The sequence below is a fragment of the Candoia aspera genome, chromosome 5, assembly GCF_035149785.1.
Source record: "Candoia aspera isolate rCanAsp1 chromosome 5, rCanAsp1.hap2, whole genome shotgun sequence".
Lineage (NCBI taxonomy): Eukaryota > Metazoa > Chordata > Lepidosauria > Squamata > Boidae > Candoia > Candoia aspera.
In genome coordinates this window covers 46,973,331-47,113,674 of record NC_086157.1, presented here as the reverse complement: position 1 = coordinate 47,113,674, position 140,344 = coordinate 46,973,331, and the positions used below count along the sequence as shown (strand labels likewise).

The window sequence follows — 140,344 nt, the reverse complement described above, 5'->3', positions numbered from 1 at the left end:
TTTTTGACTCCTGGCAACTTTCTTGGCAAGGTTTTTCAGAAGTGGTTTGTAGCCTGGTGCCTTACCACTACACCAAACTGGCTTGCTGCTGCTGGCCTTTAGAAAAACTTTAAAAACTTGGCTGTTCATCTGGTGCTGGGTCTGGGATGAGTAACGTCCTATCAGGACATGATATGAATGTGAGCCAGGTCACCTATTATTGATTATTATTGATTGATGTTTTTAATCTTAGATTTCCCCCCCTTTTTTTCTTATCAACTGCCCAGAGTCACATTGTACAAGTAGGGTAACCAGATAAATTCTATAAATAAATAAACAACCAAGCCTTATTAGGTACATTTCTTAAATTCCTATTCACCTTTCCTTCAGAAGTTCACAGAATTCCCTAACATGCACAGTCAGATCCTACTAAGAGGTGGTAGGAGGTAGATTTTGCCATTAACTATAGGATACTATCTATAGGTAATCTGCAATGAATTGGGAAGCATTCTGGATAACTTTTTCCAGAACACAGTAACAGATTCTCCAGTGCCCTAAGTCATGGTTTTTCAAACTGTGATCCATGAAACAGGGTTCCATGAGAAAGTGATTGGATTCTGTGAAAGACTAAGGCAAAAAAAAAAATCACTCAAATTCAGGTAATTTTCTATGATTAGAGCTTTGCCTCTTGACCAGGTTCCAGGATTTTTTTTTAAAGCAAGTCCTACGGCCTGAAAAAGTTTGAAAATCCCTATCCTAAATTGTACGACTGAAATGAAGAAACTTGAGCTTTGCATGAACCCTATTCAGTCCTTTTTAAAAAAATTAATGACACGTATGCATGCCTTTTGCAATACGCTGTAACGTTGAATCTTGTGGTCTTAGAAAAAAAAATCCAACCCACAGATCCCATATGCTTGCCTATCATGGATGGCCTTTCCCTATGGCTGAACTGACATGATCATTCATCTCTAAGTTGGCTTAAAACTGTGCTAGCATGAAATCTGCCATTCCCTCTGTTGATCCCTATCCTGCTTTTACTGGCACTTTCAGGTCACTCCATCCTTCTGCTTTACTTCTTATGTAAGGATTGACAAAGCATAAGGGATGTTATACACCTTGAAGCTGCTTTTCTTTGTGTTTGGATAAAGGAAACTCTTCTTCAACACCAGAATTGCTAAGGACAAATAAAGCCGGTTTTTTTTCAAGGCCTGGAGAACATGGCAGAAAAAAGATGTCACCATGTCTGTGACATGCTTAAGTGGAAACCTGGTCTTAGGATAGAGAACTGAAATAGCTACATGGCTGCCTCTTTTCCCTGCAGAAAAAGGTAGGGTAACCATTGGTATCATTGGTACTGTATATTTGCAGCAGCCCATGAATTAGCATGAATTTTTTAACCTGTGCCACTCAGTTTATTAAAATAAATTTATAGTCTGACAACCAATTGCTATTTTCATCCCCAAAGTTAATCCACTTAAATAGCTAATATCCTTTTACTTAGGATTCTGACATTACCAAATGCAAAATAGGAGGAGGAAGGAGTATTAGGTATGTTCACTGCCTTGAGTTATTTATAAAAATAATAAAGGCAGGATAGAGAATAAATAAATTAAATAAATGAATAAATACATTACATAATGCCCTTTGGCTACTTTGTCCTTATAATAATAACAGATACTGGTATTCATCGTATCCCAGGACATATGAGACATCTGTCCATGTCTACCAACTTACACTTAAATATGAAAAAGTACATCAATATTTTGATAGGAAAACTTTCAGTGCTCTGTTGAGGTGAAAAATGTGAGATTATATTTATTTAAAATAACCAAGAAGGAAAAGAAAAACAGTACAATTAGAAAGGGTCTTGAAGTTCATTTAGTCCAATCTCTTGCCAGTGCTGGAAATTCATCACTAAGCATCCCTAAGATAGGAAATAGGGAATTCTGGGAAGTATTTTAGGACACAAAGTAGTTAGGCGTTAGCCTGTTGTCATGCACCTCAATGAGGTTCCCCAGCATTGCACAGAGATACTGTATTGCTAATGATATACACAGATTGCCATAAGACATAAGGTCATGGACAACCCCTTTTTTATAGAATGGCGATTTCAAAAACCCCTGAGATCATCTTGATCTATGAAAATCTTTTACCAGCATTTTAAGGCATTCCATAAACATATGCATACACTACACAGCTTGTTTAATACACACATGCACATAGCTTTTTTAATTGTGGATTAATCAGATAACCATAAGTAGCCAGGTTTACGAAATCACAAGAACTGAGTTCACATGCCATACTAAGCCAAAATCAACAAATTGCATTTTTATTTAGGGTAGGGTTTTTAAAAAACTTATCATAGGAAATTTATACCTTATTTTCCTACCAAGCTATCCAAGGCAGCTAACAACATTGGATACAAAAATAATATTTACCAATGAAAAGAAGAAAAATCACCAACTAAAAAGGTAAAAATATTATTTTTACCCCCCACCATACTGAGGATAATGAAACTGGTGTCTGTTTTATCAGGTCAGGCAAAGGATACTTTGGAAGTGCAAACTTTGTTATCTGCCAAAGTGAAATTTAAACTAAAGGCAAATCCTTTGCTATAAAGGATTTCTTGTTAAAATCCACCTAATCCTAAGACAGTGTTTGCTACATAGCACACAGGTGGGGTCCCTAGGCTTAAACTGTGACCACAAGGAAAGAAAAAAGAAAAGAAAAGAAAAAGCCAAGAAGACAGCTGTGATCCTTTCCTGAGAAAAATTAATCTGACCAAAATGTCATGACTAAATGTACATGGTTTCTCCTGTGACAAGAAAAGAAGTATATGGCCAAGGCCATTTGCTTGGGGAAGTAAATGTCAAGATCTTGAAGCCCTAGGCCCAAGCCACCTTAAAGGCATCAAAGATTAGGAATTGATGACTGCCCAATTCATAAGGAAAAATTATTGATGAAAACTCCATCTGACTAAGTATGCGTTAAAATGACAGATTCTACTCATTCTAAGATACATGTAATCGAATGCAGTCCCAGTTCTGAAAGCTAATATTATACGTTTATCTTCTGCAATGTGGGTCCACGTTCAAAATATAGTGTAAAAAGCACTCTTTACAACAAGGCCACCCAGTAGATGGTTGGGCTGGAATGTAAAACCCCTCAACTCCCACTCCCAAGATCTTACTGTGAGAATCTCAATAATCAGTTTGCTTTCAACTGGGGTGGTCGACATCCCAGGATGCGTTTTTCCTTTTTACACAACTGTGCACGGATTATGGAAACACTGGATTTTTATCACCGTGCATTCTGATTTTACTAGGTTTGCACTTCAGAGACTTACTATGAAACCTACTATTTAACTCAGATCCCAATGAGCTCTTAATGTTTTTTAAGGGTAGGGTTTCCAACAGTTTATAGCAGAGCTATATTTCACAGCTGTTTTTAATTTAAAGTTGTCTATGTGTGGCAGTGCCCTTTGAAATCAGTACAGTGGATATATATATATATATATATATATATATATATATATATATAATCTCAGTACAGTGGATATATATATATATATATATATATATATATATATATATATATAAAATACACACACACACACACACATACACATACATTGAGCAAATAAATAGAGTACTGTATGTGACATGTATCCCATAAATAGGGACATATATTTTTAAAATGAAAACTGAACATTTAGGAGAACAGATTATAATAGTCCCTGTAGTCCCTGTTTGCTATGACTATGGTCTTCTGAAAGAAACCAACTTTTCATCTCTTTTATAAGTGTTTGATGATAAAATCAGGATTAAATGCTGTATATATAATTTAATCCTATATATATATATATACACACACACACAGTGTGTGTGTGTGTGTGTGTGTGTGTATATGTAGGATTAAATTATATATACAGCATTTAATCCTGATTTTATCATCAAACACCTATAAAAGAGATGAAAAGTTGGTTTCTTTCAGAAGACCATAGTCATAGCAAACAGGGACTACAGGGACTATTATAATCTGTTCTCCTAAATGTTCAGTTTTCATTTTAAAAATATATGTCCCTATTTATGGGATACATGTCACATACAGTATTCTATTTATTTGCTCAATAAATAAGCAGTCATGTTCTTGCCTTTATATGTTTTTCAGAGATGTGGAACCCATGGCTCTCTAGCTACTGCTGAACTGCTGTTACCTAGTTTCCATTATTGTGCAAAAACAAGCTTTCTTCAGTTGAAGTCCCTCCAGATGTGTTGACTTCAATGCCCACATATCCATACCAACATAGTGGAATTCTGGGAGTTAGTTCAACATTATCAGAGTCTGTAGGAAGGGACTACAGAGGATCAGATTTGTTGGAAACTTTGGGAGAAGCTAGTTAGGTCCTTGATTTCATGCCTGGAGTTATTTCTCTTGTTAGACAAAACTGCATTTTCAGTCCATCGTCAAGGAGATGGAATGGATGTCCCTGACTATGGACAGAACAGATACAACGTTGTAGTTTCACCTTGTTACTATATTGCAATTCCCTTATTAGGGAATTGGGTGAGTGAGGCCTCTAATCTTTGATATAGATGGGATTTCAGGGGGTTTTGTCTGGAGGCAGGAGGATGAATTTGGGTCTGATAGGGTTAGGCAAAGAGATGAACTAGGTTTGGCCCTCATCATGTTCACAAGACAGGGGGGAAGGGGGTGCAGCCTTGTTACATTTATTTTCTACACCACACACACTGCCACTGTTCCTCACCTCTGCTACATGGGGATCCCTTCATCTCATACACGGGGCACCAGATGTTGCAGTTCATCAACATACAGAGGGCCACAGTTTCCTGATATCTCCCATACAGCATGAAGAGAAACACTGGCTGGGTTGATGCATTACACTAAGCCATGACTGGCTTAATCTTGGTTTGTTAAATATGTCACAACTGCATGCATTGCATTAAGCAAAGCCAAAAGCAAAACAGTACGGTGCAGTACAATCTGTAATTTCAGCCTTTGAATTCTTTGGAAAGGAAAAGACCGCCTTGGGTTTATTTGTAGAATGGATGGCTGATACTCATGAGAAAGAGGCTCTTGGCAGCAAGATAGATGCCTTTGTACAGGAATGGGCCAATAAAAGAGAGTTTTGCTTCTGTGGGTGGGGAAGGAAGTTTTTAGATCTGCACATCAGAGGACTGATATCCCTCATTTAGCACTGTAAGGCTACTATTATCCCCAGATAAAAACTAAGCAATTCTGAAAAGTTTGGGGAGCAATGAAATGCACTGTGCGTTGTGATTTTCCTATTGCTGACGAGGCCGAGTTAGGAAGTAATACATCTGCTTCTAAAGAAATCCACAAAATCCCTCCTTTTGGAAGAGTCAGGGAATAGGCCAAAGACTTCAAAGGGATTTTTCACAAGGCTACCACCACCAATTTTTCACCAGCAAGCTCTTCATAGATTACAGACTCTGTCTAGAATTGGATTTTAAATAATTCTCATGAGCCTCTGTTGCATGCTGGGATATGAGTTGATTATCAACTAATTAAAATTCCCACAATGAAATTGGAGAGACAAATGCACAGTTTTCATCAACTGGCTGATTATTCCCACTTAGAAGATGCCTATAAAACCACACCATTGTAGTTATTTTAAACTTTTATAAATGCAATCTAACACAAATATCTAAAAATTCAACAATGCCAGACATGATTGAAAAACATAAATGCATATATGAAAGCCAACTTTTTTTTAAAACAAATCAGCATTACAACACAACTAACTTTTTTAAAGTTAAGAACAAAGCCCAGCCAAGAAATAATGCATACTGTAATAAGGTCTAATACAGTACAGATTTCGAAGTCCTGGAAAAACAAGAGGTCTAAATCTGATGAGGGAAAGAAAGCAGTGTTCATGGCAAGTTTTCTGTATAATGTTTTTCATAACTGGTGTGTAAGTGTAGCTACTTTCTAAATTTCAGAAAGAGATGACCTCAAGGAAAGCCTGCAGAAGTAGCTTTGGAATATGGTATGATATGCTACATCTAGGAGGAGGCACCCAACCCAGTTCATACATCATGTAACTAAGTTCACACAGTACACCAAGACATGGCTTGTTTAATCACAGATTTCAGAAAAAGCTGCAGTTTTTGTTCACACAACACACTGTGCCATAAACCATGTTTAGCAAACAACAATAGCTAGGTTCACACACTGCACTCAGTTTTTCTGTGCTAACCATATATTAGCTTAGCATGATCTGTGAAATTACTTACACTGAAGATCCAAGCCAGAAAGTGGTTTTTTTGCAGGGGGGAACCACAGAAATGTAAATGAAGGCAAGCTAGATAGGATTGTTGAACTATTTCATGTATTTGTTTGTTTATTTTATTGGTCTCCCAGTTGAAGCTGGCTTTGTGTGGTATACATCCCAACCAATGTACAATTGTGTTAAAACATACAGTATACATTACAAGAAGATGGCAGAGCCACAATTTGTAATAATGTCAATACACAGAAACACATGGCAACGTGTAGCACCAGGAATCAAGTCCATTCAACACCCACCAAATAAAACACAGCTACTATTGCAAAAAGGAACAGCCAATCCATTCCAGCCTCCCAGGCCTGATGAAAAAGCTGTGTTTTAATGGGCTTCTGAAAGCTAGGAGGGAGGGGGGCACTTGGATATCCAAAGAGTCCTGTTCTTTTGAAGGAGGGAGGAGGCAGTGGTTGAGAAGACTCATCCCATGATACATAAAGATTGCAATCCCCAAGCCAAATGCTTAATCCTGGTTAAAATTCTTATTACCATCAGTTGCATCTGCTGTGTTTTCCAGACCAGAACAAAGGATCATTGCAACCAAATTATCCACCTCCAGACAGGATTGGAATTGGGACAACAGCATCACTTGAAAGTCACCTGACCCTCTTATCACAAGGGATTTGCAAGGATCTCGAAGCATGAAACTTGTCCTTCTAGAGGGCTACAGTTCACTTCAAAATGCAGTGAACTGCCAATGCTATTCTTTATTCAGTAAATCTTGTCAGTTGGACCCTGACTGAACACACCCACAGCCTTTTTTTCCCAACAGAGATCACCCCAAGGGCAATAAAGGTTATTTGGTTGCCAAACTCAGACTGATTCACCATTAAAATGCCCAAGGAGCCAAGATATGAGGTAGCAAGCATTTTCGTATCTCTAAATCTACTGTCATTCAGCAACTTTGATGAAACTCTTGTTGTTGTTATTAGCTTAGTCGCTTCCGACTCTTTGTGACTTCATGGACCAGCCCACGCCAGAGCTTCCTGTTGGTCGTCAACACTCCCAGCTCCCCCAGAGACGAGTCTGTCACCTCTAGAACATCATCCATCCACCTTGCCCTTGGTCGGCCCCTCTTCCTTTTGCCCTCCACTCTCCCTAGCATCAGCATCTTCTCCAGGGTGTCCTGTCTTCTCATTATGTGGCCAAAGTATTTCAGTTTTGCCTTTAATATCGTTCCCTCAAGTGAGCATGAAACTCTTGAACTGTATGATTTCTGGAATTGGCATGTAATACATGCTTCTAGTTGCTCTTTCACAATTCTCATTTTCCTTATAAGTTTCAGGATTGTGTATAGATGTGTGTGAGTGCATTCCTGATACTCAGGCGATATCTAGATTTAAGACATTTTTTCAGAATGTTTGCTTTTGGAACAGCAACTTTACTCTTTGTTTTTGCAATTTCATATTTTTATTGTTGAGAAGCCCATTATCTTCCCATCCACCTTATCATGACAATATGTTGAGTTACTTCATGTTTCTCTTAGTCATCCCACTCTTTTCTCCTATTTCCCCCCCACACAACAAGTAGTAGTACTTGTGTCTATGTGCATCCTAAACATACCTCCATGCTTTATTTTAGCACATTTTTAGATACAACTGTAAGTCCTAGTAGGACACCTATGACTTCCACAGGTAAACTTAAAGGCTGCTGTCACTGATGAGCTGGTGACCACCTTGGCACATGCAAGCACGGGCTGACTTCAATTTTTTTTTAACAAACCTGCTTATGGTCTGCTACAGTGCTGGCATATGCCCGCAGAGGCGGTGAGGCACTTACCTAGAGTGGCACTATGCATGCAGGTGAAGTAGAATGGTAAATGGACATTGGTCAAGCATAATACACAACTTGAACATGTTAGGATAGGGAGACCACCAGAGAGCAGCAAAGAGAAATGGAGAAATAGAAAACTCCTTGCTGCCATCTAGTGGTGTTCTGGAATTTTGAAGCCTAGAACTGAGAGCCCTTGTATTGATGCAACCTGCTGGAGAGAGGGCCCTAAGGCAGCACAGTTGTTCATCCCTAAGAACAGCTTGTATGTACAAGCCCTGGGCACCAGAAGAGGTCTGCCCCATCAAATGTAGTCATTAGTTGATGACTAATAATGACGACTAATAATGGAATGGGGAGCCCAGGTGAGCGGTTTGCTTTGAAGCCTAAAGGTTTGTACTTACACGCTGCTGTCTTTTGTTTTTAATATCAGCATTCAAAATAATATCCATGGACAATTTTAATTAGTATTTAGTAATTAATTATAGTATTTTCCTAAACTTCTGCAGGAAATTTGGAGCTTGTCTTTCTGTGGGTTATATAATGATGTATTATGAAATGCTTATCAACTGGGAAATTTTAACATGGGCAGTATTTGGGGGGAACACATAAAGCTACTTAAGTGTCTACGCTGGAGGTTCCCAACGGTCTCAGTTCATGGCGCTCTTAGTATCTCAGTAATTTTTTCATAGTGACCCTAGCCACAGCAAACTCACAGGAGCATGGCAGGATTTTATTTATTTATTTATTAATCAAATTTATCACCGCCCATCTCCCAAAAGGGACTCTGGGCGGTTTACAATAAATATTATTGCTTAATAAACAGAACTGTCCTGAGCAGTGAAGTATCCCACTGCATTCCTGTGATTTTGCTGCAGCACCCTGGGGTGCCCCGGTGCACAGTTTGGGAACCACGGATTTAGACAGATACAACTCTGGAATGTTCTGGCTGCAGAAAATTGTAGGTGTATATAGCTGGTTACCACTGGCTCAGAGTAATTGGATTTGTAGCTCACTTATTCATTCAAGAACAAAACTGTCCAATGCATATTAACACATCCTCCCCATGTTGAATGTATATTTCTAGCACCTACCACTAATGGAAGAGATGTGGTATCCACCATTGCCATGACTGTATAGCTCATCTTTAGAGATTTCCCTCTAGAAAGTTTCCTGTTTTTACAAACAATATTGTCCCTTCCTCAAGTTAAGTCCTAAACATGTATGAAGTTTAGCATTTTCTTCTGGCCATTTAAATTCCTTTCGAAATATCCTTCTTCAACAGAGTGTTTTCTTTTCAGTCCTATTCACAACATATGATTAGGTCTAAATTATTGCTTTTCAAGGTATGAGAATGTTCCATCATTATATAAACCTTTAAATGTTAAATTGAGTTTTCATAGTATATTCTGATCAAGCAGGCTTTTGAGGGGGTGGGGGAGGGACGGAGGGAGGGAGATAGCTGAGCTGGTCCATAACATACATACAAATAAACATGTACATGAAATATACAAAGGGGTAATACATTTATTAGGATCCACCCAGGTGCTACAAGCTTTCAAACTATGGTGCTTTTAATGTGGATCTTCTCTAGTGTTTCCATTCCTCCTACGGCCTGTGCTGAAACAATTTCTCAAGACCTTGGTTAGGCCAACAAACTAGTTTGACCAAGGACTCAGTCAGACTTCCCCAGTCATACTTCCCAGATGTGTGGAATGGTAAAACCATTCTAGACTGAAAATATTTTATTGCAGTCTACTGTTCTAATAGCTCAGAGATGAGGCAATTTCATATAGAACGGAACATTCTCATGTGTCCCTACTGACCAACAGGTATAAAACAAATACTTACAGAGCATAACTGCCTCTATATCCTGTAATCACCCAGTCCAGATATACATCACATGGTTGTCCAATATTTCTCCTTTCTGTGATTATTTCCCTGTTTCTGATGCTAAATGTTCACTTTCTACAAGCCTTAACTTGCCCATGAATTTACATTTTAGAATGTGTGATGGTGTTAATATGAAAACACAGTATTACGAGGAAAGAGGGGACTTCTAAAATCTAAGAAATAAGTTCAAGATCAAGGGAAAGCATACAGCTCAAAAGAAAAGAGTTGCAGCTGGGTTCTGTCCATGTCAAAGCTGGCATAAGCTACTGCTCAAGTTTAAATTAAATATGAATGAGGAGAATTATTTAAGAATGCTCAAAGCTTCATAAGACTTTCCTTATTTTGGGGTTATGTTTGAACTGCTTTAATTTAAAAAATGTGGTTAAAAATATAGGAGTATCTGGGAATACATTAAACTTAAGTCAGCAGCGTACATTGAAATAAAGCTCCCCAATGAGACCCAGTATTGATTTAATGAAAACCAACTGTATAATCCAGTATAAACCTGCATGTCCCAAAGTTGGATGTTTTGCTATATATCTCAAGCCATTAAAGAAGGGACAGGGTTGTCAAACTGTAAGTCTCAACACCATGGGGGCCAGGACAAGAGCAACTGGGAAAAGTTGCATTACTTTTAAAAAAAAGAAACCTAATCAGGCTTGTGCAGACAGCAATACCAAAACTCATTCCTTTGGCAGGCAAAGTCTAGAACACATTTTGAGAGAAAGCTAAACCTGTGAGTCTAGCCATCTGTGAAAACCATCAGGAGTCATAGCAACTCTATGATTGCGGGATGGTTCCTGCTGGCTAGTGATTTCCTGATTGGCACATAATAATATATCTTAGCCTTTGTATTGTCTGTGTTAATGCTCTTATCCACTATTTTAAATGTATAGTCTCTGAAATGATTAAAAAGAAAAAAGCTTTGTTAGGTGATGAGAAAAAAATGTGAATACCAGTAGTGTTGACAAATATAAAGCCTAAGTCAAGAAAGTATGATGAAAATTACATATATTTTAGTAAATGGCATGTTTATTTCTGTCACAAGGCTTATTGCAATTAAATAATTGGGGTTTTTTCATGATGGGAGGGGAGTCGCACAAATTCATTTATTATTTTAGGAGATACAGTACCATAATGTTTGAGAAACTTCACACTAGGGTGTGGCTCTGACAATAATTTTGGCTGCAGTTCAGCCCTTATTGCAGAATTTTGCATTTCAGTTCCTTAATATTTACACTTAAAATGGATACATACATACATACATACATACATACACACACACAGCTTTTTGGAAGAAATGGGGGTAATTGTCCAAGCCCTACGGAAGCAGGAAACTCTTCCCAAAGTATACTTTAGTATCTGAAATGATTAGAAGACTTCAACAGGCAATGGACTGTTTGATCAATAAATTGAACTACCAGATGACCATTGCTTTCTACTAGGTTGGCTGTAAGTATGGCAAATTTAATAATCTTTTTATCTTCTATCGGATGCACCTTCACATGTAATGGAGCCAAGCAAAAAGGAAGAAAGTTCCATTTTCTAATGAAGATCCATGTGTTTCGCTGCACTGTCACCCCTTTCATAGCATTTGCCATTAAGGGAAAATTCTCCAAGGTGGCTTACATAAAAGTGATAAATGTTAGTAAATCCAATGTTAAAATAAAATACTAAAAACCCAGCTGTGACTGTGTCCCAGGAAGAACAATCCAAGACATTCAGAGAAAAAAGCTTGAGTAAATAAATCAGTTTTGGGACTTCCTTATAAACTGCCATGGGTAGACAGTACCTGGTTCCTTCTACCAATCAGTGTTTATAATCAATATTTGAAATTGGGTAGGGAATATTGAGTGGTTGAGGAAACCCATCATAGTAAACCCTAAACTGCTAGATTTGGGTGACACAACAATGGAAAGATCTAGAATGCACAACTATCAACCACAATTAACTAATACAACAGATACCTCTCTCCATACTAGGGAGTAGTAACATATCATGCCATGAATCAACACTTTAAGTACACTTTGAAAAGGCAGCTTTGCTGTGTGGGAGACGGGAGTGTACCAGTTAGTCATATTCTGGAAGTGCACTCAACTATCCTGTAACTGAGTAATAAAACTAGTAAATGCCCATCTTTCTAAAGTTGTTGCTCAAATATGTTTTAAATTCCACAGTGCAGCAGAAGTCTAGGAAACTGACCCTGCTCCTGTGTGATAAATTCCCACCTCTTAATCTTCCTTCCTATGTAGCTTCCAGGAGGGAGAAGTTTAAACGGACCATGCACTAGACTGTACGCTTATTACGTTTGTCCTGGCCTCCCTTGAAGCAGGACTGCTCTGCCTCACAGCTATTACACCTCTCCTAATCTCATAGCAAAGCTGAGAAGAGAGAGACGATGCTAAAATCTTCACAGCTTGTGCAGCAAGATTTTTGACTGGAGACAAATAGGGAAGAAAATGAGAGAATTATGGATGGGCCTACATTGCCTGTTGCTGAAATAGGGATTTCAAGAATACCCGGGACTCATGGTCTACCTGCTTACAAATTAAGTGCCCAGAGTCACAAGAAAAGAGCATGCCAGCATACCTTGCTATGTATCTTTGAATTTACAAGAGGGATGACTGTTCAGATTCATTACGGTAATGACTGTCAGAAATTGATGCCAGGCATCTGTATATTGCGCTTAAATACAGAATCAAATTATGAAACAGAAAGTGTGATAGGGTTATCTAGGATGTGATAAAATCAGGGTGCCATGCAGTTGAAATTTAAAATCAAAAGATTTAAACCAATAGGAAAAAATAATTTCATAATTACTTTACTATAGCAATGTGGAGATGAGAACTGAGCTTATGTCAGGAACCACATCAGGAATGTAATCAAGTCTGTACTCTTACTTGGACACAAGGAAATGAGGAAAAAAATCTTTATTCACTGTATCTCTTAGGTACTGCAATAATAGCTGGGCAAATCATTCTTGGCTGAGCCAAGCATCCGCTGCATAACTTTTGAAAACTCCGTTTCATCTTTCTTCTTGCGTCAACCCAGCTGGAAAATGGGGAAAGAAAGAAATAAGGAGCAGAAACTGGCTCCAGGCCAGATGCTGAATATGCACTAAGCCTTCCCAGGTAAATACTTTTATTTTTAAATAATAAAAGAGGTTCCACTTGCCACAGGCTATTTTACATGCTGACTGCTGAACTAGAGCCATATACTCTGAGGTGATTAATATGGTAATGCCAGGAAAATGGGGAAGAGAGGTGGAATATTGTAACATATTGTAACAAGAGGAAGCACCACAAACTTTTACAGAGAATATGATATCCCTGCCAAAAACAGCACAGGATAGTTTTATGTTCCACCAACCTTCCCAGACTCTCTGGGCTGAAGCTTAGGCTCCAGCCAAGAAATATATGAAGAAGGTTCCTCAGTGTCTAATTCCACAGGGCTTTGTGAAGAATTGTGGAGAAAGCAGGAAGCATGGTCTTGCCACAGGGACCACCCGCTTTAGTTACCATGTGCAGGCTGAATCTTCTAACCTGCCCTTGCAATTTCCTTTTCCTCTACAATATGGCTTGGGCAATGGTCGTGTGTTGCCAAAGACAGGCGAGCTAAGCTACAACCCCAAACCAGCCCCCCAGACTTGATTACATTCCTGATGCACCACAGAATTTATTTTATGAAATAGAAGTTTGGAGAGGGAAATAGAAATATGTTCAGAGGTGAAATAAAGTCTTGGGGTCTTTTTGTTTTGTTGATTTACCCTCTAGCTACACTGTTTTACCATGTGTGCTCATTTAAAGCAGAGTTGCAGACTGTCTCTTTGTATGTGTGTGTTTGTGTGCGGATACACCTGCATACATGAAGGTTGAGTCATACAAAGTTACAAAGAAAAATGGTTGGCTAGTTTTATAAACTCAGATTTGTTTTGATTAAAAAAAATAAGGACTCAGTTATTTAACCCTTTGAAATAATGCTCTGGCTCATTAACCATCCCTGTAATGTTACTGTAGGCCAAGAATAGGGCCTTGTTAAATATTCACCATGCCTTTATTATTCTTCCCAGTAAATTGTATTCAGAGATGTAGCATCTGGGAACGTAGAAGTTCATTTATAACTAAAAGAAACTTCCATGGACAGTTTGAAAGTGAAACTGGAGAAGAAGCATTGAGTTGGTTGAGGCAAAGACATAGACAAGGGTCCTTGGGCCATTTGGCAGGAGCTGGAGCAAGAAGCTGTGGACTCAGTAAAGGTTGAGAAGAAACTGAGGTTTTAAGGACAGCATGGGTGGCCACCAATGAGAATGGTAATTTACCCCAGTTTCCCTTGTCTCTCTGGTATCCTGTCCATCCAGATTGGCCACTATATACTCTTCAATGCTACATGGGGTGGTACCCTCTCCCATTGTCTTCAAATGTCTTTTAGGCCTGGGTCTCTGCTTCTTTTTCTCCTTTAGGGTGACTTTTTTTTCAAATGTCTTTTAGGCCTGGGCCTCTGCTTCTTTTTCTCCTTCAGGGTGATTTTTTTTTCTTTTTTCCTTTTAGGATGATTCCTCTAGGAGGAATAGTCCAGAAAGATATAAATTTTGTAAAAAAAAATACACTATGATAGGAAGCGTAGAAGGATATGATTCAGTAATGGACAGAAGAGTTGTCTGCCTGAGTGACTGTCACTGGTTGCACTGATCACAGCGTCTTCGATGAGAGCAAGAGATCTTAGGAAATACAACCTTAATTTTACCACATGCTCAGAGTCACTGTTTCCCCGTTTCCACACAGCAGTTGTATGGCAGTACTTTGGAGTGTCCTACACTTCATAGGCATATAGATCTATTCTGGATACACAGATTCTGCTTATCCATTGGGAATGCACGAGGCTATTTGCTTGAACAGTTTTAATGGCTTCTTACAAACTTCTATTTTTAGCTATTTTTATTCACATTTTATTAAGAAATCAGGTAATATCATATGCAAAGAATATCTGAGGTAGTCTATGACTAAACAATTAAAACCATAAAACATAAATAATAACAAAATGTATTAATTGTAGCTTTTCCCTCCTTAATGCCACATGTTTGGCTGGAGCCCAAATAGAGGCAAAATCATCGATAGTAGTTTTTAAAAGCCCCATAAGATCTTCTTGAAGAAATCCATGGTTAAGGAATGACATCCTCTAAATGGTCATCACTTTTTATTGCAGTTTTAAGTGTTGTTTTTAAAGCCAAAGTAAATGGTTAAATTCAAATTGATGACTAGTGGCCATTATTTTCTCTCAAGTTTGTAAAAGGGGAATTTGCATTATATTATTCAGTGGAATGGATATATTTGATGTTTTGCCAATAGAAGCATCATGGAAAATATAAGATTTTGAGATTCCCCTGCTTGGATTCTTAATTGGAACTGGTAAGTCTCATTGAATAAGGCTTGTACATTTAGGACAATTAATGTACAGGTTTTCTAAGAGATCCATCTAACTTTCTTAGAGACACTCAGATTCTTCTGTTCCATGGAATTATTCTTTAAGTAGGAGCAACAGGGAAAAATAAAATCATATAAGTGCACTTTGCATAACAGCCTCCCATATACAGAAACAACAGAAATTGCTTTAGATAGTCTGGTTAGAGAAAGGACAATAACTACATTTATTAGTGACTGGAAACCCCTTATGGACTTTTTGTTGAAAAAATAAAAAAATGAACTTGTGATTTATGGGTTTGATGATTAGAAAGGGTAGACTATGGAAAGAAGGAGATTATTTTGTAATCTTAGAGAGAGGGGGTAAAACATAAATGTACTTGTAACTGCTGTAAAGAAAACTGAAAGCTGCTTCTTTATATCTCTTCTCTTCTCTTCTCTTCTCTTCTCTTCTCTTCTCTTTTTTTTCTCTTTTCTCTTTCATTCTTTGCACTTTTTTCACTTATTACTTTTCTTTACTGTTCTTTTCTCTTTCAAATTTTGTATTGTTTTTCTAAGAGTTTCTTTAATAAAGATTATATTTAAAAATTGCTTTAGATAGTCCATATAATGTGTACGGTTCATTGTAGTAGTTATTTCGATGAGCTTGTAGATACAATTTTCCTTTTAGCCCATATTTTACACACATACCATACACACATACCACTTTTGGTCCATCATTTTCTCTTAATAGGAAAAATTTGTTCAGGCAAAAAGCTTTAGAACTAAAGTGCAAACATATGGATATTCTATGGTATTTTTCTCTTGTAGATTTCATACAGGAGGCTTCATCAGTAATGAAGTCAATTACTCCATCTCTTCTGTCTCCTCTCATGCTCATTTCTCTTAATTCTCCAGGTTGTCTAGAGGATACACAAAAATATTTCCCATATATTATATATTATATATCATATTTTATATTATATTACTATTATATTACTATTATATTACTATTATATTATTATAGTGGAATTCCAGAATGCCATAATACTTCAATTTCAGCAATTTGAAATTTGCTCTGCATGTCACCCCTACCTTTTGCATCAGAGTAGAAAAACAGTTTCCTGTGTTTGGGGAGGGAGAGAGATAATGAGAGATGGAGGGAAGGAGGGATGTGCAACCTATCTGGTATTAAACATTCTTTACAAATAAATCTTCCTGGATGCCCATAAGAGTTACCCACATTTTGAGCAGGAAAAGAGATGAGTCAAGCAGTCATAAAGACATCAGCATATATCGTCTGACTGTTTGCCCTCTACAGACAATTTCCTTATATGTTAATCTGCTTTCATGGGCCTCATGAATTTTGTTAATGGGTTTATTGCATTATTTCCTTATCATAAAACACAGAAACATTGATAGAATAACTTATTTCATTATCATAAAAACATAAGACTTCCAAAACACATTGGAGTTCTGCTTATATAAAGCACTACATTCAGGAAATGAAGGGGGTGTGCATAGCACTGCCTCCTCCAATGTTTCCCCACAACAGCCACTCAATATGGTAGACTGCTCGGAGAGTGTGAGTGGCTGAATGTCACTCAGTAAGCTGCCATGGCAGGGAAGAAGGCCCAAGTCTCTCCTGTACCGGTCTAACATTTTAAATACTGCATTACCCTAACCACCCTACCTCAAGTGTAGCACCTTGAGCTCCAACTCACTAGGGGGCTATGAATGACATAAATAAATAATGCTAAACATGCTACACCTTTTAGGAGACCCAGTAATAAAAACATAGTGGAAGATGGGAGAAGAATGCCATGTAGATACAAATACGAATTTGTTGGATGCTGTCATGCTGCCCGATCAAACATTCTCAGAACATCTGATTGGACTTGCAGGCATGAACGGAGTTAAGACATGTTGGCATTTGCAAGTCAGCAGAATTGGAAGGGGGAACATGCCAGGAGTGTGAAAACGTCTTGTCTGGACTATCGCTGGTATCCAAGGTCAAGCTGCCAAGCTGTTGAAGACATCTGCACAAAGCTGAACTGACTGGCGTGAAGAGAGGGGCTGCATGACTGAGAAGGGGAGGGGGTTTGAATTCATTGGGCAGTTTAACTTGGGGGGAAAAGTGGGAACTTTCATTCGCAACATTTTTACTGTTCTATGTGCTACACTCCATTAAAGAGATTTCTACTATAATTACGTATGAATTAAATTTGATGGCAGATTGAGCAATACAGTCATTTCAGATGCTTTCCCCCCCTAAACATGATTTTGGTTAATTTAAAAAATACAGGCAGGATTTACAGGAATGGAGGAACAATCTTAATCTAATCAGTAACTGAGAAGAAAACTCACCGACTACAATACTTGGTGTCAAAGGAATTCGCTGGGGGCATTGGACCAACAGTTTTATCAGAATTTACCTAGAAATATATAGATGGAGATATTGCCTGAGAAATGTAAAAAAAGAAAAAAAAAGGGGGGGTGGGGTAGAAATTTGAATAACCTGTGAAAAACAGCAAAAGTCAATTGGCATCCTCACATGACTGCCAAAAGGCAAGCCATCCCTGTCTCTTTTCCCCCCATCTTCCATCTATTCTTTCCCACCGAAGCCCATCATGCCGAGACAAGCAATTACAGCTTTCGGGAAAACCGAGGGCTGCCTCTGAAGGCTTTGCAGCCCTGTATTGGGCTAAAACAGTATTTGGATGCTTGTGATTAGAAATGTGAATAATGTCATTAATGCCCAATTTTGAAAAAATAAATGATACTGGGGAAAAAACAACACTCTGAAAAATGCTGTGTGCTTAATTAATCTTCTCCAAAGCAGGCTGTCTAGACTGCCAAACAGGTTAGAATAAAGTAAGATGAAAGATGCAAAAATTCAAAATATAACCATAGCAACAATAATAAGAGAAGAAAGCAAATTAAGTCTCTGCTAATTCTACAGGGAACCTTGACAAGACAATGAAAAAGGGGGAAAACAAACAAACAAATATTCTCCAAAGCACACAAAAGTAAGGAGTGGAAGTCATGCATTTGGAAAAGAACCCCCTTATTTGGCTTTCTGTGCAAATTCCACAAACTGAACTAAAAGGCCTTCAGTCTGATCTCGCAATCCTCTTCCAAATGTTGTGAACAATCACCCACTGGGCTAATAGTTATTAAATGGTATAAGGACTGGATAAAAAGAGGCAGGTAGGAGCAGTCAGATGTAAGATTTTCTTTTGTCTCAGTGTCCCTAGGTTTGGAATTTTTACTAGTCAGTTTGGAATTACATGAAATGAAAGCATCAGGGAGGCAAGAAGAAAGAACTGACTGAAATTCAGAAACATAGTTAATGAAAACCAGACCTTACATAGAAGAGTAATAAATTATTTGTCCAGATTCTGTAGCTATATTAGCTCTATCCAAAATATGAATAATCATTTAATAAATGGTATGTGATAAACAACTCAGTTCATAACGTATGTTTCCAACAGCTTCAACCAGCATAGTTAATGGTCAGGAATGATGGACTTCATAATCCAAAACCAATGGAGGACACCAAGTTGTCTTTCCTCTAGAGTATACAGTCTACATTTATATGGCAAGGACTGAGAAGGGACATAAGAACAAGACAGTAGCTGAGAGAGACCAAGAAACTAGAAATCAATGTAATAAAATTGAGGTTACTCATGCATAAATGTAATCTTATGCCCAGGACTTGAATAAGTCTCATTAAACTCCATGAAAGTTACTTTACAGTAAACATGTCTAAGGTCACACTGTTTTATTTTACCTCCATTTGAAATTAGTATGATCAATCTGAATATTAAATATATCTTGCCTTAGAAGTAATAATGAATGGAATTGAAAAGAATGACTAATTCAGTTAGAATTATTAACCAAAATACACATAAGAATAATTTTTCTTTGGCTACTGTACTATGAAAGCCATTTGAAGCAAATTCTGTTTTAATAAACAGAATAAATGTTGTCCAATTGCTAGACAACATAGTCGCCTGCTACGGAGCATACTTAAATTGCATCTCAGTAGCTTCCTGATGTAGCCCCCAACCTGATTCCTTAATGTTCCATTTCTGCCCAAAGCCTTTCTTCATAAGTACAAATAGGTGGTGGGTATCTTAAACCAGGCAAAATACATTGCACATTGTTATTTTATCCAGTAATGGACTCTGTTAATATTCTTGCAGTGTGTTCTCATAATTCTCATATAGCCACTTCCCCCTACAAATATCATGTGGAGGCAAACCAAATGTCTGTGAGAAGCCAGTTATTCTCTTCCTCTCACCTGATAACCTGTGGTTTTTTCGATCTCTAATCAATCCTCTTTCAAAAGAGCCCTCCACCAAAGAGTCAATTGTTTAGCAATCAAGATTTAATGTGGGTTGAAATGATTTAATGTTGTCACCTGTGTGATTCTTCTTGCTGTAGGATCTGAGAGGCCAATGCTTTCCACCATCCCTTGCACCAGTAGATTACTGTCAAATGATCACTGGCTCTAACTTGCACCGTGTGTACCTTCCTTCCAGAAATGAACGATGTGGGTCCCTCTAATACAAGAGACACCCCTGCAGGACAAAAGGAGAAACAGGACAGCAGTGATTTAGTATCCCATGTCATGCTACAGTGGGAATTGGGTTTTGTTTTTTTCAAGGACCAGCTGCTTTTCAACAGTGGAAAGGCAACTACAGTATAAGAATATTTTGTTCTAGTTACTCTTTTGACTCTTTAATTAGGAGACAACTTTCTTTTCAGCCAAAAGGTTTTTTCCCCCTCAAAATAATAGAATAAGATTAAAACAAAAGACAGCTTTAACAAGATGGGCTTATTTGGATTCTGGTTTAGTCTAGCTCAGCCTGCTATGGTTGTTGCATGTAACTTTCACAATGATTGATCATTAGCCGAAGAATCATCAGATTAGTTCTGTGCATCTAAGAGATCATCCAGTAGACAGAAGAACTACTTTTTGAATCTAAAAGGAATTTCCAGGGAAGCTGGTGAGAGGGCATGCCCTACAAATATCCTGGTAACCACTGGGACCTAAACAAGTAAGTATTCAGGAGGCCTAACCCTTAGGCAGTGCTAGCACCCATGCAGGCAATAGATACATAGCAGACAGACTCTAAGCATCTCTCTATACCCCAGGAAAAGAATGCTATCTTAAGGCTCGGTGGAGGATAAAGACATTTAGAATCATCACCAAAACATTTTGCCAGTATTTTTTCTGGATCCCGCCCTGCCCCCCCCCCCCCCCGCATCCTCAGATCTTTACATCTGTAATCTGGTAAACCCTTATTAAATCATAGCAATGTGGTGGTAAATGAGAGTGCTAGAGAGGAAGCAGAGGCGTTGCTGGGTAGGAGAGAGACTCTGTAATTAGGTTTTGTATACTAGTCTCAGAGAAGCCAAAGACTGTCTGAAACACAAGCATGCCCTTCAGAAAGAGTGACATCATGGAAATGATACTCTACACCATGTGGTTGTTCAACCACAGTTATGACAATTAAACTTCTGGTCCCTTAGTGTGTGGCTAAACAAGCCAAGTTCACAAGAACAAGCATGGCTTTGGGAAATTTTTATCCCCACTCCTTTTTATCTGCAGAGTAGCCTGACTACATTTTCTGTTGCTCAGTTTTCATTTCCCCAGTGTTTGAGTCTGAAAAGTTAATGGCCAGTAACTCCAGCACAAAGAACCAGCTCTGCTTGATCTGCAGTGTCAATAATGGTGCCAGGGAGAAAAGAGAAAGAAGGATGTTCTTCCGGACTGTATCAGATTTTAGAAGGGTTCAGACATGTTGTTGTGTTTCTTACTATTTACAGTAATGAAGTTCATTTCTTCCACAATCAGAGCTTGTTATGGAAGCAAAATGGTTGTCCTGAAGAGTGTTCTAGCATTGGCATCAGGAAGGAAGGAAATCCTTTTTTGTGCCCAATAGTCATATTGGATTTATTACCAAATCTGATAAAACATAAATATAACTAAGAGAATTGATTAGCTTCTGATAGGACTTTTCTTTTAAAAAATGATATTGTGCTTTTGATTATATATTATCAGTCTAACATTACTCCAGTCCAAACATTGTGTTTCTTAGCTAGAATAACAAAGAACAATGGCAATTTGCATTATAAAACTTTTTATGATAAGATTATCATTTGCGAATATCTTTTTCACAGACAGTCTAAAGCAGTATAAAGAGCTAGCACTTGACTGTTCTTTCTCACAGGAAATTCACTATTGAAGATGTTGTTACAGAAAAGGCCACATCTTGAGGATCCACCATCCTAACCTGGGTAATAGGATACAAAAAAAAGTCTCCACTGATGACTACAAATTAAGTTACATGCATTTGGGAGAAGATAGCAGCCTAGATATGCAGGCATCAAAATATTAATGGCATCTTGAATTGTGCACAGAGACAAGTCAGAAGGAAGTGCATCTTATGCTGTATTTTGTGCTGGCTGCAGTCTCCCAACACTTTTCAAAGTGCACATTGTTCAGTGTAAAGCACAATGCAGTAATCCTAAATTAGAGGTCATTCTTTCAGGATAAAATGTAACAGTCTGTTAAGCCTTACTATTGCTCACATATTATCTATGCTATACTTACAAGTTTTCATATAGATATGATGTTTGCTGTGATCTCTGTCAGTGCCTCTTTAATATTATTTATTTTTTCAATAGACAGTAAGTTTTCTTCCAATTGTATAGCCCTCATGTGATCCTCACAAGTAATTTTTAATGATGGTTTAACTTTCATATTAAATTTTCATATTGTTTTGTTTGTCTTGTATCACAGACTGCTACAGAAAGCAATAGGGATTCCAAAAACTAACGCCATTAATCTAAAAGAAGGAGAGTGCCATAGCTCCCAAATACTGCTATGTCAAACGAATTATGTTCTCTTTTTTTAATACTGTTTCAATAACCATATATTAGCAATATGCTGGAAAATATGCAGTACCAGCAGAACCAGACTTACCTCTTACATTGTTCTCAGAAACACTGGCAACCATTTCTGGAGGGAGATAGATATTGATCATCTATCCACTTGGAAATCAACGTCCACACACGTATCCCTGTTCCAGTTCAGAAACACACATTTCCTCTCTATGTTGACTTGAGCATTCCCATCTGTCTGGGTTAGAATGCTTTCATTCTGCTGCCTAACCTGAGCAGTTCATTAGCTACTTTGCAGAGGAAGGACCACCTCTTCAACCGATCCACTGCTTGGTATTAGTACCAGTGTTTCAGACCAGTGGTCGCTGGGAAATACTGGGAGCTAAAGTATACATATCTAAAGTTGCTGAGGTTGAGAAACACTGCTTTAGGCCACCATTTTATTCTGATTGTTAACTATGATATAGTCAATAAAATTTTTGTTGTGTAACACAAATGTTGCTGGTTTAAACAGAGTAGGATATTTTCTTTTTGATTACCTTTTTTCTTTCAAAGCTTCTTCCTTTTCCTTTATTTCTTTATTTATTCTAATAATGCAGTTCCACCATTTCATCTATTTTCCAGTTACCTGGACTGGGTTTCACCCTCAGCTTCCAGACAGCCCAAATAATCAATGATTTGCTTGGAGGCTAGGGTGAAAGCCTTCTACCTTTGATGCTTTAACCTTGTAAATATATACACACATCCCCCCTGCCTCAGAGTTAAACTGATGTATGTACAGTTTAAAATATATATACACAAACAACAATATGTTCAGGAAGACTGCCCAGCAGATGGAAAACAATTGACCATTACTTTCCTGATACAGAAAGGTGGGGGGACATAGACCCCAGGAATTGCCAATGGGTGGATGTGGTAGCCTGCACTCTGGACTGAATATCTTGTAGGCTGTTGTAAGGCAGGATTTACTTAAATGGGCTTGAGCACAGGACAGGAGCAGCTTAAATGGTAACTGCAGATGCTTCCAGATATAACTTCAGCTACCGATGAATGGCCATCAATCTTTTTATGACATAGACCAATGTTTTCTGGAAAATATGTTACAGTTCTGTTTTTCAGGAAGTCAGATGACAGATTATAATCAAAATGCTTTAGCATGGGGGACAGATTATAATCAAAATGCTTTAGCATGGGTTGGAGAGAGAGAGGAAAAAAGAAAAGAAAAATAGATCGCAAAATCCACAGTTAGATAATACCATACCTGATTAGGCCAACTGAAGCTTCATAAAATGTTAAGGCTTATTTGGGTATAAAGTTTTTGTAAACCATCAGTTGCTCTAATAAAAGTATTGCTTTAATGTTAATGTAGAAATAAGGGCTCTTTTAAGAAGGTTTTAGATCATGGAGGGACTTGTACTTCCATCCAGGCAAATACAAAGACACTTCCTGTTCAGGCCTTTGGATGGTAAGATAAAGGGGCAGACCCAGGTATGTGCTCCTAGTTCTCTACCTAGTTAGAGAACTATTTAGCTGAACATCTGAACAGGGCAAATGAAGTGCCTCTAAGGGTAGACTATGTCCTCTGAACTTTTGATTCTGAAAGTCCCATTGCTGGCTGAAAGAGCAAAAGTATTTGAAATAAGGAAACATGTGTTTCCTTTATTCCAATTATTCTGGTATAGGCTTGAATCCATGAGTAGAAATATTTTAACATGATTATGGGGTGTAAAATGAGGAAGGCTAATCTTCTCATCAGAAAAGGACCCAGGCTGTGATGGTTGGATCAGAACTCAATTTTTCTCAACATCTGGTTGCTATTCAATATTGAGGTTTTGGAACCCAACTATAATCTTCCCAGAAGAGCAACAGCATTGGGTCAAAGCTCTCCTAACGTATGTGTCAGCTTCCAACAATACTAGTTAAATTCTTTGTGCTATGTTTGTTTTTAGATTCATAAAGTGGGTGATCTCATACTATTTCCCCACAATTTTTGTACATGTTGTTTAGGAGCAGCCAGCTATAAAGAATGGGTAATTAGTAAATCCCATGGAACATCATCAGTACAGTAATAAATATATTCACATCAGTTTCAGAATAGGCATGTACTGCTATGCATATATGTGAACATATCCTCAAGCCAGCACTATTTCTCCATTTGGTGTAAAATTCTTGTTAGAGAGGTCATAGCTATTAAAATATATGGTCCACCTATTCTAGCACTAGCAGCCAATTCTAGCCAGTTTACTTGGAAACAGGTCTCACTAATTTCAGGTTTTTAATTGCATTTACAGTATATAGCTACTTTTTCCCTGAGAGTTCAAGGTCATTTATATGGGATCTGCCTTAATTTTATCCCCACCACAGTCACCCAGTGAGGTTGGGTGGAAAATGCGACAGAGAGAGAGAGAGAGAAGTGAGATTAATCTCCCAGTAAGCCCCATAATCAAGTGGGAACTTGAACCTCACTGGCCTCTTATCTTAACTACTACATCTCACTATACTTTTCTCAAGCATGTGTGCACAACATGGAAGACTCAGTTTTCATCAGTTATATTTGAAATGTCAAGATCTGGAAAATAACTTGCTCCTATTGTGTTGTCCTCGTCATCATGGTAAGGTCCCCAGATTTTGTTCTTGATTACATCTTCTAACACAATATTCTTTAGCAATGGATGTTGTAAGTTAATCATATAGTGTTTGATTAAAAAAAACTGCTTTATATCAGAAACATAGAATTGGAAAGACTATTTAGATTTTCAAGTGCAACACCCTGTTCAGTGCAGGAATCCAAATTAAAGTATTCCTGAAAAATGTTTATCCAACTTTGGCTTGAACACATTCATCAAAAGGGAATTTAATAAATATCAAGACAGATTCCACTGTTGAATTATTTGTAATGCTAGGGAGTTTGTCCTAACGCTGTACAGACTACAGTTTCTAAAGATACTTGTAGCTGACAATGGATAGTTCATTTTATAATCCTAATCACTGGAGAAATTTTAGATGAAGTATTATGCCATAAAGAAGCTGGATCCTTTGAGATTACTTTGTTCAGACTGAGCAGTGTGAAACTCCAAATATTCTAGCTTACCACTCATAAGAACTTTCTGTGTTTCCACTGAGCTCTGAAGGAGCAAACTACAAAGATCTGAGTTTATGTTAACTTCCCCAGGAATGGTAACATTCTCAAAGGTCCTGAACAAGGGAACTTAAAAAAGTCTTCATGGTTTTGTCTGTATAACACTTATCTTGACCTCAATTTGTTCTGCTGTGTTGCTAAATTCTGGGGTGTTCTATTTTGTGGCTCCCACACAAACACCTTGAAGAATTCCTGGCTTCTGGTTCCAAGTCTATTTTGGCAAGTGCCTCTGGATCAACCCCAAAGCAAAGCAAATCCTCCTGCTTGTTTTATGTTAATTATCTGGCGACAGATAAATACATTTCTTGAAAGACATCTGATTGCAACAACATCAGATGGGCACAGATGATATCTTAAGAAACCATTTTGCTTTTTCTGGTGTAGAAGACACCAAAATGTATGATCTGCTGCTGCCCCCGTGCCTGCCAAGCAGGAAAAGAAGGAGCTAAATGGATAGCAGCATTCAAGTTCCTGTGTCATTTGCAGGGTTGCCCTATATTAGAAGAGACAGATTATGGAAAACAAGGGATAATGCTTGTCCTGGATTAGAAGAGTGGGTTTGAGACAAACACAAACAAAAAAACCTTTTGAGGGAACTACAGACACTGTGGCTCTTTAATCAAGAATACTGAGTAGTGCAATGCATGACAGAAGCAGTGTTCTGGGGGGTGGGGCGATGGCCTTAATAACAGCCATAGTCCCTGAAGTCAGCTGTTTGAAAAGATCTTTTTCTCCCTTTAAAGTGGGACAGAATTACTGCATACCTGTCATACAGAGAGATCCTTGCACACAAGCTTCAAGTTAAATTAAATATTAAATCATCTGGCTTTTCTCTTTGAGGTAACTGATTTGGGACAGATAAGTTAGGAGAAAAAGCCACCAATGCATAGTTCTGTAAGATTTGTAAGTGAGTAAGTAAATAAGCACACATGTATACACACACAAATCAGCCTAGATTTTTTTTCCTACAAAATTACAAGTACTAATTGCTAATGGTTTACACACCAATTTCTTTTTCTTTCTTTCTTTTTTTCCTAAGTATCTCTGCTGAAACAGGTCCTATGACATTAAAAAAATGCTTCATGTAAAAATCTTGTGAAACTTGTTTAACCAGAGGGATTAACAGTACAGGTTAAAAAAAACAACCCTGAGCATCTATAAACTATGAACAATAATCCCCATGTAATTCTCAGAGGCAGAATGTAAGAAAGGAGGCCGTAAGAACTCCTTTCATTTATTTTTGGGTCCACAACACTACATGATCTTGCAATCTGTCATTGTCACTGAGCCTGCATCTCTTTTTCTTTTAAAACTGAAAGGAAGGTTATTTGCCTTAATAATGACAACTAAACAAGAGTTTATCTGCTTTCTTATATTTTTTAAACTCCAAATTCCATCTAGATAAATTAAGGCAATCAGTAGTCTATCATAGTTTCTTTGCCCAATAAAACTTGTAATTAGGCATTCACAGATACATGTAAGCCTGGCCTGTTTCTATCCTGCATATATTTATATTTCATGAGGATATGTGATCATGGGATAGGCATGTCAAAACTGGGAGGACAAGGTTAGTTGTGCACATATGGCATGGCTGCTGTGGCTGGCAGATAAACAACCCAAACAGAAACCATTTCTCTTGGTCTCAGTCTGCACCATTTGAGCTTGGTGCTGCTGAAGTTGTGACTATTACTGCTCTTTTTTCAGTCTGTTTGGGATGGGTTTTATCTTGCTTTATCTGCTGGGACCAATCAGATCCTAGCTATGTCTCTAGCCTGGTTCGTATAAAACACAAAACCCAACTCTCTTGGCTAGGGGAGCTTATCATGCTAAACCAAGCCAAGCAAACAACACCGTGGCTTAGCACAGTGTGAACCTAACCATTGTGGTTTGTAAACCATGGTTAAATGCAGAAATGAGAGTGCCTGGATTTATGAACCATGCTAAGCTATGGTTTCTTTTAAACACTCTTTCTTTTTCTTAGTGCTTTCTCTTGACAGAACTATGCTGCTGACCTGTTTGGCTACCCAACAACGGTAAGATTGTATGCTGGGACACAGTAAAGCCCCAACAAGAATATCTCAGATTATTGGGGGCGTAGAAGAGATGCCACTTTTCACCCTAAGGATGAACAGTAACTGGTCTGAGATTACAACTGTTCTGCTTTAATCTAATTGTATCAATATGAACAAAATCCAGTATTTCCTATCTGATACATACTTTTCATACATGGTTCAGCTCCTATCATGTATTCAGCAGAAGTTTATTCATCTTTACTGTTACCTTTGGCAGTAATTTCAGTTTATTCTTTCATTTAAAAGATAGAACTGTCAAAGGATGGAAAAACACATCTGGTTCCCATGTGCTGGTTTCTCCCACAAACTCAAACATGAATTGCATTCTTAATGTGTTTGGCTTTAAGAAGCCACTGAGTTGCTTAACTGCCTTGACAGCCAACATAGTTTTCTGATGTCTTGGTTGTAGGTTTAATTGAAGGACAATGAGTTACATGCTGACAGATCTTTCTCTGTTCACCCACAGAACAGAGCTGCTAACATGTAGGCAAACACCAAATGAAATCAGAGTTATTTTCAACCAACTCAGGTATCAACTAAAATTGTGCATTTACTTTTTCTAGAAATCACTTAAATTAATCTTAAATTTAGACATCAGTTTTATAGGTTCTATCCCTTGTCAGCCAATTAAACTAGAAGGGTAAATAAGGAAGCTCTTGGGTAAGGGAGACTCATTTAACAGTTTACATCTAGATGGGTGGTTTGAGGAGAAATCACTCAGCTGGTACACTATTTCCTGATATTTCATCCTTTGTTCTTGTTTAATATTCCATGTCCTGTGCTTTTTTGTACCCAGGCATGTAGCTTATTAAAGTATTATAAATGGTTGCACCATATTCACTTGTAAGGGCCAAAATCCTTCCGACTGTGGTCTTTGCTGTTTTAGATAAATCCAGCAATGTGAATAGATACTTTTCTGACATATACATACCTTAATTGTACTTTGCAGAACTGGTGGCCCAGTACTTGCTTAATGACTGCCCTACTTAGCGACTGTTTGAAGTTACGATAGAGCTGAAAAAGTAACTTTACGACTGGTTCTCACACTTACGACCATCACAGCATCCCCACGGTCATGACTGAGATTTGGGCATGTTGCAGCTGTGAGTGTTTACAATCATTGCAGTGCCTCGTGGTCACATGATTGCCATTTGTGTGTTTTACAGCCAGCTTCTGACAAACAGAGTCAATGGAGAAGCCTGCAGTAGAATCTCATGTCATGGTCACATGATGTCTCACTTAAAGTGAGGTCATAAGCCCATCATGGTCATGTGATGTCTTGCTTAATGACTGTGTCACTTAGCAACAGAATTGCCAGTCCCAATTGTGGTTGTTAAGTGAGGACTATCTGTACTTGCAACCTCAGGTCACTGTCAGGCAGCAAAGCTCAAGACCACATCTGGTATGAAGTTGAAGCTTGATAAGGGCAGTTGGAGATCAGGGAAAGTTGGTTAAGATAGACAAGAAAGTAAAATGCTATCCATCAAAGTTCAGTGTTCAAACTTTGATCATGTAGATTCTGCTGTGATTGTTGTTTATTCGTTTAGTCGCTTCCGACTCTTCGTGACTTCATGGACCAGCCCACGCCAGAACTTCCTGTCGGTCATCAACACCCCCAGCTCCCCCAGGGACAAGTCCGTCACCTCTAGAATATCATCCATCCATCTTGCCTTTGGTCGGCCCCTCTTCCTTTTGCCTTCCACTCTCCCTAGCATCAGCATCTTCTCCAGGGTGTCCTGTCTTCTCATTATGCAGCCAAAGTATTTCAGTTTTGCCTTTAATATCATTCCCTCAAGTGAGCAGTCTGGCTTTATTTCCTGGAGGATGGACTGGTTTGAACTTCTTGCAGTCCAAGGCACTCTCAGAATTTTCCTCCAACACCACAGTTCAAAAGCATCGATCTTCCTTCTCTCAGCCTTCCTTATGGTCCAGCTCTCGCAGCCATATGTTACTACGGGGAACACCATTGCTTTAACTATGCGGGCCTTTGTTGTCAGTGTGATGTCTCTGCTGTGATGGTTTGGCAATATTGCCTGTCCTGATTTTGATTCAGAGCAAGGATCTATGCTCTTGTCATATATACTTTTATATATGCTCTTATATATACTTTTATAATACAACAACAATTTCAATATTAGTAATGCCTAGTTCCTCCCAGGTCTGACCTGCTGAAAGTCTGGGTTGCATTGCTGAAGTAAAGGAAGCCAGGGTCTGGCCAGTGCCTTGACAGGTCACCTATATATTTATTTTCCAAAATACTGAGCTGTTGGGGGATGTAAATGAACTGAATAAACACATACGTAATAAATATGTATCTCAAGTTGCTTTTCATTACAGAGGTCAAAGAATGCTAACATTAAAACAAAGGAATTGTAATGATGTTGCATTTGTAGCTGGTGGAAAGGAGGAGTTGCCATTGTTATTTCCTTCTTCTCCCTTTAATCTCACCTTGTTGGGGAAGAGATTAGTTTATCTGAGAAATACTGTAAGTCTCCTGATAGGAGAGGCAGAAGACTATGTGATAATGCACCTGTAAACTAGCACACAGCATTTTATAGTATGCCCTTGGGCGCAGGCAGATTAGCAGAGTCCTTTTTTAGAGAGGTCCTCAAGCTTGCCACTCCAAGCACAAAGAGGTGAAGAAATCAAAGAAGCACAACACACACACACATTCTTGGAACAGAAGTGTTAGCTCAAGTCAGGGAAAAATATTTTATTCTAGTACATGTGTGGTATGGGCCCTCTGGAAGAATCTTGCTCCCAGGATGAAACAGTTCCCCAAGGATTAGCTAGTTCTTGGCCCAGGGAGGTCACTGTATTTGGATCATTTCAGTCAGTGGTCAGACTGAGTCATGGCAGCTGAGACAAACTAAGGGGTTGAGTCCCCAGAATGCAGCTGTGTGAAGACTCATCCAGAAGATTGTTTATTCGTTTAGTCGCTTCCGACTCTTCGTGACTTCATGGACCAGCCCACGTCAGAGCTTCCTGTCGGTCGTCAACATCCCCAGCTCCCCCAGGGACGAGTCCGTCACCTCTAGAATATCATCCATCCATCTTGCCCTTGGTCGACCCCTCTTCCTTTTGCCTTCCACTCTCCCTAGCATCAGCATCTTCTCCAGGGTGTCCTGTCTTCTCATTATGTGGCCAAAGTATTTCAGTTTTGCCTTTAATATCATTCCCTCAAGTGAGCAGTCTGGCTTTATTTCCTGGAGGATGGACTGGTTGGATCTTCTTGCAGTCCAAGGCACTCTCAGAATTTTCCTCCAACACCACAGTTCAAAAGCATCGATCTTCCTTCGCTCAGCCTTCCTTATGGTCCAGCTCTCGCAGCCATATGTTACTACAGGGAACACCATTGCTTTAACTATGCGGGCCTTTGTTGTCAGTGTGATGTCTCTGCTCTTAACTATTTTATCGAGATTTGTCATTGCTCTTCTCCCAAGGATTAAGCGTCTTCTGATTTCCTGACTGCAGTCAGCATCTGCAGTAATCTTTGCACCTAGGAATACAAAGTCTTTCACTGCTTCTACATTTTCTCCCTCTATTTGCCAGTTATCAATCAAGCTGGTTGCCATAATCTTGGTTTTTTTGAGGTTTAGCTGCAAACCAGCTTTTGCACTTTCTTCTTTCACCTTCATCATAAGGCTCCTCAGTTCCTCTTCACTTTCAGCCATCAAAGTGGTATCATCTGCATATCTGAGATTGTTAATGTTTCTTCCAGAGATTTTAACTCCAGCCTTGGATTCCTCAAGGCCAGCTTGTCGCATGATGTGTTCTGCATACAAGTTGAATAGGTAGGGTGAGAGTATACAGCCCTGCCGTACTCCTTTCCCAATCTTAAACCAGTCTGTTGTTCCGTGGTCTGTTCTTACTGTTGCTACTTGGTCGTTATACAGATTCTTCAGGAGGCAGACAAGATGACTTGGTATCCCCATACCACTAAGAACTTGCCACAATTTGTTATGGTCCACACAGTCAAAGGCTTTAGAATAGTCAATAAAACAGAAATAGATGTTTTTCTGAAACTCCCTGGCTTTTTCCATTATCCAGCGGATATTGGCAATTTGGTCTCTAGTTCCTCTGCCTTTTCTAAACCCAGCTTGTACATCTGGCAATTCTCGCTCCATGAACTGCTGAAGTCTACCTTGCAGGATCTTGAGCATTACCTTACTGGCATGTGAAATGAGTGCCACTGTTCGATAGTTTGAACATTCTTTAGTGTTCCCCTTTTTTGGTATGGGGATATAAGTTGATTTTTTCCAGTCTGATGGCCATTCTTGTGTTTTCCAAATTTGCTGGCATATAGCATGCATTACCTTGACAGCATCATCTTGCAAGATTTTGAACAGTTCAGCTGGGATGCCGTCGTCTCCTGTTGCCTTGTTATTAGCAATGCTTCTTAAGGCCCACTCAACCTCACTTTTCAGGATGTCTGGCTCTAGCTCACCGACCACACCGTCAAAGCTATCCCCGATATTGTTATCCTTCCTATACAGGTTTTCTGTATATTCTTGCCACCTTTTCTTGATCTCTTCTTCTTCTGTTAGGTCCTTGCCATCTTTGTTTTTGATCATACCCATTTTTGCCTGGAATTTACCTCCAATGTTTCTAATTTTCTGGAAGAGGTCTCTTGTCCTTCCTATTCTATTGTCTTCTTCCACTTCCGCGCATTGCTTGTTTAAAAATAATTCCTTATCTCTTCTGGCTAACCTCTGGAATTTTGCATTTAATTGGGCATATCTCCCCCTATCACTGTTGCCTTTTGCTTTCCTTCTTTCTTGGGCTACTTCTAGTGTCTCAGCAGACAGCCATTTTGCCTTCTTGGTTTTCTCTTTCTTTGGGATGTATTTTGTTGCCGCCTCCTGAACAATGCTGCCAACTTCTGTCCAGAGTTCTTCCGGGACCCTATCTACTAAGTCCAGTCCCTTAAATCGATTCTTCACCTCCACTGCATATTCCTTAGGAATATTAGTGAGCTCATATCTAGCTGATCTGTGGGTCTTCCCTAATCTCTTTAGTCGGATCCTAAATTGTGCAAGAAGAAGTTCGTGATCTGAACTACAGTCAGCTCCAGGCCTTGTTTTTACCGACTGTACAGATGCCCGCCACCTTTGGCTGCAAAGGATGTAATCAATCTGATTTCGGTGTTGTCCATCTGGTGAAGTCCATGTATAAAGCCGTCTCTTAGGTTGTTGGAAGAGAGTGTTTGTTATGCAGAGTGAATTGTCTTGGCAAAATTCTATCAGCCTGTGTCCTGCTTCGTTTTGTTCTCCCAGGCCATACTTACCTGTAATTCGAGGTGTCATTTGACTGCCCACCTTAGCATTCCAGTCTCCTGTGATGAAAATAACATCTCTTTTAGGCGTGTTGTCCAGTAGGTGCTGCAGATCCTCATAGAACTGCTCTACTTCAGCTTCTTCAGCATTTGTGGTTGGGGCGTATATTTGGATCACTGTGATGTTAGATGGCTTGTCCTGAATTCGAATTGAGATCATTCTGTCGTTTTTTGGGTTGTATCCAAGCACTGCTTTAGCCACTTTACTATTAATTATGAAGGCTACTCCATTTCTTCTGTGGTCCTCTTGTCCGCAGTAGTAGATCTGGTGGTCATTTGATGTGAAGTGGCCCATTCCAGTCCATTTCAGTTCACTGACGCCCAGAATGTCTATCTTTAATCTTGACATCTCACCAATAACCACATCCAATTTGCCCTGGCTCATAGATCTTACATTCCAGGTTCCGATTGTGTGTTGATCCTTAGAACATCGGATTCGCCGTTCACCACCAGCACCGTCGGCCGCTAGCCGTCCTTTCGGCTTTGAGATAGCTGCGTCATCACGTCTGGGGCTAGTTGAGCTCATCCTCTGTTCCTCCCCAGTAGCATTTTGACCATCTTCCGACCTGGGGGTCTCATCTTCCGATGGTATACCGACATATCTCTGGTTGTACTGATCCATTTAGTTTTCACGGCAAGAATACTGAGGTGGGTTGCCATTACCTTCCCCAGGGATCGCATTTAGTCTGACCTCTCTGTCATGACCTTCCCGTCTTGGGTGGCCCTTCACGGTTTAGCTCATGGCATCATTGAGGTGCTCAAGCTCCAGCACGACAAGGTAACGATCCTTTGCTGAAGATCCAGAAGATTAAGAGGGGCAAAATGATCCATAGCAAGGTAAGTCTTCTTAGGAGTATCTTGGTTATATTCTGGTGATGGCACTCGGTGGCTGCAGTATAGAAGTCTTCAGCTGGGAAAACCAGTGAGGGCACAATGTTTCAGTCAAGCATACTATTTTACTGATGCTGGCTATTCACTCAGCTTCTGTCTGTTAGTGTCAGCCCAACTAATATACCAGAGCAGGAAATCAATTCCACAGGAAGGCTAAAGCTACTTTTATTGAAATCGGCTATAATAGCAGAATCTTGCAAGTCTGATTGTGTTGAGCCCCCTCCCCCTTCTTCCTATACACCAGTAAATCAGGGAAGCATCTACCTGAGCCACTTCCAAATGTTACTGCATTATTCTGGATGAAAAAAAAAAAGTTTCAGGCCCTTTTGCCTAGGTAAGAGTCCCTACATATTTCCATCAAGGTCATTTTTCTTCATCACTACAGTTGGGTTTAATTCTTGGTGCTGATCTTCAGGCCTCCCTTGGATTTTTACCTCTTGCGGGAGGACCTGGTATAGTTTGCTTTGCTTTGTCATTGCTCCCTTCTCCTCGCCATCCTTTGGATGATTGTTTCCATCACTGCTGTATTCTCCACTGTGAACCTTAGAGCAGCACAGCGGAACCTAATTTTCACTGTAAAGAATGTTGAACCACCTATGAGCCGAAGTATGTGATACATACAATATGCATTGGGTGGCTTCAGTTAAGTTTTTAATGTAGCTGTATACATACACTGTGGACTGATTCAGACTGGGATCATCGCCATGGAATGTGTAATCCTTCCTTACACTCTCTTTATATAGTCAATTTATACACACATGGCATGTACAGAGAACAGCAAGTAACAAAAGCCATCATTTAACCAACAAGAAGTTATAGAACAGTGTGTAAAATAAGGCTAAAATATAGATACCTGGTAATCAGATTTTTTTGAAATAAAATTCTGTCTGATTTATACACTGTGGTAAGCCAAGATTTGCTTAAGTAAGACTTCCTGAGTAAATTGCAACTGACTGGATTCAAACACAATACTAAGCCATAAATCAGGATTTGTAAACTATAGTAGTTCATGCTACACAGCTCATGTACTGTACTTCATTTTTGTTTAGTATGTTGTTGTCAAATAACCTTTAAAAACTTATGGTCATTCTACCGGTAAATCTATATCAGAGAGTGAGCATCTGTCATGTGCGCCGTTTCAATGTATTCGATGCATCGTAACGTTTCGCATGTCATTAATTGGATGCGTGTTGCATTTGTCTAGGGAGGATGGGAACGATTATATTTTGGCTTTGCTTTGGAATGTGTTTGTGTTATCTACTGCGCTCAAGGTTACTTTCCCAGGCTAGCAACTCTGACGATTGCTAGCACCTGTGCCGGGCGGGGCTGTTATGAGGGAGGCGGGATACGTTTGAAGCAAGGGTTTAAGTTTGTATTTGGCGCGCTTTTGCTCATTCTCAGCTTTCTCTGTATTTGCTCTTAGTACTCTAATAAATCAGATTTCATTTAGCATCCTCTTGTGAGTCTGAGTATTTGGGGCTGGGGCAATCATTACATAAAGCTGAGAATCTCAGTTCCTAACTCCGCTGGCCCCTGTCCAAGGAAGACAAGCGTCTAACTTGTGAGGGAGAGAGCCCGCGATGACCGAGCCCGAAATCGTGATGATGGAGGAAGGGGAACCGGACTCGACCGTGAGGCCGTCCGGCCGACCGTCCCAAGGAGGGGAGCTGTCCGCCATCAGAGAGGAGGCGAGCTCCGGGTCGGAGAGCGAAGCCGGGGGGCTGAAAACGGCCCCGGAGACCACCGTGAATTCTCCGGGTGAGCTGCTCACCTGGGATGAGACCCGAGGAGATGCCACAGCAGCGGGGGGCCCATCCTGGAGGCAGAGATACCCTTTATCCCCCAACGTGGTGCAGGTGCAGCCAACGGAGGGCTCACCCACTCCGGATCGAATCAGAGTGCTGGAGTCGAAAATGGATTCGTTGGAGGCTATTCTGAAACAGCTGAGCTTGGATGTAACCTCGATGCGAGAGCTCCGGGAAGAATCCAGCCAGAGGCATTCAACCCCTTCCTCCCAGGGGCTGCCCCCGGAACGGCGACGGGTGGTGCGGAGGTGCGAAGGGGACCAGTCGGTCCAGATGGAAATCGCAGCAGCGCCCGGGCGATCGCCCCGGGGCCCCGTGCCGCTCCGAGTCAGGGAAGCACCAGCCGCTGCAGCCCCGGTAGTGGGGCGCAGCCCGGCGGGAGGCGGTATGCGAGACTTCCCTGTCAAGTTTGATGGGGACCCGACCAAACTCTCGTTCTTCCTGACTAATGCGAAAGCTTATATGGAAGAATGGGGGGGGGGTTTCCAATCGGAGAAGGCAAGAATCATCACCATTGCCACCAAACTGAAGGGGAGGGCGGCAGACTGGTATGTCCAGATGTGCCAGTCGGAAGCGCCTGAACTGGAAAATCTCGAGGAGTTCCTCTGGGCGTTGAAGCAACACTTCGAGGACCCCTTAGCAAAGGAGAGAGCAAAGCGAGCCCTGAAGGAACTCAAGCAGGGGTTCCGATCAGTGGCCGATTATGCTTTGGAGTTTAAAGCGCTAGCTGGGAAGGTGGATGACTGGTCCCAAGCAACCATTATCGAGCTCTTCAAAGATGGCTTGAATACCGAGGTGCTGCGCTGGTCCCTGGGGAGGGACGACCCATACACGCTGTATGAGTGGATCCTGCTAGCAGGAAGGGCTGAACATGCCCAAGAGGTCTTTGCCCAGCGGAAGACCGTCAAGTCGGGGCGGGAGATGAAGCCCAGCCGCACATCGACCACCGGGGGAAAACCGGGACAGCGACCCTGGGACGAGGAGCGTGAGAAGCGGTATGCCAAAGGATTGTGCCTGAGATGCGGTAAGGAGGGGCATAGAGTGGCAGCATGCCCGAAGGCAAAGGTGGAGGAACGGCCCGGAAAACCGCCGGCGAAGTCCCCTGCGTTGCCGAGGAAACAGAAAGCTGCGGTGGCTGAGACCGAAGGAGACGATGTGATGTTCTACGAAATTGAAGGGGAGACCGAAATCCCGCAACCGGCGGGAAACGCCAGCCACCTGCTCTAAAGGGCGCCGCTGGGCAGGTGGTAGAAGACGGGCGCGAGCCTCCAGCGGTGAGTGGCACTTACCGCATACTCATGGTGAAATTGAAATTGGGTTCACAAGTCAAGACGGTGGAAGTATGGGCCATGATTGATTCGGGGTGTTCCCGGTGTCTGATGCACCCCGACGTGGTGGCGGCTTTGGAGCTCCCCACTTTTCCCCTACAAAGACCCATCGCATTTACTCAATTGGATGGGTCCATGGCAGGGGGCAAACCGGTCACCCACTTTACAGGGCGGGTAGCCTTGCAACTGGGCAGTCACCAGGAAGGGTTGTCTTTTGTCGTGGCTCCCGTAGGGGGCCCATTGGTGGTGTTGGGGGTACCATGGTTGGTGCAGCAAAACCCCCAAATAAACTGGGTCTACCGGACCATCACATTTAGGGATGGGTTTTATCAAGCGGCAGAGGGGAAGGGTGCCCCAGAGGAGATGGTGGGGGTTGCGGCAGCTGCGACTCCGCCTTACCCGGCCTCTCCTCTGGAGGGCTTGCCGGCCGAATACAGGATGTTTGCTGATGTATTCGGTGAAAAGGAAGCTGACCAGTTGCCCCCCCATCGAAAGACGGACTGTGCCATAGAACTGCTGCCCAACACTCAATTGCCTAAACCAAAAATTTATTCCATGACGCAAAAGGAACTGACTTTGTTGAGGGAATTTGTGGACAAAAATTTGGCGCGCGGATTCATTGAGCCGGCGAATTCACCCGTGGGGGCGCCGGTTCTTTTCCGCCCAAAAAAGGATGGGACATTGAGACTTTGTACGGATTTCCGCGGATTAAATGCCGTCTCAATTTCCAACAAATATCCCTTGCCATTGATAAAGGACATGTTGTCACATCTGGCCAAAGGCAAGATTTTCTCTAAACTGGATTTAAGAGAAGCCTACTATCGTGTACGAATCAAGGAGGGTGATGAGTGGAAAACTGCATTCAATTGCCCGTTGGGAGCCTTCCAGTATAAGGTGTTGCCGTTTGGGTTGGCTGGGGCCCCTGGGGTATTTATGCAATTAATCAATGAAGTTTTGCATGAACATCTGTTTAAAGGTGTACTGGTGTATTTGGATGATGTATTGATTTATACGGAAACCATGAAAGAGCATGTAGCTCTGGTAAAGAAAGTCTTGTGTAAACTCAGATCTGCTGAATTGTATGCAAAGCTATCCAAATGTGCCTTTCATCAGACCCAAATTGACTACTTGGGGTATAGGATTTCTGATAAAGGTATAGAAATGGACCCTGCCAAGGTACAGGCTATCATGGACTGGGAGAGTCCCCGTACCCGCAGGCAACTTCAAAGTTTCTTGGGGTTCAGCAACTATTACAGATTATTCATAAGGGGGTTCGCTGAGATTGCCTTGCCCCTAACGGACCTGCTTCGAACGAAAGGGGTGGGAGATACTAGGCGAGTCAAGAATCCCGGAGCGTTGTTGAGGTGGACGCCTGCTTGTCAGACGGCGTTTGAGCGGCTGAAAGCAGCTTTCGTCAAAGAGCCCATTTTACAACACCCTGATCCTTCAAAGCCCTTTGTTGTACAGGCTGATGCCTCCGATTATTCTATTGGCGCATTGTTGATGCAAAAAGACGAGGCAGGATGCCTCAAGCCCTGTGCGTATTTATCCCGCAAGTTCTCCGAAACTGAGAGGCGTTGGCATGTTTGGGAAAAGGAGGCATTTGCAGTGAAAGCTGCATTAGAGGCTTGGCGGCATCTGCTGGAAGGGGCTAATCACCCCTTTGAGGTATGGACTGATCATAAAAACTTGGAGGCACTTAGTACCCCTCGAAAACTGAGCCCTAAACAGGTTCGTTGGGCTCAATTTTTCAATCGATTCAATTTTCAGTTCAAATTTATTCCAGGGAAAAAGAACTTCTTGGCTGATGCCTTGTCAAGGCAACCTCAAGACTCTGGGGCGGTGCCAGATGTGGTGAGCACCCTATGGTCGGCGCCCCAATTGGGCATGCAAGCTGTGACGCGTAGCCAAACGCGCGCGCAACAACCGCCCACCACAAGCGCTGCTCAGCCAAGCTCTTTGTCAATTCCCTCCCAATTGCAACAAAAGTTTTTAAAAGAATTAAAAACGGATACTTGGTTGCTGGCGAATAAAGACAATGTTACTTTTGACAGAGGCTTCGCTTGGAAGTCCGACCGCCTCTACGTTCCTGAAAGCCTCCGAAAAGACGTGTTAACCCGTTCACACGATGACAAACTCGCGGGTCACTTCGGTTTTGTAAAAACCTTGCACCTCGTTCGGAGGCAATTCTGGTGGCCCACATTACGTAAAGATGTCAAAGACTACATTGCTTCCTGCACTGTTTGTGCAATGTCCAAACGCAAGGTGGGCAAGCCCCAGGGGCTGTTGCAGCCGGTAGCAGCCCCCTCTTCCCCTTGGGAAGAAATCTCCATGGATTTTATTGTAGAGCTACCACCCAGCCAACGCAAAACGGTCATTTGGGTGGTCAAAGATTATTTCTCCAAACAAGCCCACTTTATTCCCTGCGTGTCCATTCCGTCAGCGCGTCAATTAGCCCGCCTATTCCTTGTACACGTGTACAGGCTACACGGATGTCCCTCCCGCTTGATTTCAGACAGAGGTACACAATTTACCTCTCAGTTTTGGCGGGCGTTTCTCAAGCTGTTAGGCACGAAGCAAGCCCTCTCCACGGCTTGGCATCCTCAAACGGACGGGGCCACTGAGGCGGTTAACTCCACTCTAGAGCAGTACCTGCGCGCTTTTGTGAATTATCAGCAGGACAATTGGGTAGACCTTCTACCGTTTGCTGAAGTGGCTTACAACAATGCCGTGCATCAAAGCACTGGACAGACCCCGTTTCGGGTGGCTCTGGGTAAAGACTTTGTTCCTATCACTGATCTCCCACAACCTCCTGCAGGTGCGGTCACTACAGATGATTGGTCAACACAACTGGCTGACTCTTGGCCAATGATTCAAAATGCATTGGCTGATGCTCAAGCGGATTATAAATTGTATGCTGATCGGAAGCGGGCCCCCCAACCTGCATTCCAAGTTGGGGACTCAGTGTACCTTTCTACCAAGTTTATCAAGTCATCACAACCTTCCAAGAAACTTGCACCTAAGTTTGTGGGTCCTTTCCCAATTGTAGCTCAGATCAACCCTGTGACTTTTAAACTTGATTTGCCTCATAACCTGAAACGCTTACACCCTGTTTTTCATTGCAGCTTACTCAAACCGACTATTCCTTCTGATCGTTGGCATCGGCAACCTCCACCTCCCACCCCCATCATGATTGATGGTCAGCAACACTTTGAAGTTAAAGAAATTTTGGACTCTAGACGCCTTCGCAATACTTTGCAATATTTAGTTCGTTGGAAGCATTTCCCTCATCCTGAGTGGGTCGCTGCATCAGATGTGGCTTCCCCGGTTTTAGTGGCCCGTTTCCACTCCGCTTATCCCTCAAAACCAGGTCCCTAGGGGTATTTTTGGAGGGCGGTATGTCATGTGCGCCGTTTCAATGTATTCGATGCATCGTAACGTTTCGCATGTCATTAATTGGATGCGTGTTGCATTTGTCTAGGGAGGATGGGAACGATTATATTTTGGCTTTGCTTTGGAATGTGTTTGTGTTATCTACTGCGCTCAAGGTTACTTTCCCAGGCTAGCAACTCTGACGATTGCTAGCACCTGTGCCGGGCGGGGCTGTTATGAGGGAGGCGGGATACGTTTGAAGCAAGGGTTTAAGTTTGTATTTGGCGCGCTTTTGCTCATTCTCAGCTTTCTCTGTATTTGCTCTTAGTACTCTAATAAATCAGATTTCATTTAGCATCCTCTTGTGAGTCTGAGTATTTGGGGCTGGGGCAATCATTACAGCATCTAGAGCAGGCTTGACTGAAGTTGGTGGCTGCAATATTTTGATGGCCAAACAAAATAGAATGGGATTCTCCAGATAACTCTGAGAAATAATAAATTAAGAAAAATGGTGGAGGTGAAATTCACTGAAATAAGAAAGAAATGCAACTTCAGATTTTTCTTTTTATTGAAACCAATAACCTTTTGTTGAATATTAGGGATGTGCCATGCTTTGGATTTATTTCAGAAGAGGGAGTGTGAACTGAGCAGCTGTGTCCAAGTCATTAAAGCAGCCTAGCCTGTTTCCAGGATCATACAGAAGCTCCCCTGCAGCAGCTGTATGGTTCTTGAAAGGACTGTACACACTGCAGTCCTGTGTGTTCCAAAGCACCTGTTTCACATCAAATCCAAAGCACTGCTCAGCTCTACTGGATATATGTGGAATATTGTTAGACAAGCTTGCTAAAATACAGGAAGATATGATTACAGTAGTGGATTTCAGCATGTTCAGTATATGATTACAGTAGTGGATGTTCAGCATCAAGAAGCACAAGATAAGTTAACTGAATATAGGAGAAAATAAACATCAGAGAAAGTTAAGGCAGTGTGCCTGATTAAGAAGATCAGTTGTGTTAATAGTTGATGGATATGAAGAGTTGAGTCACATGTTCACTATGAGTTTATGCTGGCCAAGAGGTCAAATTAAAGATGAATAATAGAAGATAATGATCGAAAACAGAGGAGTGAATAACACATTTCAGAAGTTTGAAGGCAAAAAGAGAGATTGGTAGCTAATTATGAGGAATAATGGGGGATTTTTGAGAATAGTGGTATATTAACACACAGTGGAGAAAGTTTGCAGAGTTATAGATTATATGCTTATAGATATGGTTGAGTATATGTGGTGATGTTAACTGAAATGCAGGGAAAGAGACAAATGGGGTATGGTAGCAATGGCCTTATAGCTCACGTTCCAGAGAAATGGTGGAGTGGAGAATGCAGGTGGGCCAAAGGTGCAATAAGCTGGGTTAGGAAGCAAATTACTATCTGCCATAATGTATCAGTAAAGAAGGAGCCAAGAATGGGAAAAGAGGGGCATGGAAGGGAAAGTCTCCATTAAAGAGTCAAAGTTATAGAAGAGGTTCTGTTTGGAGATTTTTAGAATTTGTGGTGAAGTAATAGTGATTGGCCAAATAAAGAATACTTTACAGAAAGAAAAACCAAGCAGGGCTTTCATTTCCTTCAAAGATGTTCTGTTACCCAAGAAAACAAGCAGAAATTACAACTGGGAGGGTAAATCTTGGAATCAGCCTGCCAAGGAACGTAGGATACATAAGAAGAGTTGAAGATAGAAATTGGAGAAAGTTCAAAGAGCACAGAGTAAAGGAAAGTGAGAGATGATACAAAAGGTGTTTCTAAAAGGCACACTGTGTTAATGTACTTCAGGTTACAGGAAGCGGAAATGAGGATCATCTCCTGCTATATATGCTTCTCTAGGTCACTTTTTTGTTTTAGAAGGCCTTCTCCAGGTACTTCCACCAAACAGGAGGAGGTGGGTGGGGGTATTGATCTTATGGTCATAGATGCCCTTTCCGTATCAGCCTGCTTGGTACTTAGGGGCTACCTTACACTTTTCATAATCTTTCACTGCTGATTGATGGAGATTTGGAGCTGATGATACAGTTCAATATATATCATGGATTCTACAGGTGTATAGTAGGTCTGCCAAAGAAACACTGACATCAAGTTAAATATTTCATCATCTAGGGATGTAGCATCTTTATTTTTCTTGACCTTTTACAAGAAGTCTTCCCAAGTTCATACCATGTAAAGCTAGTTGTGATTTGTGAATGTTTGGATTGCATTTCTCCTGGATGATAGCTTTTCTCTTGAACCGACATTATTCTCCAGTCATCATTATCCAAGGTCAATGGCCCAGTATTTGTTACAGTACCTATTCTGTACCCATATGTTTACTTCAGAAATGTCAATTACCATCAGCCTCTATCTTTGGAGTTAATCATGAGTAGCTGGGCAGAGCAAATTCCTCAGTTGCATTGAGTGTACATTTTGAAGCAGCTTTCCCAAAATAAAAGCAAATTTGTTGCGTGGTAGTTACAGCTGAGGTCACACTATTAACTTGTTTTGGAAAGCAGGCATCACACTTCCTTCCTTTGATTTTGTTGTTCACTGAAGCCAAAACGGCACCCTGGACAGTGAAATGGGTTTGAACTGAGCAACAAAGGATTCATGATCCATGACTGGGTTTAATCTGACCAAGAGCTTTCTCTTGAAATAATGTCATAATTACAGTAGAACATGTTTATACTAACTGAGGCTTTGCACCTCTAACATGGGGATGAAGAAGGACCGGGGGAGTAGAACAATAAATGTATAAGAAGGTAAGCCAAAAATAGGAAAAATGCTTTTTAGCCTTTTTCAGGAGCCTTCTGTTCATTTTTCTATTTTTCTATTTTTCTCTTTTTGGATATGTATATGCTTTCTTCTTTCCTTCCTTTCATTTTCTCTTGGTGACTGCCTTTTATCTCTGATAATTCCTTCCTTATATACCATTTTCCCCCACAATTATTTTGTAGAAGGTTTTATTCCCCCCCACATCTCTTTTTTAAATTAAAGTGCAAAAGGTTTCCCTAACTTCTTGCTTATACATTCAGACATTTTCTTCTCCCCATCCTCCTCACTGCAAGGCAGCAGAGGATATATGGTTTCTTTCCCCCACTGCAGGACATCTCAGGAAATGCACTTTCCTTCCTTTGCAACACTGCATATGGCCCAAGAAGCATCATGCAGCTGTGACCAATTCCATACTTGGAATCCTTCTGGAGAACGATAGAACTATAAAGATGACCTGGTGAGTTTCCAGATGTGGCTTAAGGTTTGTTTGTTTATTAAATTTGTGTGCCATCAAATCATCTTGACTCCCTTCCATTTACAACAAAGTAAAATACAATAAAAACATCTGCCATAATTAAAACCTAAACAAATATAGTAAAGGTTCCATAATAAAAAGGGAGGAAGTAATAAACAATTGCAAATTTTATTCCAAAACTCCTAGAATAATTCAAAATCCCAAACCAACAATAACACAAAAAAAAAAAAAAAAGAATAAATTACAGTGGCGAAGGATCATATCCCAAGTGCCCAAAGGTCCCAAGAATCAGCTAGGGCTGTAGCCAGGTTTCCTTATTGTTGCATTCTGTTTTTAAAAGGCTAAGGATGTTTGTTATATTGCTTCCTTATTTATGGTATTAATACTGCTTCTTGACAAATTTCATGAAAGTAGGGCATAACAATTAAAACTTCAGGAAACTATAAAATATTAAAACAATATTAGCAAGCTTACTGCTCATGTTTTTAAAAGGTTAACTCCAAAGAGATGTGACTTAACCTTTCTGAAGCATCTCAAGAATAGACACTAAGCCCATCTTTAAAGAAAGACCATTTTATAGTTGGGATCAATGCAGGAGAAATGTGGTATCAGGTACATCTTAAGGTACAGAAAAGACAGATTCAAAACTCAGTTGAGGGGGAAAAAACTCTTATGACAGTCACATTCCACCAGAGATGTTGGGGTTATCTCAAAAAAGAGACTAACTGGATAAGCACATTATGATAAGCCACACTTTGCAAACCCATGGTTATTGAAAAAGCTTCAGTTGAGACTACATTGGTTTGGTGTTGGTTTATGGTTTATGGTTGGTTTATGGTTTATAAACCAAACCACTGGAGGTATCGTACTGAACTAAGCCACAGTTGGTTTTAATAATGGCTTGTTGAATGAGCCATTTTACCTACTTTACATATTAAGCCAATATTCAGCTGTAGCAATGTTGTTGTTGTTTATTCATTTAGTCGCTTCCGACTCTTCATGACTTCATGGACCAGCCCACGCCAGAACTTCCTGTCGGTCGTCAACACCCCCAGCTCCCCCAGGGACAAGTCCGTCACCTCTAGAATATCATCCATCCACCTTGCCCTTGGTTGGCCCCTCTTCCTTTTGCCCTCCATTCTCCCTAGCATCAGCATCTTCTCCAGGGTGTCCTGTCTTCTCATTATGTGGCCAAAATATTTCAGTTTTGCCTTTAATATCATTCCCTCAAGTGAGCAGTCTGGCTTTATTTCCTGGAGGATGGACTGGTTTGATCTTCTTGCAGTCCAAGGCACTCTCAGAATTTTCCTCCAACACCACAGTTCCAAAGCATCAATCTTCCTTCGCTCAGCCTTCCTTATGGTCCAGGTCTCGCAGCCATATGTTACTACGGGGAACACCATTGCTTTAACTGTGCGGACCTTTGTTGTCAGTGTGATGTCTCTGCTCTTAACTATTTTATCGAGATTTGTCATTGCTCTTCTCCCAAGGATTAAGCGTCTTCTGATTTCCTGACTGCAGTCAGCATCTGCAGTAATCTTTGCACCTAGGAATACAAAGTCTTTCACTGCTTCTACATTTTCTCCCTCTATTTGCCAGTTATTGATCAAGCTGGTTGCCATAATCTTGGTTTTTTTGAGGTTTAGCTGCAAGCCAGCTTTTGCACTTTCTTCTTTCACCTTCATTATAAGGCTCCTCAGTTCCTCTTCGCTTTCAGCCATCAAAGTGGTAACATCTGCATATCTGAGATTGTTAATGTTTCTTCCAGCAATTTTAACTCTAGCCTAGGATTTCTCAAGCCCAGCATGTCACAAGATGTGTTCTGCGTACAAGTTGAATAGGTAGGGTGAGAGTATACAGCCCTGCCATATTCCTTTCCCAATCTTAAACCAGTCTGATGTTCCGTGGTCTGTTCTTACTGTTGCTACTTGGTCGTTATATAGATTCTTCAGGAGGCATACAAGATGACTTGGTATCCCCATACCACTAAGCACTTGCCACAATTTGTTATGGTCCACACAGTCAAAGGCTTTAGAATAGTCAATAAAACAGAAATATATGTTTTTCTGAGATAGTGTTTGTTATGCAGAGTGAGTTGTCTTGGCAAAATTCTATCAGCCTATGTCCTGCTTCGTTTTGTTCTCCCAGGCCATGCTTACCTGTAATTCCAGGTGTCATTTGACTGCCCACCTTAGCATTCCAGTCTCCCGTGATGAAAATAACATCTCTTTTAGGCGTGTTGTCCAGTAGGTGCTGCAGATCCTCATTGAACTGCTCTACTTCAGCTTCTTCCGCATCTGTGGTTGGGGCGTATATTTGGATCACTGTGATGTTAGATGGCTTGTCCTGAATTCAAATTGAGATCATTCTGTCATTTTTTGGATTGTATCCAAGCACGGCTTTAGCCACTTTACTATTAATTATGAAGGCTACTCCATTTCTTCTGTGGTCCTCTTGTCCACAGTAGTAGATCTGGTGGTCATTTGATGTGAAGTGGCCCATTCCAGTCCATTTCAGTTCACTGATGCCCAAAATGTCTATCTTTAGTAGCTATGTTATTTATAAACAAATTACCCAAAATTGCCTGGGGATTCCCTCAAATAATTTCATATTTGTTCAGATCAAACTTTAGTCTCTGGATCCTTGGAATTTGAAAACAGAAAATCAATATTGATTTATATCTGTTTAAAATAAAAAAATGAAACATCTGGCAATTAAACAGCTCTATACTATGTTTAAGATTATTGTTCTAAAAGTAAATGTGGTCCATGGCAGCCTCCCCATACTCATTGCTAGCCCATTGGTTTGTAAAAATGGATCAATGGCTGGAAATTGGTTCACTGAAGCATACAAAGGACAATATACTGTAGGTAGCAGTGTGAGTACTAACATTCAGAGAACCTGGCAGGGAAACAGGTTTCACGTGCAGGTACCATGAGTCTGCATATGCTATGTTAAGTGGAAGTGTGTTCTCAGACAAGCAATCAAAAAAGAAAAATATGAATAGGAAATAAAAGGATTAGCTAAAAATGGGGTTTTATTGGGATGAAGATCCACTCAATCCCATCCACTTGGTGCTTGGAAATATTTATTGAAGTACCTTCTTAACCAGCAAGTCTGTGTTAAGAGTTGTTATTATGGTATAGGATACATAAAATAATTCAACAAGTAAATAAAGACTTAATTTGGGATATTTGTTTTGTTCAACATTTAGCTTAAAAAGCTCTTCAAAAATGGATGAGCTGAGAAATCATGCACAAATGCAACTATAACCATCTTGTTCACCAAACAATGAACTCCCATGGTCGTAAAGGTGAAATTACCGGAGGGTTTTTTTTTTCTAACTGGGTGGTGTCTGCATTTTCCAAATGTTTATTTAGTGGTCCTAAAATTTAGTTCTAAAACAAAAAATGTAACAGCGGCAGAAGAAACAACAGCAATTTATACTGAAAGTATTAAACAATATTAAAATATAAATTATAATCTATGCAGCAAACTTCAAATATTAGTGAATGTTTTAGTTGGGGTTATGCAGAAGGCAAGCAATAACAGTAATATATTGTATATAAAATTTCACCCGTGGAACATCTTAAAGACGTTATTCTCTGGCTTTTTTCCAACAGAAAGATTTCAACCCTTCAGCGGATAAAGGAACATCGGAAAGTCCTCAGTTTGCATCTTACTTTGGCCATGAACCCTCTGAGTAGCTTGAATCAAGCCACATCCTCCCAAACTTTACAAGATTAATCGAGGAAGGGGAGGAGGCATTTTTTCTGTCCTAAGACAGCAATTTTCATTATTGATTAATTTAGTTTCAAGGTCCCTATTTCAGCAGGAGGAGCCATATATATTAAACTTACATATACTGTATGAACAATTTCTGTGCTGGGTTTGAGGAATTTTAAGGGTTAAAATGACCCTTCAAATGACCTGCCACACAAAGGCAAAATATATCCATTTGGACCCTCATTTTACCCTCTCAAATACACCACTCAAACTGCTGTTAAATGTTGGCAGTACAATTTGGGGGTAGTCCAGGAGCTACCAAAGGAACATTCAGGGCTGTGTGGATCTCATGGATGAGTACTCCTTTTGTAAAGAAAACCTATAATACATTGTCTAAACTCTTTGAACACACTGAAAATGCTATATGGTTAATTATTCACTCTTTTATTTATTATGTAAAAACTGTCAGTTTAGCACTTTTGTCATTCTCTGGCATTGAACCATAGCTTACATGTAAAAGAATGTATTCCTATTCAGAGTGCTTCCCCTACTTCCGATTTTTATATCACAGCTGGCAGCAGCGAAGGAATAAGGATGACCTCAGTCACTTATGGGCCTCAACTCTGCATGAGCCCAAAGTTGAAAAGATGCCACGGACAATGTTTTGAACTCCAATTTCATATAAAATCTCCCCTATTTGGAAACTGTACAGGTTATATCTCTTGAGTATATACGCATGAGTTGTTTTCCACAGTCAAACGTAGAATAAAAGCCAAGCTCTCAGCCAACATTCTGAAAGTTTGCTTGAACTGTGGCTCAGTCTAGCTGATTTTCTAATGGAGTCTTGACATAGTCCAATAAACTTTTAACAGGTGTGGAGTAGCAATTGGAGATGCTCTAAACAAAGGAATGTAAAAGTTCAAAGGCATGGGGAAATGTGAGAAATAAATTGGCTAAATTTAAACAGGAGGGCAAATATCTGCATGACAAAATTTTTAAAGAATAGCAAGAAAATTTATTCAAATAGTCTGGACTTAATTATCAACTAGGTAGAAAGTTGTTTTCCAATCCTGTATTTTTAGTTCGCTTCCTCCTTTTCTAGCCAAAATGAAAAGAAGTTGAAAACCAGCAAATGCAATGGAAAGGTACCTCCATCTGATTTCAGAGATTAATAAAGTATCGACAACTGAATGTAAGCTGGTACAGGTTCACAGATGGAGTTGTTCTGCAACATGAAAGCATGACACCAAGCTAGGTGTCCCTCTGGTTAGGAGTCCTGCATGGTTTTAAGCATGCTACAAGTTGGCCACAAATAATACAGATGTTTTTCTACATGCTGCTAGGATGTGAATATCGGGGATATGTGTGTTGGATATGGGAATTATGGCAATCAGTCTAAGACACATGGAGGCACTGTGCAGAAGACAGAATCTTGGGCACATCCACAAGACTTTCATTGGAACTTGGTGACCCTTCAAATGTGTTGACCCTATTACTGCTCAAAGATTTAGATGGAGCCCAATGGCTTGTAATACAACAGCAGCTCTTCTCTCAGTGAGTGATGGGAAACATTTATTTTGAATTTCTACTTGTCATCTGATTGCTAGAGATTTCATGCTAGCTGAAAAAGGTTGGTGATAATTCCAAAGAGAAACTACTGAGTCAGTTGGAAGGCATACAATCCACCAGCAAGTAATACATAATACATCACATAATGCACGGCAGGAAGCACAATATAAACCATTGTGTGAAGTGATATTGCTTTGCATGATTTTCTACAAATCCAAAGCAAGATCACTTTATATTTGTGATCATGGCTTCTCCCCAAAATAGAATCACTTATAATAATTTCTTCCTTAGTAAGTTGTGTTCTCCTCTGCTCTTCAGGCTGTCTAGATTCTGTGCTCTTCTTACAGGGCTTGTTTTGCTCTTAGCTTTTCCTTCCTGAGTCCAGCTTGTCATCCCTGCTCTGAAAATTTGATGCAAAGTAGGTTCCACTCATTTCTCTGCAACTACTATAATCTGTGTGCTTAACAATGACAGAATGGGAGCAGCATATAAATAATTGGAAGCAACCCATATAGCTGATGTCAAAGTAGGGAGGTCATTATACTGTTGCAGCTTTAAGTTCTATGTTTCCTGCTGTGGCTTTGGCCCATTAAGTTTTACAGTGCACTTTTTGTTTTCCTTGGGATAATTCTAAGGGAGCATTCCCCACCCGAAAGGTCTCCAGATTTGTAAAGTATTCTGAGAGTTGAAATTTAACTACAGTCCATACGGAAGGCAGTAGTTGTGGAGGATGTGCCTAGGAAAAAGAAGGAAAGGAAGAGCATTTCTACTGCTAGGGCAGCTTCAATTGCATCAAAAATATAAATGCAGTTAGAAAGAGGATATTATGGTATAAGCTTAAATTGAGGGGAAAGCTTTCTAAGAGAACAATATTGTACATTCCCCCAAGAAAAGAGCAAAATATAGTTTTCTTATTTAAAGAGATCTGAAGGCATATGTTGTAGACCCCTCAGGGAAGCAAAGCAGATCTGGGTTCAGCCAGTGTCTGGATAGGAGGCCACTGGAACCCTTCACCCATTTATTGTCTTGAGTTCCCTGCTGTGAGAAAGCAGGATATAAATGTCGTTAATTAAATCCAGGCAATTGTTTAAAAACAACACAAAAGAAACTAGTAAGAGAAAGCTACAAACACGGTTGCTTCTGCAGAACCATCAGCTGAAAAACTGCAGAGATACTCGATTCATCTGAGCAGTTTGATGCTAGGAACACAGCTATGTGGATTTCTGCTCATCTTTTCTCCAATGACAGCTGGTGAACATCTGTTCTATCACCTATTACTATGTTCTTTGCTATTTTTTAAGAAAGTGAACAGAGCTACAGATTACTAACAGGTTACACTGTGAATATATAAACACACAAACAGCAATGTAGATAACCCTTTGGTGGGCACAGGCTGACAGCATTAAGTGGCTTGAACAACACAAACAAAATTCATTAATATAGTATCTAAGGGTCTTGCATTATCTGGGACTCTTTCTTTCTTTCTCTTTCTCATTATATTATGCCTTCTATTCAGAGCTCAAGGTGGCAGATGTACAGTATCATTCCCTCCTATTTTTCTCCGTAACAACTTCTGAGTTAGATTGTGTTGACATAAACTGATCCCAAGTCCCCCAGAGAGGTTCTATAGCTGGTGATTGACTTGAAACTGGGTCTCCCTGGTGCCAGTCCAATGCCTTAACCACTGCACTGCACTAGCTCTCATTGAAATGATTAAGCACTGCTGAGAATTCCAATTACATTACTATCCACAGAATATTATTTACTTATTTAGAAAATTTATATGGCTACCCAATACAAATCAGTTTAAAACAATATAATTAAAGACAAACATAATAAACACAAAATACAAAAGGTGAGGCATCTCACACATCACTCTCAGTCTCCAAACTCATCTACATCAGGTTTCATTAACAACCCAGCCCTAACATCTGAGGGAAAAGCCAATTTTTTACAGCCTTCTGGAAGGCCAAGAGAATCAGGGCTGTCCAATCTCGGGGTGGGTGGGGTAGCTGTTCCACAGGGCAGGCACTGCAACAGAAAAGGCACATCTCTGGGTACTGCAAGATGGCACTGTTTCACAGAGGGGAACCAGAGTTTGCCCACCCTGCCAAATCTGGTGAGGTGGGCAGAAAAAACTGAAGGCAGGCAGTCCTGCAAGTAACCTGGACCTATGCTATGTAGGACTTTAAAGATGTAGCACCTTGAATCACACCTGGAAACATACTAGAAGCAGTGCAGCATGGTGTACCCAATACTGCACATGCTGCTGCATTTTCGACCAGTTGAAGCTTCTGAATGTTGTTCAAGGTCAGCCTCATGTAAAACACATTGCAATAATCCAGATGGGAAGTGACTAAAGTGTGATTGACTGACAGCAGAGCCTCCCAATCCAGGAACAAACACACCTGGTGCACAAGATGGATTTGTGCAAAAAACATTCTATCCACAGCTGCCACCTGCCCTTCAAGCAGGAGTCATGAGTCCAGGAGCATCACCAGATTGTGGACCAGCTGTGTCTGGAGCAGTGCTACCACATCCAGAATTATTGATGAACCAGTTCCAGAACCAGGGGTCCTGAAAACCTGGAGACACTCAGTCTTGTTAGGATTGAGTTACAATCTGTTCTTCCCCATCAAGACTCTCGCAGCCCCCAGGCATTGGGTCAGCACCTCTACAGCATTATATGTACAGCCTAGGGTAGTGATGTACAGCTAGGTATCATTAGCATATTCATTATGACAGATGACCTCAGCCTGTGATTTCAGGAGTGGAAGAGTCAAACCCTGAGGCACACATACTACAGATATCTAGGGTTAGACCTCTGTCCCCATTACCAACAACAACTAGAACCAGCCTCGGAAGAAGAACTTCCACAAAACTCCCATTCTCAACCTCCTAAGCTAATCCAGAAGCATACCATCATCAGTGGTATCTAACACCCCCAAGAGACATAGGAAGAGAAGAACAGATGCACCACTCCCATCCCAAACCCTCCAGAGGTCATCCACAAGCACATACAATGCTGTTTCGATGCTATAGCCTGGCCTGAAACCAGACTGAAAAGGGCCCAGATATTTCACTTCCTTCAAGGCCCTTTGAAGCTGGGAGCCAACCACCCTTTCAACAATCTTTCCCCAAAAGGGAAGGTTTGAGACTGGACAAAAATTGTCTAATACTGTTGAATCCAAGTATGGTCTCTAGAGGAGGGAACGAACTATCTCCTCTTTCAATACAGGTGGAACTTTCCCTTCCTGCAAAGAAGCATTCATCACAGCTTGGATGCAACGTCACCTCCCAGGAGGCCTTAACCAGCCAGGAAAGATATGGGTTTAAAACACAGATGGCAGAACTCACAGCCCAAAGGACTTCCTCAAGTTGAAACACTTCCCGGATAATCAAGCAAGGATATGCCTCAGTCAGTTCCACAGGACCTGCCCAGACAGAGTCTAGCTCTGAGCAGATCCGAGCAACTTTAACAGATGCCTAGAATAGTTCTCACAGAATCCGTGCAAGGGTTCCTCCAGCCCTTTTACCGAGAAGGGCTCTAGTCACCTGAAACAGTGCTGTTTGCTGGCCATCTGCAGATGTGATAAGAGTGGAGAAATAAGTTCAATTTGCTGCTCTTATTGCCACAGGCTAAACCTTAATAAAGTTTCTTATCTGTGTTTGGTTGTCTTCCTCCAACAGTGCTCTAGGTATCTCTTCATCTCACAGAATTCCCCTGAAAACTGAGGGGAGGGGTCAGGGAGGGACAGAGTCCATACAGGTGTGATTCAATCTGAGACCATTTTCACCCACTCATTCCAAGCTGCAACTAAGGCTTGTGCATTAGAGCCTCAGGAACAATTCTAAGTTCCCTCTGGAACCCTACTGGGTCCATCAATCACCTGCGGTGAACCAATTGGATAGGCCCTTCCTCCCTGCAGAGGGGGTTAGCTGCAGGGACTCCAAGGCTAAGAGGTTGTGAGGTGTCCATGACAAAGGACTGTCAGTATCACCCAACACTAGATTATGTCACCATTGCCTAAGGCAAAAACCAGATCTAGTGTGTAACACTCCTTCCTATGAGTAGGATCTCCAACAACCTGGATCAGGTTGCCATGGCCATAAACCCCCAAGCCACCTCTGATTCTGTGCCCAGAGAAGGCATGTTGAGTTCTGCCAGAAAAAATAGACTAGAAAATTCCACGAATTGGGTCACAGTGTACCAGGGAAGCTACTGTGCAGTATGGAGGCTGGTACAGCAGTTGCAATCCCAACTGATTGCTTCAGCCCAATTTCACAACAGTGACTTCATATTTGGCTATGTCTGATGCAGTGCCCCTGAAATCCACTAATGATTCTCAGATGACAATAGCCTCACCCCCACCCTTGGCCCAGGATTGTAGCTAATGCCACACTTGAAACTCAGGAAGGCAATTTCTGAGAGGGGAAACCCACCACCACCATCACCCCCCATCCCAGCCAGGTTTCAGTAATGCATATCTCATCCATAATTGGGTCATGGATAAGTTGAGCATTATTACAGGCTAACCTTGCATTATGTAGCAGGTGGAGGCTGGGACCACAGAAGGTTTGAGAGACTAGGCCTTGGGGTTCAGCACAGGAATATGACATTGGCATTAAACAGTGAGGCCATCTTCCCTGAGAACAGCCTGCCCCGTCTCCTACCATATCTCCCCATATCCAATTGGGAGAACAGTGATGGAGTAGTAAGGAATAAAAGTGGACCGAATATGCTTAAATCACTGCTAATAATTTCTACAGGAGCCACAATCCAACCAGCATTCCAACCAACACAAGGGCTCTTCTCCTTACACTAGGAAAAAAATAGGAGTCTGCACAGGGGCATGGAGCAATTGGAAGCTCTGGCTGGAGTACTGACATGCCACAAAAGCATGCAAATACAATCTAAGAGTACAAGCTACTCCTGGGGTTGTGCAGGAGAGAGCTGACTAGTTGGTTTTCACAGCACCAGGTAACATGGTGGTGATATAAATGGACCACTTGGAACCATTGTGATTCATTCTGGAAAAGCAGCATGAGGGCATTAAGAATCCCAACGAACAGATGAAGCTGGAAGTTGCTGTTTGAATGCAAGCAATTAGGTAAACCACAGAATATTTATATCAAACACAAACAAGTGAATACCTGTGCATTTTGTTACCATGAAGTACTGAGAAAGGGATATTGTATACTAAACAATCAAAGGTCTTACCAGGCAATTGTTAAGGAACCATATTTTAAATATGTGGCAAATAAAATAAAATGGCCCAAAGCTTTAAAAGAAAGCTGGCACAAATAATTAGAATACCAGGTTATCATCATTCTAAATTTTGGAGTTGGCTGGCTGGGGAACTCTGGGAGTTGAAGTCCACACGTCTTAAAGTTGTCAAGGTTGAGAAACCCTGCCCTATATATTTTCATGCTTCCTTTTGGGAATGTGATAAAGTTTGCATCCAGCGTAATGGTAACGCAGCCATTATAAAAATTCAGTATAGTGAAGTTTTGGACAAAAGTTTAGTTTATATTTGCCTGGTATGTGTTTGGAAGCATACTGAGGCCGGTTTACAATCTTTAACAAAACCTGATTTAAGCCTGGTCTCCTGACATGATTGTGAATAAGTTCTGGAAATTTCAGATCTTTCTCTTCCTTCTTTTTAAAGGGTCAATTCCAATTAAGCAAACTGACTTTTAGTCTCTGATTGTAAACCATGTACTTGCAAAATATAAGGCATTCAGATTTAAGATATCTTATTTTTGGCTTGGTTATCTTGCAATTATCTTGCTACTCTGGTTGACAGAGCTTGACACTTCTTAAGAGAGAACTTCAGTGCAGATCCTTTAGTGCTTGGCCTTGATCATCAGCTAATTCATGTTTTATCACCCACCACCAGTTTTTCTTGAAGAAGTGATTAATCACACATCCTTATTTTCAAGAACTATAATTATACAACTCTCATGACAGGCTTCCCAGATCTGATATTTTAATTAATTAGAAAGAGTGGAGCTGTTATACCTTTGACAGGGGTTATACATTTTGAAGATGCTATGACTAGCTTTTTTTCTCCTTGCACACCATAAATTTTATATTGTGAATTGAAAGATTAAAATGTAGTGCAGAGGGGGATTGCTTTACTTCCTTGGATCTACTAGTAATAGTAGTTGTTCTGCCCATTATCTTTGTGCCATTAGTTACTAGTGCAGGAAAGTCCATAGTGGCAGCAAGAGGTTGCTTTTAAAACTTGGAGAAAAGTGAAAAAAGTTGGCTGCTTTCACAACCATGGTAAGCCATTATTTGTTTAATGTGATGTTCTAGGCTGAGTTCATCCAACATGTTCAGTCATAAGCCAGGGTTTATAGGCAGCAGTGACCAGGTTTATAAAACATGCTAACCCCAAACTGAAGCACATTATGATTCAGTACAGTGTGTTACCCTAACCATCATTATTGCACTGAGAGAAGAGTCTGCTGTTTTGTTGTGCCTGCTCTTACTATAGAAAATAAAAATATTTCTATAAATTGAAATATTCATCCAAAGCCTATATGTGTTGTATGCGCTAATGGATGTGAAAATATTGCAGAAATAATTTAATTAAAGATACATTAGTGGTAAAACCTGTGACCAAATAGTGTCAGATCAGTCTGATATCCAGCTGCTAACTACTGAATAGGTGATTTCAAGGGCTCTGCTGTTTCTTAGAAAAAATTTTTTTTTGAATGACATTGCTTCAGACACAGAACATATTTAGATAAATTATTGCCCCCTTTAATTTTCAATGCACTGCTGTATTCATATATTCTGGATGCCAAAATACTTCATATACACAGGTATGTACATATTACTGCATCGTATTTCTGAAATGACAAAGAATTTACTGTGCTTCTCTTAGCACAGTATGGCAGCTTGAAAAAAATATTGTAATGATCTCAAGGTTGTTTTATACTAAAAAGGCAGTAGAGGAACAAATCATAGTACATAATTTTATTAACACAGTATCATCAAATAGCAAGTAAAACATATTTTTATAATGTTAATCACTTGCAATAATCATGCTCTAGCAAAATAGATTCTCTTATTTCATAGAGTACACAAATTATTTACCAGTCTTTCCTAAATAGAGCTAGCAACCAAAATATTTATTTCAAAGTAGATGTGTGCCTGTGCTAAACACTCAAGATTTGGCAGTGTTACTCCTATTCTAAGGCTATTCAAAATGCAAGAATTTCTTTTCCAAAGTATTTTCCATAAAATCTTCATCAGAATTAAATTCAATACATAGTCTATAAGAAATCAAAATTGACCACAGACCATTCTAACATAAATAGTATTTACACTGTGAAGGGAAAATACGTAACAACGTTAAAAAAACAAACAAACAAACCTATTAGTTCAAGTGTAATTCATTTCTTTTCCTTCCATTGCCAAAAGCAGTTATGGATTCAGAACATGTTTGCCTGCTTAGTTAAGGTAGAACTCTCCCCACTCCAAAAACGAAAACAAAATAACACCTATCCTTCCCATTCCAGTTACTTAGAACCTTTATGTTTTATTTTCTACTGGAGCTGCAATGCAAAAACTGACACCCATGCACATCCTCCAATTGTTGGTCCCCAAAATTAGCCTTTTTCTTTTTTGCAATTCAGGGTTTTAAGAGCTAAAATTGGTCCCTTAAAGGCTTGTGGCCATCCATTTCACACCTTAATGAAATTGCCCAACTTACAGAAATGGCCCAAACGAGCCTTGTTCCTACCCACTTTCGGAATGTGGCCCTTGACACAACAAATAAAGCTGACACAAGGTGCACACCCCTGTAGTTGGGATTCTAAACATTATTTTAAACACACACATATTAGAACACTACAGTTCATGTTCCAAAACCACAAGGTTGATCATGCTCATAGTGTAAAGTCATTGGAGCCTAGTTTTTTTTTTTTTACTTAAAATGAGACCACTAATGAAAATTTTCTATTATATAAGCAGCTTAAGTATTTATATAGCAGCTTATTCTAGAAGACATTTAACTATGCCGACTTCAGAACTGGCATTATTCCTGACCCTTGTTTTATGCACCTTACAGGAAGGAGGTGACTGTTTCTGAATCTTGTATGTACATGTCATTTTTGAATATGGTCTATTCTACCTCTTCACTTCTGTTGGTGCAGCAATGATAGGAAAGTTTCCTGTTGCAACACTGGCAAGAAGCTGTTGAGAATCGATGGAGAAGTGAGGTGCTCTAAACCACACTCCCATGGAGTATACATCTGACTAAATAATTGCAATATACTAGCAGAAGACTACTGATACTTAAAGGGATACTACTATCAATTGTTCAGAGGGAATTTCTAAATTTATTGTTATAGGCAATAATTATTCTTGTTTCCAAAAAAAGAGAACATGTATACTTGTCTAGTTAATTAAGTATTTTTGCACTCATGAAGTTTAGCTAAAAGTTGAAAACGTACCTTGAAATGATTAAACAGCTCTATATTATACATAAGACTTTCAGATTCCTATTTCAGAAAACATTGTATAAATACCAATCAAGACATTATGTTTCATGTCCGCTTGAAGTATATTTAAACTGGTGAGGTTTGTATTGTAGTCTTATGTAAAAGTTTACATAAAATTACTCATTGTTTAAGATTTATATACTGAGCTCCTAGGAATGTTCTTTATATGGTTAGTGTGAGTATATTAATTGATTATCAAAATAAAATTATGAACAAGTTTTGCAATCTAAAACTCAGCTGGAGGATCTGTTAACTTAACCTGAGTTTTTAAGTGTAAACTTAATTTTAAACCAAGTGTACTTTGTGTTCATAGGAAAGGCTTCTTATTAAAGTCAGATGTCTATGCAGTATATTTCTGTGACCACCACTTGACAGCATTGCTTTTTATACAGGAGTCTTCTTGTCTTGTGATGCAGGGATTAAATAAAATCATGTGTTACAGATGTGATTAGGGCCAAGAACACAATTAAGATTTTCTTTTTGTGAAAACAAGAGAAAGCATATCCTGGTTAGTTTAATGGAAATAGGCAGGATTTTGTGATGCTGGATTGTACTCTGGCTTTACAAGCTAATAAGACTTGGACTTTAAAAATGAATAATATGGGCTATAAAATGAACCCTGCTGTTTCAGATCCACAGACCATATAATCCCATATGAAGTTTTAACAGTAGCCAGCTAGCTGCTTTTTGTGAGTAAAGACAACCTTATCCTGTTGTCCTTCTTAACCCAGGAGCTGATGTACTGTAGCCTACTGTCCTGAACACTAAAGTTCTAATGAGGTAGCATGGTCAGTATTAGTTATATACCTATTCTTGTGAATTGATTAATCTCCTTTACAAGTAATCTAAATCATGAGGATATTTTCCGTAATGAGCAATGATTTTCAAGAAAAATGAAAATTTTTATCAATGATAAAATGCTTTACTAGCTGCCCCTTTCCCTAAAGGATCACTTTCCTTGTGGTCATGGTAATGCCAGTATGAAAATAATCAAGGAGTACTATATATTTCAATGCAAGCCAGACAATGTGGTGCATTCTTACACCCTTGTACCATGTTTCTATTGGGTTCAAGGGAATTTTTCGGGATTCAGCATGCTAAATGAATTGATAGGTAACAACAGACCAAGATATTAATAAAATGAGACATTAATCACAAATGGAGGGGAAATGACTTGTGGACTCTGGTGATAACTTCAACAGTTAAACAGGAACAATTCTATATACAAAGCTACTGTTTTAAATGAGATTTGTGTTAACCTATAAATAATGACTACTGGTCTGCTGCTAATATGTTAATATTTGTTGTAAGCAACAGAACAAATCTTTCAGTGTTGCTTTTTTTGTAAATGATTTGATGAAATTTAAGTAGCAAAATGAAAAATTTATAACTGGAACTGATGTAATGAACAACTACCAAGTCTATTGGGCTAACATAACCAACCAATGAACAAGAATGCCTAGTAGTTTCATAGCACACAGTTGTGAATAAGTGACCTGCTATGACACATTTCTTGCATTTGGCCACTTCAAGGTATGTGGCCTTCAAGCAGCAGCTGCAGCAGCATGAAAAAACACATGACTTGTAGGAACAGTTTACAGGTAGTCATATGGTCTAGCCACCTCATGGTCTGGGATAATACCCCATCCATCAAGATGCCATGAACTAGATTAAACTGTGGCAGGCCATTCTACATTGCTTCCCTCAAGACTGCAGAAGAATTATGGCAACAGTGGCAGCATGTCAGCTTCAGGAAACACACAAGAAATTAATATGCAGTGGTAAGTTATAAAGAGAGGAATGTGGATATATTGTATCAATTCAGCAAGATTTGTGCTTCCTACCAAAGGTGATCAGTATTCATAAAACGGGAGAGGGGGGAGGGGGGACCAGGAAGATATTGTACATGATAGGTTCAATGTTCCGTAAATGCTCATGGAAAGCATATGAAAATAGTAGCTAAAAAACATAAGATAGCATGAAGCTAAATATAAACTAATTTCTTGGAGACACACACACACACACACACACACACACACTTTAAATGTCCCCTCCCTGCCCTTTGGAAATAAAACAAGGATGGAATTCGAATAAGATATTGCTGATGGATCAGTGGGGAAATGGTCTATGTATAATGGTTGACATTAGGATGGTGTGCATCTTCTTGCCAGTAAGGTATCTGGTACAAGAAATGGTGAAGAATCTGGCAACTATTTTTTTCAGATGAAGCTGCCTTATTAGAAAAAAAAATACCAACATATTATACAAAGTGTCATGTTTCATAGAACAAACTGTGTGTAAAAAATGTCATAAGACAGTTACAGGTCGGTGTTGCTCCAACTGAGTTTCCAATGCAATTCGTTCCTTGTGAACTTCCTAGACAGTGTAAATGATATAAAATAATTAGAGGGCAGCTTGGCAGAAACATGCATATATAAAAAACAATCTTGCTTTAAAATGCAGATTTATGAATTCTTTTACAATTTCTGAGTTTCACTATGTGTCCTTTCAATAAACTACAGCAATAACAAAATAAACTGACACTCAAATGTTGGATAACTTGGTCTGTTAGGGTTACTTGAATGTTCCACCATCATTGCCCTGATTTTTCAGTTTAGTTTACATTTTGATTCCTCAAGAAGTTAACAATACAACATATTAAGCAACACTTTTCCCCCCAAAATATGCTTTGAGTTCCTGTAAGCAAAAGGATGGACTTCTTTTGATCTATCTAGCACTATTTTGAACTCTGCTGTAATGCTGATCAGCTGAATGCAACCATTCATAAAGAGTTTCAAGGACCATCATTGCATTAACTCATCTTGGTTAGTAAATATGAAAGAAATGCAGTCAGTTACCCAAGTCAATCACTCGGTAAGAAGTACCACTGAAAGGAAGATTAACATCCATAACATCCCAGATACTGTTTTCCACAGATGTAGGTATAAAATAAATTATATTTCAGAAATGGTAGTCTCACAATTTATATTTGCTAATTTAAGGGAGTTCCTTTGTTATCTTATTTGTAGGAAATTGACTTATTTGCAGTTAAGAAAAAGAATTCTGATGAATATCTTATGTGCTATATATATACTAGATATATTAAACACCACAACCCAAAGTATCACTGAAGCAAGGTATCTTTTGCTTCAAAAGGTTTAGTTAACTACAAGGAAGACGTGTCTTACTTTCCACTTCAAATACATTCTGAATAATGGGATTGTATCTGCCAAAAAGGGCATTCCCTCATCACATGTCAGGAAAGTCTTAACTGTTTTTTAAATGCTAACATGTATTCATATAGAGGAACGAGTGGTGGTAGGGTTGCTTCTCGTTCTGTCAGTGTAGAAGATGGCATGGGGATATAGGGAACTCATTTATATTTATCGCTTCCATAAATATATTTAAGCATATTCAATTCATGGAAGGTCCCTTTTCAATCCAGTTCTCATCTACCCATTCTTCTATTTCAAGAAGGGCATTTATATTTTATATCAATTCTTACATTTTCTTTGTGTACAAGTGCAGAAAGATCCACAAGAGAGGCACAGGCATTCCTTACCTTCAGTTGTTGCTGAAGTTCACTGTTCAGTCGAACTAGCACTGCATTGGCTTCTTTGTTTTTACGGATAGCAGTCTGAATAGCTTTCTTCTGTTTTGAAGACTGTCTGCCAGAGACAAAGACAACTCCTATTTTTAATCAACAGGACATTCTAGGTGATTGACAAAAAGGACATGGGTGTGCTTAAATTAAAGCCAAACAAAAAAAGGTGGGGCGTGCACCTTTACATATGTAGCTCCTGTAGAAAGTAAGTATAAATCAACTAGTGCTAGGATCCCCAATCTGATATCTAATTTCCCAATAGGAGTCTCCTTTGTGCTTGCTTCTTTACTACCTGACTTGTTATCTATCTATCTATCTATCTATCTATCTATCTATCTATCTATCTATCTATCTATCTATCTATTTTTCTACCTACCTACCTACCTACCTACCTACCTACCTACCAACCAACCAACCAACCAACCAACCAACCTTTTTCTTTAAATTAAAAAAATAGGAAGCTGGTCTACTGCAAAGCAAAGCATCAGCCTCTAGAATCACCTTTATTTCTAAGAACTTGGGGCCCAAAATAGACAATATCCTAAAGTCTCCCTCAGATCTTTCTGGACTGACATGTATAGACTTGTCCATAAATTGTATGTACTGCAACATTATAATGTAAACATTTTTCCAATTCCAGGTTTTAAAAAGGCTATTTCCCTAAATATCCACCAACCCAGTTTGAGATCACTCCAAATGGAGGGATCTCTAATCCAACATGGTGATGTACTGAACTAATTGCCCTCTCATTATTATTATTTATTTATCATATTTGTATGGCCACCTATATCACTAGATGTGACTCTGGACAGCATAAAACAAACCATAAATCAGCAATAGCTACATCTTCTATTTACTAAGGGGCAATCACTATGATAACACCTGCTTTAAATGCAAATATGCTCCCCAATATAGAGAGTTTATATTATAAAACAGACTTATAATTTCTATTCTATTTCTTTCCCCTCAAAACTTTATTAAGAATATTTGCATCCAGATACATTTGTTTTTCCTTATTAAATAATTCTTCGTTATTTTTTTCCAATTCAAGCAGTTTATGTATTACAAAGAAGTAGGGAAACAGCCTCATGTGGTACAGAGTGGTAGGCGGCAGTATTGCAACTGAAACTCTCCCCACAGCCTGGGTTCAATCCCAGTGGAAGCTGGATTCTCTCTCAGGTGGCCGGCTCAGGTCGACTCAGCCTTCCATCCTTCCGAGGTTGGTAAAATGAGTACCCAGCTTGCTGGGGAAGGTGATGACCGGGGAAGGCAATGGCAAACTACCCTGCTATAGTCTGCCAAGAAAATGTCGCAAAAGCGGCGTCCCCTCAAAGGGTCAGACATGACTCAGTGCTTGCACGGGGGACCTATCACACAGGGAAACTATCTGTTATTATATGCACTACTACATTTCCTACTTCTTCTTTATAACATATAAATCTGTCCTAAATTATGATGCCTTAAACTAAAACAGATTTTTCAGCAGATGATCCTCTGGACCTTTTATAGCTTTCTATTCTACTTTTTTTAAAACAAATATATTTACAATTTTATCTATAAAGGAAACCAAAGAATGAAGAAAACAAACAAAAACACTAGGTAAGCAGAATTCCTTCTGAGAGGCCTTTTACAGTTCTCAGTGAAGTGTTGGCTGATCTTAAATGACAACGTGAGCCAAGGAGGTACTTTATTTTGCAAACACACGCTTATGTGAAAAAGAGTCCTTGGTTTGCTCTCTCTGTCTCTCTAAAACAGAGTGGACAGTTTGAGCTCTTGAATCTCCCAGTGCATTTTCCTGAAAAATTGATAGTCTCTCCAACTGCCTTCTCCCCCATCTCTCAGCATTCTAGCTGTGGAAAACAAGGTGATGACCGGGGAAGGCAATGGCAAACTACCCTGCTATAGTCTGCCAAGAAAATGTCGCAAAAGCGGCGTCCCCTCAAAGGGTCAGACATGACTCAGTGCTTGCACGGGGGACCTATCACACAGGGAAACTGTTTAAAATATGTTTATTTTAATCAATAAAATTCAAGCATTTCCCTCTAATTTATTATGCCAGTAGGAAATGCTTCTTTGTAAGTGAGGCTCAAACAAGAATATTGCTTGCAGATCACACAACCAGTTCCAAGGAGACTTCAAACCTTCCACATTGTTCACTCCCCCCCCTCCGAATACCTACACCTTAAAAGGGTGTGATTTACAGTAGCTCCTTGTGTCTTAGAACATTCTGGAAAAAGCAAGGACTGATGCTGCACATTCAGTGGCTTGAAGTGCTTCTGTGCATATCAGTGCTACAGCACATTTCCACTGTCCTCATCTGTTAACTGAATTAGAAGCCTGGAAGGGACATACACTTTTTCTATGCAGGCTCTTGCAAAACATCAGTGTTCTCCACCCACAACTGAACCATGGATTAACTGTTCTCTAGAAAGTCCTCTGCGTAGTCCAGAGGGTAATATTTTAGCAGCACAGGCATTTTCGCAGTGGGTTTGCATTCCCTAACCTACTAAGAACAAAGCTGTATCTCTATCTGTTTTTTGTGTATTGTGTGTTGTCCTAAGAAGAAACATTTTCGAAGTAGCTCACTTGCACTTTCTCCCATATTACTTTTGAAGGAAATCTAAGCCCCTCTATGTTGTCACAAAACCCACACCTCTCCCAGTTTCTCATGTCGTAGCATAAGTCGGCCCTTTTACTTTGGAAGTGCATGGTGAGATTTGATGGTAGGCAAGGAAGAGGTGGCTGCGCTTTTCGTTGGAGAAAGTTCCTGGTTCTCCAGCAAGTGGCTTTCAGGTCGGAATTTCCTGTGAATTGGCTTTGATGGTAGCTGAGTAAGTACAAGGTCCTGTGAAGTAAAAAGAAAAAGTACACTTTTTTTTTTTTAATGTTTTTGTTAGACATTTCAAAGAAAATATATAAACATGTGAAGAAATGAATAGGAAAGGTTCTTATGGCATCCATGCTATGAGTCAGTACAGCATATGCTTTATTAATGTGTTCTCAGACCAAAAAACTTTGCCTACCCCAGCAATACATTTTGACACTGGCATGATACAGAGATATTTCTGCAACTCTTTGTTTTGGACTGAATCAATATTTCAAATATTAACTGAAAAATTAGACTAAAAGTGAACACTTAAATGAATATTCCTTGAAATAAGAAGTGGAAGATATTATGGAACGTATGTTAGGCAACTCATAAATGAATGCATTTCAATATAAATACAACACAAATACAAATACAATACCAACACTCCAGAGAAAACCAGCTTTGTGGAATCAATTATTTTAACCTGAAAATTAATTACAGTTGAAAAACACCTGTAATTAAGGCTTCCAGTCCCTATCTTGCTAACTTTAATGGAACTATCTATAAAAGAGAAATATTGCACCATCTTGTAGAATATTATGTGTTCAGGGCATTTCATTAATCATGTGTTTATCTGGCAGTTTGCAATTGCTGCCAACCTGTTGATTCCAATCCAAGTATCTTACTTGAATGTTCTGGCAGGGATACTACGTTTTTCTAGCACTGGATTCACCTATATACATGGGACATGGACTCCTTCCTCCAAATAATTCATCTTTGTAAATGCAACATGATTTGTGCTTGAAATATTGTCAAAGCAGTAATCACCTGAACTTAAAAAAATACATCTCTCCTCCAAATTCATTACTATATCACTCCATTAATATACTATTATGTAATCCTTGGAAAAATTCCTTACTCTGATAATTCATTAACAATGGGAAAGCCTGATTCTTTCCATAGAAAATAGCAATAGAATACTATTTTAGAATCTATTTAAAAATAGATTCACTTCTTTTCTTTAGGCCTAACACTGAAATGATCTTTTCTTGGATTCAAAATTCTGAAAGATTTTTGGATCCCTGCTATATTTCAGCCAAGAATGGTATAAAGAACATGGAAACAATTGGGCATACAACTGTGGATTTTATTAGCTTTTTGATTAAGATTGCCATTTTGACAGATTTATATTTTCTCAATTTTTTTCAGTGACCAAGATAAAAGTATTATATGAGTGTTTTTTAGCTTTGATATTTTCTTTGTTCCATAAAAACAGAATGATGATGATGATAATAATAATAATAATAATAATAATAATAATAATTTTTATTAAAACTAATTAAAAATGGCAAAATGACATAAAATTTCTCAAGACAGTTTTCTGTTATCTTGCAAAGGGAACGTAAACAAGATTTGAGGAAAAAACAATAAAGAACAATGCTGAAGCTATCTATGACATATAATGACAATTTAATTATTCAAAAAAGGTATATATGGAAGTATACATAATAATTACTTTTATGGATCTGAAAAGAGGACCTACTGCTGAAGATTACATGATATGTCCTCACCTTTTTTGCTGGGCTGCTTTCTTGTGATGGGGACATGTTCACAGGCAAATGTGAGTCTATTTCAGAGTCTTGTTCTACCTGTAATAATGTGAAAACTTCTGTAATACCAAAAATAGCAGCATGCTTTCAGTCTTAGTTTGGGTATCCTGGTAGAATGGGTGGCAAATGATGAAATGATGGTATGATGCAAGCTCTGCCACTTTTGAACATGCATTGTGACATAACATGACTCTACGCAGGGTTTCTCAACCAGGGTTCCATGGAACCCTGAGGTTCCACAAGAGGGCACTAGGTGTTCCCTGGGAGATCACAATTTACTTAAAAAATCATTTCAAATTTGGGCAACTTCACATTAAAGAGTTAAGTTTCATTCTTTATTTTTAGTTTAAGAACACTGTTAATGCATATTTACAGCCCTACACATGAAATGAATTTAGTAATTTTGTAACTTCTGGCCTATATTTGAGCCTGAATGTGCAGGGGTTCCCCAAGGTCTGAAAAATATTTCAAGGGGTCCTCCGGGGTCAAAAGGTCGAGAAAGGCTGCTCTACATAAAGGGTAGAGCTCATCTCTTAATGCTGATTATTGGATTCTGAAGATGCCTTTGATATTCAGTTTTTAACATCCCCTCACACAGTAATATGACTTTAAAAAGGACAGGACTTCCAGAAATGAGCTGACTTAATTTTTAAAGGTTGGGAAGTTCATTCTGCATCCCAATTAGTTTCCTGAATGCACCCTTTCTCCCATATATTAGGAAAAGATGCTTTTCATACCAGTTTGCGGTGTGGGGAGAAGGAAGAGGAAACAGATGCTGTTATCATTTTTACACTGAGAATAAAACCTGGCTCCCTCTGTGAGAAATTCAGAGCCAAGGTTTTGTTTTACATATTTACTGCACTGTTGTAATGCCTGACATTTTGGTAGTGTATATTGAAATAATGGATACAAAAGCATTGTCCTATACAACCACAAGTCAGTTGTAGTTTTGTGCACTCTACTAGAAATCTCTACTGAATAAAGCAGGACTTGCAAAATGCATTGTCAATGAACCTGCTAAACGATAGCAATTTGTGCAATACCAGGACTTGATAAAACAAAGTTCTTGCTACAGAAATTTTATTTACGTGATGAGAATACTATGAAGGTTCACATCTCATTTCCCCCTTAGCATTAACAGGAAGCAAAAGTTTACTTCCATTAAGAGTTTAGATTTGTGCATTTGATCACCATTGGATACTTGGAAAAAGCTTCAAAGAAATGAGTGATGGGACTTAGATGTGAAGTCTTGGGGGGAAAGAAACCAGAATGATTCAGAAACAAAATCCCAAGGCATTTGTTTTCCTTTGGAAAATGTTGGAAAAAGTAAAAACAAAAGAAAAAACCTTCCAATGAAGTATTTACTACTAAAATAAGGGTTAGAATAAGACAAGAGTTTATTCACTGTCATCTTTTACCCCTTCAAAGTGTAACAGGGAGATTTTTATCTAGAGCATGAGAACACTGCAGGTCTATATAGAGAGGAGAAGCAGAACTCTCTTTGTGCTAGTGTCCTGGAATATGTTAATTATTGGGGCTGTACAAAGTTTGTGAAAATGATTCTTCACAAAGCACATTACAGTAAGTGATGTATCATTCCTCAAAGTGTTAAAGCAGCTTTAGAGCTTCTTTAATATCATAGTACTGAGTTAGCTTGATTAACTGAAAACTACCAGCTTCAGCGTATGCTAAGAAATCAATTTGGTTCAAAAGAAAAGTACTGAAAAGGAATATGAAATGAAGGAAATTGGATACATGGCTGTAAAAAGTGAACATTTCCAGGGATTCTGCTTGTTTTTGCCTTCAAAGTCTGGCTGAGTAAACCAGGTTAACACTTTGTAGCTACAGAGCTATTACCCCTTTTCCTTTTCTATTTATGCAGCTTCTTTGGCCTTGTAAATTATTTATCTTCTAAAAGGTTACTATATTTCCATAATGGTTTTAATTCCAGTTATATATTGGGGAGTTGTACGCTGGTCAGAGTCAGTGGATTGGAGTAGCCTAGAAGCTCTGGAAAATAAATAAACAATTTTCCTGAAACCCCATGTAATAAAATATTTAATGTTTAAAACTTTCAACACACATGCCTTACATGAAGTGAATAAGCTGTTGAAGGATAACTTCATTTTCTATTAAAAGTATTTTGAATACTTGAATAAAGTAACCATCAAGTATTCCATAAATACATTCCATGTATATGATAGCAGTAATACTATCCATCTCATTTTCTGAACTTTCTCAATTGAGTATTTTATTTTTCATCTTTATCTTTCAATCTAGAAAACTAGAGCATGTAGATAAATGTTTAGTAAAAATGGGAAAATGCTGGAAGAAAGGTAGTGGGTAATTTGTGCTGTATTGTGAGGTTTCTGTTATATGAAAGTGAAAGTTGGGTATGCCAGGAGAAATATAAAAATTGAATACAGTGGCAATGGGGTGCATAAGAAGTGCATGTAGTAAAACAAGAAGAGATAGGACAAAAAATGGATGCATGTTGAAACATATTTATAAGATTTATCAACTGACCCATTGCTAAGACTCTATGTGGTGTAAAAATTGAATACAAAATTACCATTCTCCAGAGGGCCATTAGGGACATACTTGCCTTGGGGATTAAGCTGTTCGAAAAGAGGAAAACAGCTACTGAGAACGGCTGTTTCTTTGTTCCTTCATGTCATATGTCCTGACAGACCTTCTCTGTTCACCTGAGTCAGGCAGGCAGAATTTACTTGGGATATACACAGCCCTGAACCATATAGCTAATTAAGGATGCTGTGGGCTGACAGTACTGAAGGCCACAGAGGTCTAGCAGAACAAAGATGGTTGTGATCCTTCCATCCATGACTCATTGCAAGTTATCAATCTGAGCAACCAGTGTGGTTTCCATCCTGTACTCTGACCTGAACCCTGACTACTGTGGATCCAGATAATCTGCTTCTTCCTAGAGCCCTTAGTAACTGACAGCCCGTCACTTTCTTCATAACCTTCCCCAAGGAGGAAAGGTTGGATTTGGGGGAAAATTGTCCATCATTTCTGATCCCAATTAATGTGGATTGAATACAAAAGCAAGTGGTCTGTCTGTCTGTCTGTCTTTAGGTGGTATGGTGATATAGAGAAAATGAATGAGGATTTAATAGCAAAACCAAATATATGAAGAGTGTATAAGCTGAGAGAAAGAGACAATCAAGAAAGTTGTGGTTGGATGAAATTTATGAGATCTTCATAAAGAGAATTTAGAGAACAAAAGGTAATGCATGGTGGAATCCAGGATGGCTTTCAAGGAACAATATGGAGAGGTATAGTGAATGTTAGTGGAATAAACTAGATTTATAGGTTGTGGAGTTTTTTGGTCTTACCATGCTTTACATAATGTAATACAAATGGGAATAATGTGATAAGCAAGGTATATATATTATATATATACTAAGCTGATATTTAATACATAATAGATTGGATATTTAAATTGCTACCCAACTTCTTATGACTTTCCATTCCTGATTCTAATTACAAAGTCTTTGAAATCCAGAAATCCAGAGATGTTTATTCATTTTAAGAAACAGCATATAAAAATAAATTATGAAAAACAATGATGGCCAAGCTGCAACCACTCTGCTTTCAGAGTAATATATTCCACCTGGGAACGTTCAAGTCAAAACCTGGAAAAATGGAGCTACATAAATGAATATTATGCATCCCTATTTTAAATAATAAAATTAACAGAGATAAACATAAGGAATATATTCTAACTGGTTGCTATATCCTTAAAGTGCCATCTAGTGGAAGCTGTCACAGCATTTTAGATTAGAACGAAGCACCCATATGGTCACTACCTCAAGCTAAAGCTGGCAATTCCAAATGTGTTGGAAGAGAATTAAAAGTAGCCAGCTGTAGAGCACACATGAGAAAAAGCAGTCACCTGGATATTTTTGTTACTCTTACCCTGAAATCTTACACAATACTCATCTTTATTTGGAAACTGAAAATAGGTTATCTACTTACTTGTGTTTTGTTTTGTTAGATTGGAACACAGAGGATTAGAGAAACAAATTGGATTTTAACAAATTATTTTCTCATAAAGAGGGATTGATTGGTTCAATAGGACTTACTCCTAGATAAGCATTTATGGCTGGGTTGTATTGTACTGTCAGCTGCTTAGAATCAGACTGAGATGGCATACAAGTTACAGCAAATAAACCAATAAGCAAACATTTATGATTTCAGCCTTTTAAATTATGCCATCAAGGGCTGCTTCATACATTCATAAGAATCATATATGCAGTCTAGTCATGATGATGGGCCATAGCAACCCAAGCTGTCTTAATTTCAAAAACATTTGAAATTAATTGTGCCTATGAAGGCACCTGGTTGTCCTGAATGAATACACTTGTTCACAACTTGTCCATTCAAGTTGTAAACTTAGCATGGACATTCTTCCTCCTACTCTGCCTGCTTGGAAAATGATTCAAAGTAATTTACTTATTTACTACATTATACATACCACTATTCAGGTGGTATAGAAGATGGCTGCTGTCTTTTGTACTAATTTTGTTAGTTACTGCGATGTCTGCCAAGGTACCCCCATCTAGGGACATTCCACTAATACACTGTATGAGATGTAACCAGGATGTGGAAAGCAATGGTTTTAACCTGCCTATCTAGGAATAACTGACTATCTAGAAGGACCCCCAAGTTATAACCTGATCCTTTGGGGGTAATGTTATCATATTCAGAGTAATCATTTGCGCACATATAGTGTCACATCATTTTTGAATACCCTATAGCTCAATCTTTCTAGGATTCAGCTTCAGCTTGCTTCTTCCCATCCAGTTTCATACAGCCTCTAACAATGGGGCAGGACCTTCACTGTATCACTGAGCTGGGAGGCAGATGTATACAGATATTGTGACACTCACCCAACCCACTATACATGCCAAGTCCTCTTATGGACAAGTAAATCATAGATGAATATGGTCTTACTACACATGGAACCATGTTTACCAGCAATAACCTAAAGCCAAAACATCTAGCAATCTCATCACCAGCAAGAACAAGGCTACCATGCAGCAATCAGCACTAAATAGCAGGCCACCGTTTCCTGAAGTGGTCAACTCACTACTTCCCTATGCTATCATCCGTTGCCAATCCTCACTGAAACATGATGTGTGTACTTCATTTCTCAGCTGAATCTTTCCATTTCTCCCTACCCCTTTTCTATTATGGCCAATACAGCCACCCTGAACCAAGTTCCCCAAGCCTTCTCCATTTTCCAACTTCCATGTAATGCAACTGACAAGGTATGTCAGGGTAGCCTTACTTCGAATAAGACGCGGACTCACTTAGAGAGTCTAAGGATTTCCGGGTTTATTGAAGCAGAATACATACGGAGAAAAAGACAGGAATGCGGGTGTGGTAGCAGGGTGTCCTGTTTATACCCCGGTGGCGGACCTTGTCCTCCTCCACCCCCCATTGTCCCCCAAGCCGAGTCTGGATGGGTGATTAGAGTTGGTATGGGTCTGACGATGGGCGATTCAGGCGATCTCCGATGTTCCCCTTTGTCTCTTTGCCTTCATCCGGCGCAGGTGCGTCCCGCGGGGTAATGAGTGGGAGTTCCCCCAATCTGTTAATGGTTTCCATGTCCTGTCCGAGGTGCGCTCCTATTGTCCTGGTGATTGATTTTATGGGTTTGAGTGCTTAAGGGATGATGTGTGTGTTTAAAGGATAATGGTTATCCCTTCCTCTTTCCTGATGTGCATGTTCCCCGTTGTGATGCACTTATGCCTTGCAACGGGGAACATGACACAAGGTCTCAGTTGTTCAGACAAGGAGGCCATCTGGCAACCAACCATTCAGACCTGCTTGGACCTCCTGAATCCATAAAATTTTACTCTCACTACATCCTCTTTCCATTCCCTCCATAAAAAGCTACCCTGGTTAACCCTGACACCACATTCCTATTCTCATGAGGGCTAATAAAAGCAGGAGCTCCCATCCCCTATTTCCTTATTCCAGAGGGCTTCCGTATTCAATATGCCTCTTGTACTTTCTTTGTGAATGGTCTGTATACTATTGATGACAGTTTTTTGGATGATCCAAGGTTTCACACTCACTCAGGCTTCCCAGAAGGATCGGGACTTCCACCAGCACTTTCAGGCCCACAAATCACTCTCACCTTAACTAGAAACCCAGCCCCAGCAGCTCTTACCCAGATTCGCAGGATATAAATTCCATATTTATCAATCTTAAACAATTCTAGTCTGAAAAAGTCCTATTCCTTATATTTCTAACCAGGGAAATATGGGCAAGCATTCATTATTTTATATTTAATTTTGAGCTAACTCAAAATATCTTTTTTTTAAATGAAAGGTAGAATATAAAGATTAATTATAGAAGAAGGATTGTCTTTCTCAACAATTGTAATCAGCCTACGTTAACTCTTCCTCATCTTCAAAAGAAAAAAAAGTCAATTGATAAAGCCAATTATTACTTCATATACATTCCCTTCACAGGTTTATTCCTACATATCTATATTCATCTTTCCCACCCCTCCCCAAATGTATGCAGGCAAAATAATTTTATATTTATTTATAGTAAGGTAAAGGTAAAGGTTTCCCTTGACATTAAGTCCAGTCGTGTCCGACTCTAGGGGGCGGTGCTCATCTCCGTTTCAAAGCCGAAGAGCCGGCGTTTGTCTGTAGACACTTCCGTGGTCATGTGGCCAGCATGACATTCACAGAACGCCGCTACCTGCCCGCCAAAGCGGTACCTATTAATCTACTCACATTTGCATGTTTTCAAACTGCTAGGTTGGCAGGAGTTGGGACTAGCAACGGGAGCTCACCCTGTCACACGGATTCGAACCGCCAACCTTCCGATCGGCAAGCTCAGCAGCTCAGCGGTTTAACCCGCAGCACCACCGCATCCCTTTATTTATAGTACCTTCCTTTTATTTAAATCTTCAGCAATCTTATCCCAAATTTTATTGCTGACAAAACCTTTTCTCCTGTTACTGAGTATTTATTTATTTTATTTATTGAAAACATTTATATAGCCACCCATCTTGTATGGAACGCTGGGTAGCTCACAACCAAAAGATAAAACTACATCCATGTACAATAAAAAATATTAAAACCAAAGATACTAAAACCAAAATATATTAAAACCAAAAGCCTGGCACCCTGACTAAACTTAGCCCACCCTATCCCAGCGCTTTTGGAAGATTAAAAGGGTGGGGGCCTGAATTTCAGGGGGAAGGATTCATATACATACTCTGTGCTTATTACTTGTGAATTACTGCTGAAATAAGATGCACCATTCATCTCCATTTCCTTACAGCGGTAAGAGTCTTTCAAAGGTACTTTCTATTTCAAATATATGCGTATGTTTGCGAAAGGTGAAAATATGTAGCTCTGAAACGCGTAAGACCTCATGAAGCCCATTAATAACACAAGAGAGCATGAAACCACCCTTTGCATAAACAGATTTCAATAATCATACAGGCTAATGGTGATGGCAGTGACAATATTTTCTTGAAGTCACTTTTCAGATGAGATGCTATCAGGATTACGGAGAGCAAGCGGTCTCCAAAAATCAGAATTTATGGAGAGAATAATAGTAATTGCTACCACTACTTTGAATCTTTATGAATATGTTAATCACATATTTCCTGGACTTATGCAACATCACGTAAATCTAAACTTTCTAGACAGTGTTAGGCGGAAAGACAATTCAACTTCTCAGGACTATATGCTGCAGCATCCTTTTTTTTGGTACCAAAGGATTGGCACCAAATTATCTAGTTCTGAGTAACTAGTAAGCCCTTAATAAGTAGGGCATTTGAAAAAACAGTCAGAAAGAGTAAAGCATGAATTGAATAATATATGAATTATTCACATTTTTGTTCATTAACTGAATATTTTAACATTAATATTTTACATTAGAGCAGTTCATGTAAATTAGTTACAGTCACATCTCTATATGGATGGCATTTTGGTGTACTGTAGTCTAAAAGAGGCAATAGCACAGACCAGACTTTGTGAGGAAAAGAAAAATAGCTCCAAGATTTCCTGAAACTAAGTTCTACTTGTTACATTTGCTCAGCAATTGACAATTTCATGCTGGAATCAGTCCTTTTGAAACACTGTGGTTGATTAATAGACTTTAAGGCCTGCTAACTCAAATGTTATTCCACCAATTTTCATTCTCTTTGTTAGTTTTATTTCTGTCAATTTAGTTTCCTGTCATGAGTGCCGTTGAGCTGAAGACATCAGCACAATGGCACACATGACAATAGCAAGGAAACAGGGGAAGGGGCTCAAGATAAGTAGCCATCAACTCACAAAGACTGAGGGACAAGAAACAATGGCTAAACGGATCGCGAGGCACACCCAAGCTGTTAGCGCTAACGCAACGGAGATCGCCCAGCTGACAGCAATCACCGGAGGAATAGAGAAACCGACAATGGGCGATCCCGGAACGCCAGCGGGGCCTCGCAACCCCTCACCTACCGGCAGGACAACGTGTTGGACAACGGGGGGTGACGTAACCGCGAGTGAGGGGGCGCTGACCGGCGCGGGGTATTTAAACCCCGCACCGGCGCGCTCCTGTCACTCTCAGCTTTTTTCCGATGCTGTACCTGCGCTGTGAATAAACCAGAGCCTGTTCCACAGAACCAGTGTCTGAGCATTATTCAGAGGTAGGCAGCGCATGACATTTCCTGTATAGAAACGGACCTATGTGAAATGACAGCATATTATGTATAGCAGGTCAGGTCAAGATTCTATGTCAGCACTGCCCAAATATATGGGGGTAGACCGCAGGTACCAGGTCTGCAAGAGTTTTATACCTTTGCCTACTGTTGCTAGCATAAATAATTCTTCACACTGGGAAGCCACAAGAACAAGAGACCACCTGCCCAAAGCACAAAGAAAGAAGGTCTACTGTATCCTAATTTGGTGCTGAAAAAACTTGGTATCAAATAATATTATAAAGAAATGTTCTTTCTTTCTGTTGGCCTAGATTGACGTCTGGCTTTCTCAATATTGTTATTCCTGTGAGGATTTTTTCTTTAGATTAAGAATTGCTGAAATTAATCAACTTAAGCACTAGAACCATTACTGCAGTCAGTTATACTCTCCTACTCATCCTCGTGAAGGGTATCATATATATTTTAGTAAGCCAGTCAGACAAAAGATTTGAAGATGTGCAAAACTGTGCAGTCCTTTCCTAGAATGTTAAATATAATATCCTAGTGCTTATCAATAACCTATGCATAATAACAACCTTAAAATAATGCGGCTCATCTGGACATGACAATATAGAATTGTAATTCCATGAAACCAGTACAAGAAACCCATCAGTCTAGAAACCAGATACACTTAAGCAAAGAAGCTAAAGAATGTGCAATGCCAACATCCTGCTTCCCTTTGAATCATTTCCATCATTCCTCTGTTCTGAAAACAGACTTTTTTTTCACTTGTATTTGGTATGTTCTTTTCAGCCAAGAACCCCATTAAGTAATGTAACCCATATGTGTATAACAATTCCAGTTCTCTACAAAGCTGATTTATAAGCTTCAACTAGTATGTATAACATTTTGATCGCTTTAATACCTATAGGCATACAAGATGAAAGCATGGCTTTTAGCCCTGGCCAAAATACCAACATTTGGTTAGTTTCTTAAAACTATCAAGAAAGCAATGCTTCATTCAATAGTATTATTTTCTCCAGCTGCAGCAATGATGATAATGACAGTATGACATAGAGAAAATTAAAAGTTTTCCTTTAACAGACAAAAGAAAAAGCTTATCACTGTTAGCTCAGTCTTTATTCAGATCATTGTGAAACCTGTTGGGGACTCCTTACAATAACCTCTCTGTGTGCTTTGAGGAATGAACTATGCCATGCAATGCCCAGTAGATTCAGAAACATTTTTACCTCTTTCTCCTTAAGATTAAGATTTGCCTATCTGCTCAAGGGTACAAAAGGATACTGATATGCAAGAATATCCTGTCTGTATACTTAACTGGCTTTGTGTATTGGTTCAAATGATATTTTTGAACTTTAGGAATACTACAAGTTGAAGAAATTGTCCTAGACCAGTAATATAGTGTTTTCAGGTATCTCTGAACATCTGATCATTCATGTTGTCCTTGACCTATGACCATTTGTTCAGCAACCATTTGAAATCATGATGGTGCTGAATGAAATGGTGGTTATGACTGGTCCTCAGATTTGCAGTCATCCCAGCACCCCCGTGGTCACATGATCACAATCTGGGCACTTGGTAACCTGCTTGGCAACTGGTCACACTTACAACCAGTGGTCAAGCACCCTGTGATCACGTGATCGCCATTTGCAACCTTCCCTGCCGGCTTGGCCAGAAAGTCAATGGAGAAGCCAGAAAGGAAGGTCACAAGTCACTGGGATAAGTCTTCCCCACCCGCGCACTCTCCCCAGCCCCTCTGTGCTCACGCCACGCCAATCACCCATGCACCCTTCCTGGCCTGTCCCAATTTGTTGTCGTAAGTTGAGGACTATGTAATAGTCCTATGGGAAATTAGTAACATGGGAAATTACTTGTGTTTCTGGATATAAGGCTGCTGAAAAACAATAGTCTTTTCTTTCACATCCTTATGAATGCACTATGTTCTGTACACATTGTTTTTACAAGTTAGGTATAACAGAGACTTCTCTATTACTTGTGTAATTCATGGCTATAAGCATACCTTGCAAGGAAGGAAGAATCATCTTTGTGCTAACAGTAGTTTATGTCATGTTACTCCTAAAATACACTCTTATCGTTTTATGGTAAACAACCTTGTACTACAATCTGTCCCTATGCAAGCAGATTAAAATTCTACTCTTTATTTTAAGGAACAAATAGACATAATACTCCCACCCAACATGTATTCATACATTTATGTATGCATAAATAAATAAAATTAGGTCGCTATCCTCAATTTAAATTACCTGGACTTTTCTCACCTATTAATTTAGAGTAACAATTCTGTGTGTGTGTGTATAAAAGGAATGCCATGCCTCAGAAACCAATTACGAAGAAGAAAAAAGCATGTCAATTCTATATTTATAATTTAAAAGTCTACCTGTTCCTGAAGACTGAAGTTCATATAGCTTGATTTGGGTTGAGTGCTTGGCTCAGGAAGAGAAATCTGCAGAATACAATCAGAGTCAATCCTTTTATGTAGCATGATCAAAAGAAGCCACAGATAGATAGATAGATAGATAGATAGATAGATAGATAGATAGATAGATAGATAGATAGATAGATAGATAACTGGTTAAAGTTTAACTGCAATTTTAAACTTGCAGATGCGTTTTGGAGTAGTTTTCTTCTTTGGGGAACAGTAAGACTTTCAAGTGAAGTAGGAATTCAGAAGAAAAATGAATAAATACAGTAAACATTTAAAAAGGAAGCCAAACTTTGCTTTAAAAAGAAGCAAATTATGTCATGTGGCACAGAATATGAATTCCATTGATACAGGAAAGGGCTAGCAAGAAGTCAAGGGAATGTGAGAAAGTATTAGATATAAAAGGAAAATTCTCACCAATTGGCAACTCTCATGGAAACATTTCCTGAGTATAGAACTAACATAAAACTAACAGGATCAGTCCTGCTCTTAATATTCCCATACTGATCCACCTCTGCAAAGATGACTTTTTATTACTTGTATATGCAAAAATTATAGCTGCAAAATTACAATTAGGATTTTTAATTTACACAATTTTACAGGTTAAAGTATTCTGTTTATTTGATTCTAAATAACTATTCAGGAATGCCCAGTATTTTTTGCTGGTGGAAGTAATGGATGTTTGAAGGGGTTGATGCGGGCAGAAGGGCTGCCACGGAGATCTTTCTGCTTTTCCAGTTATAAAAAATCTGCAGTAGTGGCGTAACCTTTCCTAAAACAAAAGAAATCAGTGTGATACAGAGACTGGTGAGTAGCCCTTGATCACATTATTATTTCAAAAATAAAGCAGATTCTAGCCTTCTACGTAGGTTAGACATATACTTTTAGAAGACTATTTCCAATACTAAAACAGTTCTGAGAGGGGCTTTCAATAGGCAACATGTGAGCCCTTCAATTCTTCAGAATACATTAAGCCTAACTCTGATCTGTTGTTTTTTTTTGGCTCTTACCTATTTTCCACCTATAATTTACCTATTCTTCTCAGGGTATATATTACGTGTTTGCACTCATTTGTATTTCGGAAGTGGTTTGCCATTGCCTCCTTCCTAGGGCTGAGATAAAGTGACTGGCCCAAGGTCACCCAGCTGGCTTCGTGTCATGTTACCCATTTCAATGTGCTGTTAACATTGTAACGTTTCACATGTCATCTACTGTTCCGTGTTTCTTCACCCATCCCGGGTTTTTCCATTCCTCCGCCCTCCGTTGTTTTGAGGGCTTGGAATGTATGTTTGGGTTTGCACTCCTGCTCAAGGTTACTTTCCCAGGCGCGTCTAACGGTTCCTAGCACCTGGGAGGGGGTGCGCACTGACGAGGGATGGGGGCGGAACTTGCTCACAGGCAATGCTTTTAAGTTTGTATTTGGCGCGCTTTTGCTCATTCTCAGCTTTCTCTGTATTTGCATACTATTCCTTTAATAAATCAGTTATCTTTAAGCCCGAGCTTGTGAGACTGAGTATTTGGGATTAGGCAACCAGTACATAAAGCTGAGAATCATTTCAACCATCTTCCGCTAGCCCCATCCAATCGTTGGATAAGAGGGAACGCTAGCGATGACCGAACATCAGCTTCGCGCAAGCGAAGGGAGCGAGGAAGAGCAGGAGGCGGCAAGGATCCGGCCAGCTCTAACCTCGAGAGCGCAAAGAGCGGCACGTCGGGAGATGCGGGATGTCCAATTAGATGAGTTGCTGATATCCATGCAGGAGAGCCTCAGGAGTGAACACAAAACTGTAATGGAAAGAGCACCTGGGAGGGGGTCTCCACAACTATCCTGGGAGCCCGAAATTCCCTTGTCACCGAGGGTGGTGGTAACCAACCAACCCCTGGAAGAGCCGGTCACTCCTGCTCGTATGAGAGCATTAGAGGACAAAATGGATCTAATAGTGACAATCCTTAAGGATCTCCCCAGGGGTGCAGAGCCCACCCCGGAAGATTGGGAGGAAGAACCGTCACAGTACCCAAGGCATAGCACCCTGCCACCCAGGGGGAGAAGCAAGACCTGATCAGCCCGTCAGGTGGGGGGGCGAGAGGCAAGACCTCCTAGGGATCGGCCACCCATGGGGGCTCGGCGTACGCTGACATTCGCGGAACCGCCACAGCCAGCTGAGCCGGTAAGAAACTTCCCACCGTTTGGAGTGAAGTTCGATGGGGATCCCACTACGCTCTCCTTCTTTATCACTAATGCTAAGCATTATATGGAGGATTGGGGCCGGAACTTTCGGTCAGAACATGGCAAAATCAATTTCATTGCCAACAAACTGAGAGGAAGGGCAGCTGATTGGTATGTGCAACTGTGCCAGACCAAGGCAACTGAGTTAGAGGACTTCGATGACTTTTTGTGGGCACTTAAACAGCATTTCGAAGACCCTCTAGCCCAAGAAACAGCTAAAAACACCCTGAGGAAGCTCTACCAAGGGTCCCTCTCAGTTGCCAATTATGCGCTGGAATTTAAAGCTTTATCAGGGAAAGTAGAAGATTGGTCTGAGCCAACTTTAATTGAAATGTTTAAGCAGGGGCTAGAACCCGAAATCCTTCGTTGGGCACTAGGAAGAGACGATCCTAAAACGCTATACGGGTTGCCCTTTGGTATGGGCATAGGTTTGCAGAAAATGCCCTGCAAACCTATGCCCATACCAAAGAGCTTAGACAATCCCGACTTGCTAGAGGAGCGCGCACAACTGGACTTGCCAGCCGCCCCAAACCAAAAACCTGGGAAGAGGAAAGGGAACGACGGTTCTCCAAAGGTCAGTGCCTGAGATGTGGGAAAGAAGGGCATCGAGCCACGTCGTGCCCCAGACGCCGTCCAGAAGAACGACAGACAAAACCTGCAGTAAAGTCGCCTGCTCCTGCTCTACCGCGGAAACTGAAAGCTGCCGTCGCAGAACTGGTCCCCCCAGAACTACCCTTCGGAGAAGAGGAAGAAGAGTTGCAATTTGAGCAGCCGGCGGGAAAAGCCTACCACCTGCCCTGAAGGGCGCCCTAGGGCAGGTGGAAGAGACCGGGCGTAACCACGATTCGGTGAGTGGAAACTTCCCTACACTGACTGTTAAAGTTAGACTGAGTTCAAAAACCAAAACTGTGGAAGTTTGGGCCATGCTAGACTCGGGCTGCTCCCGTTCCCTTATGCACCCTGATGTCGTAGCGGCTCTGGAACTGCCCACATTTCCTTTGCCAAGACCTATGATCTTCACCCAATTGGATGGAACTATGGCGGGAAGGAAAGCAGTCAATCATTCCACGGGACTGGTCGCCTTGCAGATGAGCTCCCATCAGGAAAAGCTGCCATTTGTTGTAGCTCCAGTGGGGGGTCCTCTGGTTATCTTGGGGATGCCCTGGTTTGTGCAACGAAATCCTTTTATCAGCTGGCTACATAGAACTGTGACTTTTGCGGATGGATTTTACAAAGTACCCGAAAAAGACCTACTGGAACACATGGAGGGTGGAGGGGTAGCGTATACTACTGTACAAACGCTTCAACCTCTTGAGGGACTGCCCAGTCAGTATCAGGATCTTGCTGAGGTATTTGGGGAAAAGGAAGCAGATCGCTTGCCACCCCACCGAAAAACGGACTGTGCCATTGAATTCTTACCAAACGTAAAATTGCCTCACCCAAAAATATACCCCATGTCTCCCAAAGAGCTCACTACGCTAAGGGAGTTCATTGACAAAAACCTGGCTAGGGGTTTCATTGAGCCCGCTAACTCCCCGGTAGGAGCCCCTGTCCTATTCAGGCCAAAAAAGGATGGGTCATTAAGGCTTTGTACCGATTTCCGCGGGCTCAATGCGGTCTCAATATTAAATAAATATCCTTTGCCCCTGATCAAAGATATGTTATCACATCTGGCCAGAGGCAAAATCTTCTCAAAACTGGATTTAAGAGAAGCCTATTTTCGTATTCGCATAAGGGAAGGGGATGAGTGGAAAACAGCATTTAACTGTCCTCTCAGGGCTTTCCAATACAAAGTCTTACCCTTTGGTTTGTCGGGAGCACCTGGGGTTTTTATGCAACTAATCAATGAGGTCTTGCATGACCACCTATTTAAGGGGGTACTGGTGTATTTGGATGATGTATTGATTTATACTGAAACCATGTCAGAACATATCCACCTGGTGCGTCAGGTACTGGCTAAATTGAAAAAAGCAGAGTTGTACGCTAAACTGTCAAAATGTGCCTTTCATCAGTCACAAATTGATTATCTAGGCTATAGAATTTCAGCTAAGGGCATTGAAATGGACCCTGCAAAAGTAGAAGCTATTGTGGCATGGGAGCCTCCCCGTACCAGGAGACAATTACAAAGTTTCCTCGGATTCACTAATTTTTATCGGGCATTCGCCCAAAATTTTGCTGAACTCGCCCTCCCCCTTACTGAACTGTTAAAAACCAAAGGACAGGGGAATACGCGACGTTCAAAGAACCCAGGAGCGCTCCTTAAATGGACTCCAACCTGTCAGCAGGCGTTCGAAGCGCTCAAACAAATCTTTACCACAGAGCCAATTCTACAGCATCCAGACCCCTCTAAACCATTCGTTGTACAAGTAGATGCTTCTGATTTCTCCATAGGAGCACTCTTGCTACAATCTGACCACTCTGGCGCCTTAAAACCCTGTGCTTATCTCTCTCGCAAATTCACTGAAACTGAGAGGAGATGGCATGTTTGGGAAAAGGAGGCTTTTGCTGTAAAAACGGCTTTAGAAACGTGGCGACACCTATTGGAAGGCACTTCCAACCCTTTTGAAGTCTGGACTGACCATAAAAACCTGGAGGCTCTAAGCACCAGTCGCAAACTCAGCCCCAAACAGCTGCGCTGGGCTGAGTTTTTCAGCCGCTTTGATTTCACCCTTAAATTCATACCAGGCAAGAAAAACTTTTTGGCTGATGCACTCTCCCGCCGACCCCAAGATGCTGGCCCAGGGCCTACGGTCCAAGGCACCGTCTGGACCGACAAACAATTAAGTCTGGCAGCGGTGACGCGAAGTCAGACGCGAGCGCAGTCAACGCAACCTCCAGCCGCTCCGCCTCCCAGCCACTCGCCACGCTTGTCAATTCCATCCAATTTGCAACAACAGTTGCTTCTCCACCTTAAAACAGATACTTGGTTACAAACCAATCGAAACAGTCTAACTTTCACCGACGATCTTGCCTGGCACAACGATCGTCTCTATGTACCAGATGCTATGCGAAAAACCATACTCCAGCACTGCCACGATGACAAGCTGGCTGGACATTTGGCTATTTAAAAACTCTTCACCTTGTTCGCCGACAATTCTGGTGGCCAACCTTGCTTAAAGACCTTAAAGCTTATGTCACCGCTTGCCCTGTTTGTGCAGCAACAAAGCGCAAAACGGGCAAACCCCAAGGTCTCCTTCAACCCGTCGCCACCCCATCTGTCCCCTGGCAGGACATATCCATGGACTTTATCGTTGATCTACCCCCTAGTCAACGCAAAACAGTCATTTGGGTGGTCAAGGATTTTTTCTCGAAGCAAGCTCACTTCATCCCATGCGCTTCTATCCCCACCGCACAACAGCTGGCCCGCCTCTTCCTCATCCACGTGTACCGCCTCCACGGTATCCCCGCCTGTTTGGTGAGTGACAGAGGCACACAATTTATGTCACAATTCTGGCGGGCATTTTTGAAACTTCTGGGCACCAAACAGTCACTCTCCACCGCGTGGCATCCGGAAATGGACGGATCTACAGAGGCGGTTAACTCTACACTGGAACAATACCTCAGGGCTTTTGTTAATTACCAACAGGACAATTGGGTCGACCTACTCCCGTTTGCAGAGGTCGCCTATAACAATGCCGTTCATCAAAGCACTGGTCAAGTTCCTTTTAAAACAGTTTTTGGACGCGATTTCGTTCCTATTCCTGAACTCCCCCATCCACAACCGCTCCCAGCTTCCCTTACTGACTGGGCTGACACTCTCAAACACTCATGGCTTAACATTCAACAAGCTCTCCTCCATGCCCAGGCTACTTACAAACGCCATGCCGATGCAAAGCGTTCCCCAGAACCACCTTTTATTGTCGGAGATAAAGTCTACTTATCAACTAAATTTCTCAAATCCCCACAACCCTCCAAAAAACTTGGCCCTAAGTTCGTGGGACCTTTTCCAATTATCGCACAAATTAACCCTGTTACTTTTAAACTTGCTTTGCCTCACAACCTCAAACGTTTACATCCTGTTTTCCATTGTAGCTTACTCAAACCCTAGCTACTGTCGGACCGCTGGCATCCCCAACCCGTTCCACCACCTCCGCTCATGATCGACAACCAGCAACATTTCGAAGTGACATCCATCCTGGACTCTCGCCGCCAGCGCTCCACTTTGCAGTACCTCGTTCGTTGGAAACATTTCCCTCATCCTGAATGGGTCGCTGCTACAGACGTACTCTCCCCTCGTCTTGTAGCCCAATTTCACTCTGCCTATCCTGACAAACCTGCTCCATAACATTCATTTGGGGAGGGGGCAATATGTCATGTTACCCATTTCAATGTGCTGTTAACATTGTAACGTTTCACATGTCATCTACTGTTCCGTGTTTCTTCACCCATCCCGGGTTTTTCCATTCCTCCGCCCTCCGTTGTTTTGAGGGCTTGGAATGTATGTTTGGGTTTGCGCTCCTGCTCAAGGTTACTTTCCCAGGCACGTCTAACGGTTCCTAGCACCTGGGAGGGGGTGCGCACTGACGAGGGATGGGGGCGGAACTTGCTCACAGGCAATGCTTTTAAGTTTGTATTTGGCGCGCTTTTGCTCATTCTCAGCTTTCTCTGTATTTGCATACTATTCCTTTAATAAATCAGTTATCTTTAAGCCCGAGCTTGTGAGACTGAGTATTTGGGATTAGGCAACCAGTACACTTCGTGCCTAAGCTGCGACTAGAATTCAGTCTTCTGGTTTCTAGCCTGTTGCCTTGACCACTACACCAAACTGGCTGTCTTTATTATGGTCTTTATTATGTTATTATATTTATTAATTTATTATGGTCAAATAAAGTGATTATAATACGGCTGATTTTTTTTACAAGCCAAGTAAGGTCAAGCAGTATTAACTGCAAATGTTAGGTATATAGATGTTTGACCATAAGCTAAGACAGAAGTCCTAGACCTATTTGCAAAAGAGTATATACCATTGAAAATGGAGGAAATTATTTCTGAGTAAATATATACAAGATTGCATTGTTTAATGAAAATAGAAAAGTACAAAATAGCTTACATATATTATTCCAACATTATTTGAAAAGAAACATTTGAGACAGTCACCCTCAGCATTGTGTGTTTAACTGATTAAGCAAATATTATTGTGAAGTATGCTTTATTACAAAATGCATACTGTATAAAATTCAGTTCTCATTACCTAATCTGCAATGTCTGTGAAATATCTACACTTATGGACATATTTACAGAGCTAGACATACAGAAATTTCCTTTTGTAAATATTATAAATACAAATTAGATATTATTTATGCAAGACACCTGAAAGTGTGATAGAAATAAGAATCATATCTCTTCTATTTCCAGAAATCATCAGAATAATAGTTAATATAACAATATTGGGTAGTCAGAATTTATCAGTAATCTTAAAGCTAGTGTCTGAAATCACAAAACAAGCAATTAAGTTTTATTAGAAGCTATCATTTAGACTTCCAATATAAGTTTCAATGTGTAGGAATCTTTTTTTTAAATTGCATTTTGCATAACAAGAGTGAGATTTAACTAAATATCATTATATGAAGAAAAACTTCAGAAAGCTCATGACAGTCTGTACCATTGGACTAATATTTTCAACGCCTTAAGCCCCATCAACATACATGTATTATTAAAATGTATAAAAAGTACTTGTAAGTTATAATACTGAAGTGTCTTTGTGTGAAAAACACTATGTAATTGAGGCAGATACCCTGGTTATCAACTAACGGAATAGATTCTATTCTATTTAACTGAATACTTCTGTCTTACAGTGACTTCACCACTCCTACTTCTGATTATTTGGAAAAATAACTACAGAATTGATAACAGATTTTTTGGAAAAATATTTTTTTCTGTCCACTTTCGCCTTTGAATACCATTATTTTTAAATGATAAGATGTTATTGTTGAAGTTAATTACAGGACAGTTCCTAAAATTATAGTTAACAGTGCTGTCTTTGTCTTTTGTGCTCTGATGGATGCTTGGGCAAGAAACACCTCTTTTCACCTCTCCCTTTTAAGATAGATATGAAGCATCACAACATGCTAAAATTATTGACACACCTGTGATACAAAGGGCCTGGGAGGTAGAGCAGGTGGTGGTGGAATCCAGCCTGATCTAACTGTTGAAACAAAAGGACAAAAACAACACATATGAATGTAATGGGTAACTGTGTGTACCTATCAGGACAATTTCTTCACACAAATCAATGTAATAATATAAACTTGAACAATCTGTTGCCATACTTCTGTCTTCCTCTATCTATCTATCTATCTATCTATCTATCTATCTATCTATCTAATACAACACAGTCAACATAGATTCAGTTAAGTTGCAGCAAAAGCCACACATGCATTCTTTATCAGCAAAGAATTTCTTTTAAAAAGGAAATAAAAATAACATGAAGCAAAATTCTAATATCAACACTGAAGAGCATTCAAATAAAATGAGATTAGGTGAAAAAGTGAAATTGTATAGATAAATCATTGATTATAATTAGGTATTTTTGTTCCATTACTATGTTTTCTTTTAAAATTTATGTGAATATATTTATTAAATAGAAAGGAATTATATTTTTAAAGATTAATAAGTAAAATAATATTTATTAATGTGTAATTTAACAAGAAAAAAAATCCTAAATTTATAAATGTTCAGTAGTATCTACTATTATATCAGAATGGTACAACGCGTATCAGATTTTAAACTCATTCATTTTTAATGTTCACATAAATTCTAACTGCACAACAGATGTCACATTTAGTACAACAGTCAGGATACTTAAAGCAAACATATACTTAGATATAATGCAAAGTCTTGGTTAATTATATGGTACCACAGGCATGCTTATAGGAAATCTATAGCTCTATAGCTGCCTGGAAAAGTTGATAGTGTTTCCTGCAGGGAAATGCTATAAATTTGCATGTGTGTGTATACGCATTAAAGGATTCTTACGTGCTAGAAGTATAAGCAAGAAGTAATGAGTATTATATTAAATATGCTTATGTCAGATTTTTAATTCAAGTAAATTAAATTCATTGTTGTAGAATACGTTAATAGAAAGTTTTCCCATAACGTTTTTATTTATCTTTTATTTATGCTTAGCAGTTTTCTCTTTTTCTGTTACTTAACTGCTACTATCCAGTGTAGACCCTTTTTTTTTGCTTAATCAAGTTTGAATATTGTTTCCAAATTCTAAATAAAATAAAACCAAAAAATTAAAACAGAATTTTAATTTTTTCTCAAATATTTAATTTGTGATATAATTAAAAGTAATTCTCTAGCTCAAAACAGTAGAACAAGAGTGTAGGATATATGTATTAATCAGCATTCCTCTCATATTGAGCAGATTAAACATACTACTTTTATACCCCTGACTAGGATTTTCCTGACATTTTACTGCAACAATTTCAGCACTTATCATTTTAAAGGTATACCTGCGGTTGCAATAAGAAATATTAAATAAAATGCAGTTATGTATTAACTCACCCTTACACCATACTAATATATCATGATGAAAACACAATTGATTTCAGCTGTATTATGCAACATTATGATGCATATAACTCTTAATTTAAGCAAAAATTTAAACATAATATGGATGAGTTTGGATTCTTCTTATCCAATAATTTAAACATGGAAAGACTTAACTCAGCTGCTTCTTGCTTAATTTAATTCACTGATCAGACTCTTAAGTGCAGCATACTTAAAAGAAACACAGTATAAGAAGGCAGCATGCAGCAAATTGTTGGCATGTATTAATTCTTCTATGTGAAAAATTAAACAACCATTTGCAGAGTTTGAAGTAGTAAGAGCAATGCAAAACTTGTCAATAGGAATAATGGAATTAGAGTTTGTTCTATTTTGGTACACAAAACAGAAATATGGATGACAGCATGGAGAAATCTGTTCATGTTGTGGTTGTAGTTGTAGTTGTGACTGTTGTTGTTCACCACAGCAATTTACAAATTGCAGCATGGTGTATACACACTTCCCAAATATAAACTGGATGGATAGTATGGAAAACAAATCACTATTTTCCATTCAGATCTTCACTACTGTTAAATAATGATACACTGCATACAGAGGATAGAAGTTCTGATTTAGCATGATCATTCCCCTCAGTCCACTATACTTTAAGTCTACGGGCTTATAAAATGTAAGTTGGTTTTTTTTATGTAAATAATTGCTGGAAAGCTGGAGAGAAAAATGAGTTACTTTCCAAACATTGTTTTGTATTTCTGGATTGATACTTCTACTAACTTGTAATAAAATCAGTGTGGTCAGAAATATGGCCTGCATGTTTTTTTGTTTTAATCTTGGTGATGTATGCAACTTTAGAAAATCCCACTATCTCATAAGAGACATGTAAAATAATGACACTGTTGAAATCTGACAGAGAGGTTGTCAGTTTCAATGCGCCTCTATATTAATATGTTTACCTTCCACTTGCTGAGGGCTATTACCATCATTTCACCACCACCAACAACCCTCCTAAACTATGCTAACCTATAGTCATGTTCTCTTAAGCCATATTTGGTCACACATAATTGGCAATGTATTGGAACTACCAAGAATCTGAGGAATTCTTGATATATTATGAGGTACAGATAGGTACCTAAGAGGCTGCAATAGCTGGTCATCATGTGGTATGGTCAAGGAATTAAAATGGAATACTGTTGTTTTGACAATTAACAAGAGTTTATAATCTTCAACAATGCCCTACAGTATTGTAACAATAAAAAAACTGGTACATGCATGATATTACTTATCATTTGCATATCACTCTGCTAAAAGGGTCAGTGTCTCCAGTAACTCCACTAAAGGTTCAGAGTTGATGGTTTCATTTATATATTTAAATTGTCAACTAGATTGCAGTTATCAGAGATTACATATGTGGATATTCCATGTACTAGAGCAGTGTTTCTTAAACTATTTTCCCTCAGGACCCCTTCCCACCTGTAAAAATTATGGCAGACCCCAAAAGAGCTTTTGTTTGTATGGGTTATGTTTATGATATTTACTGTATTATAACTTAAAATTGATGCATTTGCTGCCACTATCGCTTCTCATGATTGTTTGATGGGATTTTAATATTGTATTATTTTTCAACATAGGCTGGCAAATTATTTTGATTTTGTGGACCCCTGAGAGGGTCTTGGGGCACTTGCGGGGGTTCTAGGATCACACTTCAAGAAACACTGAACTATAGAAAAAATAGGGAAGATGTTTGGTGTGTAAGAATTTAAACTGCTCCAATTAGTCTTAAATTGTTATTTAAAGTTCTGGGGAAGTTTAAAAGCTTGTACAGCTTACCTTGTGTGTTTTGCTGGAAAATTTTATTTAAGTCTAAGGAGGAAGCTCTGGAATGTGATTTTTGAGGTCTTGGTGGAGGAGCTGGTGGTTCCCCCCCTTTGTTCATTGTATCTTCAAAAGATGTGCTAGAATAAGACCTCAGAGGAAAAATACAAAATTGAAAAAAGAAAAATTATTGATGGTTTTTGCTCATATGGCAAGACTGTTCTAAGTATGCACTCATTTTTTTTCATTATGCTATTATTCATGACTTGTCAAGGATATATCCTACCTTTTATCCAAGAGCTGAAAACAGTTTACATGATAGTCCCTTCATTTTATCTGCACAAAAATCCTTGTGTAGGTAGTTTTGGCTAAGAATGTATTACTGACCCAAAGTCACCGAGTATTTGGGTCTTCTCAGTCCTAGTCCAATACCTTAACCACTATACTAAACTGGCTCACAATGAAGATGGAAGCTATTCATTAAATTATGATATATCCCTACCTGTCTGTTTGGCAGGACCCTGATACCTCACCTGAAACTGAACTGTTTTGCATGATTCACCAACACCTCCTTAATGATGAATTGAAGGAATCACAAAAATGGGTGTTCATTAAAATAATGTCTTCATTTTAAGGGTGATTGGTTTAAGAGTAAACAGAATGAGACTGTTCCACAGAGCAACTGGAGTGCTGTTACTCCAACCCAGGACTTCATTTTTAGCAGAATTGGGAGACATTTACTGTTTAATTCTATACATACAGACTGAATATATATTCATTCATTCATTTGCAGACACTTGCTCATCTGACTCTGCCTTTGAAGATATCTCAGCTTAGTATGTGGCAAACTGCTATGGGAAAAAAAAATGGTTTAAGTTGGAAGTAGTAGGTTTCCAGGGAATACATACAAAGAATGAATAAGGAACACATGAGGAACAACCTGTTTAGAGTAGGGCTGTGCAAAGTTTTTCATTTGATACCAGAAAGTGCTTTGGAGTGTGCAGACTGCAAATGTAGCTTCCATCTGTAATTCTTTCAAGCAGTGATTTCTTTTTCAAGGGTTGTGTGACTGCACAATCATAGGAAAAGTGTGGGTACTCTGAGGAGTTGCAGACAGATATTTATTTATTTATTTCAAACATTTATAAGGTCACCCACCTCAACCAATGTGACACTGGGTAGTTCCACTATTATTAACATCTCTTTGCCTAATAATTCTTCTTTTTAGCTTTGTCTTTTATAGTTTTTTAATGTTTTTTAATAATGATAAATAATTGTTTTACTATTTATTAATTTAACTGGGTTTTTTTAGCCTTGTACACTACCCAGAATTACTTGTTTATGAGATAGGTGGCTATATAAATTTGACAAATAAACAAACAAACATTAACAAAAGGTAACCATATATAATTTTAAAAAATCCAATATAGAGAATGGTGAACCAAAAGGGATAATTGAAATAACCAGAAGGGGACTCCATACAGCTAGACCCAAATCTGTTCACATTCCCAGGCACTCTGAAGACCCTTTCTGAAACTGAGTTCAAAAAAGGCAGAGTTTAGCAACTGCATTTCTGAGAGATAAAGCTGACTTCAAAAGTTGGGGCTAGGGTTAATTTTATTTTGTTTTGTTGCTTTCAAATCAGTCTTGACGCCTGGCAACTATTAGCATTTGAAAATACCTTGGTAAAATGCATATTTCAAATACCTTGGACCATGCATGTTGAAGAGAAAATATATAGTGGACCTATTTGTACACAGGGATTTAATTTTCTAAAATATGCTACAAGGAATGAAGATTATTCCACTAATATATCTATGTTCTGACTGTTATTAAGACCATCTGGGTAAAAACTGCATAGACTGTCATTTAGTACTGAGCTGAAAAGGAAACAATAAAAGACATCGCTTCAAAAAAGAACACTCTTCCTTTGTTTGATACTTATTTCTTTCTCTATGTAATGTTAGTACTATAGGAAGACTAATAGAAAATATTTTCTGAAAGACAGTTACCAATTTTGCTTATAGAATTTAACTTCCTTATCCTTATCGTACTTTCAGCTTGATTAAAAGGTCAATATAACCACAACATTAAGTTAGCTATGGCATTTATTGAAGATAAGACTTAGATGTGACCTTCTACAATTTAGGAAATTGTAGTATAATGATTACAAGGAATTTCCAACAGCATATATTCAGAAAAGTATTTACCTCTATATTCTGTTTTTATTATTTTATTCATCAATTTACTGTGAGGTGTTTCCATTATCGTAAATAGAATAAATAAAAATCCGTACATTTTACAAGAACAAAATAATAAGGGAAAGTACAATTATCTGATCGACTATATCACAAAAACTTTAGCCAATTAAAACTGTATAAATAAAAGTGCGATTTGCTAAATGGAATGCTTATTTTTGAGGAGTGAATTCTGTTTAAAAAAGGTTATGTGATGTGTTTTTACATCACAGCTACTCTGTACAGGAGTTAACATGTCAGTCAAGAGACATTCAGAAACAAATTAGTACCTGTCTGACATTTCACTGTAGTTTTTGAAGGTCCACTTCAAAAATGTTATCTGAATTAATGTAATAGATAAATACATCTTTTTTTGTCTACTTTATATTTGCAATTTGCTGCAAAAGCAGCTATATATACTGACAGTCCGATTTCTTTGTTCTTGCTTACTTACCTGGACCTTGGTCTCGTTTTGAGTGTGTTTGATTCTTGAGCAACTATAACGTAAGATAATTTGTTAAGAACACTGTCAGGAAATAAAACTGTTCACAATATTCACTGATGCATCAGTATAAGTCATTGTAAACATGGAAACAGAGCTAATAGGTGCTCAAATACATTTAGGTAAAAAAATCATCCCTTTCAGGATAAAACTATTCTTCAGAAAATAAGCTTCCCATACTACAGTTTGCATTAAACACTTTTTTGTCTTTCTTCTCTGTGAAACCACCACTGAAATTGAGTAAGGTCAATTTAAATTAAATTTTAAATTAATGGTCTATAATTAACATTTAATGATACTGAATTTTGGAATAGCATTTTTGTAAGTTTCCAGTCTTGATCAAAATGAACAGAATCCTCTGACAATATTCCTTCTTTTTTTCTTCCTTGAAAATACAAGGTTCTTTAACACCTTAACTGCTGGCAAGCTGTTAAACTTCACATATCTACAAGGCTTTGATAGCTCCACTGAAACATGGTAATGTTGGAACCCTCAGCTGGAAAAAACTGTTAGCCACAATACACTTATTCAAGGAAGTCAGGCAAAAAAATAATAAAATAAGGGGATGAGGGAAATGACTTACTTCTCTTCTAATAAACCATGATTAATTGGACTGAACTAATTAAGTTTGCACTGCGTACACTGCCAGTACACTGATAGGGTATAATTTTTACATAAAACTACAAGCATGTCTTAGGGCTTATCCTCATGCCCCTCTAACTGTGGCACAAAGATGTTCCACTAACCATTTAAAAGAGATGTCCTCATCACGTTGCCTTCATCCTATCCCCAGCCCTCCACTAAGGGAACTTAAATTTGTTTTTAGCCGCTCCATTTTAAAAGTAGTGTTTTTTCTTTTCTCGTAGCAAGTCTTGCCACGGACACACAATCTACAACACATAACCAACAGTGCCAGTGATGACACAATCAAGGGATAGGATCTGCTCAGATTCTCTTAGGTACTTTAGGTTTCTGCTGGCATGCTTCTTCCTCTCTGGTCCGCTGACTCTCTTCCATTTCTTTTTGCTGAGAAATTCAACAGCCAGCTTCATAAGATTGTGTGTGAGAGAAAAATAAGTATCTTTACTAATACGTTGTTTTATTTTTGAAAGAAAATTGCTTTAAATGGGTCAAGACTGTCTTGGCTTTCCAGGCCTTTGATCTGTAGCTGATCTGAGGGAGGCTGCCTGGTAAAGTAGAAAATCCTGCTTTATCAAGCAATGACTTTTCACCCAATGGATCAGCTGTTTCAGTGCCAGGTTCTGCTAGAGGACTAACCCTATGGGTCTAGCCATTTGAAGAACTTCATGTCTCCTCATGAATTTAGGGAGAGTGATTAGTGGTTGGGTTTCCTGCTGGCAGGTGACACTTTGTGGGAGAAGAAAAAAATCTGGAGAATCCACCCATAACTTTCCTTATTTTGTTCTCCATTAAAATGGCATGGCAGCAGCGTTCACTGGGCCTGTCAATCAGGCAGAACAGAGCTTGGCTCTCAGGGCAGTTCAATTTATGCAGCCTACATTTCTTCGGAGAGATTGGAGAAAAGCACCTTAATGCATCCATGAAGAAGAGCCCTCAGTCTTTTTCTTCTCCCTGGCTTTGGCTTTAAGACAGTGGCACTGCTGAAGAGAAGTACTCTTGATTGTTGAATAATTCCTCATTTTAAAAACAAAAAAGTGCATAGAGGGAAGGCAAGAGAAGGGAACGAAGAGGGTCTTTTAGGGTTGGACCACTTTCCTGCTTTTCTCTTTTCCTTGCTGCTGCCTGCATTTCCTTACCATTATTAGTAATGCCACCTTTCTGCTACTAGCCAGCCTATTGAGGCTGCACTGATTTGCCACTTTAAAAAGCCAATTTTTGCACTTGATGCCCACAGAAGCAGAATATTACAGCAGCAATCCCTCAATATGCAATTCATTTTAAAATAATAAATGTAATATTTAGCAATTCATTATGTCAACACAACATTTGCTATTAGTGTTAGTCACTCCATTTCATACATGTGATGGGGATGGCATTTACCTACAATTAACCATGCCATAATAAATCAGTCATGATTTGACTTGGCTATAATGCAATCTTCTCTCTCTCTCTCTGAAAAACAGAGAGCATTTAGTCACATGTCAAGCATTCCTGAAATTCCGAAACTGCACAGAAGTTATCAGTGGGGCTGCAGTGACTCCCTATCAAGACTCCATCAGCAACAGCAACTAGTCATAAATTGTTGTGATCACTACGCTAAGTCCCAGGAATATCCAGATTGCCAGTTGTTGATAGTGACTATGTTCAAGCTTTAAGCGTTATCTGGATTTGATGAAGATGCGACTTAGCAATGTAAGGAAGTGAATTGTGATCAAACTTATTTGAAGCAAAATAACAACCACTAAGATAAAGAACATCTGCAGAATAAACAGAAAGGGAATGAAGAAATGAACTCAAATGGCTATCAAGAAAAAATGTATTATGTTGCTTGCTATATTTTTTATAAAGTCTTTATTGTGCTTAATTTTAACTGGATATATATTCAGTCCAATCCATCCATTGTAGGATGAAGGCCTCTTTATTGGACGTTATGGACTGTAATCTACCATGCTGGTCTAGCGGAGATTCGTTTTTTACTTTCCAGTCCAGGACTGAGAAAGGGTGGCTGGCCTAAATCACCCCACCCAATCCCCCCTGCCCTGGCTTCTGTGGCTAACAGCTAAGACTAGACCTGGGTCTCTGTGTTTCTAGTACACAACCCTACCACTTATACCACATTGGCAATACAGATATGAATGACTGGTCCTTGGAATAGAGAGGGACTGATCCTCTTCATTCTAGTACTGACAGCGATACACTTCAATGTTCAGGAAAGTCAGAATCAGGTCTGTCCCTTGGAGGAACCTGCATCTAAAGTTCACCTGTGACAGATTTGGGTCCTAAGATAGATGCTAGAACATTTTACAGACCCGGAATGGAATCAGGGACAGAAACAGCAAGCCTATTGACATCCAGTGAACAAGATTCTGTATAAAAGCCCAACATAATGAAACACCTTACAAAATGACAGCTCTTTGGAACTAATGGACTTTCAAAAGAAAGTATCAGGACCCTTGAGAACTGAACCATTTACTTAGAAAAAGATCTTGATGGGACTTGTAAACCAGACTAAAGCTGTTATTTGAGGCTCTACAGCTGCTGGAACAACACATGCTTTTCAGATCTCAGTGTTTTGCAGTCTAGTTTAGGTAACTCAATTTTACTTGTTAAGTGGCCTCCTATGCTATAAACCTTTTGCTTGGATTCTGCTGGTTTTTGGACTGCTGCATTGTATCTTAACCCTGATTTCACTAAATACCTTGTTTTCTGTATGACACCATTTGTATTTAAGGAGCCAAGTCTTGCAAGAGGACCATATATTCAAATTTGAGGCTATTCATATTAGAAAAAGGCAAGTAAGGAAAGACCTGTACAGATTTCAGTATTTATGCCTAATATGGGGAATTAGATAAAGGGAAGACTTCTCATAATATTAGAGATTTACAGTAGAATTTTTCCACTGACTGTATTTGTTTTTATACAAGACATTTTTCTTACCTGTTTTGAAAGGGAAATGTTGAGATCCTTTAAAATCCTTTGGCACTGCTTGGATAGAAGCACTCACTTTCATACCTAATTGAAAAGAAATAATTATTATTTGATATTAATTATTTAATCGAGGCTAAAATATTATGATTAATTCCCATTAAAAATGGCCTTAGGAGTATTTTGCATCATTTTAAGAAACAGTGTGATAAAGAAAGCAAGTTTATAAAGAAATTATTCTGCAAAGTTCATGCATGAAGCTCAAAAACCAGACTCAAAGTATCATATATATGTAGCGTTCAACGAATATAACTGAATTTAGGTTCCATGAACAGAGCTCTGCTAGGGATTGAATGTTCTCACCAATCAATTCCCTAACAATCTGTTGTTGAGGTTGAGAAAGTTTCCAGAACAGAATGAGCTGCAGTACAATGATGAATTGGCAAAAAAACCCTCTGCCTCTTCTGTGGATCAAAGCTTCTATTACTGTAGATCCCAATTCCTTCTGCAGCAGAAAGGGTTCCTTTCACAGTAGAAAATATATCTATCCATCAGTGACACAATGGAAAATAAACCTTCCAATATTAAAAGCACATTAAAATAAGTTAAATTATGCAGGTGCATAATTTATTCTAACAGGAGTGGAAAGTTCACTGCAATAAAGAGAAATCATAGAGCAGCAGTGACAGCAGTGAATTTGGAATTGATGACTGTAACCCAAATATCTTTTTGGTGCAAGCAGAAACAGAACTAATACTGAGACTTTTTGAACCCCATCATAATTTATTTAGTACAATTATAACTCACATTTCTCCAAAATTAGTCCTATATATGTGTTTAAGTAAACCATAAACAGAACAATCAAACAAAAAATCAGTAGGAATTACAGTTTTTGTTATTAATTAGATTGATATAAAGAGAATACGGATTGAATAGAACACATAGTGCTGAGTGAGACCTAAATGAATTGTATGATTGCATCAAGATATTTTTAGCTTCCATGTTCATAGTTAGTATCCCAATACTCAGTTCTATAGCTCAACAGTGTGGGATAATCTATGAGCAGGTAGTGACCTACATTGAGTAGGTAAATAATGACTTACTGTATATACATACAACCAGATCACTTTCAGCTGAACTCTACATAATTTTACACAATCCACATTCTCAGCAAGAATTGAATATTATATGGAACTTGAAATTCAATTCAAGCACAGTATAAACATACTTCCAAATATATCCAAATTCATGAATTTTGTTTCTGTTTGTTATGAAGTACCTTAGAAGTATGTTGCTGCTGTTGTTAGTTGCCGTCGAGTCGTTTACGACTCATGGCGACTCTATGTGTAACAGAACGAAAAGAAGTATAAACCTCCCAAATTAATGGAACTGGCCCAAACGGCTAAGCTAACAGCATTGATAAGAGAAAATACCGTGTCTGGATTTGCTTCTACTTGGCAACCACTTTTAGATTATTTGCTTGTGTCTGAAAAAAATGAAGCTTTGATTTTGGGTTTTGATGATTAAATGGTTTGATTTTATAAAAAATAATGTTGCTAAGGTTTAACAAATGGTAAGAGATTATATTTGTATAAAATGCATTTATATTTGTATTGAAGACGTTCGGAAGTCACTTTCTTTTTCCGCGTTCTATCTGGTTCTGCACTGTTATAGTTTTTCTTTAGTTCTGTACTCTGTCCTATACTCTATATTTTGTATTTTAGCTAAACTTTGAAAATCAATAAAGTTCTTTAAAAAAAAAGTATAAACCTGCCAACACTAAATTACTCCTACAAAGTGAATTTGCTTGGTAACATACACAAAACTCTGAAGATGTCTAGAGACTATTATTAGGTGAATATTCAAGTAGAACAATTCATATATTGTTACATGCTTGAAGATTTTACTGAAATTTATTCTGGGTCACTGACTCAGCTGCAACTTCCTTATCGTATGCTACCTCATATATTTCTAACAATTATGCTGTTCTTGGAGGAATTAATGGACAGGCTTTCAAGGTTCTGTTATTCTATTCTATTGCAATAAAGAGTATTCCTGGAATCCCTGCTGTGCCTGTTTCTTGTCCTGGGCTACCTCAAAGGGTGGGCACACTGTTCATAGTTCTCTCACCATTAAGTACATTACAGGTTTTCTGCCTGCTTCTGCCATCTGAGCTTTTGTATGGCATCAGGGTAGCTTTGTCCAATAAATTAAGTATTATAATTTTCCTGTCCAGTGTTGAGAAACTAAACTTTATTCTACCTAAATTCTTCCTGCCCTCTCAGCTGAAACAGGAGGGAGAAAGGGGTCCATGGGACATAGTGGGCAGAGAGCAATGAAAGACTGGATGGATTGTCACTGAAACTGAAATCAGGCTGTTCCCTGAGGAGGAGCTGGTTTGTTTGTCACCTCTCCTAGTAAGAATAAATTCATAGAACAGCAGATGACAGTATCTCTGAAGGCAAACAATGACAACTGTAGCTCTCAGCTGCCTAGATATGCTAGTTGTAACATGCAGAGAATCATTACTGGCAAGTTTTTCTAAAGGCAACAAAGCTGGCTAATATTCCTATTGATATGAAAGACAGGAGCACAAATATTGTTCTAGAGTTGCACTGGTTTTCTCTCTCTTTCTCCATCCATTTCCAGGTGATTGGAAGAAGATGCATTGATGAATTACTTAAATAATTGGAATAAAGCTTTCTAGAATCATGATGTGAATTGGAAACACCTTGGTAAAAACTTCTACCACCACTATGATAGTGATGAAATTTGCACTTCAGGGAGATCAGTACTAAAGCCCAAACACAACATGTCTCATGCCCCTGCAGGAGAAGACAGGATTGCAACAGTCTGGCTTAGCAGTCTGACTTTACCCATCAGCAGACATGTTCCAAGAGATCATCCATCTGAGTCTAGACATATGGAACCTATGACTGTTGTGTCCACCTGATTTCATGATGAGTGAGTTTAATAGTCTAGAGATGCTCTTGGTTCTCATGATCAGTGCAAAAATGAATAGGATAAGACACTGATTCCGAAAAATGCCTCTAGTGTAAGAAAGCATTTTTTAACTCCAAGAAATAGTCTTCATTAAAAACATCACAGTTCCTTCTGGGAAGTAGAAACAATTTAGAATAAAAGGTGCAAAGTAAAAGATCTTCTTGTCCATAAGCAGTAGCTTGAAGACAGTGCCCAGAGCTGAGTTCATACATCAGTTTGAAAAATGAAAGGATGATACAAGAGAGACTAGGAAGAGAGAAGTAGTCCACTTACATGAACCTACATTCTTGTAAGATGCATTAAAACTCTGGGCTGTTGAGCAAAATAAAGGATAAAATCAGGGATCAGCCCCTAATGAACTTTGCCATCTGCTGATTGTTTATGTCTAGAGCACCTTCCATTTCTTTCCCAGAGCCCACAGAATTTCTCACATGTGTCCTGAACAGGAACATCAGGAGACCTCTCTCCTTGTCCCCTTCTCTTGTCCCTGTGACTTGTCAGCCAGGCTGGTTTGGACACAGGTTTCTCACTCTTTCAGAACAGCATTAGACCCTCACCCATGAAGAAACACTAGTGTTGGTATTTTCTATCCAACAGAAATTGTGTAAAACACATATTACCACTTTAAGATTAATTAAGAGATCACAGTTTAGAACTGTACCTTGTTTATCATCAGTGACTGTATCCTGAATCAGTGCAGCTTTACCAGGCTTCTCATCAAGTGAAGTCTGTTTGTATCAGAAAGGGTATCGATTTGAGAAGATTAAGAAAAAAGTAAAAGGAGAAAGACACAAGTATAAGTTGAAAGTCAGGTCATTCAAAAAACTACAGGGTGAGAGAAGCCAATAATGTGGGGAAAGATGTGGAAGAGAATGCCTTTAGGGGTAAATTAAAATTCCTCAATTATTTGTATAATTTTGTTTTGAACTTAAACAAGTTTTTCTAGGATAAGCTGGTCGTTTGATTTTGTACAGCAAAAGGGCCATTCAGCTGTGTTACATGCAGTATAATCTTATGCAAGTTTGTTCAGAAGTATAGTACAAACAAACTTTCTAATATGTTTGCTCAGGATTGCAGCCTAGCGTCATTCTGTTAACATTATTTTAATCACAACCTGCAGTTTGCCAGTGGTGCTGCATTACAATGGCAAATTAACACTTGACAAACACATGAGCACAACTTGGATGTTTAATGAACAATGTTCAGATAAGCTAGTTTATACAATCCCAGCAAAACACCAAACCACAACATTTTAGATAGTTATAGTTCAGCAATGGTCTTACTGGGGAATACTCTCATGAAACTAATGAGAGTATTCTTTTTCTTTGACTGTACAGATGGAGAAGCATAATTTTATTATGGTTGTAAAAGGTATCCCCCATACACATGTGAGCTGCATTCACTACCAACTCTATAAGATGCTTGCCCATACATGTGGACTGCTTAAAGTGCTCTTTCAAGAAAACATTCACAGCAAGGTGAATTGACCCTGAGTGGTGACAAGGGGAAGAAACAGTCAGGGACCAGTGGCCCAGTAAATTAAATTGTTTATATTTACTGATCACATCTCAGAGATCGTATAGCTAGCATGCTGACCTAGTAGGAAGGGATAAAAAATGAGAAGGCCAGATGGGTTTATCTAAAACATTCTAATGTCATGCTGAAATTTACGCTGTGTCTGCCTTTTTTCTTTGTCTTGCCTTTGCAATGTAATAGGTCAAGGGTATGTAAGTTGTGGTTCTCCTTTTGCTCAGGGCTGCTCAGCAAGCTGCCAATGCTTTGCTGGGAGCCTAGTGTACACTGTAGTTGTCTGCATGCTTAATAAATTTATGTTGTATCTTCAAAGTGATTTGTTTAAGTGAGCCAGGTTTTGTCCACAACATTATTAATGACACAAAAGGCATGCAAATAAATTGTTACATACTGATCAAAGCAATAATTCTAAAAAATAAATGGTCACCAACTGGTTCAACAGAAGTTGCCTCAAACAGAATCAGTGGCTCTGAGTTATTTGGATCTTCGCATACAGTTTCAAGCTGATTATATTAAAAATATAAGAGAGAGAGAAAGCGATGGGGAGAACGAATATTAATCTCTGGTGAGAAAAGTATAGGAAGGTTTGTTTCTACTTCTAAACATTCAGGAATGAATTATATAATATTTTGACTATTTCTAACAATGAACCCATAACTCAAACAAAGCATGCAAAGACTTCAAAAATTACACTTACTGTTTTTAACTAAAGAAGGAAAAAATTAGGTTTGAGCTGGCCAGAGGTGATTCTTAAGAATGCACAGCTGATTCTGTATCTGGATACAAGGCTTCATTCTCTTGTCAAGGATTCAGTATTTCATAAAACAAAATTCTCCCATTTCTTCCACTTTGGCAACCTCCATAATACCTTCTTTCAGCTAACTATGCGGACCCAAACACAACAAACTGCACCCTGATTATAGTTTTGACATCTAGCAGCTGCACCACAATTATAGAGTTCACCTTATCAGCATCAAAGCTCAGGTAATTGAATCTAGTCTTCTTTCCCTGATTTGTGCTTTTCCATCTGAGAGGTATATTGACTTTAGGGCTTAAACAACTCACACCGCTCTCTGGAAGCGTTTGAATTGCTATTGTCCAACCAACCCTTCACGACCAGTGCAAACAGTTACGTTTTAGTGGTGAAGGAAAAAAGTTGCTAGAGAAAACATTGCTTTGTAATTGGTCACTAACCCACTTAGATAAATGCACCAAAGCAAGACACAGTGAGGAAAATAATCTGCTAAAGGTAATTATGTAGTGAAGACTGTTTTATACACCATTATTAAAACTTAAACATATTAAAACAAGAGGAGTTGTTCATACCTCAGTCCTACTGAAGTCTCTTGTCTGTTGATTTACTGACAATGACTCTGAATAAGAATTCAGTACATGATCACTTTTAGGTTTAAGGGAAGCTGGAAAGGAAGCAAGGTAATTAAGCATCTCAGTCTTTATAATAATCATTTTCTAGACTTATTTTCTTACTGATTTCTACTTTAGTTCATTGTATAATCTAATGACAACAGCTGGCCACTATTCTACTTCATAGTACAAAAGTGGAGTTTTTTATTATGTGATCATTTGAACCAAGGTTCCCATATATTTAAAAATAATCTTTAAAAACTGAATAAGCTAGTCATGGTTAAGTGGCAGCATTTAGTTGATTTTGATGTACCCAAAAAGACTAAGCAGGTGCTGAATTTGGTTAATTCTTGGATGGGAAACCACAAGGAAATACTAGGGCTATAGCCTAGACTGGGAAACTAAAATGAAACAACTAGGGAAAAAGTATTAGAAAGATACTTTTGATTTGGATAGGTAAGATAGTACTGTTCAATCACTGTTTTCTTTGGGATGAAAATATGGGAACTTTGATTATTCCCAGAAAGTTGTAACTAAAAAGTGTCTCTTAAAAAAACAGGCAATATATATTAAGACCATTTCATTTCCAGGCAGCCAAAACTGGCATAAATGGTACTAAGTCTTTCTAAGCAAACTCAGAAATCCTGACTGGGTCATTTACCATAAGGGTCCCAACTTTCTTTGTGCAGTTGTGCCTCTTTAAATGTAAGAACAATACCAAGGCAAAAAAAGAACCCATATAAAATGTTTTCCATATTAGTAGTTTAGTATCTAAAGGGCACTATACTTATTTTTCAATTGGGAAAGTAAGATTTATAGAACAGCAATAATCTCATTAGACCCATAAAAGCTACATTAGCTGCTATAATGCCAAATTATTGTTTTTTGCAATAATTGTGACCTTAAAGAGAAATCCAATAATTGTTTGCAGTTGTTATTCTACAGAGATGTAATGTACTATAAAGTGCATTGCAAGGTCATGGATATAAGATTAAAAATAATGTCACCACAGTATGGAATAATCATATTGGAAACATCCAGATGAACACTGTCGTGCAAAAAGGCCTTCCAGTTTCCAGGTCGTGAGCCAATAATTTTAAGAATTTCATGACACAGACATCATCAACATATTAGCCAAGGTTTTTGGCTACAGGTTTTCTGTTAAGCTAGCCCTAATACTGCAGTTATTAAGAGACCACTGAATACCCACAGTTTCAGAGTGTCTTTCCTATAATTGCTGTTTAAAACAGGCTGTGACTAAAAGGCTGTTTTAATTAACTGAAAACTTATATACAAACACTGAAGCTTCACCTGCATGAAGATAGTCAGGCAAGAGCGTCTCTGGCAAGCTGTCTGGCAACAGGTAGCCATTCTTCCGAGCAACAACAAGGTGAAAGGCAGCACAGAACTCTGCTAAAGTCAATGCTCCATCACTGTCAACATCACTAAGTTCCCTACAAATACGATAGTTATTATACAACCATATTATAAAGAACCGAAACCTGTCTGCTATACCACATTTAGCTCATATACATCTTAAAATTTAGACCATTGTAATTTATAATTGTAATTGTAATAATTTTTATTACAGTTACAATTATAAATCACAATTATAATTTATAACAAAATAAATTGTAATTGTAATAAAATAAAATTACAATTAAACTAGTAATTTTTTAAAAATTACATTATGAAATATCACTTTAAGTCATTTTCATTGTGATGTTTCCTTGTATGACTAGGCAAGTTTAGAAATGTTGTAAAATCCAAAAAAAAGTTGAAGTGGGTAATTCTAATATAAACTAGATTACTACTGTTCAAGAGAATCAGGATATGGTTTCTATTTAAGTGATGACAAATCATGCAGTTTGGTACTTATATGTTATGCATTAATATGGGTTGTATGTTAGGTACTACTTAGTTTTCATATAATAACCACAACTAGAAGTGAAGCTTATGATGTTAACTATTCTGAATGTACATTTATCTGAACTTGGTTCAATCTATGTACTCTTAGGTGCCTTAAAATACACTTTAAAACATTTTTAGACTACAGTGCTATTCAGATTTTATTAGGCCACTGAAAAGATAAAAGCATAAAATAAATATTAATATACTCTCTGCTTTGCTTGGACCTCAGTGTGAGGCATTACTGAAGACTTTTTCTGTTGGATTGGTTTTACATACAGAGAGACACAGAAAAGGACACACACAGAGAGATAAAACAATATTCTGAATTACAAAATAGTACTTACCATATGTGTGAAAGCTCAGGGATGGGCAGTTTAGATTTTGTGAAGAAATTCTTAGCTACAGAACCTGTTAAAATTATGGCCAGAAAGCAGTAAAATAAATAACTCAGCAACAAATTTTCTACTGGTATCCTTCTGATATTTCTTTTTTAAAAATGAATCATTTTACAGCTTATTGTCTACTGTTTATATTAGCCTAGAGCACTGTTTTTGTTATGTAACTTGAATAGTAATTATGATATTTCTTGCAATGTTCATCAGTATTTTATTGTTCAGAAAAAGATTTTGAGGCTTCTGAAGGACAATCCTTATCTGTTGTTTCATATTTTTACCTATTTGCTAACACTAAATAACTCATGTTTAAGGATCTTAAGCAAAACAGAATTTGAAATCATATTCTATAAATTTCCAAACGACAGTTAACTGCTATCTGAAAATTTGTACTGAGCAAGGCATGAGTATCTACCCTTTGCTGCTGTCTCTTCACATGCGCGTGCAGACACCCCCCCCATACGAACAGAATATGTATATGTATATCCATACTATAAAAGTATCCCCCAAAGTCTGAAAAATTATTTAAAACAATGAAGTTAATAATTCAATAACAAAAAGTAATTAATAATTCAATAATATAACCTACAAAAAGAGTACAAGTTGAAATATAATAGAACTTCAGTAAAAACATATATTGAACTATGAAGTGACATCAACCTTCTAAGGCCCTATGGAGTAACTGCTTGGACCACCTTTTGAAATATTGCCATGGTGGCTGTGCCAGTCTGTCTTCAGGAGGAAGGACGCTCCATAGGGTTTCTACCATCACAAAAAAGGACCTTCTCCTGTCCCCCGCTGACTGGACCTTACATGGACTGGATCCTTGGAACAATTCCATTTCAGCCAAGAGGACTGGACATATTGTTTCTACTTCACTCATTTCTTTGGCCTTGAATATATTTATTTATAAGCATGGGCTTCTGACGTACTTAAAAGACTTGTTTAATATATCTGAATGCCATGTTTGAAAAAAATGCCTATTGTGTGTACCTACAGTCTTATGTGTATCCAAAAACCAAAGCTGTCTCTATGATGAACTCTTGGGAATCTCACAGGCATATTTCATAATGTTTTCTTGCAAACAATATGAACACAGATTGCCCTTGACTACTTCTGGGATTTTTTTTTTAATTCCCATGTTCAAATGTGGAAGCAAATGCTTACCAATTACTTGCAATACATACTTCTGATCTTAATCAAAGGTAAAATCCTACAGAGGAGATGAAAACTCACGTTTATCAGAATACTTAAATTCCAGTAAGAGGTGGACAGCAATACTAAAGTCTAAAGCAGACAGATTTTAATTTAAAATGCATAACTTTTTTTAATGAGCTACCAGATGAAACTGAGAGTTTAATGAAACAGTTTTCATACACAGTATTTTATTTTACAGAGCCAATTTAAATAGCCAAGGATATCTGTTTGCTTAAGCACAGCAATAGGAGTGCAACAAAATGCATATTATTTCACAGGACAAAAATCTAAATACTGTCACCAGAGTAGAAATTTGGTTCATAAATTGATTAGGTATAAATATCATATTAATAGGAACTAGTAAAAACAGAAGCATTCTGCTCCGTTCCCTTTTACCTTGACATTAAAAATGTTTTCCTGATTCATTAAACTACAGTTTGCTATAATTAAAATTGGGAAATTCCAGTTTCAGTGCTAGCATCAAATCATGTTTTTCAATTCTGTTTTAGAGAAAGCTTTAAGCCAGTCTGTAGTGGCAATGTGGAAGACTATTGTATTTCAAGGAGTTTATATGACATATTTTGATTTTCTCCTTCACACGAAGAAGCTTAGAGTTGGAGTTATACTAATGATCAGCTGGCTTGTTTTTTATTTCTGTTTGAAATGGCGGGGAGAGGGAGAAGAGAAAACCCCAAGATTGTTTTTGTTAATCATTAGCTTAGCTGTATAGCTTCCCAGGCTCTTGGACGATAAACAGGTGCTCCAGACCCTGGGAACTATCCAGTCAGAGTCAGATCCTGCAGCCTCTGTACCATGGAAACAGGGTCACACGGTGTTAGGACCAGACTTTGAGAAAAACCTTAGATTGCCCGTCGAGTTTGGGAGCTTCTGCACAGACCTGTGCTCTGGGTGCTGTGGAAATGGAGCTGCCCTGGGATAACGCCACTGTCTTTATTAAGGGGCTCCTGACAGGCTTGTGTGGTATGTAACAATTTTTCTTTATGTTATGCTGTTTATGCTTCTGTTTACTCTGTCTAAACTATGTTTCTGTTTAAATCTGTTTGCTTAAGTTAATAATAAAGCTTAAAGTCTCTTTACTCACTGGTGTACGTATTGTCTCTGGATCTGAAGGAACCAATTGTCTGGGCACCCGATCACTGCTTGGACAGTTGGCAGAACATAGTCCACCACTACTTCATTAAAAAAAAAAAGCTTATTTTTCTCATTAAGAAGCAATAGCTGAAATAGCTTGGAAATGCATGACCATTTTATTCATGTTTTCCTATAATGAATTATTATTATTATTATTAAATTTGTTCCTTTGAAGGGAGAACAAATATGCTGTGATGTGTTAATATTGTTATTTATAAACTATGATTTATGAGGAAAAAGTATAAAAAATACAAAATAGTAAATTAAATCCTTAACTTTATATGGATATTTCATCAGCATTCCAATTTAAGTAAATGGGACCTGAAGTATTTAATTTTATTTACATCACACCCAATATGTTTTGTTGAATATTATACATTTAAAAGTAATACAGGATTTATTTCAAAATCACCTCTTTGCCTATTTATCGTTTAAAGTTAGATTAAAATCAGCAATAAAAGCAATGCAATGATAAGATTAAAAGATTAAAGCTGACAAATAAAATAATGGCTTTATTCTGAATCATTGTTCTGTACATGTTCTATGTATGTTTGCTTGGTTTTATTGGCAACTGAAAATCAATTTTTTTGTAATAATCTATGGCTACATAATTTATGTACTTTTTTGTCAGAATAATATACACAGAATAATATGGTCTGTGTAAAGCATAACTAGGGGAAATTCTAGTTTCTTTGAGCTCAAATATTACATTGCTGTTAAAAAAGTCTCTTTGATAAGACAATATATAACTCCAATTATTGTAGTAAATTACATTTAATTTTATGTAAACAATCCTGTATGTTTGCCTATGTTTGTACGTTTGCTTATTACGTATCAGGAAGCCACATCCTATATGTTGTGTATAACCCATCCCCACCTCTATCAAAACACACACACAGTTACACATTTTGCACTTTATTTATATTAATTTTGTTGTATTCATACAGGCTTCTCAGTCTAGTATTACTTTCTGTGTATACAAAGGATATTACCTGAAATGAAAGAGTTGAGATCAGGCTGTAAAGACTTGAACTGATTGATGTAATATTCTCGTTGCTCCTCAGTTACCCTCCAGAGGTCATCTGGATAATTACTACTGCTGTCCTGCGGTTCTCTTTCTATTGAGAGAGACTTCAGAAAAGGCAAGTATTTTATTTGGAAGGATAACAAAAAATGTTGGGTGTCTTGATGTTTCAAAGCATTAACTACACTTTATTCCTACTATGCCATTCTTTTAAAAATAAATAGAGTTAATACTTCTGCTGAATATACAAAACATGTTCTCCAGAAGCCATACATATCCATTGTCCAAAATGAGTGCCACGGATATTTAACAAGTGTAAACCTTTCCAGTGTAATGGTTTATAAACTAAGGAGATGAAATTTATCTATAAGGTAAAAAAGAAAACTTCTTAAATAAATGGCTAACCATCTTCATATTTCCAAACAAGGAAAATAAGACCTGTTCCAAATGTATTACAGATAAATGGTTGATTGATTGGACTCATTCTCAATACTAGGATGGGGAAAGACAAAATCTCAAAAGACAACTCTAGCATGCAGCATGCTCTAAGCAAGCACACCAGGAATAAATAAGTCACAAATAGAGGTTGCTTTTAGATGCCCATTAAACTCTAGTTCTATCAGTACATGACCATTAGAATACCTAAGAAGAGAGGACATGAGAAAGGGAAGTAATGAGAAGTGATTAAAAAAAATGATTTATTAATTTATTTGAATTTATCAGCTACCCAACTCCAGTGGACTCTGGATGCACCTCCAACTAAATGCAGCTCCAACTAAAATAACCAATAACAATGAAAAATAATGTTAGATGTGTAGTCACAAAAATCTATATACTGTAGATTAGTGTTAACACCGGCATCCTTTCTGTCTAAAATTTTTCTTTGTCTTAATTAGCAAAATTTTGAAGATTGTCCTTTCCTTGCTGCAAGTATCCACATCATAGTAACACATGGTGCACAGTGACACACGCTCTTGGTTATAAATCTGTGTTTAATCATGGTGAATTAAATGAAGTTTTTAGTTTTGGCATCTTGCATACATTAATTACACAGTGCAATTTCTAGCAAAAATTGCCTTGATGCAACACACTTCTTTCTAACATACACAGATGTATCTGTTCTGTAGAAACCTCTTTCACTTATACACAGACACACAATATTTTTGGATTTTTTTTTAACAAGCAAGTTATGGCAGCATGAACTCTCAAGGTAGCCAACATTTTAATCTACTAAAGCAGTTGCCAATAAGAAAGATTGGGTAGTTTGTCTCAGGATCAGCCCTTTGCCTTGCCCCCTTCTTGCCTACTTCCTTCTTACCCAAGGCACTATGGAAAAGAAATGGACTAATGGAGACTGCAGGTAGATGGAAGGCAAACTAAAATATTTGGACTTGTTCCAGCAATGTTATGTCTGCCCTGCTACCTATCAATCTATATCCTGATATGAAAGCTAAACTAAATAAATACATATACCGTACTTAATTAGTTGGAACAAAATCTCACTTTACCCTCTACCTGATCCTATGTCTTGTACTGTTGTAAAGTGGTTCCATTTCACACATATTCTAAAGCCTAAAGCTCATAGTAGCTCTCAGGTATGTCTTACTAGTTTTACATTGCAATTGTCCTTTGCTGCAGAATACTATTAGCAACTTCCTACTGGCTCCATTTAAGACTGGTTCATGTATTATTGATTATAAAATCAAATGTTATTTTTCAATACTGTTTTAGCCCACGCAGAAGATTTACTTTCAATTGTTTTTGCAACTCATGCAAATTACCTGAACAAGAGATGAACGGGTTGGCGCTGACTTGGACCCATAACTCCCTGAAGTCAATCCATCTTGAACAGAATGCCTAGCTTCATAGGAACCTATGAAAGATTAAGATAAAGGAATCAGAACATATGCTAAACCAAAATAAAAAATGAGAAAGTTTGTAACTTGCCTCATACCAAAATAATTTTAAATACACACAAACACATTTAAAACTCACTTTATTATCACAATCCACCATCAGACCTGATAATGATTAAGGAAAAAGTTAATGAAGAAGGCTCCAATGGTAAGGAGAAAACACATGGGTTTGATTCTAAATAAGTTAATTCAGTATTTGCAAAAAGTAATGGAGAAGCACTCAATGTCTTAAGATATCAGCAAACTATTTAAATTATGAAAAGTATTGAGACTTACAGATTGGTGTACAGGTTTCTTTGTAAGCACAGCAGCATAGGCGAATGCTTTATAATAGCTTGGTTTGCATATAACGGCAAGCTATAACATGGTTTATATATATTTTAAATATATAAATCCATCCGTTATGGCTTCCTATTCTTTGCTTATAAGACCACATTAACAAACTCTGGCTTAAAAACATGGCTTAATATTATGTTTATCAGAACTAAGGCCATCTCAGCTGAGGATTATCTATACTGACTGGTGGTGATTCTTCATGATTTCCAGAAGGGATCCTTCCCAGTTTTACTAGAAAGTTCCAGAGACTGAATCTAGTATCTCTCAGAATACCAATTTCTTTTTTCTTTTTTACCTGAGCTCTACTTAAAACACGTTTGCAACTTTCTGCAGTAGATTCAACCAACATTTATCATGTTCACTCAATGTTACAGCAAAGATGTCAACTGTTACCATTTGTGATATAACAAATGATCAATATGTTTTTAAATTTCTCTAGCAGTTGAAATAACCTTGTCTTCAGTTTGAAAAATACAGCATCTTACAGTTAAGGAAAAAAAAATAAGCCATTTTTAAATGTAACAAACAAACAAACAAATAAATAAATCAGTCCCAACTTAATACAGCTATACAGTTAAGACAAGTAAAACAATTTTTTTAGCAGCATAAAATGACCAGAAGGCTTTGCACAATACTGTACTGTAAATTTGTAAGATCAACTTCCTTTTATATCTTGTGAACTGGTTGCAACAACAGTATATCATTTTTATAAAGGTAAGTGATTTTTTAAAAAATTACAAAACTGCTTTTTCAACATAAGGGCGCTGGTCTACCTAGCTAACATTAGTTTATTCTGATTATTACATTTCTAAGAGTCCAAAGCAGAAGCCTGCCAAGCTCCATTATAGTGGACATGCTAGAGATTCCTTTTGACTTACCGGAGGCTTAAGAAAGAAAAGTACATAAAGTACATGTTTTGTTATTGATCTGGGATCCCATTCTTCCATACTTAGACATTATAATATCAAATACAAGCTGCATAATCTATTCACTTGTCAGCTTAAACAATTTTTCAGAGTTAAAAATACAGGTCACATAATTAAAAAAAGCAAATAATACTGTGATAACAATAAATACCTATATAGTGTGATCCTTCATATCTTACAAGAAGAAATGCCACTTTTTCTTTCATATCAACACGTTTCAGTTTCCCCACAATCATTCCTTCTTCCATTATAGCCTACCTCATTTGTAAACATTATTTTTGGAAGACTGGAAGGGCTGCTACCAAGAGTGGGAAAGAAAATAATTTCAATCAATCCCTCTGTGTGTGTCTGTGTGTGTCTGTGTATACATAGATAAATATATAGAGATATAGAGATATAGATGTAGATAAGGATATAGACCACGTGTTAGAAAACAATCCTTCATATACCACTCTTTAATAGTACACCTTCAGTGTACTATTTTAACACAAGGAAAGAATGACTGAAGGCACTGTTGTATCTAAAAATCAGGCTATTTAAATTTCAACTTGCCTAACCAAAAGGGAGTAAAAGGAAGTAGACACTACAATATCTATTTACGTGACATAAAGGTGCTTTACAAAGAATAAAGCATGCATAAGAGTATAGTATATTATTTAAATATATCAATATGAAGTGTGACCAGATTCTGCAGGAGTCTGTCTACAATTTAGCAATATGGAACTAAAACTGTTGAGTGGATTACAGAGAGGATTTTGTAAACGACTGAAGAATATAATTATATTATTAGTTTTGTACTAATAGAGTATATTTGAAGACAAAAAGTTCCCAAGATCTTTGATATTCTACTGGCACAAATTTTTAAAGATTCATTAGAATATGATTGTATATGATCAAGTTGGGCATGAAATATTTTAATTTACTATGTGAAAAGCAAGAACAATAACTGGTTCCATTCTCTAGGTGCTAAATGCCTAAGCAAACCATGCAGTCCAATTTTTTTCTAACTGTGGAACCTGACCCTCCCAGGAAGGTTGCAAGGAGCTTGGGTAGGCCACAAACGTTTTAAAATTTTGCCTCTGGCATGCTAGCTCATAAATCTTGTATACAGGTGGCCCTTGTAATTCACAGAGATTTTCTTCCAGCATAAAACAAGGCCTAACAATTGCCAGGTTACATTGCATATGGTTGTTCTCCTCCTCCCATAAGCACTTCTTCCACCCATACAGGTTTTCTGTGCAATATATTTGTATTCACTCTTCCTCGCTCAGTTGTGGCAATCTTGCCGAGTCAGCCCAGTTGCGAGGCTCCACATTGCTTCCTCTCAGCAAATGGCCTTCAGAGTGACTTCAGCTGCTGATAGGGGTGCTGATCTTCTCATGCCACATGGCTCATGGTTGCCCTTCTGCTCCACATAGTTCCTCCTCAATCTTGATGAAGGGGCCTCCTGATCACACCTTATGGTAGTGCTGCTTGTAGACACTCAGAGCAATTGAAGCAAGCTGTACGTGCCCAGTAGATAACACTAGCGTTCAGTGGCCTGAATAAATGAGATCACTGCAGGTTGCTTGCAGAGAATACAAGCACCTAGCAGTACAATCAAGGCATCCCACTGGATGCTAGTACTGCCTTTATACTACTCATGGCTCAGAATTTTTAACAAAATTGAAATTGACAGAAGTCTAATATGAGGATGCCTTTTGATCATGTGATAATTACCAAATATTTGTTGATATTGACCTCTGATAGTTCTTTAACCACTCTTAAACATGTATTTATTTGCTTTCGAAGTGGCATGGTATATGTTTTTCTTGTCCAGTTTTAATCCCAATGAAATCATTAGTTATTTTACAGAGGGAGTTGCACTGTTTCATGTATAATTTGAGGGGACTCTGATTATGCAAAGTTTGAGAACCAACTTGGGGTTCCATTAAAATATTTAAAATATAAGAATAATAGTTTATATAATAGTGATGGCAAAATGGAAATTATGTACAGCTGAATCACATAAAAAAATCCATTACTTAGCTGATGCTTGTATTTATTTAAATTAATTTATAGGAACAGGAAGAGTAAATTATGAAACGACCCATTTGATGCTATTTCTTTTTAATATATTTTGATAGGAATGATTAGCCTGACTCTTCCATTGCTTTAGAAAGGAACTTACCTCCATGCTGCTGTTCAAGTCCGCTTCTCAATATACTATATCCATAACCCAAAGGAATTCTCTGGTAATTTGAGGGAGAAGCAGGATGAGAACCAGTGGGAGACATGGGGGGAGACTTTGCTTCTTCCTTCAAGACAAAAGTTGTAATAAGAAATGTAACAGGGTTGTTGAATTCTAGTTAACTTAATTAACAGTCATAGGGAGCAAAAATGCAATACAGAGCTTGATCTGAAACAAATTTGTTTAGTGTTTCTCCTCTGTAAATATTATTAACATTTAGTATCTGATTCTTGGCAGTTGAAGTAAAATAGTTCATTTTAGTTTATTTATTTATTCAATTTATACAGCTCTGGGCAGCTAACAATGAAAAGAAATAAGATAAAAGGCCAGTAGGGTTGGGGCAAGTGTAGTCTCCAGGGAAATGATGTTCTAGGGGTTGGATACCACAAAGCAGAATGAAATTGAATGGTAGAATAGTTGAAATAGAATGGTACTCAATACTGAACAATCTTTTGTTAAGTGATAACACATCATTACTTGACACCTCACAAAAAGCAAACAGGAAGTTGTTGAAGCATTTAAATTTCAACCTAAAGCTTCAATATTTACACTTTGAACAGTTGTTAATAAGTCTTAATAGCTTCATATAGGTCCAGCAAAAGCACTTTGTGAACAAGTCTGCTTATATTAAGACTTCCTTCTCTTTCTCCTGACCCTCCCCATCTATCTTGTGAAGGATCTATCATAGTAGATTTTGAGGGTGACGAAAAGAGCAATCAATTCTCTCCCAGTTCTGCTGACAAAAGCAGCTCTATTAGAGTGAATACTCTATTGAATTTTGCTCCAAGTGATTTTCCACATAGCTAATAAAAAAAACCCTTCCTTGTATCTAAAAGAAAATTGTGCAGCTCATCTGCTTAAGATGAACAGCAAGTTGTTCATCTTTCTAATAGCTAAGCAACCTTAACTCTCTAAGTTAAGAGTAGACAATTCGTATTTATTCTTGATAGAGTCTGCAATGAATAAATAATCAACTGCAATTCCCAGTCCGTGTCAAAAGACTTCACCAACAAAATGAACTAAAATACTAATCAAGATCTATTTCATTTTGTCAGTTCCATATCATAAAATAAAAAGCTTGTAGTTTATCCCACAATAAAAGTTATGTATTTAAAAAGAACTACCTGTTTTTCTTCTTCATCTGATCTTCTGAAGCAATTTCTTTCAAATGTTGCATGTGGACTCTGAAACTTAGCTCCATGTGCTTCTGGTAGATTACTGTACCTTATTTCACTATCACTTTTCAGAGCACTAAATCGAGGTAAAGGTAATTCTTAAACAACAGAAATAAATACAAGAGAGAGGTGATTAAATAATACTATATTGTTTAGTCTATTTATCGACCAAATGACTCCTTTTGACAACTAATGGAGTGTACTTTTATATTACTTAGAAATTATAAAATTTAGTATAGTCCAAATTACTAGGAAGATACAAAGAGAGAGAAGGGACATTTTTGTATTTAGCCAACTTTAAGAGATTATTTTACTCTATCATTATTTGCAAGAACCCATAAGCTTTCTTGACACAAAAGCATAGAGAAGGATGGATCTGGCAAATAGAAATTAAACTGACATAATTGGAGGGGGAATTGATAAACAAAAAGTAAATTACCAATAGGGGAATCTCCTTTCTCATGCTTCTATTATTGTCTTATTCATTTATATTTAGATGATGTTTTTCCACTTGAAAACTTTCAAATTAGTTTATGTAGTGACTAAAAACTAATACCCACAATATTAAAACACTAAGTTCACAGAGAAGTTCTTAAATGCAGGTGACATTGCTGTGGTAAAACTGGGCCAAAAGCCACCCTTGTAGTACTTCAGACTGACTTCTGGCTATACATTTTATTTGGCATTTTATATTAAGGCAAAGTGAAAAGCAACTTTGGATTAGGGAATATGCAAATACATAACTTGATTTTCCATATTGCCTACGCCTGCTTCCTGCAGTACCACGTTTCTCTTTGTACTGTATTGTATTATGCATGGAGAGATGTTTCAATACAAAGGTTTATATGTGTGTTTGTGTGTGGGTGTGTACTGTAAAAAAATGGGCACTGTACTACAAAACCAAACCCAATCAATCTCTACATAATACAAGAAACTCAAACATTAAAAAAGATTTGGTAAGCTACCTTATGAAAGAGTCAATTATTATACCCAAGGAATTCTGTATGAACCACATTTGGGGGGAGATGGGAGGTGATAAAATTTGATAAATAAATAAACAAACAAACCACTTACTATATGAACCACCTGTATTTACTTATATAAATAGTATTGGATTTTGTTTTTCTGAAAACTCACTTGTTCCTAGGTAGTTGTTTTGTTTGGACTTTAAGAAGGGCTTGATAAAATTATGCATACAGAATATTCCATAATGCAAGAATGGCAAAAAGAAGAACATATTATAAGAAATTGACTAATTGCTTCTATGTCAGACTGGCTGATTTCCAATATTTAGTGAAATAATTACTGCTGTATCAAACTTACCTTACTGTAGATTTCTTACATAGAAAGATATTTATAATAACTGTTTGTTGCTTCTGTGTAGAGGGAAACTATTTTAGGCTACAGTCCCTAATACTTTTATAAGGATATAAACCCAATGAAATGTAACAGAAGTCAAAGTACATATCCATGGTCTCACACTATTAATCTGGTTCATTCACTGTAGATTAGCAATGTTAATGCAAATTATAATTTCCCTTTGAAACAATACATTTATATAATGGTTTGGAGCTAGTGTTAATAAGCCTTTAAGTATTTGATTATAATAATTATAATTAGGCACGCAGTAATTGTTTTACAAATGAAATTTCCATCTTCCATCCATTATAAAGCGCGTATTTCATTCTAATTTTATTACAGCTATTTTATAACTTAGCAACTTCATAAAATTTTGTTCTGCAGTATCATAAAACTTTGCATACAATTAGCAACTCAACTAGGATGCAAAATTAGGCCATATAATTTAGATTATGGTTGGAAAGCTAGATTATGAACACATATTGTACCAGTTGGACTGATTGTTGTTACCTGCATGGACCCAAATTAAAGGACTAGCTGAACTTTTAAAACTTTGGAGACCAATCTGGCTTGATACAAGTTATCTAAAGTTCTGCCTTACAGGTAGTCCTTGCTTAATGACCCTAACTAAGACCGGAATCTCTGTTGGTAAGCCATGCAGTCATTAGGCAAAACATCACATGACTGCACCACTTAGTTTCAGTAGTCCTGGTTGCAGTTGTTAGGCAAGGACCTCACACTTCTCCTGCCCTGCCACGCTCACCTCCACTTCAACTCCCTCTGCCTATCTCCCCCCATCTCTGCCCCTTTGGCCGCCCTGTACTCTGTTGGTCCTGCCACCTGGCACTCTGCCACCCCTGCCACCCGGCATTCGTGAATGCAGGTGGGCTACCAAGTGCTCAGATTTTGATCACGTGACTGCAGGGGCACTGCAATGGCTGTAACTTTGAGGACTGGTTGTAAATACCATTCGTTCAGCGCCATCGTAAGTTTGAACAGTTGCTGAACAAATGGTCGTTAAGCGAGGACTACCTGTAAGCCACATCAACCTGCCAACAGCTTTAGAAATAGTTCTATATTTGTGGAATGGTTTAATAATGAGTGATACAGTTTTTTTAAAGTTCTAAGATATTATTTCTATTGTACTGAGCTTTCATAAACAGGATTTTAATGGGCCTGAATTCATAAAACGATTAGTTACTTTTTAAAGCACTGGGCTCTATTCAGCTTTTACTGAGATGGATTTTTTTTCTTGTTTATTCTGCTTTTTTCCCCTCCCTATGGTCATTTATATTGTATATTCTCCAACAGTGCTTTATGACTTTTTTTTAAACATAAAAAGCAGTTTATAAATATTTTAAATAAATAATGCAGTAAATTTTTGCAAAGTAAAGCAATTGAGTCTAATTAGTTACCATTCTGAATACTTTCTATTCGTACTGGGAGACCAGACTGTGCAGCAGCTATAAGCTTCAGAGCAGCATAAAACTGAGTACGACCAAAATAACCAACACGTTTAGCACCACACAAGTCTGTAATCTGAAAGACAAAAAGGGAGAGATAAATATGAGCATATGCCAAAAATACCTGGTGCTTGCAATGAAAGAAATACTGAAGTTACAAAAATATGTAGTACTTAAAAAAAAAACTGGCAGCAAATAAACTGGTGGTGCAGACATCTGGTCTACATTCTATACCCGTAAGTCTGCTATATTAAACAGAGAAAGTCACAGAGAAAATCCTCCTATATAAATATTTTGCCTTCTTGGCTCCATTCTTAGCAACATGAAATATATCTGTGGACCAACCCCAGAGGAATGAATCTGTCTAAATGGAGCAACCTAAATAAGTATCATTGGCACCTGCAGGATCTTGTTCCTTTTCTCAAAATGATGAAAACAGAATCACACCACAAACTCTCATTTGTACATGCATGCAATATCACCATATACAGTACAAAAGAGGGGGCTTACATGCAACGCTACAAAGCTGCTTTTGTCATTCTGCTCCTCCCCCAAAGGACACTGCTGATCATTACCTAGCTGAAGCATATATACAAGTTTTAATGTCCATATACATAAACAAGCAGAAATGAAGGTCTAAATGGCCCTCTCTAGTGAATGGATACAGAGGTAAAAGATTTCCTCAAGTAGAGAAGAGGTAAACATCACTGGACTGTAAAAAAATATTTCTAAATATTTTTTAAAAAAGAATTTCAAGTTGGAAGTCTACAGGTGCTATCTAGGACTATTGCAGAAACTCTGGCACTTGCTTGCCATTTTCTGTATCTGAAATTCTAGATTCTAACTAGATTATAGTAACGTCAGCTGTCTCCTGTGAAACCCACTAGTTTATACTAACAGAACTAGTTTATACTAACAGAAGCAAAAAACAGTTCCAACCTTGTTCTTCTACTATATAGACATCCTCCAACAGTAACTTTTCAGTTATGATTCCCAGTCACCATCAAGGTTAATTTTTAAGTATGGAATTCTGAGAGCTTGTTAAGGGGATTCTCATACAATGTCTACTGTGGTGGATGTATCAATTTAGAAAACCTCCATTTACCGAAGATAAATTGACAAGTTGGGTTCCTAACACCTCTACCTTCCCAGGATGCTCTATACCACCACAACTTTCCATTATCTTTTTTGGCTTGGCAGATAAACACACTTTAAGATACAGCACTGAATTTTTATAGCTCCCCTACAAAAATAGCTTTAGAGAATATATGAGGTTAAAAAATATCATTGGAAACAAATACTATGCTTGACTTGGCATTTTGTTTTACAGCATGCTCCCTCTCCATTTGATGGTTTTAAATTTATGAATTGCATTAGGGAAGGTTGCACATTCTCCTTACATTTAATTAATGCAGTTAATATATTATAAGAATGGGAGATTGCAATAGAGGACAGCTGGAATCAAAATTGAATGCTAACAAACTAACCATTTGAAATATGCAGACAAACAACTCTATAAACTGAAAGTAAAGACTTACAAGAATTCATTACAAAAGGAAAAAGGGGAAGTTAAGTGGAAAAGTAGGTAAATGTTAAGATAAATGTAATGTTAATTAGTGAATCCAAAGTTCATGGCAAAGAAGTGAATGTGTCAGATAATTTTGTTTTTCTGAGCTCAGAAATAGATAAAGATGGACACTGAGCTTGAGAAGTAGATTTATTCTGTGGAGAAAAGCAATAACAAAACTTAGACAAGCGTCAAGACCTGTGAGGCTGGCAAACTGAGAAAACAAGAACAAGTTAGATTTCTAAAAATACAGTCAGGACCAGAAAAATTGGAATAAGGATAACTGTTTTGGCATTTGGCCTCTGTACACCACCACATTGAAGTTGAAAGAAAACATGCCCAGATGGGAGCGAAGTCAGGACTTCCAGCTGTCATTCAAGGGGTTTGACAAAAGTGGGGCACTAACAATTCAGGAAGTACAGCCAGTGGCATACAAAACCCCCCATCGTTGGTGGCTCATAAGTAATGGAACAAACCAACATCATGACAAACATAAGGATCGCCTTTAATACCTGGATGAAAATCCTTTGCAGTCAATGACTGCCTGAAGTCTGGAACCCATGGACATGACCAAATGCTGAGTTTCCTCCCTCGAGATGCTTTGCCAGGCCTTTACGGCCTTTACTGCAGCTGCTTGTGGGTCTTTCTGCCTTCAGTCTTGTCTTCAGTAAGTGAAAAGCATGCTCTATTGGATTGAGATCAGGTGACTGACTTGGCCATTGAAGAACATCCCACTTCTTTGCCTCGAGAAACTCTTGGGTAACTTTTGCTGTATGTTATGGGTCATTATCCATCTGCAATATGAAGCGGCATCCTATCAGTTTGGCAGCATGTGGCTGAATCTGAGCAGAAAGTATAGCCCTATATACTTCAGAATTTATCCTGCTGCTTTTATCAGCAGTCAGGTCATCAAGAAACACCAGTGACCCGGTTCCATTGGCAGCCATACGTGCCCATGCCATAACACTGCCTCCACCATGTTTGACAGATGATGTGGTATGCTTTGGATCACGAGCTGTTCCTTTCCTTCTCCATACTTTTCTCTTCCCATCATTCTGGTGCAAGTTAATCTTGGTTCCATCAGTCCAAAGAATCTTATTCCAGAACTGGGAAGGCTTTTTTAGGTGTGTGCTGGCAAAGTCTAATCTGGCCCTTCTGTTCTTGAGCGCTACCAGTGGTTTGCACCTTGTTGTGAAGCCTCTGTATTTACATTCATAAAGCCGTCTCTTGACTGTAGATGTTGACAATGACATGCCTACCTCCTCAAAAGCGTTCTTGACCTGGCTAGATGTTGTGAAAGGGTTCCTCTTCACCATGAGCAGAAGTCTGCGGTTATCTACTTTAGTTGTCTTCCGTGGTCTTCCAGGCCTTTTGCTGTTGCTGAGCTTGCCAGTTAATTCCTTCTTTTCCAGGATGTTCAAACTGTTGTATTGGCCACTCCCAATGTTTTTGCTATCTCTCTGATGGGTTTATTTTGTTTTCTCAGCCTAATGATGGCCTCCTTCACTCGCATGGACACCTCTTTGGACCTCATGTTAAGAGTTCCAGTGAACAGCTACCAAATGCAGATGTAACACTCAGAACCACCTCCAGGCCTTTTATCTGCCTGGTCGGTCATGGGGTACCCAGGAAACAGGACACACCTGGCCATGCAGCTGCTTGTCAGCCATTTGCTCTGCAACGTGTTGGATGATTCTAAGCAGTTTTTGCTAGAGTTTTACAATAGTTTGCACACTTTATTGTCTTTTTTGGTACTTCATGTAGACTGACTTCTTCTGATCTGTTGGCCACTGTGTGTTCTCCAGATCTTCTGGCATAGTTTGGTTAGAACCTTTACGGTATCGGATACAGATCAAATAGAGGGGAAGTAGAGTTTTAACTACAGGGTTTGCACTTTAATTTGTGTTCAATGTAGTCACCTTTTTGTCTCTTTCTCTCTAAAGGAGAACTAAAGCCTCCTTTATGCCACAGGGTCTGACTCAGGTATACTGGGGATTAACTCTTCTTTAAAACTCTTCTTTAAAACTCCTCTTATATTGTACTGCAATACAATAGAGTAACTTTTTATTTTACTGAAGAATTCTGTGGCTAAATAAAATGCACAGTTACAATGATGAAAAGATGTATCACTGACACACACACTGACTTATGTGGTTTCTTTTTCAAAAGAGGGAATTTAGACAAGACAAAGGATCCATCCATTACTATATTTACCAAAGAATGGTCTGAAAAACAGGCCAGGACATGATACTATATATAAAAATATTCCAGATATGAGACTTGTTATACTCCTTTATCCAAAGTTATAAGGTTACAAAAGAAAACTGAAATGATTTTTTAAAAATGCTATTTTATTTATGTATACACATACATGCAGCACTCAAGTCAAACAGAATTTTCAACATAATTCTATTTCATACTGAATCATAGCAAAACCAACATGGAAAACATTTTTAAACTGGTAGCAATACAAGAACAGCCAGTGTTCTGATTCACCTGCTGAGTCTTCCTGACTGCTTAAAGACTACTGCACACACACACTAGAGAATAATGCAAGCAATTCAGTTTCCCACATGGAAATATTATGAGTTATTTTCCAAAATATTCCACAGTCTTTAGTCAAAAGTAGGAATATAATAGAAACTACCATTTCACTATATATATACATCCCACACATACAGAAAGCAGTGAAGAACAATAGTGGGTTTTTTAAAAATTAAGAAATCATTTTTATGGTCAGGCATGATGTGTTATCTAAATATTTATTTTTATTTTATTTTATTTATTTTCTATCCCTTTATTATTTTTATAAACAACTCAAGGCGGCGAACATATCTAACACTCCTTCCTCCTCCTATTTTCCCCACAACAACCACCCTGTGAAGTGAGTTGGGCTGAGAGAGAGGGACTGGCCCAAGGTCACCCAGCTGGCTTTCATGCCTAAGGCAGGACTAGAACTCTCAGTCTCCTGGTTTCTAGCCTGGTGTCTTAACCTCTAGACCAAACTGGCTGCCTTTAATGCCTTTATTAGTTTTTCAATTAATCATAGATGACTAAGAATCTACAAATTACATGTATTTCCCAGTTAGAAAAACTGCATATGATCCATACATTGCACAGCAATGAAATAATATATTTCAGTCTAGTCTTTGTTCTCCAATAACTGGACACAATATTCAAGTGATACACATGCAAAGTAACCTCTTATATATGGATAAGGACTACAGTTTATCAGGCCTCTGCAGCTTCTGCTCCGTAAACTCTTGTCATTTATTTCTGTACAGGGTGCCTAGCACATGAACAGGATGGTACTGAATTTCAGATTGCAACCCACTTTGTAAAAGTAGCTGGGAGTTTAGAAACATATATATTTTAGTTATATGTTTAACTATATTTTGGTCTTTTGAATATGAAAATTAACAGATACCTACTTCATGTATTTATGTCTTGGTCTCAGATCTGAAACAGCCTTCCTATGATTTTCACTGTAAGAATTATAATGCAATAGTGTAGATTCAACAAGAGGACAGAAAGAACAATGAATTTCACATGAATAACAATATTTTTCTTTTCCAACAAAGATAACGATCAGTGCAATCCTATAAAGTTCACCTTGGTTCCTGGTTCTACTTCTATACAATAATGTAGCTTCTGTGGTAGTAATAAATAAGTAGTTTCTTCTAGGATTATTTTTTCTGGAATTGCAATCTAGACAGGACTAATCCTGTTTAAGATTTTCAAGATCAACAAGCTTAACTAGGTGCTCCTCCTGCTATGGCATGATAGAATTGGTAGGACGTGCCTGTAATAACTAATGGAGCATCATCTTAGACATTATTGTTTGCAAAGTAATATTTGAAAAATATTACCAGCCAAAGCTTAACCTTCTTTCTTGTTATTTCTTTCTACCTTCAAGAGCCATAGAAGGCAGTAATAAAATGCTGATTTCTCTCATGTGTCATGCACTGCCTACCACTGAGTAAGACACAGACGCTGATTCATAGGAGAGCAGGTTCTGGTTTATTCATACGTAGAGTCAGTTGCGAAAAAAGCTGAGAGTGAGGGGAGCATGCCGGTGCGGGGTTTAAATACCCCGCGCCGGTCAGCGCCCCCTCACCCTGGGTTACGTCATCCCCCCTTTGTCCTGTATACTGTCGTGCCGGTAGGTGAAGGGTTGCGGGGCCCCAGCTGTTGCCCCGGGATCGCCCATCATCGGTTTCCTCCTTTAGCCGGTGATTGCTGTCAGCTGGGCGATCTCCGTTGCGCTTTTGCTAACAGCTTGGGTGTGCCTCGTGATCCGCCTTGTCTTTGTCTTTCCTTCTTTCTCTTTTGTGTCCTGATGGCTGAATCATCCGCCCAGGGTCTGTGTCTGTTGTTGTGCGTGCTATGCTTATCTTGAGTCCCTTCCTCTGCTTCCTTGTTATTGTCATGTGTGCTGTTGTGCTGATGTCTTCAGCTCAACGGCACTCATGACATACTGCCCCCTGTCCGAATAGTGCCCCCCCCCCGGCCTTCCGGTTTTTCACCAGGAGAGCTGTCAAAAATGGTTTGTTTTTTTTTAAATTTCCCGCCGGAGTGTTTTCGCCCCTCCCTTTGTTCCGCCTTCTACCTCGTGTCCATCTAGGGTGTGTTCCCAGTGCACATGCCCCGACCACACCCTGGGCGTGCGCATGCCCCGGCCACACCCTGCTTGTTTGGCTCAGTTCGTCGAGGAAAGAGGCGTGGCTGGTCGGGTGCTTTTCAGCTCCAGGTAGGGCCCTTATCTTTTTGTGATTGCGTCGTCATTGTTATGTGTGCATCCTGGGCGTTGCCCCCAGGCATGCACTGGTGACCAATTGTCACTCCCTCGTGGGCCCGGGGCGGGGGGAGGTCTACCCAAGTCGTGGGCTTGGGGGGCCCTTTCCCCTGGGGGCACGGCGGGTGGGGGGGCCCGCGGGGAAAAGGATGTTCAGGTGCCGGTTCGGCTTGTCGCCCCTTTGGCTTGTCGGGGTACGTCCGGTGGAATGCCCGGGTCAGGTCTGGCGCCTTGACGTGTTGCGCCGCCACCCATTCTGGGTGGGGGAAGTGTTTCCACCTTACTAAGTAGTGTAATGTTCCCCGTTGACGGCGAGAGTCGAGTATTTCTCTTACGTCAAAATGTTGTTGGCCGTTGATCATCACTGGGGAGGGCAGTGGCGTGCTCGGGTGCCATCGAGAGGTGGTTGCAGGTTTCAGGAGGCTGGTGTGAAATACCGGGTGGAGTCTCCGTAGATTGTGCGGCAGGTCCAGGCGTATTGCCACCGGGTTCACTATCTGCGTTACTCGAAGCGGCCCGATATACTTAGGCCCCAGTTTTTTCGAGGGTTGAGGTGACTTCAGGAATTTGGTGGATAGGTAGACCATATCCCCTGCCTGGAACGTCGGTTGCTGGCGCCGGTGCTTGTTGGCCTGCCCTTTGTAGGCCGCCTGTGCTTCCTTCAGCGCTGCCGTGATTATTGGCCACGATTCCGCTATCTTCCATCCCCAGTCACTAGCGTCCACTTGGGGTCCCGGGGGTTGCGGTAGCTCCGGTATGGGTACGAAGTCGCGCCCTGAGACTACTTCGAACGGGGTTTCCCCCGTGCTCGTGTGGACGGTGTTATTATATGCGACTTCTGCAAACGGGAGCAGTTCGACCCAGTCGTCTTGGTGGTAGTTGGTGTATGAGCGTATGAATTGTTCTAGGGTGGCATTGAGGACCTCTGTGGCTCCGTCCGTCTGGGGGTGCCAGGCCGTGGATAGGGCTTGTTGGGTCCCCGTCAGCTTTAGGAAGGCCTGCCAGAATTTCGAAGTGAATTGTGTGCCCCTGTCGGTCACCACGCGTGCGGGACATCCGTGTAACCTGTACACGTGTATAAGGAAGAGTTTGGCTAGTTGTTGGACGGACGGGACCGATGAGCAGGGGATGAAGTGGGCCTGTTTCGAAAAGTAGTCTTTCACCACCCAAATGGCCATTTTCTTCTGGCTGGGTGGGAGATCTACTATGAAATCCATGGAGATTTCCTCCCATGGGCGGGAGGGCTCCGCCACCTTTTGTAAAAGTCCCGGGGGCCTACCTGGTGCCCGTTTAGCCCTGGCACATGTCAGGCAGGACGCTACATAGGCTTTCACGTCCCGTCTTAGCGTGGGCCACCAGAATTGACACCGTGTTAGGTGCAGGGTCTTTAGGAACCCGAAGTGTCCCGCTTGCTTGGTGTCGTGGGATCGGCGCAAGATTGCCTGGCGTTGCGAGTCTGGGACATATATTCTGCCTTCCCCCCATGCCAGGTCCTGTGCCATCATCACCTTGTCAGGGTTTGCTAGGAGCCAAGGGTCGGTTTTGAGGGCAGCGGTGAGGTCCGCGCGTATCCCCCCTGGCAGTTGCGGTTGGCGCCGTCTGGTCACTGGTTGCCCCACTGTCGGTTGCGCCGTGGGGTTGGGCTGCCTCCGAGCGCCGCTCCGGGTGGTCACAGCCATCCCCAGCTGGGAAGCGGATAGGACCGTCCCGATCATGTCTGGGGCGGGCTCCTCGTCTTGGGGCAGTCGGGAGAGGGCGTCAGCCAGGAAGTTCTTTTTGCCCGGCATGAACTTCAGCTGAAAGTTGAAGCGGCTGAAGAATTGGGCCCATCTGACCTGTTTTGGGCTGAGGCGTCTGGGCGTTCGGAGGGCCTCGAGGTTCCGGTGGTCTGTCCAGACCTCAAATGGTTGGGTGGCTCCTTCCAGTAGGTGCCTCCATGTTTCCAACGCCGATTTTACCGCAAAGGCTTCCTTCTCCCAGACGTGCCAACGCCTTTCTGTCTCAGAGAATTTCCTCGACAGGTAGGCGCATGGTTTCAGGACTCCTGTGGGGTCCTTTTGGAGTAGGATGGCCCCCAGGGAGAAATCTGAGGCGTCGGCTTGGACCACGAACGGCCGTTCTGGGTCCGGGTGCGCAAGGATTGGCTCCGTGGTGAACAGCGCTTTCAGCCTGTTGAATGCGGTTTGACACGCGGGAGTCCAATTTAGTACTGTGCCCGGGTTCTTGGCGCGTCGTGTGTCCCCCACCCCTTTAGTTTTGAGGAGGTCTGTTAGGGGGAGGGCTATCTCCGCGAACCCCCGTACGAATGACCTGTAAAAATTCGTGAAGCCGAGGAAGCTCTGGAGTTGGCGCCTGTTACGGGGGCGTTCCCAATTCACCACCGCCTCGACTTTTGCGGGGTCCATCTCTATGCCTTCTCCGGAGATTCGGTACCCCAGGTAGTCAAGGTGTGCTTTATGGAATTCGCACTTTGAGGGTTTGGCATAGAGTTTCGCCCTTTTTAGTTTGTCGAGGACTTGTCTGACTAGGGTCACGTGTTCCTCGTGCGTTTTGGAGTAGATAAGGACGTCGTCTATGTAGACCAGGACCCCTTTGAACAGGTGTTCATGCAGGACCTCATTGATGAGCTGCATGAACCGGGGCCCCTGCTAGTCCGAATGGCAGCACTTTGTACTGAAAGGCGCCTAGGGGGCAGTTGAACGCAGTTTTCCATTCGTCCCCCTCCCTGATTCGGATTCGGTAGTACGCCTCACGAAGGTCCAGCTTGGAGAATACTCTGCCCGTGGACAGGTGGGCGAGCATGTCTTTCACGAGGGGTAAGGGGTATTTATTGGATAGGGAAGCTGCGTTGAGGCCCCGGTAGTCGGTGCAGAGCCGCAGGGTGCCGTCTTTTTTCTCTCGGAATAAGACGGGCGCTCCGACCGGTGAGCATGCCGGCTTTATGAATCCCCTCTCTAGGTTTCTGTCGATGAACTCCCGAAGGGTTGCCATCTCCTTCGGGGTCATCGAGTAGATCTTCGGCCTAGGTAAGGGGACATCGGGCAGCAGGTCAATCCTGCAGTCCGTCTTGCGGTGGGGGGGTAGTTGATCAGCTTCCGCCTCTCCAAAGACCTCTGAGAAGTCCGCGTATTGCTCCGGTAGGTCTTCTGGGGTAGCTGTGTTGTCCTGGGTTGCCGCCTCTGCTCGTCCCACAGTGGGGTTGGTCCTGCCCGCCGGAACTGGTGCCCGGTACTCGCCGTCGTCGAATCGGAAGGTGCGGGTCTTCCAGTCGATGCGCGGGTTGTTTGTCGCGAGCCATGGTATTCCCAAGACTACGATGGGCCGTCCTATGTGGGTTACCACGAACGATGTTCGTTCGGTGTGGGTACCCATTTGTAGGGTGACCGGCTCGGTCTGCATTGTGGCTGGTTTCCCTCCTGCTGTTGAGCCGTCCAGCTGGTGAAATGCCAGCGGCGTGGGGAGAGGGAGGCAGCGTAGGTCGAGTTTGGCGACTATGTCGGGGTGGATCAGGTTTTTTGAGCACCCCGAGTCCACTAGTGCCGCGGCCGTGGTGGCTCCGTTGCCCACAGAGAGCTTGATTGCCGCCATTATTACGGAGATTTCGCCGCTCTGTCGAAGTGATCCGCGCCTATGTCCCACCACCTGCCTCGCAGCGCGTTTTAAGGCAGGCGGGGAGCGTTTCCCACCGGCTGGTCTGGGTCTACGGCGTCCTCTCCCCCCCAGTAAGCGTCCCAGCCTTCGTCCGGTGTCACTGTGGCTCCGGTCATTCGGTGGTGGGGGGGCGGCGGCAGGTTAGTTGGTTTGAGGCTAGGTTTCAGTGCGGGTTTAGGAGCGCTAGCTGGGGTTCAGTTGGAGAAGCAATCTGCCGTTTTGTGCCCCATTTTTCCACACCTCCCGCAGGGCCCGCGAGTAAATTTCTTCCTTGGATATGTGGGACCGGCCGTCCCCACGTGTGGCGTGGGTACCTTTGGGCAGGTGTTGGTTTTGTCTTCCGTCGTTGCCATTAGGAAGGTGCGGTGCGCGTCTTCTGCTCTCCCCGCGAGGTGAATCCAGCCTTGCAGAGTCTCCGGGTCGTCCCGGTAGAGAGCCCATTGGAGTACTTCGCGGTTGAGCCCCCTTTTGAACATTTCTAGCAGGGTGGTCTCGGACCAGTCGTTGATCTTCCCTGCGAGGGCTTTAAATTCGAGGGCGTAGTCCGGGACAGTGCGTGCGCCCTGTTTGAGGCTTTGGAGTGCGCTTTTAGCCCTCTCTTTGGCTAGCGGGTCCTCAAAGTAGCGCTTCATCGCGGTGATGAAGGCATGGAAGTCAGAGAGGGCGGGGGAGTTGGACTCGTACATTTGGACGTACCAGTCCGCCGCCCGGCCTTGTAGTTTGATCGCCACGGCTGCGATCTTGTCCGCTTCGGAATTAAAGGAGTGTCCGTGCCGCCCCATGAACTCCCTGGCGTTCGTGATAAAGAACAACAGTTTCGCGGGGTTCCCGTCGAAGAAAATGGGGAAGTCCTTTGGGGCCCGGGCGTTCCGTAAGTCCGCTCCTCTCGCTTCCCGACCCATGGCTTCATCCGCCTGGGACGCTTGTTGGTTAGCATTTGGCCCATGGGGGTGCGACGACCCGCTCGGGGTGTGGATCGGGGTGTGTACCTGCACGGGAACGTCGTTGTGAGGCGCGGGGGACATCAGCGATTGCAGCATGGTCCTGAGGTCCTTTAGCTGGGCCTCCATGGCCGCGAGTCTGGCTTGTGTTTCCCCGTCCGAAATCCGCGCCGCAGCTGGGGTCGGGTCTATCGGTGTGTCCGCAGGGTTGAGCCGCCGGTGGGGTTCAGGCATTCCCGTCCGCTGGTCAGCTTCCTCCGTTTGGGAGTGCGTCGGCTTGGTTGCCTCTCCGTCCTCCACCGTGCTTGCCGCAGTTGGGCTGACACTCCACGCCCGTGGCTGGGGTGCGATGTGGGGCGGGGGGGTCTCCGCTGGTTTCGGGAGGTATGTTGCTCCCTCCCATGGCCGGGTCACCTCCGCCTCCGTCTCCCTCTGGGGTTGGAGCTGAGGCTCGGGGTGGGCTGGGAGGGTGTCCGTGGCTCCTGGGTTCCGCGGTGCCTCTGGCCTCGATCGGTCCTCCTCCGCTTCTTGCCGTGCGGTTCGCCCGCCTTGGCCGCGATGCGTCGGCCTCATCCTTCTTGGTCTTCTCGCCGTCTATTCCTCCCGCGGCTCGTTGTTGTCCGGTGGGGCTCAGCGAGGCTGAGTTTGTGACTCTCAGCTTTATGTCATGCACTGCCTACCACTGAGTAAGACACAGACGCTGATTCATAGGAGAGCAGGTTCTGGTTTATTCATACGTAGAGTCAGTTGCGAAAAAAGCTGAGAGTGAGGGGAGTGCGCCGGTGCGGGGTTTAAATACCCCGCGCCGGTCAGCGCCCCCTCACCCTGGGTTACGTCATCCCCCCTTTGTCCTGTATACTGTCGTGCCGGTAGGTGAAGGGTTGCGGGGCCCCAGCTGTTGCCCCGGGATCGCCCATCATCGGTTTCCTCCTTCAGCCGGTGATTGCTGTCAGCTGGGCGATCTCCGTTGCGCTTTTGCTAACAGCTTGGGTGTGCCTTGTGATCCGCCTTGTCTTTGTCTTTCCTTCTCTTTTGTGTCCTGATGGCTGAATCATCCGCCCAGGGTCTGTGTCTGTTGTTGTGCGTGCTATGCTTATCTTGAGTCCCTTCCTCTGCTTCCTCGTTATTGTCATGTGTGCCGTTGTGCTGATGTCTTTAGCTCAATGGCACTCATGACATCATGTGTGTGTGTAATTGAAATATTGACCTGTCCCTGGCTTTTTAAAGTATTTTTGTCTATTTAAGTAAAATAATACTTATTTTACTTCTTATCTAAAAATCCTAAAAGGTAATGATACTTATCTATCATACAACAGATTCAACTTAATCAAATCCTATGAAGAGGTGTTGAAAATTTAGTTAATAATTCAATGTACTAAATTGGATCATCCAGTGAGATTCTACCCCACTGCAGAGAAGAAATTAAATATTACGGGAGAAGGAACACTATTACTCTTTTCAACAGAAGATTCTAGCTTTTTTCATTTTCTTTATAACGTATCAATTTATTTGATATCATTTTCTTTTCATATTTAAAATCTTATAGAAACTATGGTGGCGCATTAGAGCTCAGAGAACTCTAAACCTGCAGTTCCACACAGACATTATAATGATAGGGGGGAAATAAATCTACTCAACTAAGTTCAAAAAATATACTGCTTCCTTTAATTCAGAGAGAGAAAAAAATACACAAGCTCAGAACCATATCTGTCTTCACACAGGTCTCAAAAGCAATCACAATAAATGAATTTAAACTCTAGGAAGACCTCACACCACCACACTGGAAACATTTCCCAACCAAACTCGTATCAAAATTTTGACACAGTCTTACAAAAGAAATTGATTTTTCTACAAAGCTATTAAAGGATTAGTCTTATATTTAGGCCAGTAAGAGATTTATATTCCATTTGGGCTCAGTTTTATAACAGGATGCACGAATGATGGCAGGGTATATATTCAAAAGCTTTCCAGAATTAAGGAATTAAGCTTTTAAGAGTAAAAAAACTTCAATAAAAATGCAGAAGGCAAGGCACAATTTTGACATAAAATTCTTTAAATGAAGATATAAATGTGATTTACACAATCAGGATATATTTTAATAGAGAGAGAAGCAACACTATCCTCTTTTCATATATGAATTATAACATCCAATTGATTTTTCAAGGAATTCTCATTCCACAAAAACAAAGGAAATGTGTATTATAAGACATGTCATTCCACTGGAAAAAAAAGTTCAATAAAAGCTATTGTCCTTTGAAGCAACATATGATGATAAAGTCTAGAGTATTGTTTCTGGACTGCAGCCAAACTTAGCTTTGGGGTTAAGCAACATGTGACTACATGCAAGAAACTCTTAGAAACAGCTATGATCCTTTCCTTGATGTGGAAGAAAAACAAATCTGGAAACAGTTACCAGATGTTCCATTGTTTTGTTAGATTTATATGATTTATTACAAAGACTTAAATGGGCTAGAGCCAACAGATCAAAGAATACCATTCTTTATTTTAAAAATGTGAGAAGCCATACCTGGATGCTGGGGACTTTTTAAAGCTGTTCACATTATATTTTACATATAAAGTGAAGAAAGCATAACATTTTAAGTGTGGTAGAGAAGACTAGAATGTATCTTCACTACTATGAAAACACTATCATTACCATGTTCTTTGAATGAGCTCTGAAAAGGCATTTATGTAAGTTTCCAGAGCATTATGAAAAAATGCTGAATATCTACACTGATATATAGACATAGGTATCAACAATCTCAGATCAGTACTCCATTCCAAAATGTATACTATAAATCATCATTCTTCCTCTCTGCTACTGAAAATAACAAGGAAGGAAGGAAGGAAGGAAGGAAGGAAGGAAGGAAGGAAGGAAGGAAGGAAGGAAGGATTCGGTCTCTGCTTCAATTGAAAACACAAATAGGCAAGGTTGTAAAAAAAAATTTTTTTTTATGGCTGGCTGTTCCCAAGCATTGAAACATTCTTTGCCAAGGGAATTCAGACTAGCTTCCTCTTTATTATTCATGTACTGGCAGTCAAAAACACCTTTATTCAGAGAGGCATTTGATATAAAATAAGAGTGCTCTGTTTTGTAAACATATTCTTTTAATTTGTCTGTTTCAATGCTACTTAAGTTTATTTTTGTTTTATTGTTTATAGGTGCTTTAAGCACCATTTGTTGTTGTACCAGAGCAAACAGGATTGTCATGACCCAAGTATAATATGAATCTTCTTAGTCTGTCAAAATAGTTGGAGAGTTCTCCCCTTCTGGAATTATACACAAGGAAGTAGATGTTAAAATTTAAGCATAAAATGAAGTATATATTCTATCCCACCAACCAGTTCAAAATTCTTAAGATGATTTTCAGCTGAAAATGCCAAATGGAACAAACATTTAAAAAGAAACTTCCTTTACTTGAGGGACCACCTCTCTCCAATCACATCTACCCATCCTATCAGGTCCAGCAGGAAGGGCATGTTGTGGGTCCTGTCCACAAAGTAGTGGCTTTCTCCTTGCAACCCTGCCATGCACACCACTGTTGTTCAGTGTTCTCCTGATGGTGGTCTCATGAACACTGATGTTGGCCAATGCAAGAGAGGCCTTTAGTTCCTTAGAACTTAGTTCCCTAGGGTTTTTTGAGACCTCCTGGAGTATTACACACCTTGCTTTTGGTGTGACCTTGGTTGGTCAAACACTCGTGAGGAGGATAACAATGTTGTTGAATTGCCTCCATTTGACACTGGATTAGTGAAGTCCAAACTCTTTGGAGATAGTTTTGTAACCTTCTGAAGCCTGGTGAGCATTAACCGTTTTTTGGAGGTCCTCAGAAATCTTTGTTCGAGCCATGACACCCTTCCACATACCCATGTTGTGTAGATAGTCAATAACCAGACTTCTGTTCTTTAAATAAGGCAGGACCTCCCACAACTGATTATCATCCTGTTGATTGAATCACCTGACTCTGATCTCCCCTTCAAATGAACTGACAATCCTAGAGGTTCACATACTTTTGCCACACACAAATATGTAGCTTTGGATCATTTTTCTCAATAAATAAATGAACAAGTGTAATGTTTTTGACTCATTTGTTTAACTGGGTTCTCTTAATCTAGTTTTGGGACTTGTGTGGAGAACAAATAACGCTTTAGGTCATATTTATGCAGAAATATTGAAAATTCAAAAGGGTTCACAAATTTTTAAGCACCACTGTATATGTCAACACTAGATGATGCTAATCACTATTGCTTTAATATTTATTTGATCTGTTTGTGGAGACTTAGAGTTTTAAAAAAAAAGAATGGACAAGTGTAGCAATCAAGAAGCTTTGGAGTTCACCATATAGAATGATTGAAGAAAAATAAGAGTAAAATATCAAAGGATGTGAAAAAAAAATCTTACAAAATACCAAAAATTCAAAACTGCACTGGCTTAGCTATTGATACATATTGAAGATACTGTGTCATATGTATAAATGAACTGAAAAGCCACAGACTGAAGATCGCCAAACCTTAAAAATGTCCAGCTATTATAACTTCTGTTACAACAGATTAACATTGCTGATACAATAACAAGCGCAGTGGGCCAGGGTTAGCAGTATTATATAAACATGAAACACATACTGAGTCCCAATAATTTCAAGACTGGAATTATATGGAACATCTCTGCATGAAAGATGACAAACACTCAAAAGTAAGCAATTCCCTAAGTTTGTTAGATTTATATCCTCTCCTTCTTCTAAGAGCTCAAGGCAGCATCCATAGCCTTCCAATGTGGGTGCCCCCTTTTTGTATAGTTTACTATATACTCCCATATATAAATATTCCCCAGAATACCAAGGCCAGCCAAGAAAACAAACCAGTGGATCATCAAACAAATCAACCCAGAGTTTTCACTCGAAGAACAAATTGATCAGGCTCAAATTATCCTTCTTCGGACACATTATGCGAAGACCCAGCTCTCTGAAAAAGGCTGTAATGCTAGGGAAGGTGGGAGGAAAGAGAAGAAGAGGACAACAGCAGCAAGGTGGATGGAGTCAGTTACAGTGGCAGTGAGTACACCATTGGGAGTCCTGAAAGAACAGGTTAGGGATAAATTGTCATGGAGAAAATTTATTTATATGGTCCCTAGGAGTCGAAAACGACTTGATGGCACATAATCAATATAAATATAGGCCTTTCTGCTTAAAGGAATCACAACAGAAACAGACCACTCTGTTGTACCTGGGATCATAACAAAGGTACTGATTGTAACAAAATACCTTCCCATCTATGAAAAATTATTGCATTTAAATATGAAAAAAAAATACTGTAACAATTGTGCCAACAAAATAAATGAAGCTTTTTAAAGCCCTTTTTGTCATATTTTGAAATGAATTCCTTGGCAAATAATATTGATAAAATATATAACAACAACATTAGAAACAAAATATGCATAACATTCATATATTTGTTGTCTGATACAGATAAATCAAATTTATACTAGAACTGTGAGTGATGCAGCCATATTCAGTTGAAGAGATGTTCTGCTTGTAAAAGCCCTCAGAATCATTATATTGTATTGATACAAGCCTCTTTTTGACCTTTAAAGTCAACATTAAACTATAGAAATTAAACTCCCAATTCAATTATTACTTAAAGAATCAGAAACAGATTTATTTTTGTTCAGTGACTTATACTTTTCTTAAATCTGCTCACAGTACTTGGACATAGTGTAGTAATGCCAACACATTATGAACAGTAACTATAGAAACAGATCACCAAAAATAAAGCCATTATGCATAATGAAGAAAACAAAGAAAATGTCTGAGATATAAGTATATATTTAACTGAAAACAACGCTTCCCCAAATCCTGCTATGCTGCCTCATTGTGGTAGGGGCTTCCTGAGAAGGTTGAGTGAAGAATGCCAGGAATGTATGCCAAGATCACCCAATGTGTGAAGGTTATCCCAGCCGCCAATCTGAAGGAAGCAGGCACCTATACTGGGCAGCACTGATATAGGAAGATGCTGGAGGCCAATGATCTCTTTAGTGAGAACAATGGCATCATTTCATACTGTGTGGAAGAAGGGAAGGGTAAACTACTCCTGTATTTTACAAAGAAAAATAATTAATGATATAGTGCTGGATGATGGGCCTGTCAGGTCAGATAGCACTCAGCATGCTACTGAGGAAGACCTAACATTCTTTTGAGATACTAATGCTATTTGTGGTGTGGCTAAATTAAACTCCTCTGGATATCTAGTTGAAGTTTCCACGAAGAAAAAGAAAATCCCAACATACAAAAATTACCAAGTGGGAACATGGAACAGCTCAACATAGTGAAAGATAAAATGAATTGACTACACATTGACATCTTAGGCATCAGCAAATTGAAGAAGACTGGAATTGGATACTTTTAATCAAAATATCATACTATTCAGGACATGAAAAACCAGCAGAACCAATGTTTTTTTCATAGTCAGGAAGGATATAGTAAAGGCAGTACTTAGATATAATGCAATCAGTGACCAAATAACATCAATCAGACTTTGCAGGCAATCTTTTATTATGGTTATCCAAGTTTATGCTCCAACCACTGTTGCAGAAGAAAGAAGTTTGGTGAGTTTTATGGTCAAAGTCTGAAATCAACAGAACATGCAAGCAAGATTAAATGCTGAAGTTGGAAATAGGAAAACACAGTTGGACTGTATGGCCTAGGAAACAGAAACTAAGCAAGAGGACGACTCACCATTTTCTGCCAATCCAAAAATTACTTCATTGCTAACATATTCTTCCAACAACCAAAACAACTCCTATATACTGTACATGGACATCACTATATGATGCACAGAGGAATAAATTAACTATATTATTGGTTCATGGATATGGAAAAGCTCAGTTATAACTCCAAAAATGTGGCCACGGCTGAGAGTGGAACAGATCACAAATTGCAAATGTGCAAGTTATAAATCAAGCTAAAATGGAAGAATAGAGCCCATTTCTATGATGTGATCTTGATCACATACCCACCATTTTCAAGAAGATCAGGAATTGCTTTGAAGTCCTGAATCTTATTGTTAGGGAACCAGAGGAACTGTGGAATGAAATCAACAAACTTGTTAAGGATAAATGTGAAGAGAGACTGCAATAAACCAAGAAACAGAAGAAAGCAAACTGAATGTCAGAACAAACAGTGGAAGTGCCAAGAAGAGAAGTGAAGCAAAGCCAAGAAAGACACAGATCTCAAAAAGGAAGTTAATTAAGTATTTCAGAGAATTGTTAGAAGAGACAAGAAGCAGTATTAAAACATCTGTAAAGACATCAAAGGTAGAAACAGATATGGAAAAACACATTACGTCTTTCAAAGGATCTCTGAAGTTTGACAGATGTTCTAAGCTCAAATTGGTCTGCTACAGGAGACAAATGGACACATAGTAAATGATTCAGAGATCATCAAACAAAGATGGAAGGAATATGATAAATTTGATAAATAAATAAAAATAAATAAAATATACTGAAATTTGTTCAATAGAGATGTCAATATCCAACATAATCTCAGAAGATATTTCTTATTTACAAGAACCTCTAGTACTAGGGAAAAAAGTTAAGTAAGCACGCTGGTCATTACCAAGTTGAAAGACTATAGGAATTTATGAAGTATCTACAGAAATATGGCAAACAACAAAAGAAGAATCTCTAAAGGTTCTAATCAAAACTGCCAGCAAAACTGGAGTGACCAGGGAAGCAGGATAGAAAGAGTTTTGATCTTCTGAACTCTGATGTTGGAGGACACTCTCGAGAATAGCATGGATAGCCAAGAAAACAAATACATGGATTGTAGAATGAATCAGTACAAAATTTTCATTCAAGGCACAAAGAGCCAGACACATTATGCAAAAACCCATCTCTCTTGAAAAGTCCGTAATACTGGGAAAGGTAGAAGAAAAGACAAGAAAAGGAAGGCCAACAGCATGGTGGAGGGAATCAATTACAGTGGCCATAGGTACACTGTTGAAGGACCTGAAGGGCCAATTTGGGGACAGATCAACTTGGAAAGGGTCTATCTTTATGGTCACTTAGGGTCACACTGTGAGATAATCAATTAATTAATTAATTAATCAACCAGCCAACTCTGAAAACAGAGCATAAACCTAAACAGCAGCTTTGGCGGTCATATAAATTTTAACATGATGCCCCATTATATCAAATTGTTGCTTTGATAAGCTATGAAACATTCACCAATTCTTGCCAGAATAGGTAAAACGTGTTTCAGAATGATGTAAAAAAATTTCTTAGGTCAGAATTGAATGTGTGTGCTTCAATTACAATATGATAACAACAGCTGCACTGCTTGCTTGCAGTATCTGTTAAGTCAAGTCACATACAAGTGGTCATACTTTTTAAACGAACTACTGCAATAACCAGTTACCACCTGTTGACAGAAATTAATATATTGGTATCAGCACTTCAATAAATTTTAAAGAATATAATCCTGGTGTTATCAAGTTGATTCAGGTGACAAACTTGTTCTACAGCTTTATCCAATTTACAAATCAGCTTTCCTAGAAAGATTGTCAGACCAAATTATACTGGCAGCTCATCTAGAATACTATTTTGCCTTTTAGTGAACTTCACAAAAAATTCTTAGAAACACAACATCTTGTGTTTGTCAGTGCTAAATTATTAATAGTCATCATTTTCTGTTTTGCTTTTGCTCTAATTATATATATTTGAATTTTAGCCAGCTGAAAATGTTATGTCATTACTATGCTTTATAATTTAATGTACAAATTATTAATGTGTTGTTCAGCAAAGTTTATGAAGTTCTAAAATATACAATTCCTTTCCTTCTTATTGGCCTGGATTACTGAAGATTTTATCTTTCATACCATATTGAGTGTTTTACTTACAGTTAATATGTGTGTTTGAAAAGCAATTTACCCTGTTCTTCTGGCTGGTCATAAACCATTGTTTATGAACAGGTGCAATTTATGTGAATCTTTTGAGACATCTTTTCAATGTTTTCTCAGATAATTTTCCAAAAGATTTGGAATTTTTTTCCTTTCTTTTAATATACAGATAATATTTCTTTTTGTTTGGTTTTGTACATTAACAGATGTAGTTTTCTTTTCTGATTCCTCTCATTCCAAAAATGTGAATATCACTGCCAATATTTCATTGCTGAAGTTTGTGTTGCACTAATTACCATAATATCACATCCCTAGTACATTTTAGAAGACTGTGTTTTGATTAGTCCCATTCTCCTTAGCCCTGAAAAAAGGGTAGCAAAGCATCAAAACTAAAATGCCAATAAAGTCCTGTTTTTCAAGTGTATTAAAATTCTCCCTTTGTACAGATTTTGAGTCAGTTTCAAGTAAGACAGAGAAAATTACTAACAAGATTGCGAAGACTACAAGGCTATAAGTCCTTATTAAGCATGTATCTAAAGCACATGTAAAAATGTGAATTTTTGCTGAGAATGACCTCCATGCTTTGCCAATTCACAGTCACGGTGAATCTAAAAGCATTTAGATATTTTTTAAGATACTGTTTTCTGACTCAGGTCTATAAGCGTTATCAACAGTCAAGGGTTTGACAGACAGAACTAACCTTTGCCTAACCTCCAGAGGTCTTAACTGCTAGGTTGGAGCAGTAATAAACTTCAAAGCTTTTCCAACTTCTGATCTTCAAATAGTGCTTTCTGCACCATTAACAAGTATTGTGAGTTAAAACAGCAGAAAATAACTGCACAGAATTACTGGTATCACCTATTTATTTTTATGTTAACTCATTCCCATGTCATCTCTTGCTTAAACAACAACTTGGGATATACAATCTTGCAAATAGCGAAGCTTGATTTTTATTAAGACTTACAGTAGAAAAGAAATGCTATAGATTTGTAAAGAAACAAAAGCATTATTCTAGGTGATGTAAGATGACACCTGAAAACATCACGTGTTGCTATGTTTAGAGATCAGTTCTCTACATCTCGAGCAAACAGCAAGGTCCCAGATAATAGAACAAGGTATTCCCAGGCTTGCAAATCAAGTCCACTATTTACTATCCTTTGCACACAGTGATCGAAGTGCACTCAGGTCCATTGCTTCATGGTATGTGACACAGGTAAGATCCTCTATTATGAAAACATACCAAAACCCAAAACACATGTGCTCAAGAGATTACTAACTGCTTATAATGGTAAACTGACAGGAGTTAATGAGAGAGAGTTCTTGGGAAAGAGAACACACTTATTAATGCCTTTAAGGCTTAACTAGTTTTACCTGCTTCCCAGCTTAGATTTTAACACAGTTTCTCTATACAGTGTTTTGAAGAACATTGCTTATATAATTAGATATAACCCACAAAGACTACATTTTATTCTATTTTTTCATTTATTGTAAAGGATGATAAAAGATTAATCCAAAATATATTGTAAGTAATAAAAAAAATCTTGTTAGAATGAATTAAGTTACCATGATACTATCAGCTTTATAAAAAAGAGGTGTTTACTATTGTATGTATATATTCTGATTCCGAAGCATCATTCATAAATCTAGGAATATCCAGCCTTCACCACCTACCAAGATTTTTCAAATACACTAACAAAACTGAGGGCAGAAAATACACAATAGTGACCCAGCTTGCACAATTTGAAAGAAGCCAATTGCTTCAGGCAGGGAGGCAGAGGAAAAAGAACTTTAGAACTTGTTAACTGACTTTTAAATGTATTCCTATGACAGCAATTATGCATGTACTGGATTATGCATAATTCCAGCTAAAATCAATAATTACCAACTTATCTGCAACACTTTCTGTTGCCCACATTCTTTCTCCTGATTCTGTAGAATAAAAGAAAGTTGAGAATATACATTCCTTTTTTCTCCTTTGACAGTTGTAGTTATTTTAAGGCCAGGAGTTGTCTCAATAAAATAGCATCCTGTATGTATATGCGAACAGGCATCTTTCTCCTTTTCAGTTTTTAACTGTATTTAAATTCCATGGAACAAGGCAAATAATAGACCCTCAATTCAATGTATAACTCAGTTTTATTGCTACGGTATGCATGACCCATATTTAGTTTATTTTTAAAATTCAAAATTGTCTCTTAGCTCAAGCTTACGTTCAGTTCTTAAATTCTGTTTGTATCTGCGTGTTCCTTCAAGTCAGTATTGACTCCTAGCAACAGCCTGGACAAGTCTATGCAATTTTCTTGGCAAGATTTTCAGAAGTGGTTGTCCCTTGCCTTCTTCCTAGGGCCGAAGGAGACTGGCCCAGGGTCACCCATGTGGCTTCATGCCTAAGGCAGGACCAGAATTCATAGTCTCCCAGTTTCTAGCCTGATGCCTTAACCACTACACCAAACTGTCTCTCTCTTAAATTGATTACAAAATATTAATGAAACATATAGTTATGTTAATAATTATGCTTGTCTCTCCCCCCTGAAAGTATTAAACAATTTAAAGATGAAAGAGCAACAACTGTTAGAAATGTTAGTGAAAAGCCTATATGGCTTACATTATAGTCCTTTGGGAATGTCTTTTCTAGGTAGAAACTGGGAGACGATTCTTTGAGTACTCACCCCTAGAGATATCTGTGGGGTAGGAATCCAGAACAAGGCAGCCTCTTACTTCAGAAGAGTTTTACCCTCTAATTTAAGGCTGGCCCTCCAACCATTCATTTATTCATTCATTCATTATTCAAATTTTATTACCGCCCATCTCCCCCAAAAGAGGGACTCTGGGCGGCTTTAGAAAGCAGACAAAGATCTTCATCTTCCATAAGGCTTTGAGGGAAGTGAACTTTATGGAATACACCAGTAGATTTTTTAAAGATTTTATATTTTTAATAAGTTGGATCTTATGGATTTTTACAATGTGCTGTTGTAGGCTGCACAGTCATTCAAGTAGGTACCATATAAACAATTGTAATAAATATAAATGTTATTTGGAAAATTGAAAAAGTTAAACTTATGAGTCAAATTTTGAAAGAAAGGCTAAGGATTTCATGCCAGAAAATGGAGATCAAGAAATAATATCTGTTACAGAATAATAGCTCCATCATAATCAGCAGCTGGTAGTGGAGGAGGAATATGACAAACAATAATAATGTGTCTCTACAGCTGCAACAATTTGTTTTCATTTGTTTTTTCCTCCCTTTGTGGGCTTAAAAAGAAACAAAGGAAGTTGGATGATGAGACAGCATAATATTAAGGCTCTTCTCCATGGCAAAATACAAATCCATCTCCCAATGGGTATATAATATTACAGTACAATTTGATAAGCAGCATTCAAAAATCAAAAGTTTTTGAACAGTTACTGGAATAGTATAAACTTCATCTAACAAAACTGATGAATGACTTGGGAGTCACAGTAGGTTTATAATATAAATTATACTTGCAAAATGCAGTAGATTTTAATGTAATTACTTATTTCAAAAAACCAAATCTAAAATCCATACTAAATTAACATGGATAAAAGGAAAACAACAACCAGTTTTTATATTATCTTTCACACAGTAGCTTTGTTTTGTAGGGGTCTTTTTAGCTCTTATACTTAATCCTATTGTTGTTAACTTGATTTATATGAGACTGTTTTAATCTTTGTTCTAATCTGTGCACCAGTTGGAACATGTGTTCATTCAGGGACATGTGTAGGATATTAGTTTTTCTAAACAAACTCTTTCAACAGGAGTTCAATGAATATACTTTTACAAACTTTAGCAACCCAGTGTATTTGCAAGTCAGTACTGAAAATACCTTTTTCCAATTGTATTATCAGACAGAAAGCCCAAGCTTAAGTACCACTTTAAAGAGTCATGTCTTTTACCCACTGAAAAGAATCTCAGTAACTTTCTAATAAGGTGGGGAAATAAAAGCTTTTTAGAGCTGAACAAAACAACTGTGTATTTGCTACAGCGACAAATCTTTGCATTGCAATGGTGTGTTTGAGTGAAAAGATGGGGGGAAGAAATCAATGAAAAATCCCGGTTAGCACATTTTACTGAACTGACCCAAGCACCTTAATTCTCACAATTCTAAAAGTATAAAACAATTATACCAGCTGACTCATGCTTTGCTAAGATGTGCCAGGCTGTTTTGTGGTATACCAGTTGTTTTAATTAAATAAGGCACGATCCAGTTAACCATATTTAACCAGTTAACCCTCCTTTGGGGGTGAGATGGGCGGTGATAAAATTTGATTAAATAAATAAATAAATAAGTTAGCATGTTTCAGTATAACTAACATCTGCTAGAGGTTGATAACTCTGTTTAAGAAGAAGAAAGGACACAAGCCAGCAGTTTTCCCCGCTTTTACCTAGCAAAAGCCAGAGTTCCAATCTTGTTCGAGGCCACACCCTCTACCTGAAATCCTCACCCCAAAGCTGTTCTTGGAGGTCGCTCCTGAGATAAAAGCACTCTGTACATGTGCAGAACGCCCTCATCTCTTCCTGACTTCGGAATCCTATGCTCTTGCGTACGGCTGTTGGTCACTTAGGTACCTGATGGAGCATCTCCGCGGGGAGCTGCGACGCTCTGAACAACTCTGCCACTTTACTCCCCCCGACAGCAGGGGGGGCCAATCCAGGTCCCGCCTCTGGAGTAGGCTGGCCGCCGCAAAGCGAGAAGAGCTCGGAGAAATACTGCTGCTCGTTCCCCGCCAAAAAGAGCGTCGAGGTTCCTGCGGCTGCCGGCCCAGTGAGAGCTGCTCCCGCCGGCTCCATTGCAGGGAACGGCGAACAATTTCTGCTCTAAGGCGAGTACAAAACTCCACAAGAGGAGGAGGAGGAAAGATCCCCTGTCGCTGCGGCGCGGAAGGTACAGCCCCTCTGGCGGCGGCGGCGGCTCTCCAGCTCAGCTGCCGCTGCCCCCCCCCCCCCGCCTTTCCCTGGTGCGGAAGAGCGCTATCTCTGCAGTGCTGCCCCTCGGGCGGGAGGAGGGAGGGAAAGAGCGAAGACGAGCTTCCGCGCGTCTTCCTCCTCCTCTCTTTCTGCAGCTGAGAGCGGGAGCAGCTGTTCCCGCCAGAAGGGAAGGGAGGAAGGGAAAAAGCCTCTCAGGACACGCGCCCGCGCAGCGTCTCCCTGGCTCTGCGGTCTCTGC

At 39.3% G+C, this 140,344-nt stretch overlaps 1 protein-coding gene across 3 annotated transcripts; it reads right to left on the bottom strand.

Annotated features, from left to right (window-relative positions):
- Positions 1 to 55,762: 55,762 nt before the first annotated feature.
- On the bottom strand, positions 55,763 to 140,076 carry REPS2 (RALBP1 associated Eps domain containing 2). Of its 3 annotated transcripts, none has more exons than XM_063305140.1 (20): positions 139,747 to 140,076; positions 115,265 to 115,388; positions 112,440 to 112,588; positions 111,256 to 111,382; positions 107,689 to 107,780; positions 105,876 to 106,014; positions 102,487 to 102,550; positions 101,543 to 101,685; positions 100,193 to 100,284; positions 99,298 to 99,369; positions 97,995 to 98,061; positions 94,343 to 94,417; positions 90,716 to 90,758; positions 88,040 to 88,176; positions 84,790 to 84,848; positions 76,432 to 76,497; positions 65,291 to 65,368; positions 63,607 to 63,755; positions 60,869 to 60,970; positions 55,763 to 59,682 (listed from the first exon to the last, which is right to left on the bottom strand). In XM_063305140.1, the coding sequence occupies exons 1-19, from the start codon at positions 139,966 to 139,968 to the stop codon at positions 60,904 to 60,906; spliced, it is 1,965 nt and encodes a 654-aa protein (XP_063161210.1). In that variant the 5' UTR covers positions 139,969 to 140,076; the 3' UTR covers positions 55,763 to 59,682; positions 60,869 to 60,903. The 3 variants fall into 3 exon arrangements, with proteins under 3 accessions (XP_063161210.1, XP_063161208.1, XP_063161209.1); XM_063305138.1 differs by having other exon boundaries at positions 60,869 to 60,974; positions 139,747 to 140,075; XM_063305139.1 differs by lacking the exon at positions 99,298 to 99,369 and having other exon boundaries at positions 60,869 to 60,974; positions 97,995 to 98,067; positions 139,747 to 140,074.
- Positions 140,077 to 140,344: the final 268 nt, after the last annotated feature.

What these genes read in the sequence shown, in the direction of transcription:
- REPS2 (XM_063305138.1), bottom strand. Translation starts at nt 139,968, where the DNA reads ATGGAGCCGGCGGGAGCAGCTCTCACTGGGCCGGCAGCCGCAGGAACC. An exon ending in CCGCGGAGATGCTCCATCAG is followed by an intron (nt 115,389 to 139,746) that starts GTACCTAAGTGA and finishes TTTGTCTTTCAG; the next exon opens with ATTACAGACTTGTGTGGTGC. An exon ending in CCAGGCCCTTTGTATCACAG is followed by an intron (nt 76,498 to 84,789) that starts GTGTGTCAATAA and finishes TGTATTCTGCAG; the next exon opens with ATTTCTCTTCCTGAGCCAAG.